At 43.8% G+C, this 113,803-nt stretch overlaps 13 protein-coding genes and 2 pseudogenes across 14 annotated transcripts; 7 read left to right on the top strand and 8 right to left on the bottom strand.

The window, feature by feature from the left end:
• Positions 1 to 5,940: 5,940 nt before the first annotated feature.
• Positions 5,941 to 7,768, bottom strand: LOC127753485 (heavy metal-associated isoprenylated plant protein 5-like). The gene is made up of 4 exons (XM_052278968.1): positions 7,467 to 7,768; positions 7,070 to 7,377; positions 6,873 to 6,951; positions 5,941 to 6,771 (listed from the first exon to the last, which is right to left on the bottom strand). Exons 1-4 carry the CDS (start codon positions 7,639 to 7,641, stop codon positions 6,254 to 6,256), a joined length of 1,080 nt encoding a protein of 359 aa, XP_052134928.1. The 5' UTR covers positions 7,642 to 7,768; the 3' UTR covers positions 5,941 to 6,253.
• Positions 7,769 to 10,120: 2,352 nt separating this feature from the next.
• Positions 10,121 to 13,134, bottom strand: LOC127785897 (heavy metal-associated isoprenylated plant protein 6-like). The gene is made up of 3 exons (XM_052313246.1): positions 13,047 to 13,134; positions 12,645 to 12,911; positions 10,121 to 10,503 (listed from the first exon to the last, which is right to left on the bottom strand). Exons 1-3 carry the CDS (start codon positions 13,132 to 13,134, stop codon positions 10,121 to 10,123), a joined length of 738 nt encoding a protein of 245 aa, XP_052169206.1.
• A 3,135-nt stretch (positions 13,135 to 16,269) lies between these two features.
• On the top strand, positions 16,270 to 21,968 carry LOC127752998 (transcription factor-like protein DPB). Its single transcript, XM_052278452.1, has 9 exons — positions 16,270 to 16,634; positions 17,424 to 17,506; positions 17,763 to 17,806; positions 18,188 to 18,265; positions 18,346 to 18,492; positions 18,583 to 18,651; positions 19,387 to 19,485; positions 20,095 to 20,165; positions 20,866 to 21,968. The coding sequence occupies exons 1-9, from the start codon at positions 16,408 to 16,410 to the stop codon at positions 21,086 to 21,088; spliced, it is 1,041 nt and encodes a 346-aa protein (XP_052134412.1). The 5' UTR covers positions 16,270 to 16,407; the 3' UTR covers positions 21,089 to 21,968.
• Positions 21,969 to 23,150: 1,182 nt separating this feature from the next.
• LOC127752997 (ent-isokaurene C2/C3-hydroxylase-like) lies at positions 23,151 to 27,584 on the top strand. The gene is made up of 2 exons (XM_052278451.1): positions 23,151 to 24,111; positions 26,624 to 27,584. Exons 1-2 carry the CDS (start codon positions 23,176 to 23,178, stop codon positions 27,245 to 27,247), a joined length of 1,560 nt encoding a protein of 519 aa, XP_052134411.1. The 5' UTR covers positions 23,151 to 23,175; the 3' UTR covers positions 27,248 to 27,584.
• Positions 27,585 to 34,302: 6,718 nt separating this feature from the next.
• Positions 34,303 to 38,026, top strand: LOC127753120 (ent-isokaurene C2/C3-hydroxylase-like). Its single transcript, XM_052278589.1, has 2 exons — positions 34,303 to 35,265; positions 37,297 to 38,026. The coding sequence occupies exons 1-2, from the start codon at positions 34,333 to 34,335 to the stop codon at positions 37,936 to 37,938; spliced, it is 1,575 nt and encodes a 524-aa protein (XP_052134549.1). The 5' UTR covers positions 34,303 to 34,332; the 3' UTR covers positions 37,939 to 38,026.
• A 3,156-nt stretch (positions 38,027 to 41,182) lies between these two features.
• LOC127753254 (ent-cassadiene hydroxylase-like) lies at positions 41,183 to 44,042 on the top strand. Its single transcript, XM_052278729.1, has 2 exons — positions 41,183 to 42,103; positions 43,266 to 44,042. Exons 1-2 carry the CDS (start codon positions 41,183 to 41,185, stop codon positions 43,902 to 43,904), a joined length of 1,560 nt encoding a protein of 519 aa, XP_052134689.1. The 3' UTR covers positions 43,905 to 44,042.
• Positions 44,043 to 46,025: 1,983 nt separating this feature from the next.
• LOC127752726 (uncharacterized) lies at positions 46,026 to 53,820 on the bottom strand. The gene is made up of 13 exons (XM_052278126.1): positions 53,200 to 53,820; positions 52,333 to 52,405; positions 52,204 to 52,260; positions 51,850 to 51,905; positions 50,348 to 50,561; positions 49,370 to 49,456; positions 49,218 to 49,292; positions 49,050 to 49,133; positions 47,919 to 47,983; positions 47,208 to 47,427; positions 46,954 to 47,042; positions 46,422 to 46,536; positions 46,026 to 46,343 (listed from the first exon to the last, which is right to left on the bottom strand). The coding sequence occupies exons 1-13, from the start codon at positions 53,715 to 53,717 to the stop codon at positions 46,308 to 46,310; spliced, it is 1,689 nt and encodes a 562-aa protein (XP_052134086.1). The 5' UTR covers positions 53,718 to 53,820; the 3' UTR covers positions 46,026 to 46,307.
• Positions 53,821 to 58,833: 5,013 nt separating this feature from the next.
• On the bottom strand, positions 58,834 to 60,974 carry LOC127785896 (BTB/POZ and MATH domain-containing protein 1-like; annotated as a pseudogene).
• A 706-nt stretch (positions 60,975 to 61,680) lies between these two features.
• On the top strand, positions 61,681 to 63,767 carry LOC127785895 (BTB/POZ and MATH domain-containing protein 1-like; annotated as a pseudogene).
• Positions 63,768 to 75,407: 11,640 nt separating this feature from the next.
• LOC127785766 (expansin-A28) lies at positions 75,408 to 76,830 on the top strand. Its single transcript, XM_052313162.1, has 2 exons — positions 75,408 to 75,993; positions 76,243 to 76,830. The coding sequence occupies exons 1-2, from the start codon at positions 75,530 to 75,532 to the stop codon at positions 76,553 to 76,555; spliced, it is 777 nt and encodes a 258-aa protein (XP_052169122.1). The 5' UTR covers positions 75,408 to 75,529; the 3' UTR covers positions 76,556 to 76,830.
• Positions 76,831 to 77,815: 985 nt separating this feature from the next.
• LOC127785999 (putative expansin-A27) lies at positions 77,816 to 79,528 on the bottom strand. The gene is made up of 2 exons (XM_052313321.1): positions 79,323 to 79,528; positions 77,816 to 78,793 (listed from the first exon to the last, which is right to left on the bottom strand). The coding sequence occupies exons 1-2, from the start codon at positions 79,453 to 79,455 to the stop codon at positions 78,159 to 78,161; spliced, it is 768 nt and encodes a 255-aa protein (XP_052169281.1). The 5' UTR covers positions 79,456 to 79,528; the 3' UTR covers positions 77,816 to 78,158.
• A 9,740-nt stretch (positions 79,529 to 89,268) lies between these two features.
• Positions 89,269 to 90,434, bottom strand: LOC127753108 (E3 ubiquitin-protein ligase RHA2A-like). The gene has a single exon (XM_052278577.1). It carries the CDS (start codon positions 90,255 to 90,257, stop codon positions 89,856 to 89,858), a length of 402 nt encoding a protein of 133 aa, XP_052134537.1. The 5' UTR covers positions 90,258 to 90,434; the 3' UTR covers positions 89,269 to 89,855.
• Positions 90,435 to 91,377: 943 nt separating this feature from the next.
• On the bottom strand, positions 91,378 to 94,634 carry LOC127786184 (uncharacterized). Its single transcript, XM_052313518.1, has 4 exons — positions 94,460 to 94,634; positions 94,277 to 94,331; positions 92,944 to 93,093; positions 91,378 to 91,687 (listed from the first exon to the last, which is right to left on the bottom strand). The coding sequence occupies exons 1-3, from the start codon at positions 94,585 to 94,587 to the stop codon at positions 92,986 to 92,988; spliced, it is 291 nt and encodes a 96-aa protein (XP_052169478.1). The 5' UTR covers positions 94,588 to 94,634; the 3' UTR covers positions 91,378 to 91,687; positions 92,944 to 92,985.
• A 651-nt stretch (positions 94,635 to 95,285) lies between these two features.
• Positions 95,286 to 98,065, top strand: LOC127785627 (GDSL esterase/lipase EXL3-like). Its single transcript, XM_052313026.1, has 4 exons — positions 95,286 to 95,596; positions 96,099 to 96,229; positions 96,312 to 96,804; positions 97,543 to 98,065. The coding sequence occupies exons 1-4, from the start codon at positions 95,329 to 95,331 to the stop codon at positions 97,725 to 97,727; spliced, it is 1,077 nt and encodes a 358-aa protein (XP_052168986.1). The 5' UTR covers positions 95,286 to 95,328; the 3' UTR covers positions 97,728 to 98,065.
• Positions 98,066 to 98,207: 142 nt separating this feature from the next.
• On the bottom strand, positions 98,208 to 101,584 carry LOC127785628 (F-box protein At4g35930). Of its 2 annotated transcripts, none has more exons than XM_052313027.1 (5): positions 101,365 to 101,584; positions 99,537 to 100,010; positions 99,382 to 99,456; positions 98,817 to 98,926; positions 98,208 to 98,729 (listed from the first exon to the last, which is right to left on the bottom strand). In XM_052313027.1, the coding sequence occupies exons 2-5, from the start codon at positions 99,873 to 99,875 to the stop codon at positions 98,465 to 98,467; spliced, it is 789 nt and encodes a 262-aa protein (XP_052168987.1). In that variant the 5' UTR covers positions 99,876 to 100,010; positions 101,365 to 101,584; the 3' UTR covers positions 98,208 to 98,464. The 2 variants fall into 2 exon arrangements, with proteins under 2 accessions (XP_052168987.1, XP_052168988.1); XM_052313028.1 differs by having other exon boundaries at positions 98,209 to 98,726.
• Between the last annotated feature and the right edge of the window lie 12,219 nt (positions 101,585 to 113,803).

Raw genomic sequence — 113,803 nt, 5'->3', positions numbered from 1 at the left:
AATTTGCACGTAATCTGTGCAATTAATTTTTTTTCTAAATTTAATACTTTATGCATGTGTCCAAATATTTAATGCGACGGCATAAAAATTTTTTGTTTTGGGAACTAGACAAGGCCTTATACTCATGTGCTTCTTCAAAGCCATTTATACCCCTGCGAAGGCACCTTAAGGCCACAGCTAGCCAATCTCCTCTCCCCTTTTCTCCTCTACGGCTGCTCACATACTGCACGGATGACCGAGACCAGAGTCATGGTGGAGCATTTATTCATGCCCTTACACCAATGGAGCTCCAATGCTACGTAAAGGGTTCATATGATTCGGCATTTTTAGATGGCAAAATTTGCCATAGGACACGTAAAAAACATGTAATTTGCTGGGAGACACCGTGTAAATGTGATAGGGCTGATGGATACTAAACATACGTATAATTGGTAGTAGGACACCGATTGCATTATTTTATTATTTCCAGGTCAAAAGAGGTGAGATATTTTTCTAAATGCCTGGATTGCACTTCTCTTTCCTTCATTCTCTCCATCTTTTCCCTTCCTTTGACTTCGCCGGGAACGGCACAGCAGCCTCAGAGGCGCGGTAGGGTGAGGTTGGCACGACGTGGTGCGGCGACACTAGCGGCCAGGGTGGTCGACGGCATGGCGCAACCATGGAGGCGCGGCGTCGGGCCAGATCGATGGTGGGTGGCTGACGGTAGTGCCGATGTGGCGAGGCGTGGCCGAGCGGAGGAGGAGCTTGGCCGGGCAGTGGCACAAAGCGCGGGGGAGGCCCCGGCGCGTGGTGGCCAGGCGGCGGCGGCGCCAATCGGACTAACCTCTTGCGTGCGCCCGCTAGAGAGGCGGTTGGATTGGAGGGAGAGCACCCGAAGGCCACGTGCATCGACGAGCCAAGGCCGATGTCACGCCCAGAAATTTAGCCCAAATTTCCAGACTATTTTGTGCATTAAATCTCTGTCCAAGACCAGCCAGGGTACACAAAACGACAAGTAATAAACAGTTCCAAACGTAAATAAAGCGTAAAATACTTACAGAAGAGGCACTTAGTCCTCATACCGAAACAAAAGCAGCAGCAACGGAAAAAAGGCGATTCTAGCGGGGCTTCAGCTCCACTCCACAAGCAAAACTCAACTAGGGTCTGAGCCTTGGTCTTCTAACTCCGTCTTCAGCTCAGAAGCACTACACTTCTGAAAAGGGGGAATAATAGCAAGGCTGAGTACAACCACCGTACTCAACAAGCCACACCAACGATGTAGGCGTGCAAGGGGAATACAAGGATGGTTTGAGGCTATTTGCATAAAGGCGGTTGTAAAACGTTTTATTGAGCAAAACAGTAAAACTGTTGAGTAATTAAAGTAGCATTAAATCTCCACTGATCAACGCTACACCACGTTGAACAGGCCCAACCAACCCACCTGAACTACAGTGCATTGAGTCGATTTATTAAGGTGGGACTAATCACGGTGCATCTGGTCGACCGCCCATAACCGCGGGCATGGCTATTCGAATAGTTTAACTCTGATCAGAGGTGTACAACTGTACCCACAAGACACAGCCCCATGACACGTTTCCGTGCACCGACATGCCACCACGACATACCGGAAAGAGACCGTGACAGGACCCTTCGCATAATCCCCCTCTAACCAAGCACACCACACCTCAGGTTTCACCCCCACTCTTCGCAAGGCTGCGGGCAGTCCCCTCTCGTGCCTAGGTGAATCCGGAAGCCGCATAGGCCGTCGCAGGGCCCATCCAAACTCCATCACGCCCACCCTTGCCTGGATGCGTCAGCTAAGAGGAAAGCTACACTACAAGCCCAGCCGTTGCCCACGCTGGCTTGTGGTAAGTACGATAAGTTATTCTAGGGCATCCCGCGAACCGGTCCTTAATTGCCATGGGTACGACTAGCAAAACCATGCACCCACAGCCCACCATTCAGTCGCATTTTAGTTGGATAATTACGGCCACTGAAACATGGCCGGGTGTCTCGAGCACGCAGCTCGTTTTGATGCTAAAATGGTCTAATACTGCAGTTATCCCATCAACTGAGCTAGTGGTAATTAAGCATGGCTAAGCATATAGTTCTAGCTAGGTCACATAAGTAACCTGAGCCAGTCGATTTATTACCCAATGTTGACAAAGGACAGATATCAAGTAAACATAGCACAAGCAAGAGATAGGTAATACCCGGATCCCATATAATTAGCAAGACATGCATGTTTATTTGCAAACGGTAAAACGTTTATAAATTAGGATCAAAATGCTCAAGGGTAATATGTGACTTGCCTTGCTTCTTCACTTTGATCCTCCGAACTCTTTTCCTCGCGACCGCGGACATCCGAAACGACGGATTCTACACACTGGCACGCAAAATGAGGAAAAACTCTAATAAAAACTAAGGAAACAATACATAAAAAGTAAACGTACATGTAGAACTCAATTTTAGATGAAATTTGCAAGTTGAATGGCCCAATTTGGAGTTCGAATGAATTAGATATGAATTTTAGAAGTTGTTGAGCCATTAAATGAATTTCTATAATTATTATCGGTTTATGACGCATTTATTAAATATTTTCACAAAGGAAAAAGGCTGCCGCTGACATCAGCAAGAGAAGCCGGCGCCAACACGCGGGCCTCGCACGTCAGCGGCTCCAAGGGAAGGGCACACGGTGGACCAAGTCCACCGCGGCCTAGGCGGCGCCGTGGACCAGGAGCACGGGCGGTCCACGGGCAGCGCCCAAAATCGGCAACGGAGGGAGCTGACTCGCCAGGCGCCGGCGGCACACGGCCGGACGGCCACTGGCGGCGGCGGCGAAAAGAGAGGAAAGGGAGAGGAGACGGAGGGGGTCCTCACCGAGGGGCGCCGGCGACGGAACGACGACGGAAGGCGGCCGGCGGAGCTCGGGCGGAGAGGGGGCGGCGGTGCTCTAGCGATGGGCGGCGCCAACAGAGGGGCGGCCAAGGGGCGCCGTGACCTGAGGAAGGTGATGGATGGGTTAGGCGAGCGCAGGGTGGCCGGGAACCATGAGGAAGGGCAGCCGGAGGCAACAAGCACGGCGATGGAGCTCACCTCGTGCAGGGCAGATGGCGTTCCGGCGGGGGATGGCGACGGTGAGGAGGCAGCCAAGGGACTCCTCGTCCTAGCAGAGCCGAAGGAGGCGACGGCGTATCGCGAGGTGGTATGGGACGGCAGCAGGAGGCGGCCGGAGGCGGCAAATGCGGCGGCGGCCTCAGGTTGGCGGTGGTTATGGTTTTTCGGTGGTGGTTGAAGGGAGAGGAGCGGCTGCCTTGGTGGAGCTCAACATGGCGATGCTGACGGCGGCGCAGCGCAGCGGCCACTTGGGCGGTAGTGGTGGCCGGCTAGACGCGACGGGAGGCAGTGGTGGCTCGGATGCACGGTGGAATGGCGTTTTGGTGGTGGTTTTGTGGATTCGGAGTGGAGGCCGGGGTGGAGCTTGATGCGGCGAAGCCGTCGGTGGAAATGGCGCAGCACGGCGACAACGGGAACGGCGGTGGTGGGCGGCTGAATGATGCCAGCGAGAGGCGGAGGTTGGTGGCGCGGTGGGGCAGCTTTCCGGTGGCTATTGGGGAAAATGGAGTAGCTGCCGGGGTGCGGCAATGAGCGGCGAACGCGATGGCACAAGCGGCGCAGCGCGGGGACGGCGGCAGCGGCCAGCTGGAGGGTTGCCGATGAGCGGCGGCGCTTGGGCTCGCGTGGGGAGCACGGGAGAGGACGCGAGGAGCTCGGGGAGGAAGGGTAAACGGAAGAGGAGAGCAATGGGAGGCTTTTTATAGCGCGAGGGAGCAACGGGGAGGCCGGGGAGTGGCGAATTTGGAGCGGCAACGACCGGCGATGTGGGCGACATCGTGGGCGAAGTGGAGCTCGATCCCGGCGCGATTTTCGGGGGAAATGTAGGGAGAGTGTAGAGCAGATGAAGGGGAACCGATTTCACTCGGTTTGGGCGCGAGGGCACGAGTGGGAGGGCCGGAATCGGCGGCGACGTGGCCGGCAACGGGCGGCATGGCGGCTTCGGGCGGTTGTTGGCCAGGATGGGGATGGACCTGACAAGTGGGTCCCGCGGTCCCACTTGTCGGCCTGAGGGAGAGAGGGAGCAGGGGGTTATTTAGACTTCAAGGGCAAGTGGGCCGAAGGGGAGAGAGAGAGGCCCGAGAGGGGGAGGGGCGCGCGGGCCGCGGGGGAGGGGAAGGATTGGCCGAAAATGGCCCAAGGAGGAAGGGGAGTTTTTAATTTGTTTTCTTTTTATTTAATTGATTCAATGAACTTTGTGCTATTAAAATTACTTCTTGAGCTCCGAAAATTCACGGGAAATTCCGGAGAGTATATTAGGGCACAAAAAATATTACAAAATATTCTCGGCCAATGATTTTTAAAGGAAATTTTAATTTCCTCCATAATTTCACTTGATTAAATTGATTTATCTTTTATTTAATTTCTAGACAATGCATTATTAAATGATTTTTAATCCCGACCGAAAATCGGGGCATTACAGCCGACAAGCCCCCCATCTCCAACTCCCTCATGGCCATCCTTGATAACCCCATAGTCAGTCGCGTCTTTGCCGAGGCCGGATTACGCAGCGGGGACATCAAGGTCACCATCCTCCGCTCGGCTCCACCCATGCCGCTCTTTAGCCGCCTCCCCATGCGCACCCACCTGCCGCCTCTCTTCCTTTGTAGCTTCGCCGCCATGGACGACGCTGACGTCCCTTCGCCGGCCGGGAATCTTGCCGGCGCCGGGAATCTTCGAGGGGCAATTCGGGCATTTCGAAAAAAATCTCACCACTTTCATCACGAAAATAATAAAATAATGTGTCCGGTGTTCTAGGCAAATTTCACAGTTTATTAGTGTCCTAGAACAGTGTCACGTTTTCACGGTGTCTCTTAGTTAATTACACAATTTTTACGTGTCATGTAACAAATTTTGCCTTTTTAGACTGGTGAATGGATGCGCATGTTAAGGAAAAATAGATAGAACACATTTTCATTTCTTGTGAAAAAATGTAGGGCCTGTTCACTTTGATGAAAAAAAAACCTTACCAAAATTTGGCATTTCTTATATAGTTACTAAAATTTAACAACAAACTAAATATATCTATTTTTTAATAACTTTAATAAAATTTAGTAAGGTTGAAAATAACATAAAAGTGAACATGCCCGTGATTATCAAGCCACATGAGCCATTGCGGCGTTGCCCACGCCACAAACGTACATGAACAGAGAGTATGTTTTTTTCTTTCCATTAAAAAAATATAACCATCCTCTCTAGTCGTTTCTGAACACAACAAGATTGTTCTATATACCCGCAGCCGCAATCGCAGCACATAAAAAATAAACAAAAATGTGACATCAACCATAAACAAAAAACAAACAAAAATTTTCGCCTACTAACGCCAGAATATTCCAGTGGCCCCTCTTCTAGCTCACGCCAGATCGTTGCAAATAAACTACCTCCAACATCGCCATCGCGGTGTTTGACACGGGAGATGTTTCTTGCCCCAGAAGAAGAGGACAAGCAGATTACCCACTAATCAATCTTAATGATATGCTTAATTACCCCCCATAAGGCCATTACCACAAGATAAGACACCATCCTCGCGTATACAACCATATTTAATTATTCCGACGATAATACGACGCCGTAATAACTAAGTTGAAAGCAAGCGAAATGTCCCCATCGCACGCCATTAGCCGCACTAATTAACCATCGAGATTAAAAAAAGATAATTAATTGTTGGAGCACTAGATTAATCTTGCCGACGACGGCCGCGGCTAAAGAGAGCAGCGTCTCGAACCCTCCTGAAGACGGAATGGCTGGCTGCCTGTCAAATTTGTCGCCGTCGTCGATGACCTCACCGGCGACAGCTACGCATCACCGAGGTTTTTAACAGTTTGATTAATCATATAATTAGCGATATAATAATAATGGTGGTGATGATTAGTAGCTAGAACAAAAAATTTCATCATCAAGATGGTGGTGGCTGGCTTGTCCATGGATGGATTCATGGATTACATCATCATTCATCACACTGCATTGCATTACGGCCTCAACTCAACTGCTGCTGTTATTTACAAGTCTAGATTACTCTAGTAATCCCTCGGGTTGATGCATGGAGATGACTAAGCTAAGCTAGCTAATGACGACGGCGACGAACTGAACCGCTAAAAACCATGCCGTGGTTTTGATACAGCGGGTGGGGGAGCGGAGGCGGCGGCGGCGGCGGCGGAGCTCACATGACGGAGCAGGCGTTGGGGTTCTCGTCGCTGAACATCTGGGGGGCATGGACGTTGTACGGGTAGGGCTGGTACGCGGCGGCGGCGGCGGCGTTGGGGTGGTGGTAGAAGGCGGCGGGGTTGGGCGGCGGGGCGCCGCCGTAGTAGGCGGCGCCGGGGTGGACGTGGTACGGGTTGAAGCCGTACTGCGGCGGCATCTGGAACATGCCCGCGTCGGCGAGGGGCACCGGCGCCACGGACGCCGAGGCGGCCGCCGACTTGTCCTTGTCCGTCTTCTCGCCGCCGGCGTCCTTCTTGTCGCCGCCGCCACCGCCGCCCTCCTTTTTGTCCTTCTTGTCGCCGCCGGCGCCGTCCTTCTTGTCACCGCCGCCGGCGCCGTCCTTCTTGCCTGGCGCGACGACCTCGACTTGCCGGCTGAGCTTGTCCTTGAGGTAGCCCGGGAGCGCGGCGGCGTCCATGGTGCCGGTCACCTTGACCAGGTCCTTGGCGGCGTCCACCGCCACATCCTTCACCCCTGCAATCGCGTCAAACGCAAGAAGGCGTCAATCTCGGCCCAAAAGTTAAAAAACTCGATTCCTGATTACGAATTCAGATTCCGCCGCAAAGAACACCCACCTTTGATCTTGTAGATGCGGCGCTTGATGCGGTCGATGCATCCCTCGCAGTGGAGGCGGATCTTGAGCGTCACCGTCTCCTGATTGGAAAATCAAGAATCCAAAAGGCAGAGGAATTTCATAATAGTTTTTGCATGTGCGTCACGCATGGCGGAAACGGAATCAGCAGAGGAATTAATTCCATCCAACTAAACTAACCTCTTTGGGCTCCTTGGCTTTCTTCTCCTCCTTGGGCTTGTCGCCGCCGCCCTTCTCCTTCTCCGCCTTCTTATCGCCGCCGCCGCCGCCCTTCTCCTTGTCGGCCTTCTTGTCGTCGCCGCCGCCCTTCTTGTCCTTGTCCTTCTTCTCCTCCTTGTCCTTCTTGGGCGGCGGGCCGGCGCCGGCGGAGACGATCTGCACGGCCTTCTTGGTCCGCGCCTCGATGCGCTCCTTCAGCTCCGCCGCGTCCGCCGCGCCGGTGACCACCACCTTGTTCCCCGCCGTGTCCGTCACAACCGTCTCCACACCTGCTCACGCCACCACAACAACCCATCACGACCCAGAACGAGCGGACGAACACCTACCGACAGCGCCGCGAACAACCGCGCACACGTACCGGGGGCGCGCTTGATGGCCTTCTTGACCTTGCTGGCGCAGCCGGCGCAATGCAACTCGACCTTGAGCACGATAGGCCCCGGCGCCGCCGCCGCCGCCTTCTCGCCGCCGCCGGCGGCGTCCTTCTTCTCGCCGGCGTCCTTGCCGCTCGCCTTATCCTTCTTCTCCTCACCCATGGCGACGGTGGGCTCCTGTCACCGCGGACTCCGAGGAAGGAAAACGGTGGTGGTTACTGGGGGCGTGTGGATGGGGGCGCGGGGTTCGAGGAGCGGAGGTTTGAGGAGAGGAGGTGGAGGAGGTGGGGGGTAGGGGGAGTTAAATAGGAGGAGGGGAGGGATAGTGATGAGAGTGTGCGGCTTTTACTTGGGGTTGAGTTGGTGGGCGCAGTAATGGAGGTATTAGCGGGTTAACGGGTCGGGGAACCCGGTAAGGGCGGGGGGGGGGGTGGGGGCGCGGACCGGTCTGCGCTGCAGCGGTGGCTGCTGACTTGTTGGGAATGGTGAGGCTGTCTTGGTGGGCCCAGGGGCGTGTGCCCTTCGTTCTCGTTGTTGTTCCTGGCTGGTTCGTGTTTCCAGCTATAGCCCCTTGTTTTCTACTGCTAGTACATCTCCGTTTTAAAATAGGTTCATTTGTGTGTTTTTTATCTAATTTTTAACTGTTCGTTTTATTAAAAATATTATGAAAAAAATTTAAAAATAAGTCTCGTATAAAATATTATTCATGTTTTATCATCTAATGACAACAAAAATACTAACTATTGAAAAGATTTAAATAAGATGGAAGATCAAATATTGGACACAGATATATCTCCGTCCTAAAATGTAACTATTTAGGATAAGTCTAAAGCTGAGTTTGGGAGCGAGGGTTGTGAACACTCATGGCCTGTTTGGTTGGTGCCACATTTTACCACACTTGACATATGTTAGTTTGACCAAATGTAGCTAGTGTTTGGTTTGTTTCTATAACTTTGGCATGCCATACTTTCTATTCTTTTGGTCCCACTAGTCATAGATCCTTTTCTTAGCCAAAGTTTGCCACAAGTGTGGCCATCAAAATTTGAGCCACACAATTTGCATCTTGCCACATATTTGGTACAAAAATTGTGGTAAATTGAGGTGGACATCCAAATAGCCCCTCACTCCCAACATGCTAAATGGAGCGGCTGTTAGGGCATGATTTATTAAGTATTAGCTAAAATAAATTTGAAAAAATGGATTAATATATTTTTTAAAGCAACCTTCTTATATTTTTTTTTGCAAAATATGTAACATTTAGTATTTTGGGAAATGTGCGTGCGGAAAGCGATATAGGTGAGTTGGGAAATATGAAGAAGAACACAGCCTAATCATGGAGCATATCTAGATTTATAATTCTAGGTTGTTATATTCTGGAATAGATGAAATATAAATGAACTTATTTTGGACGGTGGGAAATTTTTTTTGAGCATTTACGGCCTGTTTGGTAAGAGAAGGGAAGAGGAATGGGAGTTTTAAGGAGGGAGTTGATGGTGGGATTGGTCATGAGAGTTAAGTTCTCATCCCTTGTTTGGTTTCACGTCGAATTCCCTTTAAGTCTCACGAATTAACAGGCCGCTCCCAGGTAAGATATTGGTGGGAATTCGACCTTTTAATTCCCCATCCCAAACCCCCTCGAATTCCCAAGTCTTCCAACCACAGACTTAAACTCCCAGATATCATAAACTCTCATTCCCCATCACTAACTCTCTCGAACCAAACAGAACGTTAGTGGACTTGGAGTGATGATTATATTTTTTTTTACTTATTTTTCACGTGCAGAATAGTGGAGAGAAGAAACTGTGTTTCTTGTGCTAGGACCAAGGAAACAACGTCGAATACTCCAAAGTCCAAATATGGGAGATATTTCCCTCAGAAAAAAAAATATGGGAGATGGTACGGATGCAACATATGCATGGTGGGCCAAATTTTTTGAAACGAACTGTGCGCGCGTCGCGTCGGTCCGCTCGTTTGCTTCCCGGTGGAAGCGGTTTTTTTTCCCCTCCCCGGAATTCGGGGAGCGAGGCGGGCGGGAGCCGTCGCGTCGCGGCCGTAGATTTGACTTTTCAACTCCCAAAGCCACGTGGCGGTGTGCCAGGGAGCCACGGGAGCGCCACGTGTACGTGCTGTCCGGTGTGCCCGGCACGGACGAACAGCAAACGGAGCCCGCGTGGATGCTCGGCAGTGGGCTGGGCCGCATGGGTGCCTGCTGCTAAGTGGGCCCTGGCCGACGACTTTGACCGGACGCTGGGCTGGGTGCGTACCGTGCGTTGCGGTTGACCGAAATTAAGGCTTGGGTTGGTGCGGCTCTCATGTTGGGCGCGTGAACGCGTGACGGGGGCGTAATTGAGGTCGAAAAATCGAAACTAATAACAGTCGAATGGACTCTGGCAGGGTGGGCCCACGCTCGCCCTCGTGATCGTTTTTATTCCAGGGGTATGAAGTGAATCAGAGTTGGTGGATTGGTGCATAGCCATCATGTACTCTATTTTTAAATTTTGGAAGAACATATTATAGATTTTGTGTTTAGTTCACATTAAAATTGGAAGTTTGGTTGAAATTGAAACGATGTGACGGAAAAGTTGAAAATTTATGTGTGTAGGAAAGTTTTGATGTGATGGAAAAGTTGGAATCACCGCCATCACCGGCCGGCAATGGCCAGCGCGGGGCCGCTGATGATGGTGACCTTCTTCTTCGACCTGACCTGGAGGAGCAACTCCAAGCACTGCACGTCGAACTTCCCGGCGACCATCACCCGTCTCGCTGGAATGTCCACCGTCACCTTGTCAACGCCGGGGTAGTCCATCACAAGCTTCCTGACCATCTTGCTGTGTCCCCAGCAATCCATATCAATCTGCAGGACGGCGACAGCCGGCGAGGACTCCGACGTCGAGGCGCCGTTGCCGCTACCGCCGGCACCCCCGGCTACGGCCGCGTTCTCGGCGGCGGCATCGTCCAGCTTCTCCTTCACGGAGGAGACCGACGGCGGTGGCCACCGCCGACCAGCAGCCGCGCATGTGGTGTCTGATCAGTGATCACTCTCGTGCATTGCGCTAGAGAAGTACGGGTGGAATTTTTTTTTCCACTCTTCGATACATTTCATGCTTATGTACGGGCTTCACAAAATCTAAATCGAGAGACGTCTCGTTTTAGTGCCAACGAATGACGCCATCAGATGTTGTCTAAATATGTGTTAATATATAGTACTTATCTATCAAGTAAGTATAAAATACGTTACTACTACCTATGCTTCAAATAAAATTTTCTCTTAACTTACTCATCCGATCTACGATCCGATTACACCGTTGTGTTCGTAACAATTAAATCTTTATAATAAGATCTCACATGATTATATTTTGATGAAAAAATACAAGTTATTTTTAGATTATATCTAAATTATATTTTAGACATATAAAAGTAAATTCAATAAAGCGTAAAAGTAATTTACATATATTATAGAAGTAACTTAAAACAGAAGGAAAGTAACTTGTCACGACATTAGAAGTAAATCCGTTGTGGGGTAACTATGATATGTTGATTAAATCTAATTTCTAGATAGATTTATATTTTTACCCCTATAATAGATTTACTTTTAATGCCATAACAATTTACTTTACTTTTACTTTTGTTTTAAGTTACTTTTATAATATATGTAAATTACTTTCAGGTTTTATTGAATTTAATTTTATGACTGAGAAGTAATTTAGTAAAATCTAAAAATAATTTAAATATATTATAAAAGTAATTTGTATTTTTTCATAGAAAATATAATCATGTGAGATCTTGTTATAAAGATTTAATTCTGACGAAACCAATGATGTAATCGGATCACAAATCGAATGAGTAATTTAAGAGAAAATTCTATAAGAAGAAAAAATACATGCACTTTCAGGTGTATTAGTAGCAACTGGATATAAGATTGATGTCGCTGGTTACAATAATTTAACGTACGGTCTCGTCGTAGTCACGTCCATTAACGGGAAGATCGTTGTAGAATCGGGCGCCCATGCTTATACCATATATTTAGGTTTCACTTTCTTTTCTTATTTTGTTCCTTCATTACCAAATGTAAAATAACCTACCGTATATATGTTTTTCTTCCCTTCCCTGTTTTGTTTATTACCAAAATTTTGCATCCATACTACATGGAAGTTTCTTTCCTTTTCACGGGAAGCTAGAATTTGAATCAAGTTTTCTCATGCACGGACGTTTTCTTTTTTGGGAATTGCACGGTTGCACCGCACGTCGACGACTAGAGAAGGCGAGAGGTGGCCTGCGAGCAGCCTGACCTGACCTGCGCTGCGCTAGAGATTTGAATTGAGAGGCCCAATTGAGGCCTAGCGCGCTCTATGTGCACTCCGGTCCGGCCCAAACATGATGGGCCGCACGTTGATCGCAGTCCTGTTCTTGCCGTACAATGAGTCAGTTTTGCTATAAATCTGTCACCATTTCTGCTTACAAATCTATCGATTTCTGGACATACGATTAAATATAGAGTGAATTGCACATTGGGTCACAATCTTATTACCAGAGTTGCAAGTTGGACTAGGGGTAAGTCAATATTACCACTTTGTACTAGGTATTTTTGCACAAGTTTCATATTGGACTAGTGTTTCCTAATTCTCTTCTTTCTTTGCTTCATTGAGTTGAGGCCGATGTATATTAGCTTGAGCATGGTGCACCAATGCCACTGATATTATCCTATGCTTGAGAGTGATTAGATGGCATCAGTGATGGGTTGTTTGATTTGGAGGAAGACGAGATGGTGGTGTAAGGTAAAACAAATGGCAATATAATATGGTCCAAAGTGAAAATCTTGGATAAGACTTAATCCAACCCGTAACAAGGGTCAAAATATATGGCCTAAACTACAATTTACTCTTAAAAATATAAAAGTTAACAGGCATCATTTATTAGAAAATAGAGCTTGGTATTGGATATATGATTACTAAAATTAACTCTATGCATTGGCAGCAGCAGCTTCGTTATTTCACCAATTGTTGGGTAAACTAGCATAAAAGTAGCTAGCTAGCTAGTGCAATCGACCGGGCGGCGGTGGCGGTTGTCGCCCGTAGAATAGCTCGCCGGTGCCCAGTGCTCGCCTCAGCTCGCTAGGTTATATTGCATTATACGTCGTCGTCGTCGTCACTGGATGGAGCAGCCACTGGGGTTCTCATCGCTGAAGTAGGACGGCGGGTACCGAAAGCTGTTCCCGCTGCCGTGCTGCCGGTAGTCGCCGCCGTACTGATGCGGCGGAGCAGCCGGCGGCGGGGCTTGTTGAGGTGGCTCGACGGCGCCGGCGGTGATGCTGACGATGGCGACGTCCCTCTTAATCTTGGCCTTGAGCCGCGCCTGGATCGCCGCCGCGTCGGCGGTGCCGTGCACCACCACCGTCCCCGGCGACCCGAGGCTCGCCGTCGCCAGCGCCACCCCTGATGCATCATCCACATCGACATGAAAGAGATCAACACATCTGACTCTTTAATTATTATCACATCGATCTTGATCACGGAAGTCCACAAGCGCGCGCAAGCAGGAGATCGATTGGTATATATATATATACGCACCTGAAATTTTCTTGATCGTCTTCTCGATCTTCCTCGCGCAGCCATTACAGTGCACTTCCATCTCGAGGATCACAGTCGCAGGCGCCATTGTTTCCGATGATATCCAGCGTGGGTTCAACCTCTTGAATTTCTTTGAGATGTGAGACGGGCGTGTACACATGCTAGCTCTGCGTGATTTTATACTAGAGCTGTGAGCACATCAAAGTTAATTAAAATTTTGTAATCAAACTCAATCTAATCCCACAATTACCTCTACACAGTTATAACTAGCCGGATCTCTTTCCCTGCATGAATGACCAGCCAAGCATATACGCAAAGAATACACGCGCGTTGCTACGTGTAGGCAAGTTCTTTCCTTTGCGGTCGCGGATTTCAGCTGGAAACGCGCCCGTGTGTCACGCAGCAGCTACGAGCTCCGTACAGGAGGTTGGGCCGAAATTTTGTTTTAGAAATTGTTTAGGGTGGCATTGGGCTGTGCGAGGCATGCGTAAGTTTGTTTGGGCCTGTGTCAAAAGTTGTGGTACTGTACTTGTGTAATGTAATTATATTGAATCGGAGAAGAAAGCACTACTACAACACCGATTATCCCGTGCACGTTAAACGATTTTTGCGTGTGGGTGGGCGGCCCGCATGCACCCAAGTGTCTAAGAAAATCGTGATTTTCGCATGCGGGTGGCGCCCCTCCACGCGAAAATTGGATTTTCACTAGGTCGCCCGCACGAAAAAACAAAAATCCGGAAAAAAAAATTCAATAAAATAAAAACCCTAGATCGGCGCGGCGACACCGCCGCCGCCTCCTCCTCGTCATCGTCGGCGCCCGCCTCCCACTGGCCTCCGCACCGGCCGCCGCCGGATCCGCGCTCCCCTCCGACCGCACCAATGCTGACGCCCCTCCCCTCCGCTGGATCTAGGGAGGGGAGTCGGATCCCGCGCGGGGGGAGGGCGGCCGGCCGCCAGATCCGTGGCGGGGACAGCCGCCGCGCGAAGTATCCCGCGCCTCCACTGTCGTCACGCGCTACCGTCGATGTCGCCACGGGCCGCCGCCGTCGCCTACACCCGTCGCCCGCCGTCGGCGCTGTCGCCGCGGGAAGAGAGGATAGAGGAGTGAGGAGAGGATAGGAGAGGCGCGTGTGGGAGAGAAGATGCGTGAGATAATAAAAAAGAGAGAGGGGACCGAGGCGCGTGGAAAAAAGGGGAAATTTCGAAGTGGGTAGGAGGGAAAAGAGGGATGAGTATTTTTACGTGCGGTTCTCTTAGTATGTCCGCACAGGAAAATCAGTTTATTTTCCCGTGTGGTCGATTTCCCGTGCAGGCAACAGCCCGCGCGCAGGTCCCCCTATTTTTCTGTGCGGTTTCACTTACGAACTGTTTGGAAACAAAGGGGGCAGCGTCCAGAAAAATCAATTGTGTAGTAGTGAAGCTCGAAATTAGTATCACAAGATATATGTAACTATATCCGACTCTCGTTAACAAATATCATATATCGGTGCTCGTCATCAATTTGGATCATATGTATCGTGCTCTTTGCATTTGGCCATTAAGATCTATATCATGTCAGTTTTTATAACAAATGGTACCGAAGCTAACTGAACTTAACATTCACACTTTCATATCCTTAGACCGCGAGAAATCCATTGTGACATAGATTTCCATATATTCGCATTGAATCACTCGAAGATGTTACCTAATAGTACTCACTGTTCCTCATCTTTAATAACATAATTTGATATATCTGCACTATAACAACTTATAGATCTTGGACATATCATATCATCCCGCCAACTCATAATTAATTGGTATGTTGCCACCAAGTTGCTACAAAGGAATTCAGTTTTGCTTGACAAGATGACTGCTACGATGGAAGAGATGGTGAAAGTACTGTTGTAGGTGGAGTTTCGAGGAAGAAGTTATAGAGAAAATGGAAGCAATGAGTGATAGGCTTGTCGAGTAGCTCGTGAGAGCAGCAAAAGGAAGTAAGTCAAGTCTGAGTACATGGAGGTTCGCATGTGAATAAATTCAAATTGAAATGGCATATTCATCAATATGAAGTTTGTTTTAGACTGTGTCGGATATATTTGCAGAGTTGTTAAATAAATCGGGACTTGAAGTTGTAATAGGTGTAAGATAAAATTAGGATTGGATCATGTTTTGGTATCTCTCTTAAATAGAGAGAATACATGTTACCATATGGCTGCAACAACATAGGTGGGGATACGAGTGGTGGGTGGCCTAGCTAGATCGGGGAGGAACGCTCTCAATTATTGCTCCGGGGATGTAGGTGTTGGCTAAACCTCGTTAACAAATGCCATGCTCAGTGTCATCATTGTCTGATATGATTTTCTTGCGTGTTCAGATACTGATGTCTATGTCGGTTGTTGAGGTATAACAACGCACATGGTTTTTCTTTTACGCTATTTTGTAGTGCCGTGGAATAGAAAAACACCATGCTAAAAATGTCGATGTGTCGAAAATGTTCGATTTTAAAAAAAAGTTTCATGAGGTCTTTCAAATATTTTTTTAGGAAAATATTCAATAAAAATATAAAAACTAATTCAAATCCAAGATAGATAAATTAAAATGATAATGTTTTGATTAGGACATTCCAACACTTTTCTTGTTCCAGGAAAATGTGCATATGATCCAAATTCAAGAATATAATAGTTAACGAAATATGTCGAAACATATTATTTTTCTACTTTATTTATACTATGTCATGTATGTTAATATTAAATATGATCACATAGAGAACACAATAAAAATAAATTACAGTATAATCTGAATCAGAATTTTTTATTATTTACCATTGAATACGCACGCTTCATAGCTTTTGACACCCAATTCACATGTATTTTTGAATACTACTCAGTATAAAAGTTTTTTCGTACCGTACTAGTACATGTCTACATTTCATTTGTCCAATTGAATCGTCGATCAGTCATGCTGCGCCGTCCATCTGTTTCCACTGCTCAGCGCCACGACACCGTAACCACGATCACCGTTGCCACTTGCTAGTCACCACCGCTCTGCCGCTTCGGATATCGGTTGTTTTTAACTTTATCTGATATCCTAATTATGTTCTAATTCAACTCAACATATTTGGATATATTCCAATTTATTATAATTTTACACTTTACACCCTTTGCTCAACTAATCTCAATGACCCAAAAGTTAGCCCAAATAAAAGAGAAGAAGAAAAGACGAAACACGAGAAAAAGAAAAATTTTCTCGTGCCCGTTTCTCCGCGCTTCGCTTCCCCCGTCGGTTCCTTCCTGCCCATCTCCGCTCCCTCCATCCATCCATCCCCCACCTCCGCTCTCTAGGGTTTCTCCCCCGCCTCCTCCCCCCCAATCTCGCCGCCGCGATGGTCTCCGGCGCGGCGCATTCGGCCTCCACCAGTGGCGGCGGCGGGGGGAGCGAGGGCTCCCCCACCGGCCGCGCCGCGCCGGGCATGCAGGGCGGCGGCGGCGCCGCCACGCCCGCCGCCTCGGCCTCCGCGTCCACGCCGGCCAGCGAGACCACCGTCGCCCGCCGCCTCGACGGCCTCGACATCCAGGGCGACGATGCGCCCTCGTCGCAGCCCGCCACGAGGTCCGTGAAGAAATCTGCCGATGCATCGTTTCAGGCTCTCAGTTGCTCGGGGTTGACTCGCCCCTTGGGGCTGGTCTGGTCAGGATTTCCTGGCGGGGGTGGGGATTGGGATCCTCCGTGGTCTGTGATGGGGTTTATGGTTGCGAGGATCAGCAGTGTACCGAGCTGCATTTGCTCGGCAACTAAGATTCGGTTCTGAGTATAATGCTGTAGCTTGTTTGTTGTTGAAAATTGATGCGATGGTAATGAATGAGAGTGCTGCTAAGATATGATGCTGAACTTGAGCAAAGTGTTATGATTGCTTTGTATTGAGCATGTTTACACAAGCCATGGGAAATTGTTGTTTCATATTCTCAAGTTAACTTTTGGATTTAGGTATCAAACTAGTATAACAGGAATTCCACCAGTTATTTGACTATGGTGCCTTCCGTTGTCTGTCGTACATGGTGGTTGCTAGTTGTGTTCTCTACAGAATGTGCTGACCAATATAATTAACATCAATGTGCATAGCACTTCCATAGTCCACAGAGTATTTGCTATTTCTCGTTTATCTTTGATCAAAGCCACTTCCATGCTGGTTTACTTAGAACTACATCTTTATATGTTGTTTGTTGTACTGTTGTTGCTTGCTAGCTTAAGCTGATTCACATCTAGCAACATTTAAAGAACATAAAGTGGTTCTGTTTTCCGTCATCGTGAAATTTTTATTTTTTGTTTCTTTGTGTATCACTGTTAATAAATTTCATAGTACACTTGTGATGAAAAGATGCCTCTCCTTTTGTGATGCAGCAAGAAGAAAAAAAGGGGGCCTGGAACACGTGCAACGGGCCCTGACAAGGGTGGCCGTGGATTGCGCCAATTTAGTATGAAAGGTGACGAATAGTTTTCTAGCTCACTAATATATTTGTGATGTTCATCTCCATATTGATTTACATGGAACATAACCTTAAGGCAATTGACAGATATTACTATAATCATTTAAATGCAACTGGTGCAGAAGCATCTTTTGCTGAATATTTTCAAATCAGACATGCATTTTGCTATTTGAGAGCACTATTTTAGTTAGTTTTACTTCACCATGTGCTAGCATTAACAGTTGTAATGGAGTGTTTCATTTGTTCTTACCAGTTTGTGAGAAAGTTGAAAGCAAAGGGAGAACAACCTACAACGAGGTATTGTGTTCATATTACTTTGTAAACTGTACTTGTCTTATTTTTAACATGGTTAACTGTAGTGTTATAAAAGGCGTTAGCTGCTAAGTGGGTACTTATCCTGGCTGATGCATCTGTCTTTTCCCAAAATCTGAAAAATCAGCTTTGCTGTTTTGTCTCATCTGTTCTAAACTTAGCATGAAGCCAAGCCAAAGGATATTTATCTTGTTTTGGTGAGATTGAATCCAATTATCTAGTTTATCTTAGGTGTTGCTACATGTTACATAGGGTGATTATACGGTCATAAAATGTATTGGCTGGTTCCAACGACAGCACTTGTTTGGTTCTTTTTATTATTATTTGTGTTTAAACAATAATATATGTATGGATTGTCTTTTTCAGGTGGCAGATGAGCTTGTAGCTGAGTTTGCAGACCCCAACAATAATTTTGCATCACCTGATCCTGACAACCCTAACACAGTTAAGAAATATGACTACCCTCCTTCGTCACTTTTATGCTATATTTTATCTGTAATGCTGATTATGTGAATGCAACACAGCCACAATTTGATGAGAAAAATATACGACGAAGGGTTTATGATGCATTGAATGTCCTGATGGCTATGGATATTATATCTAAGGATAAAAAGGAAATTCAGTGGAAGGGCTTGCCTCGGACAAGTATGAGCGATGTTGAAGAATTGAAGGTTGTCTTCTTGCATCTAATCCTTTATGTTTACTGACATTTCTTTTTTTCCCCTGGCTGCTCCCTTGATAAATTTATACAAATTTTACAGACAGAGATCATTGGACTGAAAGGTAGGATCGACAAGAAAAATGCATATTTGCAGGAGTTAGAAGATCAAGTAAGGATATTTTCTTCTATCTAATGTTACGAATCTACTTAAAAGTGCTTAGTTCTGAATCTTTTTTCTAGCTGCAGTTGAATATTCTTAAAGCTACTAATAATATAAACATTTTAACTCTGCCTTGAATGGTTAAGTCATCAGTGCCAATGGACAATGGGTAGGGAAAGGTGCCCCCTGATACTCTACAGTTTGCATGAAAACTTAAGGAAATAACCAAATCTTCTCTTTTTGTTCTTTCTGATATCAGAAATGAATGCAAAAGATGATCACCTATCAGCACATGTTTAATCGATTACTGCTGTACGGGAGTGCTACTTGAGTATCTATGTTTGAGAGTGCCGATTACCGATCACTTTACATATGAACCAAATTCAGTATGTTTTAACTCTTGTCAGTGTTGGTCATGGGCAACAACAGCACACCACATTAAAGTCATTGTCTCCAACAACTCATTAATGCCTGTTGTCATAAATGTGTTCATGATAATGTATTAAAATTTTATTTCCCAACCATAGACTGAACAAATATAGTATGTTTTAAACAGAAAGGGCTGATTTAATTTTGAGTAATGGTAGAAGCCTATAACTTTACTCGAAGCTAGGATAATAAATGGTTTAAAACTCTCTGATCAAATGGTGTTGCCAACTTAGCCATTTGATTTTATTTATCTCTCATGTTGCCTCACCATGATGGATCTTACAGACGTTGCTTTTTTTTTCTTTTGTATTTAAGTTTGTAGGTCTTCAAAACTTGGCACAGCGAAACGAGCAGCTTTATGGTTCAGGAAATGCTCCTTCAGGAGGAGTGGCATTGCCATTTATATTGGTGCAGGTATAGGAAATGTTATCTTATTCCCCAGTCCTCACTCAGATATCGGCCTAGACAAACCCTTATGTTTGATTTCCTGAGCTGATTTGATTAGCTTTTTTCCATATGAATTGAAAGTAATGTAGGTGTTACTTCAGCCCTTGTGAAAACAAAACAAAACGACAATGAATGAACGAAATCACCTAGTCAGGCCAATTTCTAGTGTCCACTTATGGCTTGTAATATTTGGCCAATCTGCTTTTGGTACCCTAATTTTGAGATTCTAGACCATTTGGATAATGACACTGGGATGCCAAGTTCAAATCCTGTTATATCTTAAGCCAGACCTGGTTGGACCTATGACTTATATAATTATTGTCCAAAATTTCGGAGCAGTACCATTAGATGAATTGAATATATTTTATGAAGTATTAATTGCAAGAGCCATCAATTAGTTGTAGGAGCAGCATTCTTGGTCAACTTTGCGGCTTTGCCTTCCCTGTTTCTGTTTTCTTTACAGCTTAACTTTCCATGCAATTGCTTTTCAATTTTATTGTGTATATTCTGCCATCATTTATTTATTTTATAATCGCAGACTAAGTGACAGACTGACAGCTTTTTTTTTTCCTGTAGACACGTCCTCATGCTACAGTAGAAGTGGAGATATCAGAAGATATGCAGCTGGTGCATTTTGATTTCAATAGGTAAGACAAGAATATCTAATGCGTTCTCCCTAACATATGCATCGTACAAATTTCAGCTGGTGATGAACTTTCACTTTAGTACAGGTTTTCTTACTATTTTTGTACAACGTTTTAAACTATAAATTTTTTCTATGCAAAGTTTTAAACAACTATTCACAAAAGCATAAACAGCTAGTCATTTTTCTGATCTTAATTACATTCATTTTCTGTTTTGAATTTATCCCTTATGAGGAAAATGAGATTTGACAAATCCTGACATTCTGTTGCATAATTCTGTTTGTTGGTCATGAATTTCTCTTAATGATTTGCTACTGTCTAATAGCTTGGTTGAAAGGTTGAAACTATGGTCCTTATAGTTGTAAGCAGTGTGGCAATGAGTCCTTATATTTGTAAGCAGTGTGGCAATGAGTCTCAGCGCTTGTAGTCCTATGCGACTATCATACAGCCTATTGTCAAAAAAGTGGGCAGATCCATTGATCATTATTTACTAATCAATCTGATATCAAAGAGAATGCTTGGTTGCTGAGATGGTAGCTTGTGTCTACATTCCGTCATGATCAGCCTATATAACTAGCTGATGAACCCCCTTTTCATCTTCTGCAATTTTTCTGTTTGCATTTTACGAGCGGTGCAAAATTAGGTGATTACCACTAAATCTTCATGACTGAATAACGAGTGACACATGTTTCTGAAAATGCAGCACTCCATTTGAACTGCATGACGATTCCTTTGTGCTGAAAGCATTGGGGTTCTCCGGCAAAGAACCAGATGATACGCAAGCCCGGGTTGGAAATGGAGGTGAGTGCTCAACCACACCTATCTATCATCAATCACCCCAAGTTGCGAGGCCAAACGGAGTTAGACTACCAACATCGCCCCCTATTCCCGGTATACTTAAAGGGCGTGTCAAGCATGAACATTAGGGGTTACTATGATTTGTTGATGGTGTGAGGTACTTGGTTTATTTGTTACTCCCCAATTTTCCCTTTTTGTAACTTTACATGTAGAAAGAGCCTGTACATTAGATCAATGGGGGAAAAATGGCGGGTCTAGTTTAGTTTCACTGGTAGAAGATCGATGGGCATGTTGACAAACCATATGCCTAACTTAACTTGTAGGATTCAGCTTTCTGGTTTTTAGTAAACTCAATATTGTACTAATGTAATTGTGAAGTACTGTCTCATCAATAGTCATCTTATTTAGGATGAACATTCCAGGAGATTCCAGGCTGCTCTTGTCATATTTGTACTGGACAGGAGGAATTTATAGGCCAGATTGCGATGAAGTTAAGTTATACGTAACTTAAATCCTTGTCTTGTCTGCGCCATCTCGTGTGATGCTCGAGGAAAGCTAGCATCTATACGTGTTAAAACCCTTTTAGACGAGCATCGAAGTAAAATCAAATCGTTGTGCCAGTGTTGTTTATGGAATCGTTTTCGTTTGGAAAACTAAGTTTTTGTCCACGTACAACTGGGAGCAACCATGCTTTGAGATAGAACTGTCTCTAACAGGCCAGATGGATCTTGTGGCTACGTAATGAACAGCCAAACAATTAATCATGGGAAAGGAGGGCAACTGCAAATACATAGAAAATAGCGAACTGTATACACCATTAAGTGGAAAGATATTTGTTACCAACTGATGTGCATCAATCGGTGTCGCTGTCTTGGACAGCAGCCTGAATTAGCATCTATCTTGTGGCTCGGTGCGAATGAATTTTAAACCCTTCACCATTTCCACGTGTCCCTTACATGTCATCTAAACAATATGTCAAGTTATGAAAAATGGTACTTCCTCCGTTTCATAACGTACACTATGAAACAGAGGAACTATGTGAATAGGTGATACGTCACTTTCATAAATATATAGGTTGGAATATGACTTCTATAATTGGGTAAATGCGTATATTCACGGTGAAAACACTAGCACTCTGCCTTCTATAATTGGGTTGCAAATTAACTATCAGCACGTTGGTTTGGAGACAAGTACGTTAGGAGATAAAAGATTGGTAAATTACACCTAAAAGGATAATTTGCTAAAGGATACTTTTGGCTCAATTGGAGATATAAACTCTAAAAAAAGATGAGAATGCCACTAGGAACACGAGCTTCAAACATGATGTTAGAGTAAAATTTTAGAAATTATGCAACTCTAAATTTACCATCACTCAAATACATCACAAGCATATATCATATTTCATTTTCATTCCAACCTCACCTTAAAAACTTTTGACCCAAGGGGCATTCTCATCTTTTTGAAAAAATTCTCTATCTCCAATTAAGCCGAAAGTATCCTTCAGAAAGTTAATCTTTCTAGAGTCTCTTTCAGCCATGACATGTTTTTACAATGTCTATCAACAAATTACACAAATTTCGAGTGTCACTAGCAAATTTTGTCTAAAAGATCAGTTCACGTCGTGTTACCATGTGTTTTGCACCTAGTCAGTCAACTCCAACTGCTGTGTGTGGTCCGTAATTGATCAAAGAAAATATCACCCAGGGTGAATAGCGTCTTGACCTGAATAGCACCCCAACTCCCCAAATTCAGAGTTCAAATCTTTATAGAAGCGAATTTCACATTGGTTTATTTGAGGGTTAAGTGAGTAAGTTCTCTGTTTGATAGTCTAAGTTCCTAATTTAAAAAAGCTGCATGTATCCCGTTGGATGTAGATGCACCTTTCTCTTAAAAAAAACAGGGGTCCCCTCTTCACTGACATTGTAAGCCACTCACATGTTAAGGATGGCATAAAATCAAATGCGGCGTTATTCATACTTCTGCTTATAGAAAGTGTACTATAGTTGTGTACTCCCTCCATCCCATAAAAAACTAACCTAGTACTGGATGTGACACATCCTGGTACTACGAATCTGAACAAACCTCTGTCCAGATTTATTGTACTAGACTATGTCACATCTGGTCTTAGATTCGTTTTTTTAATCACGGAGGTCCTACTAGGAGTAACTTAAGTAATTGATCAAGAAGGTAGTAGCTACTAGCTCCTCGCAATACCATGGAGGACAAGCTGCTGCTGCTGCTGGCTCTGGCCGTGTCGGTGCTCGTCGCCGTCGTCATCTCCAAGCTGGTATCATATGCCACCAAGCCAAGGCTCAACCTGCCGCCGGGGCCATGGACGCTGCCGGTGATCGGCAGCATCCACCACCTCGTGGGGAGCCACCCCATCCACCGCTCGATGCGCGCGCTCGCCGAGAAGCACGGGCGCGACCTCATGCAGGTCTGGCTCGGCGAGCTTCCCGCGGTGGTCGTGTCGTCGCCGGAGGCGGCGCGGGACGTCCTCCGGAGCCAGGACCTCGCGTTCGCCGACCGCTACGTCAGCACCACCATCGCCGCGATCTACCTCGGCGGCCGGGACCTCGCCTTCGCGCCCTACGGCGAGCGGTGGCGGCAGCTGCGGAAGCTCTGCACGCAGCGGCTGCTGACCGCGGCGCGGGTGAGGTCGTTCCGGTGCGTCCGCGAGGAGGAGGTGGCGCGCCTCGTGCGCGACCTGGCGGCCTCCGCCGCCGCCGGCGAGGCCGTGGACCTCACCGCGAGGGTGGCCGAGCTCGTCAACGACGTCGTGGTGAGGTGCTGCATCGGCGGGCGCCGGAGCAGGTACCGCGACGAGTTCCTCGACGCCCTCCGCACCGCGCTGGACCAGACGACGTGGCTCACCGTCGCCGACGTCTTCCCGTCGAGCAAGCTGGCGCGGATGCTCGGCACGGCGCCGCGGAAGGCTCTCGCTTCCCGCAAGAAGATGGAGCGCATCCTGGAGCAGATCATCCAAGAACGGAAGCAGATCAAGGAGAGGAGCACCGGCGCCGGCGCCGGCGCCGACGACGAGGCGGCGGCGGCCGGAAACGAGTGCTTTCTGGACCTGCTGTTGAGGCTGCAGAAGGAAGGCGACACACCGATCCCAATCACAAACGAAACCATGATGTTGCTTCTACACGTAAGGATTAATTGCTTCTATATACCTCCTTTATCTAAAATACTTAAAAACAAAGGAAGGTACTCCCTCCGTTTCATAAACGCTTTAATTTAATCTAGTATGAAAAAACATGGTAACATTTTCATACAAAACAAAAACATAGTATTAAAATGCATTCAATATTAAATTTAGTGGGACTAATTTGGTGTTATGATAGTTGCTATATTTCTCTAAAGATTTGATCAAACCTACTTAAGTTTGACATAAAAAAGAGTAAAAGAGAGACTTATAGCGTGGAATGCAGTGGATAGTTTTTTCAATTAATTTTTCAGTCGGTTTCTTACTTCATTCCACAATGAGTGTAATTCTAATGTTTAAATTTTATCCAACAAAGAGCAGCTTGTCCCATCAACCACTTCTCACTTAAAATTAATTTCTTTCCTTTTACCCAACCACGTACTCTCCCACCGATTTTTTTTTAAAAAAAACAATACGATTTTAATGAAAAATCACAAAAATATAGGTCGGTTAGGCGAAATCGTACGTTTAGCACCCTGTCAAATAACCGTGGTTCGACAGGATACCCTATCGAACAACTGCGGTTCGACAGTACCTATTGAACTGCCACAGTTCGACAGGCTAGTTGGTCCAAGAAAAAAAAAATAAAAAAGTACTTGCTACAGTACCTAGCAGGGACATATCCAACGGGCAGTGTTCGATAGGGACATGTCGAACCGCATTTCGAACCGCGGTTGTTCGATAGGTACTACAATGTTTTTTTCTATTTTTAAAATTATTTAATCACATGTCGAACTGCGGTTGTTCGATAGGTACCCTGTCGAACCACGGTTGTTCGACAGGGTGCTAAACTTACGATTTCGTCTAACCGACATATATTTTTGCGATTTTTCATTAAAATCGTATTATTTCCCAAAAAAAATTCCTCTCCCACCGATAGCCCATCCGTATTAAATAATGATATATATGTCATTTCCCTTCTCTACTAATTTTCCTTTTGAATCTTAGAACTGCTCTTTGTCGTAGTACATAGTAGTATTTGCCAGGAATAACGTGAAAAATTACAAATTTAAATAACATGAATGGAAATTGTAGTTTTAGTTTTTACTGTCTCTCTTCTGTTAACCTTGACACAACATTATTTTTTCCAGTTTATAATTTTCTTATTTTATAATGGCAAGAGGACTCAAATGAATGTACTCATATTTAATTTCAAGTTAGAATTAGAACATTGCTTGTTTAACCACAAGGAAAAATATGTGCCAATTGATAAACATATATATGGTCCTAATCGTTAGAAGATCATCACTGTGTTGTATCCTCGTCCAATTAGAATGAGGTTTATGTGGCCTATGAGAGCTGTGTACACATCATCTTGCTAGTTTATCCAGAGTGAAACCAACTTATATGAGCTTGTCCCTCCAATCATATCACTTCGGGGTTAATTCTATTACACAAGGCGAGAACAAAACCGTAAGTGTGGTGATATTGAGTGGGCTGGCTATTGGATGGACTGGGTTGTGCGGTTTCAAAGGATGGATTGTACACACCTTGAACAAATTTATTTAATGCTCAAATAATCTCTTTTGAAATTAAAATTACAGTTACTTAATGTGAGGTGTAAGAAATCTAGAATAATTAGTAATACAATTCTAGGTTATTTGTCCACAAATTTAGGTGAGTGAGGGGGTAAGAAACCTAGCTAGAAATTCCATAGTGGTGGATGCGTATTTATAAAATGACTGATGCGCAATATTGTTATTGTTGTTATTATTATTATTCCTTTTCTGAAAAGCTACTAATCCAAACAAAAGTTATACATTCTCATTCTAAAGTGCAGTTTATAAAATCTGAGCACATAAAGTAGCTAGACTGCTACTACTACTTACTACTGTTAGGCTGAGTTCTTTCCCAACTCACCTCCCTCATTTTCTACGCACACGCTTTTCAAATTGCTAAATGGTGCTTTTTTTTAAAAAAAAAATTCTATATGAAAGTTGCTTTAAAAAATCATATTGTTCTATTTTTCAAAAAGAAAATAAATACTTAATTAATCTCATGTGCTAATGGACCACTCTGTTTTCCGTGCACAAGAGATTTGTTCTCAACACACCCAAACGAACACAGCCTTAATTGCAGAATATGAAATTTGTGGGCTAGTATACCTCTCATCAACGCCCAACTCTAGCTCCAAGAATTTCCAGAGCTATATAGACATGTATACCTTAAAGAATTACTGGAGCCAATAATTTCTCAAATAGTAGTAACAAACATAATGTATGTTTGCTGAAGCCCCTCAAAGTAAGAAAAAGAAGTCTTAACTTAGACAAACGTAAAAGTGCATCTTTTATAACCATACAATTATAATAGATAAAAAAAGTTATATTGTATAAGGGTTGCAAGCTAGGTACATGATATATATACTTGTGTATGTCTGGACTGTATATTCTACAAATTTATATGATTCATTGATAATCAAGAATCATGGTACTGATAAATAACAAAATCACTGCAGAACATGTTTTCAGCAGGCAGCGAAACATCTAGCACCACTCTAAACTGGACTATGGCAGAGCTCATCAAGTCACCAAGAGTAATGGCGAAGGTGCATGATGAGGTGAGGCAAGCCTTTCAGGGAAAGAACACTATTACCGATGATGATGTTGCCAAATTGAGCTATCTTAAAATGGTAACCAAGGAGTCCTTGAGAATGCATTGCCCAGTGCCGCTCTTAGGCCCCCGAAGATGTCGTGAGACATGCAAGGTTATGGGTTATGATGTGCCCAAGGGCACTATCGTGTTTGTGAATGCATGGGCAATATGTAGGGATTCAAAGTATTGGAAGAGTGCCGAGGAGTTTAAGCCAGAGCGGTTTGAAAACATAAGTATAGACTATAATGGAAATAACTTTGAATTCCTTCCATTTGGATCTGGCCGTAGAATATGTCCAGGTATAACTCTTGGTATGGCCAACGTAGAATTCCCCTTGGCTAGTTTGCTTTACCATTTTGATTGGAAACTTCCTAATCAAATGGAGCCTGAGGAAATCGATATGAGAGAGGCACCTGGACTTGTTGGGCCTAAACACACCAGCCTATATTTGCACCCTGTTACTCGTGTTGCTCCAAGCAGTGTTTAGGTGGCAACACATACATATCTGAAGTAATGCTATCATAGTATGTTGCCTTTTCTCCCTTCTATCGAAGTTGATGGGACATATCCCCAATTATTGCGATAAATTTGGATATCTAAATTGCTGTTTACATGTCAAATTCGCTAAATTTGTATTGTGCGGAGGGTATATACCATGTCAAACCTCAAATTTGTACTCAGTGTATATGTATTTTGATAAGGGCGCCTTTTGGACGCAATTTCACAATGTACACCAAGAAATATTACTACATGAAAAGACAAGGTTTGTATACTTACGTGTAATTGGATATGAGCGTGTATGTTAAAAATTGATTAAAGTTCACTTTGTGCCATTTTTATTAGCCAAGATTTCACAATAGACTAGGGGTAAATCAATCTTTTCACTTAACAACACATATGTATACCATCCTTTGCACTTTTGGACCAGGGTTAGATAAGATTGCTATTACGGTCCTTAAATACCAAATATAACTGTCAATTCATGCATAAAAGCAATAAAATGAAATACCAAACCTAGTGGTAGGGTTTATTACTAACCATTTCCACTAGAATTGTGTGCACGCAATTTTGTATGAAGATAACCCGCCATTTGAAGGAACACACCTCCGTCCGATCAGACGCAAGTATGTGGATCGAAGGGCCCACAAGTTGACCAAATTACCTCAAAATGATTCAAACACTCAGTACCTACACCATGACTCAACGGACAACATCCTAGCCAAATGGGAGGATGAAAGGAGACATGGGGGATCGACCGAACTCGTGGTGAGCCCTCTCTGGCCGAACTAACATAGGGAGTTCCCCACCACCTTCCTGAGTTCATCTGGGTCTGCATGATTGAAGACGCCGGACTAGGGGTCAGCCAAATCGACCTTGGCCCAATGGCCCCCTCATCATGGCCCTCCACGTGGCAGCTCCTAATTGAATGCCAATGACAGTTGTGGGTGAAACCGATCTCCACAACCTTTACAACTGCACTATCCGGTTTTCAAGTTTAGGGGGTAATTCGGTTAGCTACAATAGTTCAAGGTAATTTGGACTTTTTCGTAATTATATTTGGTGTTATACAGTTATGTGCAAAGTTAGGCTTGTCCCTTTTACGTTGTCAAACTTTGATTAATAAAGATGGCCTAAAGCAATATTTAATTTTTGAAAACTCATCGGATTTTTTAGCTAATCAGGTGCCACACGGTTTGGTTACGTTATTATTTTCAAATTTTGCTATAAGACACCAAAGATTTGTGTAATTTGTTGATAAACATCGAAAAACGTGTCACGACTGAAAGACAATAAAAAACTAGTAATTTGCTAAAGAACACTTTCGGCTCAATTGGAGAGATAAATTATTAAGAAAGACGAGAATGACTGAGTACCGCATGCTTCAAACATGGCATTAGAGTAAAAGAATTAAAAATTACGCAACTCCAAATTTGCCATCAACCTAAATACATCTCTAGCATCCTTAAGGGCATTCTCATCTTTTTGAAGAATTTCTCTCTCGAATTGAGCCGGGATTGTTATTCAGCAAATTAGGGCATCTCCAATGGAAACCACGGCTATAAGTGGCCTCACATGAGCCAGGTTGAGATCACACATGAGACACATATCTCCCTATAGAAGACACTATTAAATGGGCCCTACAAAATCTAAGGCAACTGTTTAAAGGCACTCTAGCCCACAATGTATGTGTCCTAATCCATGGAGCCAAATGCACGTTTTTCCTACCCTACCCCTAATTTATTTCAGCCCAAACCAACCACCAGCCTCCTCTTCTCGTTTTCTCCACCGCCCCCCAATACGGCAATACCGCACGCTCTAGCCATCGCCACCCACCCATCCTCCTTCTTTCTCATTTTCTCTGCCGAGCCCAAGAGGACATCTGCACATCGCCATGCCTAGATAAGAGGACAGTGGATGGAGAGAACGAAGAAGGATGGAGCGGCACCCCGACCGGAGGACAGTGGATGGAGAGAAAGAAGAGGATGGAGTGGAAGAAGAGGAAGAGCTCAAGATGGAGTGTGAGGGGGCTGTGCCCAAACTGGAAGACAGCGGATGAGGGGAGCATTTAGTGGCCGAATTAGATGGTACCTGCCATTGCTCACCCTTCTTTCTTCCTCCTCCTTGATCTAGATTTGCTCGCCTTCTTTCTTCATAATCTTCAATCTGATGTGGATGTGGGTTTGTAGTGCGGTGACTGACACGGGTCCGCAGAACGGCAGCCTAGGGCAAGAAGAGAAAATGTGTGTGTGTGTGTGGGGGGGGGGGGGGGGGTGGGTGGGACCATGATGTGGGTATGGGACACCGCGCCGGGCTCGCCCCAAAGCATAGCCACATGCCGTGGCTCGGGAAAAGAGAGCCGAGGAACAGATGCACATTTCCCTGCTGGGAATCACGCCTCCCTGCAGAGACGCAATTCTAGCTATAAAAGGGATAGGAGCTCGACGGCGTGAGCCAAGGGTACAAGCTAGGGATAGCCTTAGTAGTTTTTTAGGTATTTTCTAGCCGTGACACATTTTACGACATCTACCAGTAAATTTTATAAATTTTGAGTATCTTATAGTAAATTTGTTTCTTTTTTATATATATCACATCAACACGGGTCAGATAAATTAAAGAATAACATCTGTCGACGGGGGTTACCTGTAGACCGGATATAGAGGGTATTGGGGTACGCTGGTACGAGGATCTACGTAGTACGACATCAAGCAAACAGAAAACATGGATTATACTGGTTCAGACCCCTTGGTAGGTAATAGCCCTACTCCAGTTGATATGGGATTATATGATGTAAATCACAGATTACAAAGGGAATAGGGGAACTCGATGATACCGACGAGACCGTAGTCGAGTTGGTTCGACTAGATCACCCGGCGACCTGGCTCCAGTAGGCTCCGGCTTCGTAGGTTGTGGTGGTTGTCTTGGCTATGAGATTCGATGCCTTAGGTCCTCCAGGGGGTCCCTTTTATACCGCGGGTCAGGTGGTTTCCAAATAGTACTCGGAGACATCGGACCCTACACGATACAGTGACGACCCAGTCCTATCCGGGTAGGAATCTTTCCATCTGTAGACTCCGTGATGAATTTTCTTAGCGTATACAGAGAACGTCCATATACGCGCAGATATACCATATCGATGTATAGCGTATATCTAAGGGTAGAAGATATACCCTGACAACGTCCATCCTGCATAATCTATCATCATAGAAAAAGTTGCGAACCTAGATTTTTTCGGCAAGCGTGACAAAAACAGATCGAGATGATGTGAACGTCAAGCAAACCTCGTGCTGTAGAAGAGCACACGACGCCAACAGCTACTGTAAATACGCAGAGAGCCGTACATGGCAAACAAAGCGGAAAGATATTTGTGATTTTTGTCGGTGGTGTGAGGCTGTGAGGTAGGAGTACCATTAACAGTGTGGTTGTATTCATTAACTGGGTATTCATTATGCATCGCTATATCCATACCTAATTTAAATTACCCATTTAAATTTTGAATATGGGGAGGGTATTACCATTTTACCTAATTTATTCATATATCAATTTGCTATATGTAAAACGTGGCTCTAAATTTTTAAAGTCACATTCACATTATAAAATCTTATAAAATTTAACTAAAATATGGAGGGATTATTTGTTATATGAAAGAGATTTGTACAAATTTTGATCCATTTATACATGTAAAACCCACATATTTCTCTTCTGTATCCATTACATTAACCATACCTATTAGATAATACCCATTTAATTTAGGTATAAGTAATCTTTTTTAAGATAGGGATGAATAAAATTAGGTATGGATATGGATTACCCCAGTGGTAGGCCTACGTAGACACGTAGTGGGTTCCCAGGAATCAACCGCCCGATGCGCCCAAGGCCTGGTTCGCGTGCGAGCAGCGCTGTATTTGAGTCTTTGAGACAACGGCGAGTCGACGATGGTGTACTTGTGCGAAGAGCTTCCTTGGGCGTGGAGGAATACGACGCCGTTCCCTCGCCGTAGAGGAGGAACGAAGAAACCCAAGTCCAACAAAGGGGATCGTTTAAAAAGAGATTGTTCATTGGATTGATTAGCTATTTAACTATAAGGATAACTTAATTTTTTTTAAATAAACTGATCAAATACTCCCTCCTTTCCATATTATCAGTCGCTTTAATTTTTTCTAAAATATATTTAGGTTTGATTAAGTTTATAGAAAAATTTAGCAACATTTATAACATCAAATTAGATGCATTAAATGTAACATTGAATATATTTGGATAATGTGTTTGTTTTATGTTGGAAATGTTAATATATTTTTCTATAAATTTGGTCAAACTTATAAAAGTTTGAGTCGAAAAAGGTGAAAACGCTTTTGATAAAAAAAGTAAAAACGACTTACAATATAAAACAGAGTAAGTATTTTACTGTCATGACCCGAGGGCATGACGGGATAAACACCACCGGGAGGATAGCCGTGCGGCGTCGGCTCCTAGAGAAGGGATGTAGATTTAGCCTAGGGAGAAGAACATTGTTGGGAGGAAGAGATTAGACCAATTAATAATTGTTGGGAGGAAGAGATTAGACTAATTGATATTCATTGCTTAATTTTATTTTTGAGAATTACACGTATAACGCAGACACTCACAACGCACGCACACTCACCCCTATGAACGTACGCACGCAAACCCTACCCCCTATGAGCATCTTCGAAGACTGAGCCAGATAAACACCACCGGGAGGATAGCCGTGTAGCGTAGACTAATTGATATTCATTGCTTAATTTTTATTTTTGAGAATTACACGTATAACGCAGACACTCACAACGCACGCACACTCACCCCTATGAACGTACGCACGCAAACCCTACCCCCTATGAGCATCTTCGAAGACTGGGCCGGCAAATACTTGAGAGATTGAGGAACTCACCACAGGTGCTTCGCTGTCGACGGGTATGTCATCTACCACTGAAAGCACAACGTCATTAAATCCTTGAAAATTCGCTCCCATAGGGAGTCGAACCTAAGACCCTATGAGCATCTTCAAAGACTGGGCCAGCAAATACTTGAGAGATTGAGGAACTCACCACAGGTGCTTCGCTGTCGACGGATATGTCATCTACCACTGAAAGCACAACGTCATTAAATCCTTGAAAATTCGCTCCCATAGGGAGTCGAACCTAAGACCTCAGGTGCTGCTGAGGCTCTTGTAACCACTAGGCTGCAGGCACTTTCGCTATTCATTGCTTAATTGATAATAGATATAATCCCATCCTTATATAGATAGTACAACTTGACCCCTAAGTAAGAACTTAATTTTATCTTATCTATAACTTAATTGTTATGGGCTGCCTAAGGGCCTCTGCCTTCTGGCCAAATGCCCATAACATTTACAACGAGTGATCTCGGCAAATGCAGTAGAAGAAACTTTTTAAGAAAATGTACGTTTAGAAATGTGGATCAAATAATCTACGAAAAGAATTCGATTAAGTGGCTGAAAAGATAATACCCAAGACGGATTCCGTGGTTGAACCGAATGTAGTGAACAGTACGCTATACTTTTATACTGTTCAGCGGTGGAGGCATGGGAAGGTGAGCAGGGGCTTGGCTAGTGATTGCAAATTCGGAATGAAATCCAACAATTTCATATCTCGTTCGAATTTTTTTCCTATTTTTATTTGTGAATTTGGTTAAAGTATATTCAAATTCATTCAAAATACTTTCAAATAATTTCGGCCAACAAAGTACCAAAATTTTGGTAATTTAGATACTCTCCTCCAGCAAAAAAAAACCCCATTTCAAAAGTACAAACTCTAGGCTGGGCCCCTCCCATCATAGAGCGAACTAGAGTAAGGTGCCACTTACTTAATTTACACTAGAGTGAAGTGCACGAGCAAATCCTAAATTTGTGCGGGTGTGTCATCTAGATACTTGATACAAGTAACTTTAGTCTCTGCACATCGAATGTTTGGACATTAATTAGAAGTATTAAACATAGACTAATGACAACCCATTCCATAACCCTGGACTAATTCGCAAAACGAATCTATTGAGTCTAATTAATCCATAATTAGCCCATGTGATGTTACAGTAAATATGTGCTAATTATAGATTAATTAGGCTTAAAAAAATTTCTCGCGAATTAGCTCTCATTTATGCAATTAGTTTTGTAATTAGTCTATGTTTAATACTCTAAATTAGCGTCAAACATCTGATGTGACATGGACTAAAGATTAGTCCCTAGATACAAACACCACCTAAATTTGGTGACGTGGAAAAAGAGAGGGGAGAAATAAGAAACATCGTTGCTAAGCATGATAAAGGCTTATAGTCGACTCTTAGCATTTATTAGCGGAAAATTTATTGCACAAGGGTGGATAAAAGAAAAAAAGTATAACTAAAAATTATTAGTGCATTAATGATTTAAAAATTTTATTGTCTTTATTATTATAGAAGGATAGTCTGTAGTGACATTAATTAGTATAGAGAAACCATATAAGACTATATGCTCGCGTCCTGCTTTGCCTTGTGTTAATGTGTGTTGCCAGCTGGTACTCCTCAATCCTTGAAAAAAAAAAAGTAGGTCTAGATACGCATGTGTCAATTGTAGTAATATTGGATTATTTATGGAAAGAAGGGTAGCTTTCGACATATACATCAAAATAGAACTGCTTTCCGATCACGTGGCCATATTTTTCCAGGGTCAAGTTAGTTATTTCTACGGCGGCTCACTGTGCCTGGCGGCTCCGTGTGTGATCCGTGACATAGACAGAAAATTAAGAAGAATAACACGGTGTTCGTTTTTACCGAAGATGAAAATAAAGTTGAGAAAAAAGAAAAATATATTTATCTAATATTTTACAGTAATTTCTATATAGAAAGTTTACGATCGTCTTGCAGTTTAAAAAATATGAAAAAAAAGGATGTGAGATATATATTTTAATCAGAAAAGGATGGTGCCTTAAGATCAGTCCAAGTAGTGAACAGCATCCAGTTGCCATGGCAGTATATATATTTGCCTAATTATATTGCAACTTCAAGCAACTTCAAGCAAGTGTAGAAGTCTAAATCAACTTCAAGCTCCTCCCATATTGTGTCATGGAGGACAAGCTGCCGCTGGCTCTGACCGTACTGTCAGTGTCCGTGCTCATCGCCGTCGTCATCTCCAAGCTGGTATCATATGCCACCAAGCCAAGGCTGAACCTGCCGCCGGGGCCATGGAAGCTGCCGGTGATCGGCAGCCTCCACCACCTCGTGGGGAGCCACGCCATCCACCGGTCGATGCGCGCGCTCGCCGAGAAGCACGGGCGCCACCACCTCATGCAGATATCGCTCGGCGAGGTGTTCGCCGTGGTCGTGTCATCGCCGGAGGCGGCGGAGGAGATCCTCAGGAACCAGGACGTCACGTTCGCCGACCGCTTCCTCAGCACCACCATCGGGGTGATCACCTTCGGCGGCAACGACATGGCCTTCGCGCCCTACGGCGAGCGGTGGCGGCAGCTCCGGAAGCTGTGCACGCTGGAGCTCCTGTCCGCCGCGCGGGTGAGGTCGTTCCGGCGCATCCGCGAGGAGGAGGTGGCGCGCCTGGTCCGGGACCTCGCCGCGTCCGCCGCCGCCGGCGAGGCCGTGAACCTGAGCGGCAGGATCGCGAAGCTCATCAACGACGTCGTCGTGAGGTGCTGCGTCGGCGGCCGGAGCGAGCACCGCGACGAGTTCCTCGACGCCCTCCGCACCGCGTTGGACCAGACGACATGGCTCACCGTGGCCGACGTCTTCCCGTCGAGCAAGCTCGCGCGGATGCTCGGCACGGCGCCGCGCAAGGCGCTCGCCAGCCGGAAGAAGATAGAGCACATCTTGGAGCAGATCATTCAAGAACGAAAGAGGATCATGGACAGGAGCAGCCATGGCGGCGACGGCGACGGCGAGGCGATGAACACGAGCGAGTGCTTCTTGGATGTCCTGCTGAGGCTTCAGAAGGATGGCAACACACCAATCCCAATTACTAACGAAGTCATCGTCGTGCTTTTATTTGTAAGCAATTGCGCCTCTGCACCACCAAACCTCTCCTCCCAACATTTTAGTTTCCAACAACCAAATAAAAATAGTTTTGCTATTTATCAACTACTCAATCCTTTCCAAAATATAACCATTTTTGGAATAATGCTAATCAAATATTTTTTACTTTAACTACCAATAGCCAAAAAAAATTAAAAAGATTGATCACGAAAGAGTGATGTTACTAGTAGATAAATATCTAATATGTAACTTTTCTTATTTAAACAACTTATTTTTATAAATATCATTAGTCAAATTAGCATTCTGAAGATCATATCTAAAAATTGTTATATTTTGAGACGGAGAATATCTAATCTATCGCCCACCTAGACTTACATGTATGAGTAGTCTAAACTTGCATGATATAAAAGGTACAACTTTCATATACATATCGAGATGGTAACTTTATATTCCTTTTTATATATTTCGAAATAACATACATATATTTTATTATTCTAATCAAGATATGTCGTTATTCTAATCAGGACTATAATTATTCTATTTTATGTTGGTAAGGATCACACTAAAATGTGGCCTTTTGACTTTAAGTTAGTTCTTTATTTTAGTTGTTAGATGAAGATGTAATGATTTTTTTAAAAAAATAATGTACATATATATGGGAAAAATAAGTCAATTGGCAAATAGACTCAACTTCACTCTCTAGAGTAGCTTGATACATAGAATCGCACATATGCATGCAGTTACACTTAGGCTGTGTTCGGGACACCGGCACACAAAACGAAGCACTTATTATTGGACGATTAATTAAGTATTAACATTTTTTTTGAAAAATGGATTAATTTTTTTTAAAACAACTTTCATATAGAATTTTTTTGCAAAAAAACACACCGTTTAGCAGTTTGAAAAGCGTGCTCGAGGAAAACGAGAGAGTTGAGTTGGGAAAAGTGGGATAAGAACTCAGCCTTAGTGAGGTCAAAGCGATATTAACGCGGTTAGAGATTTATCCTTGGTCAAATAGGGTTCACAATCCTGATACTAGATCAAAATCCGCTCACAAGCGATATCGTCAAATTTCATAGAAATTACTGATAAACCGACAAAAAAGATAAAACCCAAATATTGTTTTATCAAAAGTTTAAAATAGTTTAATATTTTTTAACTTCACCAAAATACCACCGAGTGGTTTATGTTTTCAACCCGGTCTAGGAAGTCTGGATTTTGCGAAATCCAAACCGCATTCAACTGGAACTGTGAACCCTATTCAACTGGAACTGTGAACCCTGTACCCTCTTTGATGGTGTATTAAGAAAGCATACTTGCATGTGTTAGGAGTGTAACATTGGTATCCGTCTATTTGAGTGTGTTGTAAGTATGAGTCACATAGTGCTTCATTTTTTAATACACGATGCCGTTGAATTTTTTAATACCATTTGTCTTATTCAAAATTTTTGTGCAAACATAAAAAAATATGAGTCATTCATAAAGAATCTTTAGTGGTAAATCAAGCCACAACAAAATAAACAATAGTTACAAACATGTCTAAAATGTCAATGGCGTCGTATATTAAAAAATGGATGGAGGAAATCATTAAAGGAAATGCAAGTTGCACATAACAATGGAAGCTTAGCTGTGCAAGTTTAGGTTGGATATGGCGACCAACAATATCAAAATTGTGCTATTAATAAATCATAATGCTGTATGGATAAATTCATTCGGTTGTGGTGATATTTATTTATAAGCTAGCAGACGTTCTTTTCCCCTATTTCAATTTGGCTAGCTGGAACTCTTCTAATTAGGCCCTAAGTTTTTAAAGAACAAACTATATCATGCTGAATCATAAAAGGTAAGAAAGCATTAATTCTAGTCTGGCCAAACATATAAGTTCTCAAAATTAAGCAGCAATGTATGTAGTGCAGAACTCTAAGTTCTCTAAGTTTAGGTATATTGTGTAAATGTAGGGTATGTTATGTAAATTTATATAACTGAAAGATAAATAGTTTCTAATTACCATAATGAATAATAATTTGTGTGACAATACCATTCCAGGACATGTTTTCAGGGGGCAGCGAGACATCATCTTCCACATTAATCTGGACAATGGCAGAACTCATCAGAAAACCAAAAGTAATGGCAAAGGCTCATGTTGAAGTGCGGCAAGCTTTCCAAGGAAAGAACACCATCACAGAGGATGACGGTGTAAACGAGTTGACCTATCTCAAAATGGTGATTAAGGAGTCATTGAGGATGCACTGCCCAGTGCCCCTTTTAGGCCCTCGTAAATGTCGAGAGACATGCAAAGTTATGGGCTACGACATACCGAAAGACACAACTGTATTTGTGAATGCATGGGCAATATGCAGAGACCCAAAATATTGGGATGATGCCGAAGAGTTTCAACCAGAGAGGTTTGAGAACAAAAGTATCGACTATAAAGGAACTAACTTTGAATTCCTTCCATTTGGATCGGGCCGTAGAATGTGTGCGGCTATGAACCTTGGCATTGCGAATGTAGAGCTCCCCTTAGCTAGCCTTCTGTATCATTTTGATTGGAAGTTGCCTGTTGGAATGATGCCTGAAGATGTTGACATGCAGGATGCACCTGGAATACTTGTAGGTAAACGCAGTAGCCTAATTATGTGCCCGGTTACACGTGTTGCTCCAAGCAACCCACAAGTGATAGCATCATAGATAACTCATCCTTTGTGGTAGATATTAACTTGAACGGTTTGTACTGGTGTGTAATCAAGTTTTGTATCAAATAATTAAGGTGTAATGGAAGACGGGTTTACATAATTTGGCTCCCACGTAGACAAAGGGCAGAAGACCAGTCATTACACTATTATCAGCCCCGTTGTTTCGTTATGCTACTTATGGCTATCTGAATGTCTTATTAGCAACTAAAAATAATTTGCGAGAAAAACTTTTACATACGTGTCCTTAGCGATTCAAAAAAAATGTTGTAAATTAAACTATGATAAAAAAAACTTCAAAAAGAAATTTTAAAATTAAAATTTGGCTTATAAGTACAATCATAAGCGAAACAATGAGGGTTGTATGTCACTACATGATCTAGTTTGAGAAAGAGATAATGTTTGCGTTCTCGACTGGAAGTTGGCAATCATGAAGGGATTGTCTCAGCAGCCTTGGCAGGTAGCCGTTGGTCCAAGCGGTCATGACAACGGTTGCTTTAATGCCTACTTCAAGTGTACGAGCACGTCTCTGAGACATTAGCATGTTAAGAGTTTCAGTCCTAGCCCATCATGGCCTATGAATGTGCCATGATTTGGGGTGTCAAAGGAGGCGGTGGCCGGAGCACGAGGGAGGGATGCCTCTCAGGTTGGAGATGACCACAGACGACGAGGATGACCTGGGGGAGGGAGAGAAATATGAGGAGAGTTATTTGTGGATAAGGATTCGGCCTCAGATTTAAAATTAATTTCTTTCGGTGGGAAACAGAGTTTTAACCTTTAGGGGGTGATAGACACCCAATTGCAACAGCTCTGGAGTGCTCCTTGCCCCCTAAAAATTAAACACTTCATCTGGTTAGGTTTGAGAGATAGAATTCAAGCCTCATCTAACTTAGCAAAAAAAGGGTTGGAATGGTTCAGCCCTGTGCTTACTCTGTGGGGAGCTAGAAAACAACAGACCATATCCTTTTTAGATGCCCTATGGCTACTTTTGTTTAGTGTTTGTGTAGAGATGTGCTGGGTTGGGGACAGATCCCTTTCAACTTCGATGATTTTTTCTGTTTAGCTTAACTTAGAACTGTTTTCAAACACATGAATGTTAAATTGGCGGTGCTTGCTGCTGTTAGTTGGACACTTTGGATTACTAGGAATAACATGGTTTTTCGAGATAAAATAGCCTACTCCCCACTAATGCTCCCTTTCCAAATCACTTCTTTCTTAATGTAGTGGAAACCACTTGTTGGCAACTTTTTGGTCCTGTGAAGGAAACCCGGTACTTTCCAAACTTTGATAATTTTCTCCTATTTCGTCCATTGGTGTCAAATTTGGATGTAAATACCACTTTTCAAAGGTGTGGAGACTGATGAACTGGAGTTGCTGACAAGAAGACTGAAGGAATGTTGTGCTGGACTGCGAAATATCAGAACTGGGGTGTGTTAGTTAGAGTTTTTTGCCGTCTGTTACTTTGTGGAGGTGTTTTGGAAAGCTTTTTGAATCGCTGCGTCTGGTGTATCTTCACTTCTGGGTCATGTGTTGTCCCTGCTGTCTAAAAATTGGTTGTTTCTATGGGCCGGAGGGGCCTCTTTTGGTCTATGTATGCACATTGATGTAAGCTGGAATCCCCAGCAAGACAAATTTGCTTTCTATATAAGTAGGGTCGTTTCGACATTTTCTCTAATAAAAAAGCTTTGAACATTCATCCTGGATATCGGTTTTAATATCTAAAAGAAAACCAGTATCAGTCTGTAGAAACAAATAAAAAATCAATTATTAGTTGGTCAGATGCAAACCTATACGACTCAATTAGGAATTTAGGAACAGCGAGCCCAGCGTCATTTTGACCGCCACTCCAAACATGATCAATCCTACCGTAAAAAATAATATCGTTTTCAATTTTTTTTACTGTATAATTTAGTTTTATATTTTTTCTTTTTATTAAGTTGTCACTAAATAATTAAATTTATAAATATAAAAAAATCCCGACTATATACCAATATAGTTCTAAAAAGAAAAAAAAAGTATTATTTCTGATAATTTTGATCCTTACTTGTTCCTGGTTTACTTCCATGTCAAGAGTCCGAGTTATTTGAGATGAGTCCTTTAAATCATTGAAGGACTCAAGGACGACTTTTTGTTCCTGTAAATTTTCCTTCCTGCCGGCAGCATGGGCTAACCACGTGAGGGGCGACCGTGTATCGCGATATGGATATAACGTATGGGACTATCTATGAATATTTTTCGGGTATGATATATGATATATATGTATCGCTATATTTGCAACCTGGTGTGTTCGGTAATGAGGGATGGGTAGTAAGGGATGGGAACTAATCTTGCCGCACGTAAAATAGAGCGGTCTATTAGCGCGATTAATTAAGTATTGGCTTTTTTAAAAAAAATACATAAATATGATTTTTTTAAGCAGCTTTCGTATAGAAAGTATTTTTAAAAAATGAATCGTTTAACCGTTTGAAAAGTGTGCCCACGGAAAAAGATGAGAGTAGAGTCCCAACTCCTTTTGCCCTGTTGTTATTACCTTTTTTTTCGCATGATAGCTACATACAACTTATATAAATATTAAATCGAACATTAGAAAAATAATTTATTGGATCCGAAAGCTGAGATCCCCATACTGCTAGAAAAACCAATCCTATTATCTAAGATCCCCATATTGCTTGGAATAAAAAGATTCATAACCAAAAGCCCGATACGATCCCATCCGCCCGATACGATGGTGCGGTATGGTGGGACGAATGGGCGAGGAGTTCCACGGCGCGCGTGGATCGGTGGATGGAGCTATGCACATGGTGTGTACGTGCAACGTATTCGCACGGGAAGGCGCCGTGTTCCGCGGTCGGGTTGCCACACCTCTTCGACTTGCACAACATCGATCGAGTTCGCCACGCACTTGCCAATTAAATTTGCCATGGCCTTTTCTGCCTATTTATATCAGAAAACCTAGACAACGGTATCCCGTTGGACGGGATACCCTTCTATGAGACAGTACCTGATACCTATTGTGGTATAACTACATGGTACCCGATAACTGTGATACATGTTACCCAGTACCTGTGATACCTAGGATCTAATACCTGTAATACTCGTGCAAGAGAATAGTTAATATGTCTATCCCGTTGCAATAGGATTCTGTTTTGTAGCAGCTCTCTATTTATATAGTACCCCAGTATGCTGCAACTTCTACGTACTCTGTAAGGTAGCCAGCTGCTCGATTTCGCACGTACTGTGTCATGGACGACAAGCTGCTGCTGCTGGCTCTGGCCGTGTCCGTCGTCTCCATCGTGACCATCTCCAAGCTGGTATATCGTGCAACCAACAAGCCGAGGCTGAACCTGCCGCCGGGGCCATGGACGCTGCCGGTGATCGGCAGCCTCCATCACCTCGTGATGAGGAGCCCCAGCATCCACCGCTCGATGCGGGCGCTCGCCGAGAAGCACGGCCCGCTCATGCAGGTGTGGCTCGGCGAGGTGCCCGCGGTGGTCGTGTCGTCGACGGAGGCGGCGGAGGAGGTCCTCAAGAACCAGGACGCCAGGTTCGCCGACCGGTTCATCACCACCACGCTCGGGGCCATCACCTTCGGCGGCGGCGACCTCGCCTTCGCCCCCTACGGCGAGCGGTGGCGCCACCTCAAGATGCTCTGCACGCAGCAGCTGCTGACCGCCGCGCGGGTGAGGTCATTCCGGCGGATCCGCGAGGAGGAGGTGGCGCGCCTGGTCCGGGACCTCGCAGCGTCCGCCGCCGGCGGCGGCGAGGTCGCCGTGAACCTCAGCGAGAGGGTCGCCAGGCTCGTCAACGACATCATGGTGAGGTGCTGCGTCGGCGGCCGGAGCAAGCACCGCGACGAGTTCCTCGGCGCGCTCTGCACCGCCCTGAGCCAGACGTCGTGGCTCACCGTCGCCGACCTCTTCCCGTCGAGCAGGCTCGCGCGGATGCTCGGCACGGCGCCGCGCAGGGCGCTCGCCAGCCGGAAGAAGATGGAGCTTATCTTGGAGCAGATCATACAAGAACGAGAGGAGATGACGACGGACAGGAGCGGCGATGGCGAGGCGGGGCCCACAAACGAGTGCTTCCTCGACGTCCTGCTCAGGCTTCAGAAGGAGGGGGACACACCAATCCCAATTACCATGGAACTCATCGTCATGCTTTTATTTGTAAGCAATTGCCTCCTCACTCCCAACCCCCTCACAACAGCATCCAACAACTAATTGAATTTTGAGTGTGGAAATATAACTATGGATGTAAATTTGGACCGGTAGTTATTCAGATCCATACCTATAAAAACCTTATATTTTGAAACGGATGAAGTATTATTCTTTACGTAGGTCGTCTGTTTTTTTTCTTACTACATGTTAGTCATATCAAAATGAGAGAATCCATTATATGCCATTGACTTTGTCACACGTCTACGATTTGCCACTGACCTTGCCATGTTCTACAATATGCCATCGACTTTTGCTTAACTTCTACAATTTACCATCGCCGTCCGGTTAGCCTTCGTTAGTACTTTACAATTTTATCCAAATGACCAAAATACCCCTGGGACAAAAAATCCAAAATTTGGATAAAATTATCAAAATATTATGTTATAAACATAAGATTGTAAACATCCAAAATTTGGTCAAAAACTTAAAATCTAATATTTCAGAATTTTTATCCAAATTTTGAAAGTTTTTGTCCCAAGGGTATTTTGGTCATTTCGACAAATTTGTACTTAACGGAGACTAACCGGACGGCGATGGTAAATCGTAGAAGTTAAGCAAAAGTCGATGGATATTATAGAACATGACAAAATCAGTGGCAAATCGTAGACGTGTGACGAAGAACAAAAGTTGACATGTAGTGTCCCCTGTCCAGTAGCAAATTTCCATACTTTAAGAGTGTCTTCTCTAAAAAATCACTTCGTGCAATGTTTTTATTTATAAGCTAGGCGATATCTTTTTTCCCCTACTCTCTTGAAGTTACTATTCAGATAGAAAATTGTTTTGGCAGCTAGTTTGGGAGATCAGCTGCCTAGCTTGAACTGTAATAATTGGGGTCTAATTAATCTTTTTCTATGAAAAAATGAGACTTTGGCCAAATCCCATTTTTAATCTTGGGATACATAAAAGAGCATCAAGTTGGACAAATGCAATTACATACTTTAAAAAAAAACTTCTTGGTGAAGGTCCACTAAAGCAGCACTGTTTGTAGAACTCTAGTTTAGATATGTTTGTGTAAATATTGAGTATGTTTTGTATAACTTTATATATAACTAAAATATAAATAATTTTTAATCATCGATAAATAATAGCTTGTGTGCTAATATTGTTTCAGGACATAGTTTCGGGGGGCACAGAGACATCAACTATCGTACTAAATTGGACTATGGCAGAACTCATCCGTACACCAAGAGTAATGGCTAAGGCACATGCTGAGGTGCGGCAAACTTTCCAAGCAAAAAGCACCATCACAGAGGATGATGATATTAGTGGGTTAACCTATCTCAAGATGGTGATTAAGGAGTCATTGAGGATGCACTGCCCGGTGCCCCTTTTAGGCCCTCGTCGATGTCGTCAGACATGCAAGGTAATGGGCTATGACATACTGAAGGACACAACTGTATTTGTGAACGCATGGGCAATGTGCAGGAGCTCAACATACTGGAATGATGCCGAGGAGTTTAAGCCTGAGAGGTTTGAAAACAAATGCATAGACTATAAAGGAAGCAATTTTGAATTCGTTCCATTTGGATCTGGCCGTAGAATGTGTGCAGGCATGAATCTTGGCATGGCAGATGTAGAGTTTCCCTTGGCAAGCCTTCTTTACCATTTCGATTGGAAGTTGCCCGATGGAATGTCTCCTGAAGATATTGACATGCAGGAGGCACCTGGACTATTTGGAGATAGACGCACTAGCCTGATTCTATGCCCTATTACGCGTGTTGCTCCAAGCGACCTACAAGTGATAGTATAATAGATTACGCATCCTTTGTGATACCTAATAAATCATGAACATTTCATGGTACAATCAAGTTGCATATCAAATAAGGGGAAGTGTATCCTCTGTTGAGTCACTGTCTTACTCTGCCGACATGTTATTGGCACAATTGCAAACTGCACTAAGTCTGTGTTCGTTTGTGTGGTATAGGGTGAGAAAGCACCTCGTTTTCCGCGCGCACGCTTCCCAAACTACTAAACGGTGTGTTTTTTGCAAAAAAAATTTTATAGGAAAGTTGCTTTAAAAAATCATATTAATCCATTTTTGAAATTTAAAATAGTTAATACTCAATTAATTATACGCTAATGGCTCACCTCGTTTTGCGTATCTTCCCAATCTCCTTCTCCTCAAACACACCATAAGTATCCAGGAAGCCTCATCCCAAATATAGGTGTCCCATGTTATCAAATTAGATGTTATGAAAGATGGGTCTCCATAATTTGGTTTCCATGTATCATGAATGTTTCGTGGTATAATCAAATCGAATATCAAATAAAGTGTTATGAAATATGGGACTGCATAATTTGGTTCTCACGTTAACAAGGCCAATCAGGAAAGCTAACTATTACGGTGGTGTTCTTTTCTCTTGAAGATGAAGATTAAGCTTTTTAAGCAAAACAAGGTGATATTAACGTACAATTGATTGAGTTTTAATTATTACAAACTTGAAAAATAGATTAATATGATATTTTAGAGAAACTTTCATATAGAAAGTTTTCGCACGAAATGCACTGTTTTGCAGTTTAAAAAGCGTGTCACGAAAATCTTAATATTCAACCAACTCTGGTTGGAGAAAAGAACGGGACTAAGATTCAGATTTTTACCTCGGTTTTCGTTAGCATGCGATTCAAATTTTACATTGTTTCCGTTAGCATGCTTTTCAAACTAGTACATGGTGTATTCTGTGAAAAGTTTTCTATATAAAAGTTGCTTTAAAATATCAAATATATCCATTTATCAAATTTATAATAGTTAGAACTTAATTAATTATAAGCTAATGATTTTCTCATTTTACGTGCGCCACCTTTATTTTTATCGGTTTCAAACACCACCTAATACTTCCAACACAAGTTTGTATCTGCATGTGGAAAAAGAGAAACCAGAAGCTAGCGTTCGTCTGACATCTGACATCGCTGTCCTAACCAGTGAGGACCAAGGTTTAACAAACCGATTGAGATAGGGTTAGCACCACCGCATGGTTTGATGGTTACCAGTAGGGGTGAAAACGGTACGGAAACGAACGGAATCTACCTTTATTATTTTTGTTTTCATATTTTTTTTGGAATCAAAATCGGAATCGGAAACTCCGGATACGAAAATGGAATCAAATATTATCAAAACCGAAAACGAAGCGAAAACGACCGGCGTAAGGTAACGAAAATTTATCAGAATAAAAAAACCCCTCAAACTGATAAATCCAATTCTCAAGTCTCAACGGTCAACAATTCATCATAAAACATAATCATATAAGTCCAATTTTTAAGTCTTAACAGCACATCACAAAACACAATCTATGGAATAAATTATCTATGTTTAAAAGGGTAATGCTGTTGATAAATCCTAATGAAGGAAAAAATATTCTTATGCAACTTCAGATTTGCATAACAAATATTTTGTTAAAAAATAACAACCAAACAACATGGTACTCACTGTTCAGTGCTTAAAAAAAATCCAGTCACAAAATTTCCGAAAATTTCCAGAAAATTTTCAACCGATTCCGAGTTCCGACGGAAACTGCCCTTATCCTTTCTAAGAAAATATTTCTGAATTCGTTTCCGTTTCAGAAAAATTCCAAAAAAATTCCAACCGACAGATTCCGTTTTCGAAAATAGGTCCGAATTCGTTTCCGTTTCAGAAAAATTCCAAAAAAATTTCAACCGACAGATTCCGTTTTCGAAAATAGGTCCGACAGATTCCATTTCCAAAAATAGGTCCAGAATCTGAAAAATTTGTACCGTTTTCACCCCACCGGGGTGGCGCATGGTTTAGCCGTAATTTTAAAAACTAAAGATTACCGCACGTTATAACCATACGGTTTTCTAAACCCTGATGTGCAGGCGTAGACGTGTTCGATTTGCGATATTGTAAAGCAGAACCTTTTGTCCGGCAACACATCAGAGTTGTCTTGCATTTCTTTAGAATGGCCTTGTCACCGGGAACAGTTCCTCTCAAAAAGGGTGATAAGCAGTTGATCACATATTCAGTCATCATTACGATGCAACTATTCGGACCGAGATTCATCCAATACGCCATAATGTTACAGGAAACGAACTAATGTAGCTGCTCCACTATTACGAATTTGATCGAACGGCTGAACGGCTCCAGATTCACCTCACACACTCGTATGCCAACTCGATCTTTGCACCCATCACTAGTCTGCTAGTTTGGGAACTTCATTTTGTACTGCTGAGCAGTCTGAAAAGAGAAAAGATCTCAATCAAAATAAGCAACACGATATGCAAAAACAATACCAGGATGATGTTATCCCCTTACCATAAAGGTCGCTGTAATCATCTTTCCTGCGAACCATCTACCATGCAGTGCGCGTTGAGCAGCTGTCGCAGCTGCTACACTGTCGAAATGAAGGTACACAAAGCCAGCAGTATTTCTGTGCAATAATAGCCGATGTTAGATTTTCTTTTTTTAAAAAAACAAGGTTAGACGATTCCAAGTTGGAAACGAACAGCCAGCACAATATGAACCACTCTGTAGGCTTGTTGATAGGCATTGCCCATTTGTACCCAAAGTGATTGAATCTACCACAGTTTTAGTACAATAAAAATGAACCTTTACAAACTATAGACAGCCTTCCAAGTATATTAGAGAAAGCCCAGAGCCCACAAAAAGCTTAATAAATTGATATATCTAACAAGATTACAGGAACCCTTGGGTGGCATGGATGACATGTGAGCATTTGTGCAAAATAAATGGTCATATTAGTCAAATCATAGGTGTTAAAGATAAACATGGTATGCCTATCCTAATACGATTAAGATTCGCCAAAAAAAGTAAACCAATTACTTACTTGTCAACAAAAATGTGATTTACTGCACCAAACTTTGAGCATTCATCCTGGACATCATCTTTAATATCCAAATCAAAATCAGGATCTGTCTGTTAAAAATGAACATTCAATTAGTCGGTCAGATGCGAACATATACAATTGATGAACTGAAACTAAAACAAATAACATTTTGAATCATACAATAAAGAAATGTAAAGTGGCCATCTAAATTGAAGGAACAGAGCGATAAACTTAAAACATAAATATATAAATACCTCCACTGCAGGGTCAAACATGTTCTTCAGCAATAGAAACTCAGTAGGTGAACCAATATCTGCAGATTGAGTACCAGGAATTTGTATGCCAGGAACTGTTCCAATAGCAGGTATTGTTGGTTGTATGAGTGAAGTGGTTGGCAGAGGAGCACCAGTAACCGATGCAGACGGTAACTCAACAGATGTGTTCACACCAGGAATACCAATACCACCAGTTATGCTGCAGATAAACACAAAAGAAATTATCAAAGGAGATTCAGTGAATGGAATTTTCAATGAATGTGAGGTATAACAGTACTACAAAAATAAGAATGTTTCCATTAAACCATGAAGAATGGTCTCGACAGAACTACTATACATGAATCCTGCCGATAAGGCAGTAGGTGCTATCAAGTATCAACATTTATGATTCAACATTCATGATTGCACATATAACTCCAGCAGAGAGATCTAGGATCTCACCATCTCAATCTGCACGTGTCTCAATTTTTATCCTAATCTACTCAACATTTTTCACAGAATTTTAAAATATTGGGCTTAGTTCACATAAGATCAGCTTTAGGATCAACCCATTCCTCAAATCAGATACCCCATAGAGTTTTAGACATGGCAAGATGAATCAAGACAGCAGCTGGTCCCCTCATGAAAAATGAAAAAACATATCACAAGGATAGCAAAAGCAGGAAAAGCGCGTAGTAACAAATAAGATACCTGGTTGCAGTGCCACTCCGGTCCAATTTACGCATCAGCATAGCTCTAGAGCTTGCATTTAATGCCTGCACATATTTAATTAAAATATGAATACGCAAATAAAAAATGTGATGTGTATAGCCCAGCATATTTCCTGGTTTTCCCATACAACATAACGAGTACACAGTTAGCAGCAATAAAAAGATGTGGCTGCAACCTCAAAATTATAGTGACCAAGGGATAACCTAAACATACAGCTGGCAACCACAACAAAATGGATTAATCATGTAATAAAGTGGGTGTTTCAGGTTGTTGTGCGTGAAAGCGTATAAAAGGGGACACACTACTAAGGAGAACCCACCTTCTTATGGTCAAAAACTCAAAATAAGCATTTGAAGAGACTTAAAAGTTAAAACCATCACTATATTAGCATGTTATTGTTTCAAAAACACTGGTAGGTATAAGCAGAGAACAAAGAAGGGGCGTCACAATCATATTCTAGGAGACTAATATCAGTAAGTGATCTGAACTGGTACATATTGACAATCTAAGCAAAGATGCCATGCTGTTATTAGTACAGTTATACTTCCATAAAAAAGCAAAGATGCCATGCCACAATTATTAATAATGTTGTACTTCCCAAAAGGATAAACATCAAGAAAAACATAGTTCATGTAAATTACTGTTTATGTCGAAATGAGAATAGCTATTGCACAACAAAAAAAAATACTTCCAGGAAAGAGTTACTCAATAAATATTTTTTTTTTCACGACACCCATTGTAGAATTAGCATTTGGTAGAATGTGCAATATACACTTTTAACCACAAAATGCCTCATCCGTCTCAGCTCTATATTTTTGCCACACTAACCCATTCCTATTGTAGAACAAGTACTATTTGGTGTAAAGTGTAATATATGAGCAAAAGATATAAAATTGCAGACAGTTTAAACTCTGAGCAATTTTTAAGTCCATGGAAATATTTGTATTAGGTAAAATAAACTTAGCAAGTGTGAGCGCAAACCATAAAATTGTAGTTAAAAATTCTCTGCATACTCCCAAATTTTCAAAAGAAAGGAGCTATAAAATATGATAAATCCATTTACAAAAGACTGTACAAGAGGAAAGAAGTGGAAAGGATTGGAAAACATACCAAACCTCCACCTTCATCATCATCTAAATCTCCCGTAGTTGCACCCCCAACTTGCAAACCAGCTTGCTCAGTAACAGCCGAGACCTGATTGAAACAAATACTTGTCAGATGGATTCTTAGCATGTTCCAAATCTTTGAGCTATACTATATACATATTAAGAAATTTACCTTAATTACTCTTCCAGCAATATCAAGCTGACCATTTAAACTCTGAGCAGCTTTTGCATCTTCAAGCCGTGCGAACTGCAAAACAAAATAATTAGCATTACAGGGTTTCATGGTCAGATGTTCAGAGCTTCAAGGCATATATGGAAACTTGCCTGGATGAAACCGAAACCTTTACATAGCCCGGTTAGTGGATCTACCGGCAGCTGGACAAGCTCCACTTGCCCAAATGGTTCGAATACCTGAAATGGAGTATTCATTACCACATATAACAAGATGCACATTAAAAAAGTGTACAAGCATCAGCTATGGTACTTCAGACAAAAAGTCAAAATCTAGCAGCATCTTTCTCAAAGGATAATATTAATATTCAGGACGTCCAACTACTGTTGTTCACTAAGGAACTTCAAATAAGTCCCACTTCAATACTTCATGTACAATTGGTTGACAAAAATACCACCTTTTATCTCAGAGCCAACAATTATTTACATAGAATTGTTTTATTCGAGGTGAAAAGAAGAAACAAAATTTGCATACATTGCAAACTTGTTGCAACTAGCAATTGAATGAAAATTTTAGAAGATTGTTTTCTCAATATGAGGTACTTTATCACAAGTTATTTATTTCAGGACAATTTTGGTGAATAATTTGGGGAACAGCAACCAGTTTGAGGAAGACAAAATGGCTCTAGGATCACTTTTCAGTGGCACAAGAAACAAAATTTGCATACATTGCAAACTTGTTGCAACTAGCAATTGAATGAAAATTTTAGAAGATTGTTTTCTCAATATGAGGTACTTTATCACAAGTTATTTATTTCAGGACAATTTTGGTGAATAATTTGGGGAACAGCAACCAGTTTGAGGAAGACAAAATGGCTCTAGGATCACTTTTCAGTGGCACAGCAATGTTATTTCAAACTAGTGTTATAAGCAAGTTAGACATTAAGTACTTAAGCTGTGCCTATATTAAAATGAATAACCAAAGAAACCACGTACACCTAAATGAGATAGCAATGACACAAAAGAAACCACGCACATTAATTCAATTTTGTCATTATTTTACTATGTTTTCTCATCTACAAACTGGGAAGCAATGTATCACTGTTTGTGCTAAAAGATTCAGTGGTTCACCTGTCTCAATTGATCCTCAGTGATATTGGAATGTAGGTTGCCAACATACAACTTTCTTGCTCCACCTGAAGCTATTCCACCTGATGCCACGTTTGACTGAACTAGATTCTTTTCAGCCTCTGAGGGCTTAACCATCACTTGTTGCCCAAGAAGCACCTGACCAGTTAGAGCTATCGCCATTGGAACAGACATAGCATCATAGAACTCAATGTACCTGCCATGTTATATAGATCTTTAGTACTCGTATCAGAGTATCCAACTAAAAACTGTCAAGGAAGTACATTTTATAAGTAGTCTCATATATGTTAAGTCTTTTTTTCATAAGCTCGCAGAAACTTTGAAATTTGGATTAAACTTTTGTGTGCAGCAAACTTTTAAATTTCGTTCTTGGGCATCCTCATTATTTCCTAAAAACCTGCACCAATTGTTTTGTCAAATAATCTGGAATCAAACTGTCCAAGATTGCTGACGGCATCAGAATGATCTAATATTCCATCTTACTTGTAACTGTCGACAATCCCAGCAGGTAGACCAAATTATAAATATTTCAGTGTGCAATCCTGTTGAGTATGACAAACTGATGAAAAATGTTCCCCAAGAAAAAAATATCAATTACGAACTATATAAGTGTTTATACAATTATACAACCAGAAATAGATCCAAAAACAAAATGTAGTAGAGTCTGATAAGTAATATTCAAAACAAAAAAAAAACTACCAATCAATTAGATTTCCAAAGAGAAATTTAAACAAAATAAATTGTCTATAAAAAGCTTTTCAGGAGACATTTGTCGTAGTAACCAAATTTATCCTATAGCATTAACTCTAATAAGAAGCTAAACCAGACTAGACAAAGCGTGTACAAAATTGCAATTTAATGTATACTCAAGCAAGGCATACCATTTGGAAGTTGAACTGGCACGTGCCCAGGCTACAAGTAGATTTTGATTGAAGCACACTTGTTTTTTTTTTTTTGAGTTATGGTTCTCTTGCCAAGAGCAGGCATAGATCTGGGTAATCCTAGTTGACATAGCAATGCTACTGTTGCTTCTGTAATGATATTTGTTTGCAAGTGTGCACTTGTTCCAAATTAGCACACTTAAGCGTGAAACATGTATCTACCACTGCTGGTGGCTTCAATATGCTTCTGAGCTTTTACAAGAAAACATGCATCACGATTGTAACATGCTTATTTGAAAGCTCCTGATACTCCCCAAAAGTTCCATCAAACGACAAATTGGTGATATTGTGTGCTCAAACTGTTTGATTATTGTCTTTTCTAATGTCATATTTGCTATGTTCAAAGTATTTTGCATGTGTTATGGAAGCAAGGAGTCATCCATGACTAACAACAATCCTATGGCCGGGTCAAAATTTTAGCCCACATATTCTGGAAGTCGAATTGTTAAAGTCAAAGAACACATGTACATTCTAGAAAAAACATCCAGTGAAAGGAATGTACAATTGTACATCAGAGCAAATAAAGAGGTACCAAGAACTCACCCAACTCCTTTGGAACGCCGCGAGTTCCTGTCCATAATAAGGCGAACATCACGGACCTTCACAGAAGAGTAAGAGCAATCATTAGATGCTTGGATAAAAGTTTAATACAACCAGAAATCTTAACAATCACATAATTTCAACACAAGTGATGAGTCAATAATAAACAAGTGAAAAACACAATGTCTGTCAATTTCTCATATGTAATGTAACTATATTAACAAAATAATCAATCAGTCCAAGCCTATGTCATAAATTTGAAGTTTCGGTGTTCATCAATGCTATGCACATAGATAAAAATATTGTAAGATGGGAACAGTTTCAAATCAGAGCAGTGTGATGTAAACATGTTCTCACCTTCCCTGCTCTTGAGAAGAACTCATAGACGTCTCTTTCATCTGCCTTCAAAGATAGCTACAGTAATGCCAATGAACATTAGCATAATGCATAAAGAAGAAAAATAAAAAAGTTACTTGTGAAACCAACCTGGAAGGCAAATACAGTCCTTTGATCTCTTTCTGGATCAGCTTCTGGCTCTGCACCGTCATCTTTCCTACGTCTGCATATAAAAAAGGAACTTGAGAAAAGAGAAAAGCAGCATAATCAACACATCAAAGGATGATGAATAAAAAATATCAAAATTACAGATGGCATAATCATTGCCTATCAGAAACCCTTGATAAGCACAAAAAAAATCAGTTATCTAAAAATCTCTCAACGTAGTAGGCTAGCAGCCAGGCCCAGTTGCTAGCTTATAAATGCATCACAAGAAAGAAAAAATGAAGATTCATGACCTGATATCCTTAGTCAGGACCAATTGCCAAGACCATCTGAAGACTGCCCTAGCGAATTGTATCTGCGAGTCCCACATTCATGTTCAATATTCAAGTTTGACAAACCTAGATGATATAATGACAGTAAGCTACAACAGACATTTAGAAGCTATGCAGATCACCAGAGATAGAACCATCGCTATGTTCCATGTGTACACAAAGAACAGACAAAACCAAATTCAACACATAATCACTAACTTTTTCAATAAAAAAATTGCATGCATTCAATAAGTAACATCCTATACCCATCTCACACAACTTTAATCACTTTAAGTATCCCCAAGAAAAATTAACTATTTGATAATGCAATCCATAGCTAACACAAGATAAAACCCCTATTGAAACACATAAATTTCACAGGAATTCGATAAAAACCATTAAATTACACAAGGGCCTAGGGGTTTCTACTAAAGCAAATCACATCAACGATTCTATCATATTCCAGGTGTTGCAATAGATATTCCAGATGTTGCAATAGAGGTGTTGCAATAGAGAGGTTGGGGAGTTGAGAAATTCTCACCTAACATCGCGGTCACGGTAGTCACGGTTGCGGTCGCTGCGTTCGCGCTCCTTCTGGAGCTCCCTCACCATCTCCTCCTCCTCCGTGCGGCGACGCTCAGGGCGGCTGCTGCTTCTTCGTTCCCTCCCGCTATCCCTCTCCCTGCGCCTGTCCCTCTCGCTGTCCCTGTCCCTGTCCCTGCTCCTATCCTTCTCTGCGTCCTTGCTCCTATCCTTCTCCCCATCCTTGCCCCTATCCTTCTCCCCATCCTTGCCGCGGCTGCGGCTGCTCCTCTCCTTCTCCTTCCCGTCATCCCGATCCCGGTGCTCCCGGCCGCCGCCGCCGCCGTGGTGCCGGTCACGGTCCCGGTCCCGGTCCTCCCCGGAGCGTGAGCGCTTCGACCCGCGCTCCTCGTCGTCGCGGCCGCCGCCGGAGGAGCGCCGGCGGGAGCCGGCGCGGTCCTTCTCGCCGGAGCCGTTGGTCGACGGCGCGGAGGGCTCGACCGTCTTCTCTAGGTACTCGTACTCGTCGAACTCCATGGCGGCGCCGCTCGTCGGCTCGCGTGGAGACCTGGATTTGGTGGGGGGGAGAAGAAGCAGAAACCCTAGAAGGAGCGCTCGACGATCGAAACGTAGCGGATGTTGGAAGGGGAAAGATAAAACCCTGTAAATCAATTGGACTCCTTGCTTTGAAGATTAAAAGCCCACCAAACAAGGCCACATATTCTTTTAGATGGGCCTCAATGCCTCTCATACATCAAAGCATTTGAGCATCGTACATTATTACGAAAGACGACCGGCAGAGGTGGGAAAACCGGTCGCTCCCCTCCCCCATGCGCACGCTCCCCTCTCCTCATCTGGAACCACCCACTTATCCCTTTTCTTGTTCCATAAAAGATATTTCACTTAGTGTATTTACAATGTTTCACTACGTATAGATCTAATGTTGCAGTGAACTTAAATACTCCATTGCAAAAAAAAACCCACATATTTTGGAAACTCTCTATTAAGGGAATTTGGTTTATTTTTTATTCCACAAAAATATTTCACCTAGTGTACTCACAATGTTTCACTATGTATAGATCTAATGTTGTAGTGAACGAAACATTGCATTGCAAAAAAAACCCACATATTTTGGAAACCCCCTATTAAAAGAATTTGGTTTATTTTTTGTTCCATCGAAAAATATTTCACCTAGTATACTCACAATGTTTCACTATATATAGATCTAGTATTGCAGTGAACTGAAACATTCTTTCGCTATTTGCTGAAACATTATTTTTTTATAAGGTGAAACAACACCCGATTTAAACGAGTGAAACATTTTCGATCTACTTAATGAAACAATTCCGATATACCTGGTGGAACATCGTGCAACATTTAAAAATAATTTGATAATAAGCTAATTTTTTTCGTCGGAATATATCCATGTGTGGTCTTGTTTTGAAGATTTAATTACAACGAATTTAATGGTGCAATCGGATCATGATTTGGATAAATAATTTACGAGAAAATCAGTTGCACGTAAATCGGTCGTTGACGTCGGTGCGCCCGATTTTGCTCTAAACGGATTGGTCGCCCGAGCCGTAGACTCATCCAGATGAAATTTTTATTTTTCCTTTTCCCCTTTAATTCTGGGATGGGAAAGGTGTTGGATAATAAAACGCCAAATCTATCTCGACTTAACGAGCTATGGCCACGAAACGTGAGGGAAGTACTACTATACGTTATACACATGCAAGTTTTTTTTTCTATTAGGCTATGCAGGTCTTTTTTACCTTCTTAAAAAATTTACTCTTAAATTACTTATCCGATCTACAATCTAATTACACCATTGTGTTCATTGCAATTAAATCTTTATAACAAGATCTTACATGACTATCCGATCTACAATCTAATTACACCATTATGTTCGTTGTAATTAAATCTTTATAGCAAGATCTTACCTGATTATATTATGATGACAAAACATTTATGTTGTAAATTATTTATTATATATGTAAGTTACTTTTATCGTATTATCGGAGGATGAACTCCTCGAGCGGGGGACTGTGAGGCCCCTCCTTTGTTAGTTCGGCCGGAGGCAGCGAGTGAAAGTTGAGGAGTTGGTAGGATTAAGAGAGATCGAGGGGGTCAGGCCCTCGACGAAGATGAGATACTCGATAGTTATCCATGTTCGGGCCGCTAAAAAGCGTAATACCCTACTCATGTGTATGATGATTTTTCTGAGCTTACAAAGTCTCTGAATCTCTATTGTACAAGGTAGGGCTAAGTGTTCCACCTCTTGATTGATCGATCTCTCTCCTCACTAGAAATGGACCTCCTTTTATACTCCAAGGAGTTCCCACATGCATTGGGAGTGTTGCCTAGTGAAGAGGGAAAATATTCTCTATATTAAATGTGTGTCTCGTGCCTCAACCTAGAAGTCGTCTATACATCGGCTGCTGTGTGGGGCCTATCAAATCATGCGGGCTGACGTAGGCCGACTCGGGGAGGATCCCCGTCATTTACCATTTAATGGAGGTGGACTTGGGGGCGCGCATGCATCGGGAACACGATCTCGGGCATGTCCAGAGCGGTCAAGCCGACTCTGGACAGTCGAGAGGCGTTGGGCCAATCATCATCGCGATGGGATGGGGCATACCTGCGGCACCGCTACACGCCGCCTGACACCCGGCCAAAGCACGCCTGGCTTTGCCGCCGTCTTATCTGTCATTCGACCGGTCACGCACTGGTCACGAGTTAGTCAGGCGCGCAGCACATTCATAATGCTCACGAGTTAGTCAGGCCGCATTTAATGTGGCATGGTGCGCCTGCTCTGCCCGCACTAAATGCGGTTAGGTGGGCGCTAGGGGGTGTCCACCTAACATCACATGCATGGTGGCCACGTGGTGACCGCCCCGAGGAGCCTGACCCCTCGGGCTAGGGAGGGGCGGCTGCAACCCATCCACGGGCCCGATCCCCTTGGGGGAAGCGCCACGTGGACATTGGGGGGGGCGGCTTCTCCCCTTTAAGCATGGTACCCCGGACTCATATCACCGACACATATATATAAATTACTATTAGATTTGATTAAATTACTTCTCATACATTCATAATGCTCTGAGTTGATTGCTTGTATTATTGCTCTTAGTCAATTCCATAATTTGTGCTGATTAAATTTAATTTCTAGATAGACCCATATTTTTATCCTTACAACGGATTTACTTCTAATGTCGTAACAACTTACTTTTATTCTATGCTAAGTTATTTTTATGATTTATATAAATTGCTTTCAGTCTTTATTAAATTTACTTTCATAAATGTATTTACGTGAAAATCTTCTCTACACTTTCCTTTTGAATTTACTCCACATAGTTTCTTATTTCAACTCACTCATAATGTAATTACTTCTAATGCTATATAGAGTTACTTCTATTGCATAGCTAAGTTACTTCTACAATTTAAAGAAATTACTTTTAAATTAATAAAACGTTTGAAAATATTTAACATGGATCTTGTTTCGTCGTATATTTTGAGTGGAGTATAATGATACAAATAAATAAAAAAATATGTGATTTAAAAAATATAAGTCATTAAAGAGGTAAAAAAGACAAGCACCATGATATTCAAAATCTGGATGAAGTGGTCGCTGCTCTAAGCAAACGGGCAACCGATCGCTTTGTAGTCACGTCCGTAAAATTATTAGCAACTAAATACAATATGCATCATTAAATAGTTGCTAAAGATCTTCAGGTCCTTGAGTTATTTCTCTATGTACTCACAGTACAATTTGATGCTGCGATCATCTCAATAGTTTATCTAATCATCTGCTGATCATGGAAAAACAAAAGCAGATCAAAAATTGAACATACGGCATATGCGATAGAGTATCTAAGTCACTTGGGCAATATTGAGGTTTTATCGAGAAATTTAACAATATTCCACACTATAGAGGTGGCTGTAACAAGATGCCACTCAATAGAATGTCCTTATAAAAATACCACTACATAGAGGATGCTTTTTAATAAAATGCCACTTTAGGGTGATTAGAGAATCTGTGTGCCACGTGCTGCCCGCAAAAAATATCCACGTCTACTCACCAGCGTCCTCTCCCCCCTCCCCGCCGCCGCCACCCATGCAAATCCCAAGCTCCTACCACATCCGCCACCATCTCCAGCCTCCACTTCGCCTCCTCCTCCACGCCGTGCTCCCCTCTTCGCCGTCCCCGCCACTCCTCCCTGCCCTCTTCGCCGTCGCCGTCGCGCTCTCCGAACACCCCCGCGGCGGGCGCCAGGCTGCACGGAGCCGGCGAGCGAGATGTGGCCCACCGCCGCGTCCCTCCGCCTAGGAGCCGACGCCAACGGAAGCGCGAACGGGCAACAGCAGCCAACTCCGGCGAGCGCGCAGAAGGGCGACGAAAGTGACGGCCGAGCGGGGGAGCAGCTGCGACGACTCCGGCGAGCACGCGGAAGGGCGATGAAAGCGGTGGCCAAGCAGGGGAGCAGCGGCGACAACCGCCCGGCCGAGAGAGGCCTCTAATCACCCCTAAAGTGTGATTAAAAGCCTCTAATCACCCAAAATTGTGATTAAAAGCCTCTAATCACCCCAAAATGGCATTTCATTAAGAAGTATCATCTATGGAGTGACATTTTTATAAGGACATCCTATAAGGTGGCATCCTGTTAAAACCACCCCATGGAGTGGCATATTGTTAAATTTCTCGCCTGGGAGGCGGGTGGTTGGTAGGGATGGAGGGCAGCTGCGACCTCCCTCGCAGAGGAGGATGGGGAGGGGTGACCTCGTGACTCGTGTGTCGTGGGAGAGGGAGGGATGGCTGGACTGGCGATGGCGATGGCGCTGGGTCGGGAGAGAGGCGTGTGGCTTCGCCCACCGCGGAGGGAGGTGATGCAGATGCAGTGGACCACGGCCAGACGTTGGGGGAACACAATTTGGTGGCTGTGGTGCGAAATTGCGGATAGACAAACACGAAGGATGGCTCGATCGCTTGATTGAAATCTAACGGCCAGGGAAAATAGGGATGATGTGGAACAGGAAAACATAGAGAATTGCTATTAACTGCACTAAGTGGGGATCACTTGTACAATATTATAGGATTTACAGAAAAAGTATACATAATTGTATGTTTTGTGCATAAATTTTATACAAAATCAAACTAATTACTTAAAAAAACATATAAAATGTACGTAGGTGGACTATAAAGCAGGCGTCCAATGAAAAATAATAAGATAATGAGGTCATGCAGCGGTGAAGAAAACAACAGGTTGATAACTCATGTAGCACCAAAAATAAGAGGACGATAAGGGGTCATGTATGTGCAAAAGGCAACGGGGTAACAACTCATAAATAAGAGGATGGTTATAGTCGCGCGAATGCATGACTTTATAAGCTAGTACTATTGAATAGGGAATGTAAAAAATGGCAACAATTTTAGAAAAACCAAATGGTGAAAGGGCCACACAAAACTGGGGATTAAACACTTATTATAGTTATAGGGGAACGCCTGAACCCACTCCAATACAGATGTTTGTGTTTTGACAGCATAGAAAACCTTTAGCTAATCTTTCTGAACAGTTGAATGTTGTCATGATTGAAGCCTAGTGTCTATACGCAAGCAATTTTCCTTCCATCATTCACCAAATGAAAAAAATGTATTTCATTTTCCATGAGCAGCGACATTGTAAATCAGATCCTTCAAAACAGTAGGACAGCTCCGTATAAAATACAGAAAGTCACTTGATTCCATGAACTCGACTAGAGCCGTTGAGGAGCTGAGGAACTCAAAGCACACCTCCTTAAGACGTATGCAGTGGTGCTTCTCGGCCAACACCAACATGATTGCCACGGAGTCTGTATTGATATGGTTGCATAATCTATCTTCGCAGATCAACATGAGCCTCTGCAGTCCATACGTATCCGATGCGACGAGCAGATGTTGAGCCATTGCTACCTCGTCTTCTTGGTCCATCTTTGGCAACATGTCCGTGTAGATAAAGATAAGTAGAGCCTCGAACACCTGTGCATCCATACCATCAATCTGTATAGCATCTGTCGTGGTGCCTTCCTTCAATGGCCCGAAGAGCTCCGCCTTAACACCGGTGATCGTGCCGCGAGCACTAGTCGGTGCGCCGTGAATATCTCACCGCGGACCATGAACTCAACGTCGGCGCCCTGTTTACTTGAGAGGAGATCACCGTAATGACTGTGCAAGTTCGATGGTGGTACCTTGACGGAAGGTGCTCCCTTGGTGATAACTAAATGGACACTGACGGCGAAGTAGTCGTCCTTGAGATGTTTTGATTGCTCCAGATCTTCCCTTCTAATGAATTTGTGGAAGCCAAAAGGAGCTATTAAGTGAGAAACTAAACATTCGGGTGGTATGGGTGCGTGACAGCACCGGCTTCCCGTCTTGGTCGAGTAAGCTAAATGTAACCTGTCCCATCACAGGCTCATCGACCGCGTCTTCGAGGAAAAGGTAGAAGGAGATGTAGTCTGTGCAACCAGTGGCGGACACAGGATTAAAATCATGATGGGGCGGAGATATTCGCTTCATAAGGACACTAAACGGAACTAATATCATATTTATACTATAATTAAGGCAAACAAAACAATTTTAAAGCAAACTAATAATATTTGCGCAATACATAATTCATCATACGCCAAAAGACTCATAAAGCATTGTTGATATATATATTTAAAAAAGATAAATATATGAGAAGACATACCGGCAATAAAACACTAAGCTCTTCTAGGGACTCTAGAAGGTTTAGGCAACTCTATTCGTTGGTCACCCATGACTCTCCTTAACTTTTTCAAAATCAAGCCCTCTAAAATCTCCTTCTCAATGTAGCACGATGTCAAATCATTGAGCCATTTATCGGACATCCTACTGCACAAATCTGTCTTGATTATATTCATAGCTGAGACAGTGAGACACTAATTTAGTGATTTGTTTGTTGATTCGCTGAGAGGAGTGAGAGCATGAGACGTTGCTTACTTAGTAACTTGCTGATTGATTCACTGCCCGAGCAGCCAGCAGGAGGCGAGGTCGGCACTCGGCAGGTCTCGAGCAGGCGAGCAGGAGGCGAGGTCGGCAGGCGCTGGCGGTGGCGGACCTTGGCGCTGGCGGGCGGCGGCCTGGCCGTGGCCGGCTGCGAGCGGCGTCAGGCCGGGCGGCCGGCCGTCGGGCGTCGGCCTTCGCTGCTCGCTAGACGCTAGGGCACCTGACGGTGGGCGGTGGCGGCTAGGCGTCGTGCCGTCGTCGTCTGTCCTCTGCGGTGCGCTCCCTGTGCGGCGGACAGTGGTGGCGGCATGTAGGCATCGCCAGCGACCGGCGTGGCGCCTGGCGCGGAGGCGGACTGGCGGAGTAAGTCGACCGACGTCTCGGCTTCTGTCTCTCTCGGCGAGCGAGCGATGCGGGAGAAACAGAGAAACGAAACGTCGCGCTCGAGATAGAAGCGGACACTGATGGGCCGTCGCGCGTGGGCTTTCTACATATGACAATTTTTAAATAGATATGGCCAAGGGGGTGTGGGGCGACGCGGGCTGTAGCTGGGCCGGCCGCCCAATGCCGCCCAATGGGCAGTTCCGCCCCTGCGTACAACAATAGTTGATGTGCCAGGTATGGCCTCCAGCACTGAACGGAAAAGATCTGAGCTTATAGTTGGCTTCCAATGCGCTAGAATACCCGTCGATCTTGAGTACGTGGTTGGCTCGCGCAGCCACAATTGTGGAGGCGGACCGCGGTGGAGGAACATCGCCGGCGCTGGAGGCGAGAGTCGTCGTCGTCGTCGTCATGACAGGATGTACGTATGAAGGAGACACTCGTCCTGTGCGTGTTTTGATAGGTTTGCCGAGTTAAAAGGGATTGATTTCCTGGTGTAAATTTGATAGGGAATCTGGGAACGGGAAGAAGCAATAAATCTCCCGCACGGTTAGCTTCCAACTCCAACTGCGTGCGTTCTCGGAGCCTCGGAGAACTGCCATTTTCGATTCACCTTTCCTGTTTTACTTGACCTTTCCGTTTTACTGATAGACCTATCCTTTCATTTTGTATGGTTCAATAGTTCACGACCGATCGATCGCTGCTATTTATTGCGCAGCAGGTGGCGTCGGGCAAGTCATTGATTAGATCAGTAGTTGTCTCGCTAATACTCCTACGTACTAAAAGCATTGATTAGGGTAGTATCTTAACTAATTAAAAAAAGAAGGTGACGAAACTAGGGACGTGGGTACCATGAGCCTAAAGAGCGCGTGCGCCAGCTACGCAATCTAGCGCGTATACGCTAATTGATGTATATATAGCATCGATGGTAGCCGCAACGAACATTCGAGTGCAAAAAAAAGCAAGTGATCCACGAAAAAGAAGGAAGGTGAATCCAAGGTTGCAGACCAAAAGGAAGGAATCCTTGGTAAAAGAAGGAATTAATTGCTAATTAAGCAATTGGACGCTAAAAACTCACGATCGAGAAACGAGATTAATTGCTTCTCCCTACGTCCTGCCATGACGATGGCGACGACTCTCGCCTCCGGTGCCGGCGATGGTCCTGCGCCATCGTCCGCCTCCACGGCCGTAACAACGCGAGCCAGCCACGTTCTCAAGATCGACGGCTACTCCAGCACTCTGAGCGCCAACCGTTACAGGTCGCTCAGCTCTTTCCCGTTCAACGCAGGAGGCCATACACTGGTGGAGAAACCGGTCGACCAAAATCTATAATAGTCCCGGTTCCACTAAAAACCGGAACTAAAGATGATATTTAGTCCCGGTTGGTAGCTACAGTGGGCATATTTCATCTTTAGTCCTGGTTCGTATGTTGTCAGGGGCTGTCAGGCCCTCCCGTGATCTTTAGTCTCGGTTGGTGTTACCAACCGGGAGTAAAGATCACGTGATCTTTACTCCCGGTTGGTGTACTAAAGTTAGGATTTTTAGTCCCGGTTGTTAAACAACCGGTAAAACAAAACCTCTATCCACGCGCGCATGCAAAGTCTCCTATTAATTCCATCCTTATCTCCTCCTCTCCCATCCAGCCATCTCCATCTTATCTTCTTCTCTCCTCCTCTCCTCCCAACCTTCTCTTCCTTCTTCTCTCACCCCATCTCCTCCTCCCCTCTCTCCTCCCCCTCCTCCCCTCCGGCGGGGCGGCGGGATGGAGGCCGGCCGCGGCGGCCCCGGGCGGGGCGATGGGATGGAGGCCGCCGCCGGTGGCCCGGCACGGGGCGGCGAGATGGAGGCGGTGGCAGGCTACGTCGGGGGCGGCGGCGGCCGGCTGCGTCGGGCGGGAGGCGGCGGCAGGAGAACTTTTTTTTTCTCTTCTCTATGCTATCTGATGAATGCTGAAGATGTTGTAGATGTGAACTTTCTTTTTCCTTTCTTTGTTCTCTGTGATAAATGCTCTCTGTGATGAGATGTTGTAGATCTGAATAAGTGTAAACAATATGGATGCTTTGTTGTTTAATTTTATTCATTCGATCTATCACTTAGGCTTTGTTGTTGATTTTATTCATTCGATCCACGAGCGAAAGCTAAAGAACAATAAAAAAGGAAAAAGGCCAACCGGATTGAAAGGAAAAGAAAAAAAAAACAAAACTTTTTAGTCCCGGTTGGTAACAACAACCGGGACCATATTTTTAGTCCCGGTTGGTAACAGTCCCGGTTGGTGTGTTACCAACCGGGACTAAAAATTAATCTTTAGTCCCGGTTATTTAAACCGGGACTAAAGATTGTGATCTTTGGTCCCGGATTCGTAGTCCCGGTTGAAAAACTAGAACAACAAAGCGTTTCTCCACCAGTGATACCTGGCATATCAATTACCGTCGCTTGGGAAGCAGCGACAGCAGCAGGGATTACATCTCCTTCTACCTCGTTCTCGAAGATCAGGTCGTCGAGGATGACACAGTGACAGCACAGATCACGTTCAGCCTGCTTGACCAAGACAGGAAGAAGCCGGTGCCGGCCCACACCCATATACCACCAGACCGTTCAGCTTCTCACCTGATTGTATCTCCTTCGGGTTCGACAAGTTCATCCTAAGAAAGGACCTAGAGGAATCGGAACATCTCAAGGACGACTGCTTCGCCATTGGTGTGGATGTTGTTAGTGTTACCAAGGATGAGGTGTCGTCTGTCAAGGTGCCACCGCCGTCGGACATGCACCGGCATTACGGCGATCTCCTCTCGAGCAAACTAGGCACCGACGTCGAGTTCGTAGTCGGTGGTGAGATGTTCACCGCGCACCGTTTGGTGCTCGCGGCACGGTCACCGGTCTTCAAGATAGAGCTCTTTAGGACAACGGAAGAGCGCACCACCCCAAATGCGATACCGATCAACGACACGGATGCACAAGTATTCAGGGCTATGCTTTCTTTCATCTACACGGATACTTGGCCAGAGATAGATCAAGAGAACGAGGCGGCAATGGCTCAACATCTGCTCATTGCGGCGGAAAGGTATGGCCTAGATAGGCTGAAGCTGATGTGTGAAGATAGATTGTGCAATGGCATTATCGATATGGGCTCCGTGACAGCCATCAATTTGGTGCTAGCCGAGAATCACTATTGCCATAGTCTCAAGAAGGCATGTTTGAGTTGCTAGGTTCCTGGACAACTCTAGCTGAGTTCATGGCAACGGACGACTTTCGGTATTTAACCAAAAGCTGTCCTGGTATTTTGAATGACCTAATTTGCAACGTTGTTGCTCGTGAAAGGGAAAGGACAATTTTTTTTCTTGGGGAATATGGGAAGACAATGTGACAGCATACACATCAGGCTTCAACCATGGAAAAACTCAGCTGCCCAGAAAGATCAGCTATAAAGATAATGCTGTCGAACACAAGTTTCTATGGTGGAATTTAAACCAGTTTTGAATAGACCTTTTCACTGTTCTATGTTTCTTTGGCTTTTATAAATACATAATATTAGCATAGTATTTTTTTTTTCGATGAATATATTGCTATAGCTTTTTTTTATCAAGTTGGGTGTATTAATTGATGGTCTCAATTTCTCAAACGGTTGTAGGTCGTCAAATAAAGAGAGATGTATCAAGTTTTTTTTTTTCAAAAACTGAGGGGAAGACCACTCGGTTTAATTTGAAGTAGCCACGATTATAACACACAGATTTGAAACATATATAAATGACTCACATTTAGCCTGTCGCAAGGAAGCAAACATAAACCATCAAGATAAATAGTCTAAACAAGTTCTTTTTTTCACGCGAGCCAAATTAATGAACATTGTAGTTAGTTGCTGAAGTGATTAATTATACGGTAAGAGGTAGAATTTTCCAATATAAAATTTGATACCTCTATGCATCTATCCAGTATCATAAAATTTATCTATAGCTTCTAGGAACTTATAATAAGAGTACAGTCATAGTCTATAAATACAAAAGTCAACCTCAATTATGACTCTGAACATTTTTACACAGCCCAACTATCAAGACTGGTCCGTAAAAATACAAAACACAGTTCTAATATTGTTTTTTCACTACTATGAAAACCATTTTTGTAAGCGATCAGAACCCATTTTTATAAGCGGGTAAAGCATCCACCTAAGCCCACATGTATGCAGAAATAGGAATTTTTTTTAGTCGGGAAACGCAACCATGTGAAAAACGGGATTTTTGTAGGCAGACGCATTATGCCACCCATTTGCATAAAGAATTTCGGTGAAAAAAAAATATATAAAAACTCCAAAACGAAACCTAGCTTCCATCCCTACATCTAAGCAAACCCTAGCCACACCGCCACCACCACCAGATCCATTGCCGCTGCGGTGGTGTAGGCACCCATGCCGTCTTTGACCTTTCCCACGCTGGATCCACCGTCGTGGAGGTCACTGCCATCGCAGTGCCACCCACCCATGCATTCATCTATCCTCTATCTCTTTCTCCTCTCCACCCACCGCATCCCTCTCCTCCTCCTCCCCCACCTCTCTCCCCTCCTCCTAGAGACCCCAACCCTCCTCCTCCTCCTCCTGTTGGCGACAGCGACGGTGACGATGGCGTCCACGGCAGGCGCGGGCGGCGAGGCCCTCACCTCTCTCCCCTCCCCTCCCCTCTCTCTCCCTCTCCCTCTCCCAGATCTAGACGGAGGGAGGGGGCGGCGGCCGCCGCGGCAGACGGGTAGCGGCGGAGCTAACGCCGACGACGACGTGCCGGACCCGGGAGGCGCGGGCGGCGGGCGGCAGCTCTCGGGCGCGGGTGGCGGCACTTGGGCCCAGGCGGGGAGGCCGGATCTGCCTCCGCTGGGCCGCGGGGAGGCCGGATCCGCCGCCGCCAGGCCACGGGGAGGGCGGCATCGACCTCGCCGCCATCGACCGTGCTGCCCGGCTCCCTCCTCCGACCTTGACGCCGTCGACCGTGCTGATTTTTGTTATGATTTTTGTGATGCTTGAATGCTTGGGTGAACGAAAACAGTTGAATGTAAATTATTGATGTAAATTTCTGTGGTTTTCTGAATTCTTGGGTGAATTTCTGTGAAATTTTTGAATGGTGGAGCATTGACGAAGGCGGACGGCTCCATCCGTCGTTTTTTTTAAAACTTGGCCAGTACTAACATTGGTGGCTGGCACAGTGTAACCCGCCAGCGAAAAAACATTTTCGCTGGCGGCCGTCTTAAGCCAACCGCCAACGAAAATGGATCTTTGCTGGCGGCTTGCTTAAGACGACCGCCAACGAAAATGAATTATTGCTGGCGGTCGATAATCGCTAGCGAAGATCTTTATCTTCACTGGCCCTTGCTTTGTGGCGGCTCCAAATTCCGCCAGCGAAAACCCAAAATGGCCGCCACGAAAAATGGTTTTCGTAGTAGTGTCAGATCCATGCGCTGAGGTCCCTACCAGCAGATCCATGTCACCAATGCTCCCAAGGCCGCCACCTCCACCGCCACTCCGAGTGAGCCCGCCATCGGATCCGCCATTGCCGAGGTCACTGACGATGGACCTGCCGTCGTCGAGCTCTCCATCAGCATTTTTGCCGTCACCGATGATCCTGAGCCCGTTGTCGTCGCTCCCGAGCACGCCCGTCACCGCCCGCTGCCGCTCGAGTTTGCCACGAGCCGCCAATCCGCCAACACCGTCGTTGGGCGCACGAGGGAGAGAGGAGGTGTGAGAGAGAGGGGGGAGTTGAGAGATAAGGTTGAGAAGGTGAGAGAGAAGGTAGGAGATAAGAATAAGGACTTTTTTTTTTTTTTTGCATACAGGCATGTACTGGACACCTCCTAAATCTTTTTACAAACGGAGTTTTTTAGCCCACCTCGAAAAAGGGGATGTGCGTCTCAAAAATCGTTTTTTAGTATTTTTTTTTCGACTGAGCAAAAGCCATAGTTAATATATTAGTAGGAGCGAAAATTTTGTACAGCTGCGCGTACTGTTTCTTTTAAAAGTTTAACTTCCAATTCGTATAGTTTATATAGCTAGAGATGAGCACTGCAGGTAGTGAACGAACAAGGATTGTCGTGGAGCTTAGGCTACATCCCACAGGGAAGAGCCACCAGTTGTTTTCATATATGGAGATGGATTCTCATTGTAACTCTAGAGGATGTCTCTCGTTTCTTTCCTATCATCTAAATAGTTATTAAAAAATTACAAAAAATAATAATATGATAGATCAATATGGGATACATCATTTCACAAATTAAGCATGCAAATTAAAACTTGATTTTTACATAGCTATATAAACAATTGAACTGAAACTAGTTAATATAAATTCATAGTTATGTTTGTTACTTTTGTTTTAATTTATGGAAGTTAAATTCGAACGTGCATGTTTGTGGTATGATATATATGTATCATATTAATCTATCTTATTATTTTTTTGACTTTTTAATAAACATTTAAGTGATAGGTAAGAAATGAAGGATATCCTCTATAGGGATAAAACACTTCCATTATGTGCATTTCTCGCTAGGGTAACAAGCACCCAGCATCAAATCCAGGCAACTGTTCATCGAGACTTAGGATTTCAGTTCAAATTCGCAACATATCAAACAGCAAGATGCCAAGATCTTAGCTACTGATCTCTGGGTTAATTGACTAGCTGTTGCGAACCATATCTGGCCACATCAATCTGAGTCGTCACAGGAAGAGAATCGCCGTCCTCACGTGAACGGCATATATATGCTTAATTATTTGTAAATTAAGCAGTTAATAACCACAATATCATGATGGCTACCTAGTCAGCAGCAGTGTACTCCTCTTACTTATCAGCTTACTATACTTATCAACTAAATTCAACCCTAGATATAACTGGTATGACACGTAGAACAGAATTCCAAATTAGCAAAAGCATTCTTATGAAATTCAACTCATATAGTATTCGTCGCCTTGCTTGGATCCTGGCTAGCAGGACTTTCTTACAATATATACATAAGTACAGAATGGCAAGATATACGTGAACTGGACAGAAGTTAATGCAGATCAGAATCTTCTAAAATCGATCTTGACCATGCTGTAAAACCTGCAATTAACAACGAATCCCAATCACTACTGGAGAAATGATCTTTGGAGGGTCGAGCGATTTTCACAATCGCCCCGGTTCTAGTAAGAACAGGGATTAAAGATTGTTTTTAAGTCCCAGTTAAAAAAAATTGACCTTTCCCGATTGGTGTTACCAACCGGGTTCATCCCCTATCAGAAGCCTGCCAGGGAGCCGAGGATCTTTAGTCCCGGTTGATATACTATCAACCGGGACTAAAGATTCCCACTTTAGTCCCGGTTGGTACTACCAACCGAGAGTAAAGATTTATCTTTTAGTCCCGGTTGGAGTTACCAACCGGGAGTAAATATTTCTCTCCCATCTCCGATTAGTTAAGTCCTATATAAGATCAGTTAAGTCCCCTCGATCTCCTCCTCCCCTCAAATCCGATTTCTTCCTCCTCCCCTCCCCTCTCCTCCTCCCCCTTCTCCCCTTCCTCCTCCTCCCATCTACTGCCCCTCCTCCCTTTGCGCAGCCAAGCAGCGGGCCGAGCGGCGGCTGGCGCGGGCGAGCGACGGGCCGGGCGGCGGTCGGCGCAGGTGAGCACTGAGCAGCGTGCGAGAGCAAGCAGGCGGCCCGCGGCGGCGGCGGCGGGCGCCCGGCGAGGCCGCACACGTAGGCGGCGGCCGGCGTCCTCCGTTTTCTTTTCTTTTTTTTTTTGTGATTTGTGATTCACCGGATGTATAATTTCTAGAATTTGTGATTCATTGTATGGATCTGTGATATTTTTATTTTGTGTGTAATTTTTTTAATGATTTGTGTGTATAAGTAACTTAGGATTTTTGAGGTGAATGATTTGGGATGTTACTTGATTTGGGGTTTGATTTGGGGATATACATCTCACCCGATTTGAGAGAAAATACAGGGATTTACTCAGTCAGTAGCAAATTAACAATGAAAAAAAAGAAAAAGGATCAATCGGGACGTGGCTCAGCCATCTTTAGTCCCTCTTCACTCCCGAGTATTTGAGCACAGCCTAAGTGTACCGAAGAATCGGCGTGGTGATGAAAAAAAAGGAATAAGGCCACTTTTTCGTATCTCTCACCGTAATAATAGATGTCCAGTACAATATTGATAGTAATATTCGCTGACTTGGCATTCCAATCATCAAACAAAATAAAAATTAAGGTAAGACCCACATGTCATATTCCTTTGTGCCTCCTCTATCTACCGTCCTCTCTTTTCAAATTTTTTTTTAAATAATACGATTTTAATAGAAAATCACAAAAATATAGATTGGTTAGGCGAAATCGCAAGTTTGGCAATCTCTCGAGCAATCGTGTTTCGACAGGTGATAAAATAATTTTTTAAAAAAGAGAATAATCACTGTGCGGCACTGTTCATACGGGCATATCGAACTTTGGGAGTTCCATAGGCCTCCGCCGAACACTGCACAAATACTGTTCATGCACTTTTTTTTAAAAAAAAAAAGGTGGTCCAACTACCATGTTGAACAACCGCAGTTTGATAGCTTGTTCGACAGGCCCTATCGAACCATGGTTATTCGACAGAATAATGAACTTGCGATTTCGTCTAACCGATCTATATTTTTACGATTTTTTATTAAAATCGTATTATTTCTAAAAAAAAATTCTCTCTTGTCCCCATGTTTTCTCAGGGCCGACAGCGTGACAGCGAGGAGGAACGATGGTAGGCGGCGAGCGCAGAGGAGGAATGGCCCATGGCCGCCGATTCGTCTTGATTCTTTTGGTGCTGAGTTTGCGTTTGTCGAGAAGATACGTCTTACAAATACTTGATTGACTTGTTATTCATTCGATTGATTTCTTTGGCTGTTACGGTGACGTTGACTTTGTACTCTCTCCCCTTCGTATTATAATTTGTTTTGATTTTTTTTCTGGTTAAACTTTTTAAAATTTTAACAAACTTATGAAAAATATAACAATATTTTCAATACAAAACAAACATATTATCAAAATGTATGAAATATTAGTTTTAATAAAACTAATTTGGTGTTGTAAGTGTTATTAGCTTTTTCTGAAAACTTAATCAAACTTTAAAAAATGACATGACTACACAGTTAGTCTCTAAACCAGCTACCACTCTATCTATAAGAGACTCTATCCACCTATACTTCAAATAAAATTTTCTCTTAAACTATTCATCCGATCTACGATCCGATTACACCATTGTGTTCGTAATAATTAAATCTTTATAACAAGATCTCACATTATTATATTTTGATGAAAAATCATAAATTACTTTTATGATATGTCTAAATTACTTTTAGATTTCACTAAGTTACTTCTTAGACATATAAAAGTAAATTCAGCAAAGCCTAAAGGTAATTTACATATATTATAGAAGTAACTTAGAACAAAAGAAAGTAACTTTAATGCATGCATTTTTCATTGGACATGACTACACAGCTAATCGTAGCTGGTTTATACTCTAGTATCTCCTTTCAACTTGAAAAATGCAATAGTATGTATCTTATATATGTTGAAGTTAATATGTATTTGTTAAACTTATGTGTGTTGATCTGTACTGATTAAATAAAGTTTTCTATATAAATTCATTTTTTATCCCTATAATGAATTTACTTCTAATGTCGTGACAAAGTTACTTCCGTTTTGTTTTAAGTTACTTTTATAATATATATAAATTACTTTTAGACTTTATTAAATTTACTTTTATATGTCTAAGAAGTAATTTAGTCAAATCTAAAAGTAACTTATATATATGATAAAAGTAACTTACGTATATAATAAAAGTAATTTATAAATATAAATATTTTTTCATCGTAATATAATCATGTAAGATCTTGTTGTGAAGATTTAATTGTAACGAACACAATGGTGTAATTGGATTGTAGATCGAATAAGTAATTTGAGAGAAAATTTTATTTAAAAAGAAAAAAGGCATACATGTCTTATCTCAGTTTTTCATGCTATATAGGTGTGTCAGCGTCTCTGCAGTCAAGTACTAGTGGAGAAAGCGATAACGTAAGCCGAAAATGAATAGATAACGAGATCGGACGGTCGAAGGTGCGTCGCGCGATTAGAATAAAACGAGAGCGCGTACTGTTTAGATTTTATATTTAAAAAATAGTACATAAAAAGTCAAAACGACTTATAATACGAAACGGAGGAAGTAGTTGATTCTTCATCTCCTAACTCCATTAGAATTCGCTCTCTTTCTTAATTAATCCACTGTCGACAGAGCTTAGGTCGTCCCTGGCTATCAACCCGTGCCACGCTCGCCGACAATAGAGACGGGCCGCCAGGGTGTCAGTGGCTGCCAACGATGGGTCATCACTGTCCTCTCCGCCGTGGTGCATCAGTGCTCTTCATCTCTTCTGCTCCACTGGAACACCATTGTTCCCTCGGAGAAAGAAGGGGAGGGGGAAGAGAAGATGTGAGAAGAATCATGGTTGTTGGTACGTGGGCTCCGGTAGTTTTTTTCCCTTATCATTTACACATGGGTCCCAAAGAGACTTCTTATTTTTTCGATATAGCTGCCAGGCATCTATTATCTATTATCTTAATAAAGTAATAGAAAAAGAAGCCTTCACGTTCGCTCTATGGCCTAAAAATTTCCACATTAATCGGAGAAAAAGAAAAACAGAGTCCATATAGGAATACAATATAAAAATAGCTGAAATTCGGAATTAAAAATAAGGAATATTGAAAGAGTAAACTAGAGTTCATAAAGAAATACAATTAAGAAATAATAAAAATTCGGAATTAAAAATAAGGAATATTAGAAGTAGAGTATAGAGTCCATATAGAAATACAATTAAGACATAATAGAAATTCGGAATTAACAAATATATATCTATTATCTTATTAAAGTAAAAGAAAAAGGAAGGAGCCTCCACGTTCGCTCTCACGGCCTAGAAATTCTCACATTAATTGGAGAAAAAGAAAAACAGAGTCCGTATAGGAATACAATATAAAAAATAGCTGAAATTCGGAATTAAAAATAAGGAATATTGAAATAGTACACTAGAGTCCATAAAGAAATACAATTAAGAAATAATTGATATTCAGAATTAAAAAATAAGGAATATTAGAAGTAGAGTATAGAGTCCATATAGAAATACAATTAAGAAATAATAGAAATTTGGAGTTAAAAATAAGGAATATTAAAAGTAGAGTATAGAGTCCATATAGAAATACAATTAAGAAATAATAGAAATTCGGAGTTAAAAATAAGGAATATTAGAAGTAGAGTATAGAGTCCATATAGAAATACAATTAAGAAATAATAGAAATTCGGAATTAAAAAATAAGGAATATTAGAAGTAGAGTATAAAGTCCATATAGGAATTTGAAACTAACTAAAATTCAGAATAAACATAATAAAATTTAAAGTAGAGTTTAGAGTTCATATAAAAATATAATTTACAGATAACTAAAATTCGAAATTAAAAAAATATGGGAAGAAGAGTCTAAAGTCAATATAGGAATACAATTTAGAAGTAACTAAAATTTAAAATTAAAAATTAAAGAATATTGAAAGAGGAGTTTAGAGTCCACATAGAAATACAATTAGAAATAATATAAATTTGAAATTAAAAATAAATAATATTGGAAGAAGAGTCTAGAGTCTATATAGAAATACAATTTACAGATAACAAAAATTTAGAATTAAAAAAAGAAATATTGAAAGACGAGTCTAGAGTTCATATAGGAATATAATTTACAAATACCTAAAATTTGATATTAAAATAATTAACAACTAACACGTATATAAAATACTATCGGAGAATGAACTCCTCCACCAGGGAACCGTGAGGCCCCCCTTTGTGAGTTCGGCCGAGGGCAGCGGGTGAGATTCGAGGGCTTGGTGAGCGGAGCTGTGTGATCTTGAGGGGGTTAGGCCCCTCCAAAACGATGAGATAAAAGAGGTTTATACAGGTTTGAGCCGCTGAGAAGCGTAATACCCTACTCCTGTGTATGATTGATTGAATGTAGAACACAAGTGCTTGGGGTTGCGAGACCCAAGCGCCCGTTCGCTCGGAAGTCCCCCTCCCCCTTCCTCTCCACCACTAGGCCTGGACCTCCTTTTATACCTCAAGGGGTTACCACATGGGCCCAACAACCTAACCTAGCTCCGGTGGAGAAGTATTATAATCTTTGCATTAAATGCATGTCTTGTCTCTTGACTTGGGAAGCCAAACATACGTCGTCTTGATGATGGGGCCTGTCATATCTTGCCGCCTGACACGGGGGGTGCCCTTGTCAGTCACCATTTAATGGGTGAAGACTTCTGGGCTCCTATTACACCGGGAAACGGGAGCCTTGCTTTGACCAGAGCGGGAGGACCGACTCCGGTTGGGATAAGAGGATGAGAACCTCTCACCATCATTATTTGATGGGATATGTCGGACTGCACGTCGCCTGACACACGCGATGGTGCGCCTGACATCTTGGGTCCCATCAGTCATTCGACCGGTCACAGACTGGTTGAGTGCACTGCACACCACATTAAATGCGGCGTGGCGTGACCGCTCGGGACGCCATAAATGTGGGTAGGTGGGCACCTGGAGGCGGACATCTAACCCACCGTACGTGGTGACCTAGAGAGGGGGTCGGGGGAGCCCGACCCCTAGTCACGGGAGGGGGCGGTCGCTGCCCGACCTCGGGCCCGATCCCCCCTCGGGGGGAGCCACGTGGCGCCTGGGGCGGCCTTCTCCCTCTAGTCTCGGCCAGGGAGTGGCCGCCGCCCTACCTCAGGCCCGACCCCCGTCGGGGGAGGGCCGCGTGGCATTGGAGGGCAGCCTCCTCCATCCAGTCTCTGGGAAGGAGTGGCCGCCACCCTACCTCGGGCCTGACTCCCCTCAGGGGAGGGCCACGTGGCATCGGGGGGCAGCCTCCTCTGACTAGTCTTTGGGGAAAGAGTGGCCACCGCCCTACCTCGGGGCTGACTCCCCTCGGGGGAGGGCCACGTGGCATCGGGGAGCAGCCTCCTCCGACTAGTCTTTGGGGAAGGAGTGGCCGCTACCCCACCTCGGGCCTGACTCCCCTCGGGGGAGGGCCACGTGGCATCGGGGAGCGGCCTCCTCCCTCTAAACCTGATACCCCCGGGCCCATATCACCGACAAATATAATATGAATATTACACATTAGTAGTTTCATAAAATTAGTATAAAATTTAAAATTATGTTGTCATTTTAATATATTTGAACAATACATTGAGAAAACATATATACTATTATATGAAAAAAATACAATGATGCTAGCCGCACAATCTGCGCGGGCCACCATGCTAGTTAGTAGATATTATATCAGCATATATGGACTTCTAAATCAACATGCCAGTCAGTTAAACCACCATCAAAACAGCAAAACAGGTCACGCACGAGGGCAGCCGCACTGATGGGCGATAGACCAGCTGCACCAGCAGCATACATGGGCCTGAACGGGACTTCTATGGACATGGACAGGAAGTCCGGAACGGGATTATGCGGCCCATTTTTTCCTAGATTGGGCAGATTTGGGCTTGGAGGCCAGAAAGGCTAGGATGGTGGTGCGCCTCTTGTGGGCTTCGTTGCTGCAGTCAGTGCCTCACTGGTGTTCGCTTTCAGTTATTCTGTACGGATGGAGTGAATTTCCCAGTCACGTTTCTGTTTTTTTTCCTCCCTGCTGTTCCAGTCCTTCATTATTCGGGTTCGGGACACTGATGTTGTTGAATGGTGTTGGTTTTTTATATTTGTTCCTTCGTTTTCCTTCACCCTGAGAACTAAAATTCTATCTCTCACGGATTATTTTTGACGAGGCTTTTTACGGTCCAAAGATGACTATCTTTTGTAACAGGCCACTCGTCTCTATCATGGATAGCTCGATAGGGATGCCTGGTTCTGTACTATTGAGTTGTACTAGACCATAAAAGGAAAATGAATACCACAAGTAACAAAGTTTATCCGGAAGAAAATCTAAAGTACAGGTTAGAAATTTAATTCTCTAAATAAAAGAAACTAAACCCGAAGAAAAACTTCAAAATCAGGCCTCGCAAAAAAAAAAAAGCATATCAAACCCGTTGTGTCCTATAGGCTATAGCTAGCTAGTGCTAAATCGGGCCATCAGTACGGTCGATTGGCGAGAGGCCAGACAAATGACAATATGGCGGGTACACTAAATTAACCCAGACATTAGTACGGCGTTAATTAACCATGAACCCTAATTAATCCACCCAACACGATTCTTGCCAAATGATGTGGCCATGCAAACGCATGTACGGCCGGCCCCCAACACGGCAAAACCCCATGTGCCCACGTCGCTGGCTCTCTCGTGGCCTCATGTGTCTCTCAATACTCTCATCCCGTTTCATTATCCCACCAGAATTCTTCCGCGATCACTTGTTAATTCGCCATTTGGGAGCACTCATTCCACAACAACACATTAACTATCTGCCCATGCAATTATCTGCGCAGGGCCGTCTAAGCTAGCTAGCTAACCTCTCAAGTCTCAATTAGCTACCAACCTAGCTAAGAACATGCCGGTGATAGCAATGTCCTATACTGCAAACGAGTTGCTGAATCCTGTACATTAATTTAGATTCTGATCAACAAATTTTTCTTGGCAATGAGGGTTTTGTTTTTCCATGGCTTTGACATGGAGCTAGCTAGCTCTGCATGAGTATACTTTGCATGTGGGAGCTGAGCTAGCAACTGGGATGCCGCCGTGCAATCATCGACCAAACCAATCAACTCCCCTGTATTCCCTGCCAACGACCATCATTCCCTCTGCCTCCCCTGCAGCTCATCCCCGTCTTATATAGCCCGTACTTGCATGTTTCCTCTTCACAATCTTCCATTGGTCCATCAAAAATTCATAACCTTAGCTAGCTAGCTCAATCCCCTTTGTCTCTACTCTTGTCAAGTTCTTGACAGACACTAGCAGCAAAACCGCAGACCGGCGATGATGGTGATCAGGTTCTTCGCCGTCCTGGCGGCGGCGCTGTGCATCACGTCGGCCTCGGCTGCGGCGGCGGCGGCGGCGGGCGGCTGGGTGAGCGGGACGGCGACGTTCTACGGCGGGAAGGACGCGTCGGGGACGATGGGCGGGGCGTGCGGGTACGGGAACCTGTACACGCAGGGGTACGGCGTGTACAACGCGGCGCTGAGCACGGCGCTGTTCAACGGCGGCGCGTCGTGCGGGCAGTGCTACCTCATCATGTGCGACGCCTCCAAGACCCCCGAGTGGTGCAAGGCCGGCACCGCCGTCACCATCACCGCCACCAACCTCTGCCCCCCCAACTGGGCCCTCGCCAACGACGACGGCGGCTGGTGCAACCCGCCCCGCCCCCACTTCGACATGGCCCAGCCCGCCTGGGAGACCATCGGCATCTACCGCGCCGGCATCGTCCCCGTCCTCTACCAACAGTAAGACACACCATAATATACCTTCTACGGTACTCTCTACTGGTAGTATTAGACATCAGATTTAACTTTTCGGTTTGACTGATTGTATCGAAGGCCACCAATAGACTGAAATTCACGAAAAATTAAAAATTCCGGCTAAAATAATATTGTATCGAAGGGATCCGGAATTTCTGAAATCTCAAAAATTTCAGTCTGAATTTTCCAACCCGTTAACGATGATGACTAAGGTCAAAATGTTATTATTACTAGGGTGAAGTGCTGGAGGCAGGGAGGGGTGAGGTTCACAGTCTCCGGGTTCAACTACTTCGAGCTGGTGCTCATCACCAACGTCGCCGGCAGCGGGTCGGTGCAGGCGATGTCGGTGAAGGGGAGCAAGACGGGGTGGATACCGCTGGCGAGGAACTGGGGCGCGAACTGGCAGTGCAACTCGGCGCTCGTCGGGCAGGCGCTGTCGTTCCGGGTCACCTCCACCGGCGGCCAGACGCTGCAGATCAACAGCGTCGTGCCGGAGTGGTGGGAGTTCGGGACGACCTTCACCAGCAACCAGCAGTTCGACTACTGATTAATTTGATTGTTGGTTAATTAATTAGCAGCGAAAATTGTGTATTAGTAAGGAACACGCATGTGCCTGCATGCTGCCGCCTGGCTCTGGTAAATTTATAATCCTTCGGTTGACTTGATGGTTGTGTGTGTAATGTGGGCTGATCTGGATTTTGATCTGTAATTGGGATTTTCAGATATGTTTTTCTTGTTTGTTTTTGCTGGTTTATGTTATTATGTACTACATGTACATCAATTGTCAACTGAGTTAATATGATTGGCATATGTGTGTTGAATTGATTCACCATCCTAGTAGATCTCTCTCTCTAGAAACATTGTGTATAGCCATCAATTTGGAGCAAACAGTTTCTTACATGAACTGAATACTTGATAATTCCTAACAAAATTTATGACATTTTCAGAAATATACAGATGATAAACTACTACCTAAAAACGTGGTTTTCCCTACAAGCGAAATACTACATAATATTCGAGTACTAGAAGCAGTGATCGGTCGATGCAACAGGATATACACACACAAGCAAACAGCCATGAGGTCAAGTATTCACGCACATGTTGCCAACTGACGGTTCTTGACTTCTTGTTCAATCAGTTACCAAGTTCCAACGTAACTTAAATCTGATTAAATTCATGAAGTGAATTTTCAATATAACCTAGTTAAATTTAGTGGTAGGGTTAAACTAAATTGATTATTGTAGTACTTCGAAACAAAAATCAGATGCATTCATGTTTAAGTAAATTTCATAAAAACTAGTTTTGGGGCAAGCGTAATGTAAAATCTCAGGTATTGCAATTTGTTTCAAGAAACCACATGTTTGAACTCATGTTGAAAATATGGCTAACTGTAACTATCCCATACTATTTTTTACATTTATTATATATGTATAAATGCATTAGCCAAGTAGACAATATAAGTAGCTTGAATTTGGGGTTTCTTGAAACATTTCTTTCCTAAATATAAGGTTCCTTGAAATAAATTATAATACTTGATGTTTCGTGTTACTTATATCCTAAAACCTAAGGTTTCGTGAAATTTACTCTAATGTTCTGTGTGTTGGGCATGCTATTCACTCGTTGTCCGGCCTGTGGTGACAGCTAAGCTAGATTCGGCTAGAATTCGTCTGTCGGAGAAACGGTGGGATTTAAATGGGGGTGTGGTAGTTCAATCCATACTTAACTGATTATTTTAAGAAAAAAAATCAAACTATTTAAAATTTCTTCTTCAGTAGAAACATAATCCTAAGTTTTTTATAGCTAGAAAATTGAAGACATACGTCTGGAGAGCGTATACAGCATACTTGCCTCGTTAATAACATTTCATTAACTCATCTAATAAAAAATTACATGCATAGGCAATGGAATTAATAATAATTAACAAAATTAAGGAACAAATTAAGCATGAAGCTAACAGAGCAATTAATTAAGAACACCAACGAGCCGAAATCGTAGGCATCTTACGTCGCGCGCACCTCCGGGCTCCGGCATGCCAAGGATGTCATGGCGGCGGCGTGCATGCAGCTCCGTCAAAACCACGAGCACGCACGCACGCACGCACTCACCGTCGTCGTCCGGCCATGTTCCGGCCGTCCGTACGTCGCCGTGTATCAGTAGTCGAACTGCTTGGAGGTGGAGAACGTCTGGCCGAACTTCCACCCGGCCGGCGCGACGTCCTGGAACAGTATGTACTGGCCGCCGGTGGTGGTGACGCCGAAGCTGAGCGGCTGGCCGGCGAGCCCGGCGAGCGACTGCCAGTTGGCGCCCCAGTTGCGCGACATCTGGAGCCACCCGGTGCCGGCGCCCCTGACCGACACGGCGGCGACGGAGCCGCTGCCGGCGACGTTGGCGACGAGCACGAGCTCGAAGTGGTCGAAGCCGCCGACGGTGAAGCGGACGCCGCCGCGGCGCCAGCACCGGACGCGGCGGTAGAGCACCGGCACGATCCCGGCGCGGTAGACGCCGATCCGCTCCCACGCCGGCTGCGACATGTCGAAGTGCCGCCGCGGCGGGTTGCACCACCCGCCGCCGTCGCTGGGGAGGGCCCAGTTGGGCGGGCACAGGTTGGTGGCCGTCACGGTCACCGCGCCCCGCGGCTTGCACCACCGCCCGGCCTTGTCGGTGTCGCACACGATGAGGTAGCACTGCCCGCACGCCGCGCCGTCGTTGAACAGCGCCGTGCTCAGCGCCGCGTTCTCGAGGCCGTACCCTTGGTCGTACAGGTTCCCATACCCACACGCACCGCCTGCTCATGCATACCCATCGTGTTAGTTTATTTTTTTAAGGAAATTGTTATGCATACGACTTAACTGCTCAACTCATGTACGACTAAATTTAATCAATGGTTGTAAATAGCTACAATATATATAAACATGTTTCCCTTTAATTGATATATGGTTGTATACTTGTATATCTCTAGTTGTACAACTTGATAGTACATTTAGCAGTACTTTTTTTTATTAGTGTTGAAATTCATTTTTACTGATTGTTAAAATCATTTTTACTGATAATAATAACAGAATGTTATCAGCAGAGACTATTTTTTTTTTCATGAATGTGCAAAAGCCTTACACGTCAATATATTATAACAAGAGTAACGTATATCGGTACAAACCAAAATAGTTACTGGGGGGTATGGGGTACAATATGACACTAAATAGCTTGCTAAACGAGTACAACTCCTACGAAAAAAAGTGATAGAAACGAAACTAGACGTACTCATAATCTTTATGTGGGATATACGGTTCGCGCGGAGAACGAAAATGTTGGCTTACCCATGGTGCCGGAGCCGTCGTTTCCGCCGTAGAACGTGGCGGTGGCCGGAATCCAATCATCGGCGGCGGCGAGCGCCATGCGCGCCGCGAGGATGGTGCACAGAACCAGGAGGTTCTCAGCCATGGCGCCCATGGCGACGTTCAAACAACAGATCAGGCTGGAAGAGATCGACCTGAATAACTACAAGTTCTTGAATATTTTGATGTTGTTACTGAGTGCTAATGCGTGTTATCAATTGAGTGCTTATATAGAGGCAGGAAAGAGTGGGAGCTAACTGGATTAGCAGTTGATTAATTAACTAAACTAATTAATTACAGATTAGGCTATCATGATCGACGCTAAGGACAGGTTGTTTGGTGGAAATTAAGCTAGAGGGGAATGATGGTCTTGTCCTGTGTCAGAACACTCAATCCGTGTTCGATCGAAAGCACATGCAGATCGGTTAATTAATCACTAGTTAATTCAGTGATTAATTAAGCTAAGCTCCGAGGCATCTGACTTTGGAGAGGAGTGGAGAAATGTTCTGTTCCCTCGTTGGATCAGAGTAGGCTTCATGCCGGTGCTAACGTGCCAGTTGTAACGCCATGCTGGTTGTGGACTTGGAATTTGGTAGGAGAATTATATTTGGTGAGGCTGTGTGCCAATTTTCATCAGCGATCTCAACCGATTCTACCAACCAGGGTTTTACATTTCAGAATAAAAATGGGTTTAATTATAATTAGAGGGGCTGAAATTTCAGAATTTTCGAACAGAATTTTGAAATTTGAACAGATTTCACTTGATTTGATTTTTTTTGCTAAATTCAAATTAATTTTAAAAAAATTCAGTAACCCATGATTTTTGAAATTTACGTGTGAGATTGTGAATCATGCTAGTACCAAGTACCAACCAGTGGAGTTTTCTCTCTCTTTCAAGTATTGTTTGTTTTAGTACTGATTATATCCGGAGAGAGTACATTACTAATTTAATATAAGTACAGACTACAGTGCTCTCAAATAATGTGGCAATGTGCGCCGATATCTTTAAACAAAGTGGTGTTTTTTTATACTAATATTTTCTCTCTTTTCTTCTAGATAGTCTATATTCACGCATGAGATAACGCGCGATTAGTGTGAAATGAGATAGCAGGTTGAATCGCAAGCACATGATTGGACAACCCGGCATTGACTTACGCATTAGCTACGTAGGAGTACAATCAATCAGTGATTTGTGTGTGTGTGTGTGTGTGTGTGTGTGTGTGTGTGTGTCTAATTGTGTTCTTTCTTTCTTCCATCCAAAAATGATTAACCAACCACTGGTGCCCCTCTGAAGAAGTCCAATACTTATCCTAGATTACTCACATGTACCAGTAATTAATCTAGCTGGTACTCGCAAACTAGCTGGACTTGTACAACCTGTGTCCTTTTCAAGATCAAAATGCCACGTTTTTTTTAATAATAAAAGGCAGAGTTTGATTTGTCATTTATTTCAAGTAGAAGAGGAGCAGAGTACATCCGACCACAAAGAGAAAAATATCACTTTACCTCAACTATACTACTGTTGAAATGCCATAATCTGAAGTGTTGAAGTGATTTTACATATCCTATAAAAAAACTGATTTTGCATATATATCTCGGTTTATCCTTCAAGAACCATAAAATTATCTCTACGTGTTAACCTTATAGCCAGGTAACACGGAAATGAAAGACACAAACAGGTGTTGAAGACAAGGATGAAACAAATTACACTGATCATTGAACAAATTTCGGTCATCAATTCCATGCTGCGGCGCGGTACAGATCAAGTAAGAGCAAGTTTAATAGTATAGCCCACTACTAGCTACAAATTATATATAGCTAATGTAATAGTTAATTTATACAATAGTTGCTTACTATACTATTATAACTAGCATGGTGGCCCGCGCAGATTGCGCGGCTAGCATTATTATATTTTCTCTTATATAATAGCATGTTTTCTCATTATACTATTCAAATATATTAAAATGACATCATAATTTTAAATTTTGCAATAACTATACGAAACTACAAATGTGTAATATTTATATTGTATTTTATATACGTGTTAGTTATTAATTATTTTTAATATAAAATTTTAGTTATTTGTAAATTATATATATTCCTATATGTACTCTAGACTCGTCTTTTAATTTTTTTTAATTCAGAAATTTTTGTATATTGTATTTCTATATAGACTCTAGGCTCTTCTTTCAATATTATTTATTTTTTATTTCTGAATTTTTATTATTTCTAATTGTATTTCTATGTGGACTCTAAACTCATCTCTCAATATTCTTTAATTTTTAATTTCGAATTTCAGTTACTTCTAAATTGTATTCCTATATTGACTTTAAACTCTTCTTCCCATGTTTTTCTTAATTTCGAATTTTAGTTATTTGTAAATTGTATTTTTATACGGACTCAAAACTCTACTTTTAATTTTATTATGTTTATTCCGAATTTTAATTAGTTTTAAATTCTTATATAGACTCTATACTCTACTTCTAATATTCCTTATTTTTTAATTCCGAATTTTTTTTTCTTAATTGTATTTCTAGGTGGACTCTATACTCTACTTCTAATATTCCTTATTTTTAATTCCGAATTTCTATTATTTCCTATTCGTATTTCTATATGAACTCTATACTCTACTTCTAATATTCCTTATTTTTAATTCCGAATTTTAGTTATTTCCTAATTGTATTTCTATATGGGCTCTAGTCTCCTCTTCTAATATTCCTTATTTTTAATTCCGAATTTCTATTATTTCCTATTCGTATTTCTATATGAACTCTATACTCTACTTCTAATATTCCTTATTTTTAATTCCGAATTTTAGTTATTTCCTAATTGTATTTCTATATAGGCTCTAGTCTACTCTTCTAATATTCCTTATTTTTAATTCCGAATTTCAAATATTTCTAAATTGTATTTCTATATGGACTCTAGTCTCCTCTTCTAATATTTCTTATTTTTTAATTCCGAATTTCAGCTATTTCTAAATTGTATTTTTATATGGACTCTACTTTTTCTTTTTCTCCGATTAATGTGAGAATTTCTAGGCCATGAGAGCGAACGTGGAGGCTCCTTTTTCTATTCCTTTAATAATATAATAGATACTTGGTCCCACTTGTCATACACACATTATGTATTATAGTCTGTGCTACAGCTAGCTACAGATCTGTAGCCCGCTACTTTTCTCTCTCTTCTTTTATCTTTTTAAAATATGTTTATAACTGACTTATAACATGTTATTGTACCTGCTCTAACTATAGAATATTAAATTTTCGTCCATATTACAGGATGGAAGAAATTAGAGATTACAAAATTTTAGTCTAGGAGTAGTATGCATTGTATATACGTGCATATGCATTACAGAGGAGTCGAGGATCAATCATGGCCCAAATTCATCTGTTAAACCTCTCGTCCAGGTAACCAAACCAACCAACTAACTCGTCTGTTAAACAAACTAGCTAACTAACTAACGACTAGCTAACTGGTAATATATCAGCAATTCAGCATAGAACATGGGTGCAAACGGGCAACGGCTAACAGAATTTAGCAAGGAATAATCTTAATTTTAATCCCCAGTATCAATCATCCATCAGAGCGAGCAAGTCAAAATATCCGGAGTTACATGTGCTAGTTTGAGGCGCGTATATATGTATATACGTCCATACCCCATTTGGCTTTTTTTTTTTTTTGGAATTCCCACAAGGATATCATATGTATGTTTAGAGGTAATCTTGTTTAGTGGCCCAATTAACGAGATCTTGTTTACGGTGTCCTGAGAATTATTCTGCTCTACACACATTGCGGACTGAGTTATTTTTAGGTGATGTATATATTGCTGATCTAACACTTTTTTCACACATATCTTTGGGTGATACTCCCTCCGTATTTTTTTATTTGACGTTTGGGACAGCATCGACAGAATTAAGGAACCCATAAATTGACCATTTTGCCCTTACCCCTTCAACCAATGGTTGGCTGGCTGACAGCACTTTTCATGTGGCAAGGAAGTAAATTTCCGTACGGTATGGAGGAGAGCTGAACTGCGAGCGTCAAATAAAGGAAAACGTTTCTAAATTGAGCTAGAGCGTCAAATAAAAAAAAAGGGAGTATATATTGCATGGATGTACTAATTAAAATTGACTGAAATGTGTGATACTTACTAGGAATAAGTCCATTTTACCTCCCTCATCTCTTGCGCTTGCGTGAATAATATCCCTCAACCGGAAAACGGGGTATAATGCCTCCTCCTTCTCTGAAAATCAAAGCAAATCACCTCCCTCGGCGGTTTCGGAGGCGGTTTTGTCCTACGTGACACTTACGTGACGGTGGACTCTCCGTTGACTAGCTGAGTCAGCTTATGAACCCCACCTGCCAGCGACCCCCCATCCCATCTTCTTCCTCACGCGGACGACACCAGCGGCACGCTGACACGAGGCTGCTTCATCCTGAAACAGAGAGAGGAGTTGGACCTCAGCACGTCGCGTTTCGTCGTCCGCCGCACCGGCACCGTCCCCTCCGGGCACGACTCATCATCGTCCGTCCACGCCATCGGGAACACAACCTTCTCCTCCGCCACCTCCCCATGCGCCGCCGCCGCGGCACCGACCTTGGGCCTCTCCTCTGGCTCCGGCTCAACCTGCACGCGCACACAGTCACAAACACGATCAAGAAACGTCGCCGGAGATAGAAACGATCACTGCAAATCGAAACAAAAATGAATGAGCTTCGGGTGGTCGAACACCGGTTGTAGGTGCAGCGGCACGCAGTCGATGACATCACCGTCGGGGCTCTGAATGCAGCCATGCACCACATGACAGCCAACCACCTCGAGTCTTTCTTCCTTCTCTCGACAGCAAGAGGACAAGCAGCTAGCTACTCCTAGCTAGCAAAGCTAGCAGCTGATGGAGTGAGTGAGAGAAAAGAAGAAAAAGAATTACCTAGATAGAAGCTTTCTTCAACCTCAGTAGCATCGCAGGAAGAAGCCAGCAGTAGCATCACAACGCTCCAGGGCGGCGCCGCTCGCGGTGACGGATGGCTCTCTCTCTACCTCTCTCCCCGGTCTTCCTTTCTTCTCCGCCTGGGAACAGCGAAGGAGCACGGGACGGCGACCGGTGGTGGACGGCGGTGGTGGCGGGACAGAGCTTGGCAAGGGATCTCTAGGACGGCGGCTCAGCAAGGGATCTCTAGATGGCAGCACCGGCGGTGACGGGGACGACTCTCTCTCTCTCCCCTTCTCCACGTCCTGCGTGCTCTCGCTACTTCGGTACGGCGGCGACCGGTGCTCCGACGTCGTCTGCCACCGCTGGCCGCCGCGCGCCTCTGGTTCTCCACCTTTGTATTAGGAGCAGATATTCCGCCGCCGCTGCTCCGGCGAAGGTGAAGAGAGAGGCCGAGGGTGAGAGATAAGGGAGAGAGACGGGGAGAAGGAAGAAGGGAAAGAGAGTTTGCACTGACATGTGGGTCTCACCACGCTGAGTCAGCTCATCAACCGGGTCAATGACGCCGCATCGGACGAAACTGCCAGCCAAACCACTGAGGGAGGTGATTTGCTCTGGTTTTCAGAGAAGAAAAAGGCGTTATACCCGGTTTTCCAGTTGAGGGATGTTATTCACACAAGCGCAAGAGATAAGGGAGGTAAAATGGACTTATTCCTACTTACTATACCTACTTAAGGATGGTAATATACCTACTTAAGGATGGTAAAATTGCTGTATGATTTTACTTATGAAGATGGGTGAAATTAAGCCCATTTTCTTTAGATACAAAATTATACAGGCCATAAGCAGGAAAGCCCATTGGGCTATACCCTAAGGTCCCTAACCAAGGAATGGGCCTAATTAACTGGGCTTTATTTTCTTTTTCAGCTCGTCTTGAATTTGTTGTACTATAAATTTGTTTGATTCCGTAATAAGAGGGAGATCGATATGTTGCTAATCGGAAGCCGGCCACAAGGTTAATTAAGAGTGTGGAGATAATGCATTCAGGGCTTCATCAGGTCACCAGAGTTCAACTCCTAAAATCAGTGTTTCTGTAATTGTGTGTTAGCTTGTGGCATATGTATCATGTGTGTTAGCACTGAATGCACATGAATGTGCTTCGAGTTCGCACCCTGATTACGTACGTGTTCCATCACACATGAGGATTAATCGCCGGCGTTATCCGTCTAATCGTCTTCAGGTCGATCGTCAGTAATCAGCTTCTGTTCCATCCGATTCCCGCGTTCCAATCCAATCCATGGCTATCTAAGCACCAGCAATTTTGGCCTTGTCATCATATCAGCGAATCAACAACACATTTCGACCGATCTTCTTCCTCTGTTTCTTTCTTGCTGCAAGGTTAAGTTGCAGTGGACATGGGCATGACAAGGTCGCTCGCTCGCTGGTTCTTTGCATTGCGGTGGTGGCGCGCGGCAGCGTGCGCGCGTGACCGGCGTGGCGGCGAACTGGTCGGCGACGGCGACGTTCTACGGCGGGAGCGACGTTTCTACCAGCGCGCGTGTGCGTTGCGTGTCAGGGTCGTTGGCTTCAACGACTTCGTGTCAGAGACGATCAGACGAGTCAGATTAAATCTAAAAAAAATGACACCGTTCATTCATTAATTATATTAGTCGTTAATTAATATCGTTATTATACATGTACTTTGCAGTTACATTAAGAATTAGATTAGGATTGGATCAATATTCCATCGGTGACTTCGACTTGGAGTACCATACGGATTTCAACTATACATTTGCACCCATTTATACCCTCATCCTCCACGTAAGATTTTTCTCCCGTAAGGCCGTAACAACCTGTCCTGTGCAGACGCAAGTACTTTTCTTGGCGTCGTCGCCCTTATCCTCCACGGGAGACTTTTCCCCCGTAAGGCCTACTTTTGTTGGCAAAAAGCAGCGCCGCCGCGTCGTCGCAGCCGCCACCGCCGCTGTCCCCCGTGGAGCAGATCGATCTACTGGCCGCGTTTGGAGTGATGGCTGCAGACTCGGTTCCATTGACATCATCGACTAATGCTGCTGATCCGTCGTATGTCACGTCGTCACGAAGAACCACAGCTGCTACTGGGCAGATTAATTTGTTGCTGAATCTTGAAATTATGGCTACTACTACTGCCGCCACACCTCTATCCACAATGAATGCCGTCGCTGCTCTGACGTCTATCACGCCGCGGTCGTCGGATAGACCCACGACTTGCCAGTCGTCCAATCATAGGGTGGTGGATATCAACTATCATCAGGACCAGCAGAACCGCGGTGGCGGTGACTCCAGCGAGCACCTTCGTCTCGGCGGGGGAGGTCGCCGTGGTGGCCGCCCTATGCCGGGACGCGGCTATGGCAGCGGACACCGTGGTGGTTATGGCTTCCATAGGCATCGTCGCGACGGTTGGAGAGGCCACCATGGTGGGCATGGACCGGAGCACATCATCAGTTTCCTCCCACCGCCACCACATTATCCTCCTTTCCCCCGCCGCCGTCATTTCTCACGTCGCCGTACTTCGGCGTGTTCCATGAACCAGCTATCGGATACGCACCCCACAGCGAACACTATGGATCAATGATCGGCCATGCACACCCAAGTATGTGAGATAAGAAGAAATAGATGATTGATCCTTAAGACAGGTGACTGAGTCACTTACATGTGAGACCACTCTATTATAGGATCACATGTCAGTGACTCAAAAGTCATGTGACCTAATGATAAAGGAATCCATTTCGGTTAGATACACTATAAGTTAAGTTTGGTGAATTATTTTCTTAAAAATTATATTGATTTTCAGTTATCCATAACCTATGTGAGACACACCATAAGTTTGGTGCATTCTTTCCTTCTTTTTTTTATACTGACTTTCTTTGTGATATGCAGGATAAGTTGGGTGCATTCTTTTATTTATTTATACTGACTTTTGTTGTCATATGCAGGATAAGTTTAGTGTATTCTTTATTTTTTTTTTATTTATACTGACTTTCTTTGTGATATGCAGGATTTGCCTTTCCACTCCCACAACAAAACATAATGCCTCTCATACCGTTTTCGGTGCCTCCACATATGGAGCAACCGGAAGCACCATTGACCGCAGAAGAGCGTGAAAAGAAAATGCGTGAACAAATTGAGTATTACTTTAGGTTCTTACTGTAACTCATTCAATTTTTAACTTACAGTGTAATAGTTTTTTTAGTCCGGATTCTTAATCTATATATTCTCTCTTTTTTTCCAGTGAAAACAATTTATGTTCCGACGTGTATTTGAAGGGGTGGATGAACCAACAAGGTTGGGTTCCGTTGACATTGGTTGCTGGTTTCCCTAGAGTAAGTTCTACTATAAAAGATTATATAAATGCAGAGATGTAAATGGCAGCACATTTGAAGTATTGTTGGTGTTCATTTAAAGGCATACTAATATATCATACTAAGCTGAGTTCCTAACTTACAATGATATTTTAAAAATGGTTAAGCAAAGTCTTATCAAGTAGCTCAGTTCTTCTAGTTTGTTTATCTTTTATTCGAATTAGCTATTTCAATTTTTTCAGGTTCAGGCTCGAATTAGCTACAAATATTGTTTCAATTTTTTCAGGTCCAGGCTCTAACTACCGATTACGAGACCGTACAGAGGTCTGTGCTATCGTCGACTGAAGTAGAATTGCAGGTAACCACTTTCTGCATTCAGATGAAGCCTCATGTTTGTTTACTTAATATTCTTCTAAACAGTAGCAACCCTATTACACAAGACCGTTTCGCTACTCATTTCTTGACCAGGATGATTCAGATTATCTTCATCGATATTTCAGATGTTTCAGTGTTTACCTATACTTGTTACTAATTAACATATATTCTTGGTTTTTTACTAATATAGACTTAATTCGTACACTTTAACAGGACAGTAAAATAAGAAGACGCATGGGGTGGGAGAAATACATTCTCCCTATAAGTTTCACCCATGAGGGTTGATTAATTGCAAAAGTAAAGCTCTACGAGAGCGGATAATTGTCACGGGTTGATTAATTGCAAAAGTAAAGCTCTACGAGATAGGATGATCGTCACCATGTTTTTTGGTTGTGGCGCGTCTATTATCCAAGTTTCCTTTTTTTTTTTTGTATGTTATGTCGCGGGTTCCAAGATCTAGAGGACAACCCTACATTCGTAGTCCTGTCCACTATGTCCCTCTACTGAATATAATTCATTTGTGTTAAACTGAATATTCTATATTGCCGTGTTCACAAAAGAAAAAAAAGTACTATTCAGCTCTCACTTCAATTAGTAGCATCTGCTAATAAATTGGCATATGCCCTGAATGAATTCTTAATAATGCTGCAATGTATGCTACTGAGTGTTGTCTGTCTGAATCTAAATAACCTGACTGAATTCTGAAGCATGCATGCTGCTGAACTGAGTGAGTGCTCTCTGTTTGTCTGAATATGTTCTCTGCAGCAATGTTAATGTGCAATGAGGTTCAGACAGGTCAGCTGGGCTGTTTGGTGATCCGTCTTTCTGTTGTCTACTGACAATCAGACATGACCAGGAAGTAGTTAGTTTGAGGCTTAGAGATGAAGCTAAATGATATATAATATATGCTGTGAAGTGCAGAGAACTAGGATGATTATATATGACTGTAGCACCTAACTGTCAAATTAAGATGACAGTGCAGGCAAAGCAAAATGCAAGGGAATCATTGTACAAAACCATTGATATGATTTTATTATAGTCATAATGGATTATGTGCTATAATTTGAAATTTTCACTTGTAACCATTTTGCATATATTTATAATTTATTTGTGTACAAACACTTACCATAAGTGGATTATGAGTGGACTGTAAGGTAAAACACTTTCAGTCATATTCCCTTATGTATAGGACAAACATATCGCTTTCTAATGAGTTGGGTATATACGGTTGCATGTCGAGTTAGTGAGCCGAATTAATAAAAAGGAGTGTGATCAGTGTACTGGTTGGCCCCAATTTATTTCCATTATGGAATTTACGCTACTAGTATGACAAACTGAGATGAATTGACTACTGTTCAGTTCCTTTTCCCTGTCTCCATTTTTAGACTTTGTTTTGAAAACAGAGATTTCTCAGGCAGTCCTGAACTCACTCAGATCACTCAAAAACTGAAAAAATTCAAGGCGGTTCATTGTTTCCAAAGGGCAAAGGTACAGGGGCAATATAACAGAGGTGTAAACCAAGCTATTCAGCAATGTACAGTACCATCAAAGTTCGTTCATTGCTTCATCACATTCATCCAACCAAAATTAATTTAGGAACCTACTTGCAGCTGCATTAATTCTATCTGAGCATATATTGATATGGCCAGAGTGAATTTGCAAGGACCTAAAACTATATCTTTACTTTGAACTTTGAATTCTGCCATGCCGTTTTGCTCTACCACCAGGACAGGTAGAGATTGGCCATTTCATCTCATAAGCTGGAAGCAGAAAGGGAGAAAACAACAAAGTTTTTTTTCCTTTTTTTTTAAAAAAAAGAGCAAAATGCTCATGCAGGCAACAGCTAGGATGGATTCTGATTAACCAAGCTAGAAACCGGCGACGAAGAGGGAGGAGAACCAGATGACGAGGTCGTCGCCGAGCTGGAGCTCGTCGAGCCCGGCCACGGCGGCGGCCACCACGGCGCCGCCGACGTGGAGGCGGCAGAGCGGGCACGTCCGCCGCCGGCAGTAGAGCGCCAGCCACCGGTCGACGCAGTCCCGGTGGAACGCGTGCCCGCACGGCAGCCGCCGCACCTCCTCCCCGTCCCTGAACCCCGATATGCACACGCAGCACCCCGCCGCCGCCGCCTGCCCGCCGCCGACGCCGTCGATGTCCCGCCAGCACCGGCACTGCCCTCCGTCGTCGTCGCCGTCACCTTCCGCCGCCGCCTTCTTCCCGGACAGCGCCGACGACAGGAGCGCCATGACATGGCTCACCACCACCACCATCGTCTCGATCGATCAAACGCGACGCGATCGATACTCGAGAGTAGCCAAGATTAAATTTGCGATGGCTTATAAAGAGAGCGATCGACTAATCAAGTTTGGGATCATCTGGGAAAAATTAAGGTGATGGAGACAGGGATTGGTTGCACCTAATTAAAACTCCCAAGAGTACATCGAGCTATCACACTCCCTTGGATATAAAGGACTGGCCTCCTCCAAACAGTTTAGATTTTCACTCAGATTTAAAGAAGTTGCAGTCGTAGAATTCAGAGAATATACTAGAAACTAGATTATCCAGATTCTTACCAGTTAGTTTCTCACCAGTTGTTTCTCAGAATTTTAAGCTCTCCAAACGGAACCAAAGCTTCTGACTTCTCACCAGTTGCTTCTTAGAATTTTAAACTCACCAAAGCTTCTGGCTCACCGGCGTAGCTGAGCTGATCAGCTCGAGTGATGAGTGATCGATCTCGTCAGTGTACGTGACCTACCTGACACGAGGCGTGAGGTCGAAACATCCGCATGATCATCAGATGAGCAACAGTGTCGCAGCTCGCGAGGTGGAGTGGTCATTCTCGGCCGTCCGATTGAAAATCCAATTTATCTGTGGGCTACTGTAGCGGTTGATCCGAGCCGTCCTTTCAACCACCTAGGCTAGTAGCTAGTACGTACAGACCAACAGTGGATCATTCCTAGGCTATCAGTGTACCAGCTCAGTTTGGTGCTTTGGAGTTTGGACTGTTGTTAACGAAGCTGGATAAATTTTCTCAAAAAGAGAAGGTATTGTATAGGACTCAAGAATTCATGTGTTCCAAACCAGGCTCAATTTATGAGATTGCATTTTGCCATTTTGAACTGAAAGGCAGAGACAGAGATAGAGCAGAGGCTAAGCACCTTCCAATAATTTTTTTATGTAGGGTCATATAATTAATTAGGTATTTAAGCTAAGTAATGGTGTATTAGGTCCCCTCTAAACCTCTCGGGGCCCCTTTTTCTAAACACTGGCTGATTGCGCTTATCTTTCCAATTGATATAAAAATAAAAACTTGTAATTGTTGTAACCTGTTTAATGCACATATTAATTTCAAGGGGTGGACCAAATGTGGTAATCGAACTATCGTGTCTCTCTCTGTCTCTCAAGTGTTCCATATTTTCATAATGCAATAATATTATCAAATTCGCAGTATAGATTAAAGAAAATCTTAGTTTGCCAAATGCCCCAAAACAATTTAAAGCCTAGAACTACTTTCAGTACATCACATGAGGTATTGCATGTTGTTGATCGATCGTGTGCACAGCCTTGTCGGTCGCAGCCATACAAGCAGATCTGCAGATGTGCCTGTCATTTGAGCTATTCTGCCTGGTGCCTGCTTGTTGCTTCATCAGCACAAAAGCCGGTGACCTTTTTCTCATTGCATAAAAGCAACTTCAGTAACCTGCAAGGAACCAAAGGAATAATAAGTGAGTAAGCCAGTGATCACTGCTAGTTAGGTACACTGACTGGAGCTATTCTTCCCCTGCAGAACAGAGGTGAAGGTGATCCGTCACTAATCATAGCTCTCCTTGGCATGTCAAATCTCTCTAAATATATAGTTTTTTTTCTTAAAGTTCTCAACTTAACCAATCCATTTGATGTGCCTGTAGGGTGTACAATTTAGTGTGATCATATAGAGTACAGCTTATTTTCATTTCAGTGCATATGTAGAGCATTAGGCATGTACTTGTTGGCCACCGCATAACTGAAGTTACATGTTTTTTCATTCAGTAATCAATTGCTTAGTGCATATGCAAAGCATTAATCATGTAACAGTTGTTGGGCACTGCTGCATAACTGAAAATACATGTACATGATGTGTCCCTTGCCGCAAGAACTGTCCTGACTGACCCATACGAGATTTCTTTCGTGTTTTCTGGTGACAGCTTTAAATTGGCAGGTGCTCCAGCTTTCGCTGTTCTCTTTTGGCTCTTTGCATTGCTTTATAAGGTAGCAGTAGGCTAGTAGCTTTTGCTGTTCATTCTTTTTCTTAATCATTTTAGGTCACTTTCTTTATCTCGTTAGAATATTAATATCCATGCAAGTTAGAGCTAACGCTATTCTTCTGTTAGTTTGGGAACAAGGATCATATGTATATAATGTTAAGTGATTAGTTCTCTCCAAAAACCAGTAGAAGTAGAGTACTAATATAAACGTAGAAATAGAGCAACTTGGGATCATTTATTCTCGATTATCATGCACAATGCAACAATTAATTACTCCAGCCAAAAAAATTAAGTTTATCACAGGATCGTACTGGGATAATAACTACTCACTCCGTCCCTAAATACAAGGGATTTTAGTTGGATGTGACGTATTCTAGTACAACGAATCAGGACAGGCTTCATATCCAGATTCATTATACTAGGATGTCACATCCAATCAAAATCCCTTATATTTAGGGATGGAGGGAGTAACAAGTGATCGGCGTTTGGGAGAGCATCCTGATCAATATGAAACAGAGAGAGAGTTGGTTCTAAATACCAAGCGACAGAGTGAAAAATCAAACACCACTGAATCATGAGTAGCCATGTAAGTATTTCTTTGTCCTGATGAACAAATTGGTCAGTGCCCATCAGCAGGGGAATGCTTTATTGAAGCAACAAGCAATTAGAAGAGCACGCAGGTTGTGGTTTATCTCAAAAGTTTTATTCTTACCAACTATTACCACAACAGAAATGCAGATATTTGAGCCATTGTTCAATGCCTGTGGGAAGAATCCTTTGCACCGCAATCTTCTGATTTGTCCTGGTCGTGGTCCAGCAACTTACCATCTTTTGGGACAAGATAAGGAATCCCATCGACTATCTGGAGCAGACATAAGCACAAAAAGTAAGATGAATAGAATCACTATGACAGTAGCAGGTCCTCACAAGAAACCTTGCCAAAAAGTAGATAATTCAGTGGGCAATAGGAGTGCTGCCAAACTCCCCATTAAACCACCCAAGATTCAATGAATTCCTGCTAGAAGAAACAGCACACTTAAATCCTACGATTCCACATGTTAAAGTTCTCGTCCTTTTTCTTTTGGCACGGTTCAAGCTTTCATTTGTTCCTCCAAAAACTGTGTTTCACATATTTATAGATCAGAATGCAGATAACATATCAACCCATATCTTATCAACGCCATGTCCTACTGCGGCCATCACTGTAATTCTCTTCTGTGACCAATGGTTGATCTCTGTGCTAAGAAAAAGAGAGATATATAGTAATACAATCAGGTGAGGTGAGGCGTGAGCCCCCCACCCCCCCCCCCCCCCCCCCCACCCCCAAAAAAAAAAATCCCTAAAAAACACCCTACAGTAGTTCATCTCACATAGAACACATGCATGTCTTAATTGACAATGGGCACTAATATTTGGCGCTGAAACCATGTTTACACAACAACTAAAGGCCTATTCACTTTACTGCCAAAAAAAACCTTACCAAATTTTGGCATTTGCCAAAATTTTGGCAACTATATCAAAATTTTGGTAACTTGCCAAAATTTTGGCAGGATTTCTTATATAGTTACCAAAATTTGACAGAAAATTAAATGTAGCCACTTTTTTGGCAACTTTACTAAAATTTGATAAGGTTGAAAATGGCACCAAAGTGAACAGGCCCTAAGTTGCATGGTTGGCTAGCTCTAGAACATCTCCGAGTAACACGTAGCCCCTGGTCCTGCCAAATCCCACTCTAGGACACACACCGCATCCAAAACATCCTAATGTGCCATCCCGCATGGTTCACCATCTATATTACTCAGATCAAATAAACCTCGATAACTGCAGGGCATAGCCCCCACGATGTGTCACTAGGCACCACCTGAATTCAATCGGCAGAGCTGGGTGTTCCTTTCCGCATTGCAGCTTTTTACTAGGGAATGGAATTCCATCCCCCATTTCTTGGATATTTGTTTGGCTCAAGGCACAGGCAATACAACAAACAGGTGGCCGGCAGTCCAAATGCAAAAGCCAGTAGCTCAGAGGGAGGAGCCGCGGGGACTCACCGGGAAGGACACGCCGACGGCGTCGCTGACCAGAGACCCGCTGTCTTCGCAGTACCTGCAGGTAGCAAGTAGAAACCGCACTTGTAAGCGAGACGAAACTGAGGACTCCGCCGCCCGCACAGCGCGCCGCGGCGGCGAGAGAGGAGGCACAGCTTCCCTTGGCTGCTTGACCGCCTCGCCTACCTGAGAGGCTTCTTGGAGAGTGGGCAGACGAGCGCGTCGGCGAGCGCCTGCGGGATGCCTCCCCCGCTGCCTCCGCCGCCGCCGCCGATTCCGCTGTGGCGCAGCAGCGACGCCGCCGTCCGCCGCATCGTCGCTCGCCGTGCAATGGTCACGGCCCGGTGGCCGCTGCCGCCCAAAGCGCGTGATTGCCGAAGTGCCGGCCCACATAGGCCCAAAACGCTCTCGTAGGCTAGTAGATTGCGGAAGTGACGGCCCACATTGGCCCGCTTCTTTGGACATGTAGCGTTCAGCCCAAATCATCATCCATTGAACTGATTCCTAGCATATTTTATCAAAATGAAAAATTCGTAATGTGTTTCTTTTATATCATTTTTATAGCATAAAATTCAACGTTTTATTAATCCATAAAATTTCTAAGTTCGTCAAGTTTTGTGAAGTAACCCCAAATACCTCAAAACCAGAAGTTCAAAGGAATTATTTTCCCCGAACATTGGAGTCGTGTTTGGTTGGTATGAAGATGTGTGATAAGGGCAAGTTTGGTTTGAAAATCAGATGAAGCTCAAAGATGCAGAAGGTATACTGAAACTTAATTATGGGGTTTTGGATATATGACCAAGAGAAAGATAATGGTCTGTGTGCTAACTTGTGAATTTCACCTTGCATGTATTCAGAAACTTTTCTGTCTTGCAAGAAAAAGAGAGATAAATCTACAAGTCATGATCAATTTTGATCAAAAATTTCTCTCCAACCTATTCCCCTTCATGCAATCTGTTCGATTTCATCTCAATTATTTGTACCCCCAAACAAACTAGCTGCCAAACGAACCACCACTGTTTGCTGAAAACTTGTGCAGACAAGACAAGGTCGACATGGCCAGCAGCAGAAGCTCTCTGGTGGTCGCAATGGCGGTGGTGATCCTGCACCGGTGGTGCTGCGCCGCTGCTCCGGCGGCCGCGGCGGCGAACCGGACACGGACGCCGGCGCTGTTCGTGTTCGGGGACTCCATCGTGGACGCCGGCAACAACAACGCCATCACGACGCTGATCCGGTGCAACTTTGCGCCCTACGGCAAGGACTTCCCCGGCCACAACGCCACCGGCCGGTTCAGCAACGGCAAGGTCCCCGGCGACATCCTCGGTACGGCCTCTGCTCGTCCATGGTGCTGCTTGGCGACCAGAGTGACACTAAGGACCTATTTAGTACAGCTCTATCTCCAAGCTCTACTTTTTTTAGAGTTGGAGCCTGACCAGGGAGTGAAGCTGGTTGGAATGTTCTTATAAAATGAATTAGATATGTAGAGTTAGGTTTAAACAGCTCCACAACTTCACTTTAAACCCAACTTATCGAGTTGAATTTAAGAGTTGAAACCTTATCAAACAGACCCTAAACTTCCATTTGGAGAGGTTTAAAATTCTGAGAATCAGCCGATTGGTAACCAACTTCCAAGAATTTAAAGCAGCTGAGGAATCCAATTTCTAGCTTCTAGTTCATCTTTTAAATTTTATAACTATATATTCTGCATATTCTCAAAATCTGGATGAGAAACTGTAATAAAACTGTTTAGGGGAGCTAGAGCTTCTGAAAGCTCCCTACACAGCGCATATGAACATGCAAGCCTGAAGCTGTTTGGTATCTTCAGCGACGCAGATGGGCATCAAACAGTACTTGCCGGCGTACCTCGGCGCGGAGCTCAGCGACTTCGACCTCCTCACCGGCGTCACCTTCGCCTCCGGCGGCTGCGGCTTCGACCCGCTCACCGCCGAGCTCGTGGTAAGCACTCACCGGCGACCACACATTGCCAAGAAGGCAAGAACCATATCGACCATGAACTCTGACAGCTTCTTGTTTTCAGTCGGTTCTGACCATGGACAACCAGCTGGACCTGTTCAAGGAGTACAAGGAGAAGCTCCGGCGCGTCGCCGGCGACGCGCGCGCCGGCGAGATCGTGTCGGAGAGCCTGTACATGGTGGTCACCGGCACCGACGACCTCGCCAACACCTACTTCACCACGCCGTTCCGGCGAGACTACGACCTCGACTCCTACATCGATTTCGTCGTCCGGTGCGCCTCGGGCTTCGTCCGGAAGCTGCTCGGCATGGGCGCGCGGCGCGTGAACGTCGCCGGCGCGCCGCCGATCGGGTGCGTGCCGTCGCAGCGGACCAACGCCGGCGGGCTCGACCGGGACTGCGTTGCGCTGTACAACCAGGCCGCCGTCGTGTACAACGCCCGGCTCGAGAAGGAGATCGAGCGGCTAAACGTCACGGCGGCGCCGCCGGGCACCGTGCTCAAGTACATCGACCTCTACACGCCGCTGCTCGACATGATCCAGCGCCCCGCCGCCTACGGTATATATAAACCACACACACGGACACACCTCAGAGTTCCGTAATTCGGTTCAAAAATTGCGAAAAATTTCAAATTTTTTTGGTGAATTCAATAAAATTTATTTAAATTTGACCAAAACTTGTTCAAATTTCAAATAACTTAAATTTCAGAACTTATTTTTTTTGTTTGCATTATGCAATGTATTGAACCCTGCTCATACCACCACGTGCACACGCATAATCCTGTCCAAAAACATCACCGTTTTTTTTTCTTGTTGCAAAAGACTAAGGCTTTCTTTTATTCATAGGAAAAAATTGAGGAAAAACATAGGAACAATAATCCTATGGGATTTGGTACTATTCATCCTTTTGATTTGTAGGAATTAAATATAGGAAAAGCATGGAAAAATTTCCTATGACCACGATTTCAAAGGAATTCTATAGGAAAATTACATCTACATTGAGCTCATTTTTCTTTTCCTATGTGTAGGATCAAGGCAAAACACTATTGGAAGATAAGGTTTACCCCAGTAAAACCATTCAAATTTTGATTGCTATTAGCTTAGTACTCAATTTTTCCTTTGTATCAATCAAACGATCATTCCGATAATTTTTTTATATTTTTCAATTCTCTGTTTTACCTATGATTTCCTATGCTATTCCTAAGTTTTTTCTATTCCTACGTTTTTTTCAATTCTGTGATTTAAAGGGGCCCTAAATTTTTGCGAATCGGATGATCAAACTCTGTTCTTGTGATAGGATTCGAGGTGACGAACCGAGGTTGCTGCGGGACGGGGGTGTTCGAGGTGACGCTGACGTGCAACAGGTTCACGGCGGATGTGTGCAGAGACGTCGACAAATTCCTCTTCTGGGACACCTACCATCTCACGGAGAGAGGCTACAACATCCTGCTCTCCCAGATAATAACCAAATACGGCTTCTGAACTTCTTAATTCTGATATAGCAGAATCTTCAGAGAAGAAAACGAGGAAACTTTGATTTCGTAGTATCATCTTTCATCAGTGCTTCAGCAGCAGCTACAGCATTCCAAACTTCAGTGCTGAAATATGTGGTACTAATACTGAAGATCTGATGGGCATGATCCTGGAAAGGTTCATTCCATAAGCTGCAGTGTGGCAGCTTAGGTTTCAGTTTGCCAGTTAAGTATCTTGCTGTGATGCTGAACCCTACACTGAGAAATGGTGACCAGAATTTTCATGTCAAAAATATGTGGAAAATACAGTTTCATCTTTCATGTAAAGGACAAACATTCAGCCTAACAAGCAGCATCGAGAGTGGGCATCACAGAACCTCGTAATCTGTTCGGCAAAACAATATGAAGCTCCTCAGGTTCACTATATCACAGAACAAACTTTGGCCACCTGAAGTGCTGATTGGTAGAACATAGGCAAAAAATAAACATCATTTCTGCAAGCAAATTATTAGCTATAAATAGTTTACCAGTACATTTACTATATACAGACCAGGGAATAAACCAAACTAGATTCTTCTTACTATATAACATGCTAATGACTAGTCTAAAACGTTCTTCAAAAAAATACTAGTCTAAAACTGCCTAACCAAACAAAACTCATGCTAGGGAATTGACATAGATAATCATGTACATTATGAGATGGAAGCAATAACATATTGCTGGTTGCGCCTAAAGGTCATTGCAGCTTCAAAGAAGCTTATTCTGTGCCACCGCTTCGCAAAGCTCCTCCTCATACAGTAAAACTCTAGTCGAGGATGCAGCTTTGGACACAGGCCTTGGCAATCCTGGTGGCATTGAACGGCGCAGACGTTTTGAAGGAAATGTGTCTGGGAAAAGAACAGCAGTGATTGGCTTGAAATCAAGCAGCTCAAGGCGCGCAAGCCGAGGAGCATGTTTTGGAGCCTTTGGGGTTCTTGGGGTAGAAATCCGCACATCCTTGCCATCAATCCTGCTGAAAAGAAAGTGGTTGTTACAACATATTAGAATTAGTGCAACTCGGTGTTACTAGGAGAGCAAATGTGATGTGACTAAAAGTAACCTCATGAAAGGCCAATGTTCTGTTGGAAGAGGAGTGGTGTGCTGGAGTAGTTCCTGTCTGCTTCGATCTGGGGTAGTGTAGTTAAAATGGTACTGCCTCGCCAATTCAACCTAGTTGACAAATCCCAGAAAACATGAGTTTGGGATAGGGGGAAACGGTATATGAAACATGGAGAATGCAAGCTAATTCGGTAAAAGATGTTTGAGCAAATAAATGCAAAATAACTCAACAAATAGAATGTTGAGAATGCAAAAAAAATGAAGCAATGGGCCAGTGTAGATGATTCAGAAGTGCTCTATACAGACATTTTGAAGTATTAATATGAATTGAAATTAGTTCACTTAGGTTTACACAATTTAACAATGAATGGACAAGCAACTTTAGCCAAGAGCCGATCTCAGTTAAACAGGTGAAATGGGTGATGAGCATTCTTCAGCAATATATAGAAAAGTAAGAGCCAATGTCACTAATATCTAGTAAAGCATCATCTACAGGTGCCTAAGTAAGTGAGAACATGTTGACTAGACAAAAAGGGATGGTCAAAAGTTCAAGAGAAAATACTTACTGCCTTCCGGATCCTTTTTGAAACATGGAAAACAATATTCAGCTGATCATGGTGCAAGCAACAAATGATCTTGATCTATATAATAAAAAATGGCGATCAGATACAGTACAGATAATGCACAATAAAGATTTAAAAAGGCAGTTTCATTTCCATACCAGCAATTCAAGTGGAAGTGATTCAAGTCTTGAATGACCATCAGATAATTCATCTGACTGAGGAGTCTTTGGAGTTATTGGCATTACCTGCCCCTTAGTTCCACTAAATGGCTCAAAGTTGAGCCTTTTAGGCGACATCATAGGTTCAGTGTTTTCGAATGCAGCCTCCTCCTGCGGTAACTCATCCTTATCCACATTCAACAGAATCCTTTTCTTTCCTATATCCCTGCTTGTGCTCCTGCTATAACGAATCTGGGCGAGAGCGCCAGGTTTCAAGTACTTGTTCTTGGTGTGCTTTACTCGCTTCTTTTGTTTCACGGTAACTGATCCAGTACCCATGATGTCTGCTATCCACGAGAAAATAACAAGCTTTGGTTCTTATCCAATTTCACAGTAGATGTTGTGAAGCTTTGATTCCTATCCAATTTCGCAGTAGATGTTGTGAAGCTTTGATTCTTATCAAATTTCATCTCCCTGAATCAATCAGTAGAAAAAAAGAACACTTAACACGGATAACTTGTCTTAAGGAAATAATATAAATTCAGGCAGAGCCTTCTCTATAGCAAGATTCATTCTATGTAAGAGGAACAAAATATAAAGCAAAAAAAATGGCCTATTGTAGCCAAACTAGCAAGATTGGGTCAGGAATCAGGACAGTTCTCTTAGCTAAATAGAGGTGGAAGAAAGGTAAGGGGGGAGCTTTGCTCTTTACAAAATCAGAGAGTTTGGGTAAAATTCCATCTGAGAATTTACTAAACTGGAAAACACTGAAAAAGAGGACAAATGCTCTGTGTATATACACTATATTTAACAAAGAAAGCAGTCCTTTTTCATATTACAAGCACTTCGACTGTTTTCCTTAAGTAGTGGCTGGTGGCACATCTCACATTCTTGAAGAAATTGGCAGGATTAAATAACATAGTTATACAAAGCATGGTATCAATCAAGTTCATACTGATGATTCATCAGATCCATTCAAAGACATCTGGACATTTGTGTAGTTTAATGTACCACGGTACCAGATTAGGGGATAAATTAAATGCATGGTACCTGAATGAACCAGAGCAGAACATCAGTGCCAAAAATTCGAATCTGAACAGTACAGATCATTCACACTTGAAGCTTATCGGGACATCTTGACAAAAAAACTGAACATTTTATTTAGCGCGTGAACATTGAAGGCAGTCATATTTATGCCAAGAGTTTAAGGAGCAAATCATTCAGTATTACTAGGGATGTAGCAATAAAACGCTTTGCTTAATGAACAGCATCAGATAACAGTTGAAGCGAATCCTCAAGATCACAATAATCATTATCATCGATTAAATGCATGGCTCCCTAAGTAATCCTGGAAAAGGCTCCAATTTATTGTTGAACAATAATAGACCACCCAATTACATGAAGTATAACAGATCAAGTAATTAACAGCATAAAGCAACCAAACGGATTGATTCCAGGGGAGGAATTGCATGCAACGAACACCAATCCTCCCAATCTGCCGAAATGTACTACAGCAAAATAGGGTCTAACAATATTTGCTTTCTACTGTGCAAATTTATCCCCATTCTACAGTAAATGCCACAGATTCAGGAAGAACACGCATATGCATCCACGCATCAGGAAAATCGCCTGTACCAAGAACCCAAGACGTCCACTCCTAAATCGCACGCCACCGGCCTATCCATCTATCCATCCCACACAAAACAAGCTCACCAACAAGAATCTTCTCCCAGCCGCGGAGAGCAACCCAACGAACAACCGATAGCGCGAGAAGGAGAAATCAACCGAGGAAAGAACAGCATCTCTTTGAAGGTGAGGCGGGATTTACCGGGGGGCAACGCGCGGCGCAGCTCAGGAGCCAGCAGCTCCCATCCTATGCTCGCTCTAGATCCAAACCCCCAACAGCCCAACTCCCTCCTCCTCCCCGCGGTAACCGCCGCAACCGAGCACCCACGACGCCACAAATCTCTCTCCCCTCCCCTCTTTCTCTCTCTCACGCAGATGGAATAGCAGAGTGGGCTGGTTGAGGAGGTAGTGGGGGAAGAGAGAGAGAGTATCGAGGAGATGGTTTTGTACTGGGATGAGAGAGAGGGGGAAAGAGGAGGGAAACCGAAAATTTTTCGCGGGGTTTTGGCGCCAAACTCACTCTCGTCTCGCCTCGGGGCCATCGGCGCGCGGGCGTGGTGGGCCCCACCGGGAAGAGCCAGGATTCATTGCTGGCCCCACCTCTCGCGTTCCCCCCCCAACTTCCGAGACGGGCGGGCCCACCTGCAGTGGGGCCCAGCAGCAGCAGCGCCCTCGTTGCGCGGGCGCGGCCGTACGTGCGGAAGGATCTGACGGCGGGCGACGGCGCAGTCACCGGGGGGATGTGGCTGACAGGTGGGGTCCGCTGGCTAGCGCCGTGCGCGTCGGCTGGACGGACTCGTCGTGTCGCTTTTTCAGGTGGTGGTGTTGGTGGTAGTGGGCGCGTGCAGTACTAGTACGCGTGTTCGTGGTTGGTGAGTTTTGGTGGGCGCGGTGGTGACGGTCTCTGCCTCTCGGCTCGGCGGTGTGTGTGCGAGATTGTGGTGGTGGTGGGGGGCGTTGCGGCGTGCCGGCGAAGCGGAAACCGCGGAGACAGGCGCGGCGCGCGGTTGGGTGGTGGTGGTGGCCCGTAGTAGGCCGTAGGCGTAGACGGCGGGTGGACGGGTGGTGGATGAGTACGTGCGGCTTTTCCGGGGGTTTTTCCTCGGCGCGCGGTTGCGTTTGTGTCGGTGAGGGGAGGAAATCTCGCGTGTGCCGTGTGCGCGGTGCGCGCGAGAGAGAGGTTGGCGATTCTTGCGTCGGCGTCTGGGGTGTTGGAAGGAAGAATTCCCCGTGCGCCGTCGGGACGGGCGGCCGTCCGCTATAAGAGCAAGGCCAATAGTATAGCCAGCTACTGGCTCCAAAATATTTATAGCCAATCTAATAGTCTATTCATATAATAGTTAACTATAAAAATATACTACATCATTAATATCTGATCTTACCTCTCATACACACATAATATCTTGGAGTCCGTGTTGCAGCCGGCTATAAATCTGTAGCCCGCTTTCTTCTCTCTCTTCTCTTTTCTCCTCAATATATGGTTATAGCCGGCTTATAGCCTGCTATTGTACCTGCTCTAATCTGCACCGCAGCATCCCTTCAACCAAGACTATGTGGTCTTTTGTTGCTAGCCCATTGGGCATTGGCAGATGGCAATGTACTACTCCCTCCCTCCAGTTTTATTTTAATTGATATTTTGGATAATAACACGGTCTACGAAATATACCTTTGACCTTATTTTTCTATTGTAATATACACAATAAATAAATACATATTTACTTTTATTATAGTGTTTTGAAAGACAAATTTATATATCTTGTTCTAGTTTTTTTAAACTAAATACTTTACTTTTGAAGTTATTAATAGTCAAAATTATAAAAGTTTGATCTTAAACGTTAATTATTATAGAACTGGAGGGAGTAACTAGATAGCAGGCTAGAACGGTTGCTAGCTTTTCTTTTCCTGGCCTTGCGTGTCAGCGGTCGGCAGTCGGCACGATTGAGAATTTGCTCGCTCATTATCTGGAAAAGTCTAAATCTAAACCCACCGGAGTTAACTATAGGGGTACTATTAAGGGAAAGAAAAATTGAGCAGAGTTAGGGTCTGTTTTTTTCAGTTTAAGATTATTATAATCTAGATTATTAAATCAGATTACTATAAACTAGATTGTTATAATCTATTCTCTCTCTGTTTTACAATGTAAGTCATTCTAGCATTTCCCACATTTATATTGATGTTAATAAATCTAGCTATATATGTCTAGATTTAGTAGAATGACTTACATTGTGAAACGGAGGAAGTATAGTAGAATAAGCGGTTAGTTGTTTCTTTCCTAGATTATTAAAGCCTAGATTGTTGGGTTTGCAAGTCTAAAGAGGGAGTGGGGTGGCATGGTGGGTAATTTTTCACCCAATAATCTGAAAAAAAACTCACTTAAATAAGCTTATCAGATTATAATAAGCTGGGCTCCAGATTATAATAAACTACTTCAATAAGTTGTTTGTTTCTTTCAGCTTACTCCCAATAATCTAGATTATAATAATCCCAAGCTGAAAGAAAAAGAGCCTTAGGCCATGTTTAGATCCCACCTCAAAAGTTTACATCATGTCACACCGAACGTTTAAACACCTATATGAATTATTAAATATAGGCTAAAAGAATAACTAGCTGCACAGATTGCGACTAATTTGCGAGATGAATCTTTTAAGCCTAATTGCTCCATGATTTGACAATGTGGTGCTACAATAAACATTTGCTAATGATTGATTAATTAGGCTTCATAAAATCGTCTCACGGTTTAGTGACGGATTCTGTAATTAATTTTTTTATTAGTGTCCGAACACTTCATGTGACACCCTATATAATATCTGATGTGACACGCTAAAACTTTACACCCCTGGATCTAAACACCCCCTTATTTCCATTCTCAAAGCTAGTCTGAGCAAGGCAGAGCGTAGGATGTCGAATCGAATTCCTATAATGATTTTTTTTTTACTTGGCCTGTTTAGTTCGCGAAATGAAATTTTTTTGTCACATCGGATGTTTGACCGGATGTCGGAAGGGGTTTTCGGACACAAATGAAAAAACTAATTTCATAACTCGCATGGAAACCGCGAGACGAATCTTTCGAACCTAATTAATCCGTCATTAGCACATGTAGGTTACTGTAGCAGTTATGGCTAATCATGGACTAATTAGGCTCAAAAGATTCGTGATTTCCCCCGTAACTGTGTAATTAGTTTTTCTTTTAATCTATATTTAATGTTCCATGCATGCGTTCAAAGATTCGATATGATGTTTTTGGGAAAAACTTTTGGGGAACTAAATGGGGCCTTACAATGTGTCTTGTGCTATACATTCTCTTTCTCTCATGAAAGCTTTTACTTTTTATGTTTCTCTGTTTTTATTTAGAGAAAATCCCCTGTGTATCCCTAAAAGTTCACCTATTCCCTTATGTACCCCTGAATTTTGCTCAATCCCTTACTGTAACGCCCCGGTTTTCGTTCGGGAATAAAAATCATTTAATAATGCATTTTCTATAAATTAAATAAAAATTTAATCAATTTAATTTGGTGAAATTACGGAGGAAATTAAAATTTCCTTTAAAAATCATTGGCCGGGAATATTTTGTAATATTCTTTGTGCCCTAATATACTCTCCGGATTTTTCCGTGAATTTTCGGAGCTCAAGAAATAATTATAACAATACAAAGTTCATATAATCAAATAAAATAAAAAGAAAACAAATAAAATCTCCCTCCATCCCCCTTGGGCCATTTTCGGCCCAAGTCCCTTTCCCCCTCCTGCGGCCCGCGCCCCCTCTCTCCCACTCTCGAGTCGTAGGCCCATCTCCCTCAAGTCTGCTTTTCCTCCCCCTTCCAACTGTCTCTCTCTCCCTCCCCGACAGGTGGGTCCCGTGGGCCCCACCTGTCATCCCCAACCTTCGGCCTCCTGGCCGGCAACCGCCCATGCCGCCACTGCCGCCCCACGTCGCGGCGTTTTCTCGCGTGCCCGTGCCGCTCCCGCGCGCGTGTGCGACGTGGTCGTCGCCCACCTTCTTCCCCACCATTTCCCCCACTCGGCCCACAAAAACCGGCTCCGGCGAGCCGCCACCACCCCACGTCGGCGTCCCGCTTCCGTCGGCCGATCCCGCCTCTCCTGGCCACGATTTCCACCTCCCAAGCTCTATAAAACGATCCCCGCACCTCCTTCTCTCTTTTCCCCTCTCTCCCGAGCCCTCCCGTGCCCGGAAACCACCACGACACTGCCGCACCCCATCGCCGCCGCTCGCCGGCAACCTTCGGCCGCCCGCCACTGCCGCCCTAGTGGTCGCCGCACCGCGTAGCCACCGCCGCAGGCTCCACCGCACAGTGCCGCACCTTGGCCTCGCTCCGTTTCCCCATTCCATCGCCAGAACCACCTCCCCACCGCGCTCCCTCTCTCCACCACTCACCGACGAGCTCGGCCGCCGCTCCTCGCCGCTCCAGCCACCGCCGCGCCATGCCGCCGCCACCGCCGGCATCGCCCCGCCGAGCTCCACCCCAGCCTCCGCTCCATTTTCCCCCTCCACCACTGGAACCGCCATTGCACCACCACACCCTCGCCGCTTCAACTCCTCAGCCACCAGCCGCTCGCCGCTGGCATTCGGAGCCACGTCCGGCCGCGCCGACGCCCCCTCTGTCTCCGTGGTGTCGAGCTGCGCGTCGGCCACCCCTCCGTCTTCGTGAATCGCCGCCGAAAATCCCTCCCCTCTGCTCAAGGTGAGTTCGGCCTTTCCCGCCGGGTTCCGGCCGCCTTTTGCCGTCGTTCCGTGCCATCTCCCTCACTCCAGCTCCCTTCTATACCTTCCCTAGGTCCTGCCGGTTCTTGGCCGCGCCGCGGTCTTCGCCGGGAATCACCGGAGTGCCATCCCACCGTCATCCCGAGGCGCCCACCGTCGCCTTGCTCGCCGCCGGCCGCCTCCTTCCACTGTTTGACCTCTCGGTGAGCACTCCCCTCCCTCTCCCTCTTCCTCCCCTTCGCCGGCCGCCTCCTGGGCCTGCCCGTGACGCGCCGCCGCCGCCGGTGGCCGTCTGATCGGGTCGCCGCCGCCGCGCTCCGCGCCGTGCCACTGCCGGCAATGCCGGGCAGCCGGCTGCCGCCTCACCTTGCCACGTCACGCCGCCGCTCCCTAGCATGCGCCGCCACCGCCCGCATGCGCCGCCGCTCCCCGCGCCGTCGCCGGCCGTCGCAGGTGGCCGCGTTGCCGCGCGCCGTCGCTCGGTCGGGCCGGTCTAAGCCGTGCCTGTGTCCCGGCTGCGCCGCCTCGTGGCCGCCCGATCGGCTAGGGCCGATCCGGGGCATCGGTTCCAGTGGACCGCCTCGGTGGTCCCGGTCCACGGTGGTCCGGTGCCCTTGTGCCGCTGACCGGTGGGGCCCGCTTGCCGGCGCCGCCCCTCCCCCTTGATGACGTCAGCAAATCTTTTTTTCCTTTGAGAAATTATTTATTAATTGCGCAATAAATCGAGTTTAATTCTAGAAATTCATTTAAATGGCCCAAAACTTCTAAAAATCATATCTAATTCATATGAACTGCAAACTGGGCCATTCAACTTGCAAAATTCATCTAAAATTGAGCTCTACATGTTTGTTTACTTTTGATATACTGTTTGCTTGGTGTTTATTAGAGTTTTTCCTCGTTTTGTATGCCAGCGTGTAGAATCCGTCGTTTCGGAAGTCCGCGGTCGCGAGGATAAGAGTTCGGAAGATTGTTCGAAGAAGCAAGGCAAGTCACACATTCCCCTTGAGCATTTTGATCCTACTTTACAAATGTTTTACCATTTGCAAATAAATATGCATGTTTTGCTAATTCCATGGGATCGGGGTTTACCTATCTGCTCGCTTGTGCCATATTTACTTGATATCTGTCCTTTGTCAATCTTGGGTAATAAATCAACTAGCTTGTGTTACTATGTTGACCTAGCTAGAACTATATGCTTAGCCATGCTTAATTGCCACTAACTCAGTTGATGGGATAATTGCAGTATTAGACCTTGTTAGTATCAGAACGAGCTGCGTGCTCGAGACATTTGGCCATGTTTCATGGTCATAATTATCCAACTAAAATGCGACTGAATGGTGGGCTATGGGTGCATGGTGTTGCTGGTCGCACCCATGGCAATTAAGGACCGGTTCGCGGGATGCACTGGAAGACATACAACGCTTGCCACAAGCGGGAATGGGTAACTGCCTGACTTGAAGTAGAGCTTTCCGCTGGCTGACGCATCCAGGCAAGGGTGAGCGTGATGAAGTTCGGATGGGCCCTACGACGGCCTATGCGGCTTTCTGATTCGCCTAGGCACGAGAGGGGACTGCCCGCTGCCTGCCGGGGGCGGGGTGACACCTGAGGTGTGGAGTGCTTGGTCAAAGGGGGTTATATAAAGGGTCTTGTCACAATCACTCGACATGGTGACGTGTCTGGCCTGGCACAGTGACATGCCGGTGGATTGTGTCTTTGTGGGTACAGTTGTGCACCTCTGGCTAGAATAAAACTATTCGAATAGCCGTGCCCGCGGTTATGGGCGATCGACCAGAATCACCGTGATTAGTCTCACACTTAATAAATCGCCCCAATGCACTGTAGTTCATGTGGATTGGTTGGGCCTGTTCAACGTGATGTAGCGTTGATCAGTGGAGATTTAATATTACCTTAAATGACTCAACCGTTTTACTGATTTGCTCAATAAAATGCTTTACAACCGCCTTTATGCAAATAGCCTCAAGCCATCTTTGTGTCCCTTGCTCGTCTGTATCTTTGGTGTGGCTTGCTGAGTACGGTGGTTGTACTCAGCCTTGCTATTATTTCCCCCTTTTCAGAAGTGTAGTGCTTCTGAGCTGAAGATGGAGTTAGAGAACCAAGGCTCAGACCCAGTTGAGTTTTGCCTGTGGAGTGGAGCTGAAGCCCCGCTAGGATCGCCTTTTTCCGCTGCTGCTGCTTTCTTTTTGGTGTGAGGACTAAGAGCCTCTTCTGTAAGTATTTACGCTTTATTTACGTTTGGAACTGTTTATTACTTGTCGTTTTGTATAGTCTAGAAATTTGGGCTAAATTTCTAGGCGTGACACTTATATACCCCTGAATTTTAGTTTGGATCCCTTCCATGCCCTTTCCGCTAGTTGACCGTTAAATTCTTATGAAAAAGTCCATTTTGCCCTTTGGTATAAAGAAGCATATAAATTAATAGAGTATATTGTTGGAGCATAGAAATTTGTTATATGAGACTATTATGTTTATGAGATAGTTATGCACCATATTATTGCGATAAATATACTTTTAGATATGACATAAAAAATTAATACTTATTTATTTTTTTTAGCATATGTGTTCTGATAGTAATAAACAAATATGTTGTATTATTATGAAAACACATATGCTACATAAAAAAACTTTTAATAACTAATAAATAAGTATTAAATTTTTATATCATATGTAAAAGTAAATTTGTCACAAATAATATGGTGCATCACAGACTCATAAATATAATAGTCTCATCCAATAAATTTTTACATTCCAACAATGTACTTCATTAATTTATTATGATTCTTCATAGCAAAGGGCAAAATGGACTTTTTTAAAAGAATTTTATGGTCAACTAATGGTCAACTAGCGGAAAGGGCATGAAAGGGATCCAAACTAAAATTCAAGGGTATGTAAGGGATTGAGCAAAATTCAGGGGTATAGAAGGGATTAGGTGAACTTTCATGGGTACATAGGGGATTTTCTCTTTTATTTATGTATCGCCATACTTTGTATCACAGCTATCTTGCTACCTTCCTCCCCCATCCCACCCCCAATGCTTCCCAATCTTCTTTCTTCGTCAACTCATAATCAGATTACCTATACTACTCATATATATATATATATATATATATATATATATATATATATATAGTAGCTCTATTATACAACCCTCTCCTAGAATAACTATTCTACACCCCCTCCCTCAACTCCCGATCCAGCCCAGCCCACCCCTCCCTCCCCCCAAGTCCCCACGCGCGCCCCCCTCCCTCCCGGCGACCCCACCCTGTCCTGGCGCGCGTCCCCCCTCCCTCCCTTCGCTCCCTCCCGGTTCCCGGCGACCCCACGGCCCCACCCACTCCCAGCGCGCGTGCCTCACCTCCTTCCTCTCGATCTCTCTCCCGATCTCTCCCTCCCTTCTTCTCTTTTTTTTTTCTTCTCCCTCTCTCTTATTTTTTCGTCCTATTCTTTTCTCTCTTTTTTTTTAAAGAAAACCTCCTTCCTCCCGATCTCTCCCTCTTTTTTTTTTCCTTCTCCCTCCCTTCTCTTATTTTTCCTCCTATTCTTTTCTTTTTTGAGAAAAAATAAAAATAAATTATTGAATTCAAGACTAGAACCCATGATCTCATGGTTCATAACAAACTCTCCTAACCAATTCACCTGTATATCTGTTCAAATTTTATTAACACAAACTTGTTATGTTACTGTGGGAAATCATACCTTGTTATTATGATTCGACAATAACATTATCGCAGAACTGCAGTAACACGATACGTTATTGTGAAATTTATAGGCTGTTACTGCAAAATTTATAGGTCGTTACTGCACTTTTTGTAGTAACATCATGATGAAATTGCAGTAACAGAGAACATATGGTAGTAACAGTACTACTACAGTACCACTGCTTGCGCATAGCTAAATTTTTAAATCTCAATCTTATATAAAATACAAGTGCTAAAAAAATGTATGTGCATGGTCACAAGTAAACACAAGTGCTAAAAGTAATTCTCTTTATCCATACAAAGATACGTAGTAGCAAGCTTAGTATAAGTGAATTTTTAGAATTGAAATCTTTAAAAAATAATATCTCTCACATCGCAAATTATTTTTTAGAACCGTTTTCACCATAATGCTTTAAAACGATGTTACAACGAGACAATAGTCATGTTACTACACGATGATCGAGACAAAAATGCTTTTATAACGTTGTTACTGCAGAAAGTAGTCATGTTACTGCATATTGATCGTCGCGTTACTACGCCGTTCCAGTGAGACGAGAACTTAAAAAAAAGTAAATCTCAATCTTTAGAGAGCAATATCTCTCACGTTATATAGTATTTTTCTAATCCGTCCGCACCATGATGTTCGTAAAAAAATACTTAACAAAACTAGATCCATCATGACTATTTTTCGATGTTGTTACTGCGAGAAAGTTGTCATGTTACTGCACAATAACCGTTATGTTACTGCGGAAGTCCTGCGAGACGTGAACAGCAAAGCGGTGGGCGGGGTAGGGAGTCAATGGGCGGTTTGACTCGGGTTTGACCGGCGGGAGGGGGCTTTGACCGAGGTGGGAGGGGGGTTTTGGGCCCTAGGGAGGGTGGGGGAGGTGGGTTTGACCCATGGGAGGGGAGTTGTAGAATAGTTATTCTAGGGGAGGGGTGTAGAATAGATTCAATATATATATATATATATATATATATATATATATATATATATATATATATATATATATATATATATATATATATATATATTGGAAAATGTTTCTGTACACCCAGGTGTATGTACTCCCACTCTAATCCACCGTCCATCAAAGGTAAGCACCGATCAATCCATCCCACCCTCCTACCGGGTCTTTATATTAAACCCGTTTGATCCTTTTCTTTTTGAAAAGAAATTCTATTAATTCTGAATTATCCCGGCCGGCCTAATCGGAAGGCACAACAATACTGATCCGTTTCATTAATAAATAGCAAGTTCGTCGGCGGCGGTAGTTCGATCTACCGCGTTCCCAGCTGCCAATCGGCGCGGTGTCTCTTTCATCCCGTCGATCGCTAGTCACCCTCGCCGGACGGCTGCTCTGCTGTGACTCTAGGCTGTGCCTCGGTGTACCGGCGCCGTCCGCGCGCCGCGATAGTGGTGCCTTCCGCCGGGCGTGCAACGGAGTAATCGAACTCATCAAGCCAGGAAGATGGGCACCGTAACATTCTATGCTGCCATGTCCTTCCGTACTTTCCTGTTCTTTGCTTCTTGTTTATGCATGGAGATCGAAGCTTCTGTTTAGTTCTTCCATTAATCTATTTCTATTGCTTACAGACTCGCGCTCCCCCGGCTGCTGCGGCCGTTTTTTAAATCGATCGGCGACGGCACGACATGGCGGCGTGCTAGCAGAACCAACCATGCATCAGATCGAAGCAGAGATGAATGATCGTGGCGTTTCTTCATCCAAGCGCAGCCGAGTAGCCGATCCGTTGCACTAGCCAGCGTGCTTCGTCCCTTTGTCGATTTCAGGCGACGGTGCCAGCTGCTAATTGCTACTCCCTTCCTGCTATCGGTGCCACACCGTGCTGATGGCGACGAAGCCGACGATGCACTATTTTCTGGGATAGATACTACTTTTTCCACTTTTTTTTTCAAACAACTATACTCCTTTTCCATCGATGATAAAAGTAGTATCATAACATACTGCTTTTGTTTTGAATATATATATATATACTATTTTTTTTTCGGGGCAATATGTATACATCAATTTCATATATCTTCTTGTTCAAAGTAAATTGGCATTAAATAAAAGAGACCAGAGACAGAAGATTTTTTCACCCGATGTTTGGAATTCGGAAGCTTACTGGCTTCCTACGCCACTGTTGAGGTGAGCCCAACTTCACCACTTAAACCACCGAGCCTCCAAATCCCTTCGTCAAGGGATGGACAAGGCGGGAGCCATTCCTGAATTAGTCTCCCAAGCCTCGATCACTAGTGGTATCTCTTCTCCGATCTCTGGATAGGTGAGCTCCAAACCTTCACAGTCAACCACCGGGCCTCCTTCACAAACTCCTTTGTAGAGGTCACTGGGTCACAACCGCCACCAAGCCCTCTAGATGTCAGCAAACACTAAGAGTAACAAGTCAAGACCCACTTAACTCTTACCAAGCGCCAAAGCTCAATCGCATGCACAAGCATAATGCCTCTACCACTCTCAATTCGTAAGTAATGCACTCTAGAGAGGAGATAAGAGGCTTCACATAAGCTCAAGCATGCACAATATGCTCACAAAAGTTGGTTCTCATATATATGCCTCAGACCAAGAGCAACAGCCAAACTACTACTACTCACGGCCTTGTTGGTTTAGCGGCGATCGACCACGCTTAGTGGCGTCCAGTCTGATGCTAGCTTTCTCCTTGATTGTGTGTAGGCGCTGGCGGTGCATGGTAGTGTTTTTTTTTTCCTTCCTAACTATTGCTTTATAGGGGTACTAGCCTTGTAACTTCTTCATATTCTATTCAATAAATCATCGTGCCGTCTCGAGCTGATCATTAAAAAAAAAGAAAGAGAAATCATGCATAAATCTCATCGTCAACTCAGACGTTTTAAATTAGAAAAAGTACGAATTACCCCCCTGAACTATCGAGGTCGACCGAAATACACCCTCGGACTCGAAAACCAGACATTCTACACCTGAACTATTGAAACCGGACAAATAATCCCCCCCAGCTTAATCCGCGGTGGTTTTAGTCCTACGTGGCAGTCTAGTCAGCAATTCTTTAAAAAAAAATTAGTGGGGCCCACTGTCAGATCTCTCTCATCCTCTCTCAGCCTCTCCATGTCCCCTCTCTCTCTGTCTCTCGCCGACATCGGCCACCAGAGGCCACCGAGGTCAGGGAGGATGGAGAAAAGCGGCGGAAGTTGGGGACGAGACGCGCGATGGCCACCGGTCTCGGGGAGGATGGAAGGGAGAGTAGTGATGGCTGCCGGTCCCGCGCGAACAAGCTCGCCGGCGCGGCCTTCTCCCTCTTCATGCGGTGCCGGACTGTCGTCACCTCGCCGCCACCGGCCACACACGCTTGCTCCCGCGTCGCCGCCGTCGACGCCCTCTTCCATAGCGTTGTTGGGCGCTGTCGCCGCCGCCGAGTGGCCCCTCGTGCGTGCGCGGCGCCGCTAGGCCTGGAGCACCGCGGCGTGGTCCGGGCATGGACAACGACGAGGAGTAGGAGGGTGACGCGCGGGGGACGGCCGAAGGAGCTCCAATTCCGCCGCCCGCCGCCCGGGAAGCTCCGCCTCCGCCGTCGGCCGCACCGCTCCGCCTTCGTCTCCGCCACCCGCCACCCGGGGAGCTCTGCCTCCGCCTCCGCCACCCGCTGCCCGGGGAGCTCCGCCTTCGCCTCCGCCGCTTGCCGCTCAGGTCGCCTCCGCCGGCGCTGTCGCGGTCCTCGCGCTACTCACCATCGCGGCCGCGTTCCTCCTCATAGGCCGTGCGCACCGACCGCCGGCCGTCCCCGCGCGCCGCTGCCCGGGGAGCTCTGCCTTCGCCTCTGCTGCTGGCCGCCGCGCGACCTCCGCCTCCGCCTCTGCCGTCCGCCGCCATCCTCGGTGCCGCCGTGGCCTGTGCTGGTGAGGAGAGTGAGAAGAGAGAGAGATTGGGATAGAGATAGGAGGGGAGCTGACAGGTGGGGTCCACCGATTTTTTAATTAAAAGAATTGCTGATTGTATTGCCATGTAGGACCAAAACCAACGTGGATTGAAGCGGGGGTTAGTTGTCCGGTTTGCATAGTTGGGGATGAAAAATATTAGGTTTTGTGGTTTAGGGGGATAATTCGGTCGACCGCGATAGTTTAGGGGGTAATTCGTACTTTTTCCTTTTAAATTCAATTGAAATCTACATGCCACCCCCCGACCCCCTCTACATTTCTCTCTCACACACACATAC

Source organism: Oryza glaberrima, chromosome 10, assembly GCF_000147395.1.
Source record: "Oryza glaberrima chromosome 10, OglaRS2, whole genome shotgun sequence".
NCBI lineage: Eukaryota > Viridiplantae > Streptophyta > Magnoliopsida > Poales > Poaceae > Oryza > Oryza glaberrima.
This window is presented reverse-complemented; position numbering and strand designations above follow the sequence as displayed.

What these genes read in the sequence shown, in the direction of transcription:
- LOC127785627 (XM_052313026.1), top strand. Translation starts at nt 95,329, where the DNA reads ATGGCCAGCAGCAGAAGCTCTCTGGTGGTCGCAATGGCGGTGGTGATC. An exon ending in CGCTCACCGCCGAGCTCGTG is followed by an intron (nt 96,230 to 96,311) that starts GTAAGCACTCAC and finishes TCTTGTTTTCAG; the next exon opens with TCGGTTCTGACCATGGACAA. An exon ending in CCAGCGCCCCGCCGCCTACG is followed by an intron (nt 96,805 to 97,542) that starts GTATATATAAAC and finishes TTCTTGTGATAG; the next exon opens with GATTCGAGGTGACGAACCGA.
- LOC127753108 (XM_052278577.1), bottom strand. Translation starts at nt 90,257, where the DNA reads ATGGTGGTGGTGGTGAGCCATGTCATGGCGCTCCTGTCGTCGGCGCTG.
- LOC127785766 (XM_052313162.1), top strand. Translation starts at nt 75,530, where the DNA reads ATGATGGTGATCAGGTTCTTCGCCGTCCTGGCGGCGGCGCTGTGCATC. An exon ending in GTCCCCGTCCTCTACCAACA is followed by an intron (nt 75,994 to 76,242) that starts GTAAGACACACC and finishes TATTATTACTAG; the next exon opens with GGTGAAGTGCTGGAGGCAGG.
- LOC127785999 (XM_052313321.1), bottom strand. Translation starts at nt 79,455, where the DNA reads ATGGGCGCCATGGCTGAGAACCTCCTGGTTCTGTGCACCATCCTCGCG. An exon ending in CGACGGCTCCGGCACCATGG is followed by an intron (nt 78,794 to 79,322) that starts GTAAGCCAACAT and finishes ATGCATGAGCAG; the next exon opens with GCGGTGCGTGTGGGTATGGG.
- LOC127752997 (XM_052278451.1), top strand. Translation starts at nt 23,176, where the DNA reads ATGGAGGACAAGCTGCTGCTGCTGCTGGCTCTGGCCGTGTCGGTGCTC. An exon ending in CCATGATGTTGCTTCTACAC is followed by an intron (nt 24,112 to 26,623) that starts GTAAGGATTAAT and finishes AAATCACTGCAG; the next exon opens with AACATGTTTTCAGCAGGCAG.
- LOC127752998 (XM_052278452.1), top strand. Translation starts at nt 16,408, where the DNA reads ATGGTCTCCGGCGCGGCGCATTCGGCCTCCACCAGTGGCGGCGGCGGG. An exon ending in GGAGAACAACCTACAACGAG is followed by an intron (nt 17,807 to 18,187) that starts GTATTGTGTTCA and finishes TGTCTTTTTCAG; the next exon opens with GTGGCAGATGAGCTTGTAGC. An exon ending in GCGATGTTGAAGAATTGAAG is followed by an intron (nt 18,493 to 18,582) that starts GTTGTCTTCTTG and finishes CAAATTTTACAG; the next exon opens with ACAGAGATCATTGGACTGAA.
- LOC127785628 (XM_052313027.1), bottom strand. Translation starts at nt 99,875, where the DNA reads ATGGGTACTGGATCAGTTACCGTGAAACAAAAGAAGCGAGTAAAGCAC. An exon ending in CACTTCCACTTGAATTGCTG is followed by an intron (nt 99,457 to 99,536) that starts GTATGGAAATGA and finishes TTTATTATATAG; the next exon opens with ATCAAGATCATTTGTTGCTT. An exon ending in GAACATTGGCCTTTCATGAG is followed by an intron (nt 98,730 to 98,816) that starts GTTACTTTTAGT and finishes CTTTCTTTTCAG; the next exon opens with CAGGATTGATGGCAAGGATG.
- LOC127785897 (XM_052313246.1), bottom strand. Translation starts at nt 13,134, where the DNA reads ATGGCGCCTGCGACTGTGATCCTCGAGATGGAAGTGCACTGTAATGGC. An exon ending in GACGATCAAGAAAATTTCAG is followed by an intron (nt 12,912 to 13,046) that starts GTGCGTATATAT and finishes ATGATGCATCAG; the next exon opens with GGGTGGCGCTGGCGACGGCG. An exon ending in CTTCAGCGATGAGAACCCCA is followed by an intron (nt 10,504 to 12,644) that starts GTGGCTGCTCCA and finishes ATCACTGATCAG; the next exon opens with ACACCACATGCGCGGCTGCT.
- LOC127753254 (XM_052278729.1), top strand. Translation starts at nt 41,183, where the DNA reads ATGGACGACAAGCTGCTGCTGCTGGCTCTGGCCGTGTCCGTCGTCTCC. An exon ending in TCATCGTCATGCTTTTATTT is followed by an intron (nt 42,104 to 43,265) that starts GTAAGCAATTGC and finishes ATATTGTTTCAG; the next exon opens with GACATAGTTTCGGGGGGCAC.
- LOC127753120 (XM_052278589.1), top strand. Translation starts at nt 34,333, where the DNA reads ATGGAGGACAAGCTGCCGCTGGCTCTGACCGTACTGTCAGTGTCCGTG. An exon ending in TCATCGTCGTGCTTTTATTT is followed by an intron (nt 35,266 to 37,296) that starts GTAAGCAATTGC and finishes ATACCATTCCAG; the next exon opens with GACATGTTTTCAGGGGGCAG.
- LOC127786184 (XM_052313518.1), bottom strand. Translation starts at nt 94,587, where the DNA reads ATGCGGCGGACGGCGGCGTCGCTGCTGCGCCACAGCGGAATCGGCGGC. An exon ending in CTCTCCAAGAAGCCTCTCAG is followed by an intron (nt 94,332 to 94,459) that starts GTAGGCGAGGCG and finishes TGCTACCTGCAG; the next exon opens with GTACTGCGAAGACAGCGGGT. An exon ending in CCGTCGGCGTGTCCTTCCCG is followed by an intron (nt 93,094 to 94,276) that starts GTGAGTCCCCGC and finishes TGTCTGCTCCAG; the next exon opens with ATAGTCGATGGGATTCCTTA.
- LOC127752726 (XM_052278126.1), bottom strand. Translation starts at nt 53,717, where the DNA reads ATGGAGTTCGACGAGTACGAGTACCTAGAGAAGACGGTCGAGCCCTCC. An exon ending in AAGGTTTCGGTTTCATCCAG is followed by an intron (nt 49,293 to 49,369) that starts GCAAGTTTCCAT and finishes TTTGTTTTGCAG; the next exon opens with TTCGCACGGCTTGAAGATGC. An exon ending in ATGATGAAGGTGGAGGTTTG is followed by an intron (nt 47,984 to 49,049) that starts GTATGTTTTCCA and finishes AAATATGTGCAG; the next exon opens with GCATTAAATGCAAGCTCTAG.
- LOC127753485 (XM_052278968.1), bottom strand. Translation starts at nt 7,641, where the DNA reads ATGGGTGAGGAGAAGAAGGATAAGGCGAGCGGCAAGGACGCCGGCGAG. An exon ending in GGCCATCAAGCGCGCCCCCG is followed by an intron (nt 7,378 to 7,466) that starts GTACGTGTGCGC and finishes TGGCGTGAGCAG; the next exon opens with GTGTGGAGACGGTTGTGACG. An exon ending in AAGCCAAGGAGCCCAAAGAG is followed by an intron (nt 6,952 to 7,069) that starts GTTAGTTTAGTT and finishes TTTTCCAATCAG; the next exon opens with GAGACGGTGACGCTCAAGAT.